Genomic DNA, 144179 nt, shown 5'->3' on the forward strand with positions numbered 1-144179 from the left:
TCAATGTCTTCGTCTTCATAATAATCATGGTTCGGTTCTGTGTACAGCACACCCTCAGCTGGATCCAACAAGATAATTACTTGAAGTTCATTCTTTTCAAATACCTTGCTTTGCTTCTTTAAGTTAATGATTGTGTTCATGTCAAAGGCCCAATCAATCTCGAGCAATGTTGGGTATGGATTACTATCATCGATGATCTCAATAACTTTGAAATCAGCCATTGCTCTTGCACCTTCAATATCTACAGTTACTCCATGCAGGCGACCCATTGGAATTATTTTTTGCTGGTTCACCATGCGCAGCTGAATTGGAAACCACTGTAACGTATGATTTCCCATACGTTTCCAAGTCTGATTCTGCAGTACTTTAGCATCAGAGCCCAAGTTTAAGATTACCTGATCCATTTCAAAATCACCAATTTGCGTAGTCAACTGCATCTCCCTACCAACTCTCTTCTTTCTTTGGTTCACCTTATTGACTGTGCGTTTTCCTGGTAATGGCTTATCCTTGTTGGCACAGTTATCTATCAGCTTGTAATCCTTCTACTGTCTTTTGATCTCGTAATAACTTCATGTAGGTCTACAAAAATGATTTTAACACTGTGGGATCTAAATCTTGTGTTGCAATAGTATCTTCAGGTTTCTCCTTTCGTAAGACTTGTTGGGTGTGGAGCCTAATTATCTTCGGTATTCAAAGGTATCACCACATTGGACCCAGTTCAAAATGGGGCGGCAAAGCGCTCGAAAAATATTCACTGCAGGGGGGGTCCATGGGGGGTGGCTGCGACCTTTGGGGAGCCCCCCCTGGTGGGGGGTTTCGGGGACAACACCCCCGAAGCTAAGAATAGATGTAAAATTGCCTCGTAAAAGTATAGAAATTTCTAGTCAATCTGGGCCGTTCATTAGGTGGAGATCAGACGATAGAAGTTATGTTTAATTTAGAGTTTTTTGCCCTAAAAGGCAACCTCTCACTATATATGAGGGAATTGTATTGCATCTATGTAGATCTGTATTCTGAGTGAGAAAGAGAGAGGAGATTGAGAGCGAAGAGGGTGTTGCAGCAAATATGTTGTAGGTTGTATCTCTTCAGTTTGCTGGATAATATAAAAGGAAGGACTAGTTGTTTCTCCGTGCATGTAGCCCAAACTAGGTTAACCACATATATCTGTGTCTCTCTTGTTTTATGCGTTTTCTGTGCTTATATTTATGTAATATTTTATGTGTTCCATTGCTCCGTAATTTATAATTTTCTAAAAACTGGTATTAGAGCCGAAGGTATTTTTTTGGCTGACAAACTCATAGGGGAGAAGAATTCCTGGTTCAAGTGGGAGAAATGGCGGAAGATGGTAAGTTTAGGGTTAATAAATTTAACGACCAAAACTTCTCGCTGTGGAAGATGCAGATGGAAGATTATTTGTATCAAAAAGATCTATACCTACCGTTGGGTGGAAAAATAAAGATGCCAATGGGTATGACAGATGAAGAATGGAACCTTCTCGATAGAAAGGCACGCAAAATAGTACGGTTGTGCCTTGCAGCGTCGGTCACCTTCAACATTTCGAAGGAAACAATGACAAAGGGTTTGATTAAGGCGTTAGCGAAACTATATGAAAAACCCTCGGCCTCAAATAAGGTATTTCTTATGAAGCGTTTATTTAATATGAATATGTCAGAAGGTGGATCTGTTGCAGACCATTTAAATGATTTTAATACTGTTACTGTTAGGGCCTAAATCTACCTCAGGCTGAGAAAGGTAGGATCTAGGGTAACATCAAACCACGCTTAACCTGGTAGCTAGCCCTACCAGGTCGGGAGAGGGCTCTATCCTTGTCAATCTTAGAAAAGCTTGCCAATAAAGCTTGAGATGACTGATGTAATGACTGATTTTAGGCTAGGTATGTGCACATAGGTGTTTGATTGAATTTAAGATGGGTTTGATGGCTCAATTGTGAAAAACAGATTTGGGTGTGGGGAATGGACATAGTCTTGGAGAGATCTCTATGGGGCGAGGTAGGCAAATGGTTTAGCACTTCAAATTGAGTGAGATGGAGAGATTTTAGATTGGTGAGAAGTTGGAGAGGGCATGAAAGACCCATGGATCCTCTTCAAAAAGCTGAAAACATAGATAACTAAACAAACCCTAGGTAGAGCATTGCAATTTCAATGTATTCTAGCTTTATCCTTGTTTCATTTAGTTAAGATGAGCAAAGAGAGATGATGGAATACATAAAACACATGTAAGACTTGAAATTACAGAAGAAAACACAATACCAAATCAAGATGCCACAGGAATCCCATAAAGTGCTGCAAACCCTGGTTAATTCCTTTGCCAAACTGCTGAAAATGAATGTACAATAATGCTCAAAACATCCACAAGAGTCCAACCTCCTCAATTGATTGAAAAACTACTAGATATAGGCATAAAACGACTCATGCTAGGCTTTAGGGGTTGATTTTATGATTTTAGGCGTTGTTTCAACAAGATTTAAACCAAGAACTGAAAAATAGGCAGTGGAACAACATGCCTCTAAAACCTAGGAAACTGATTCATTCAGTTGCAAACTACTTTTTCATGATGAATCTAACTCTATGAGTGAAAATTTAGCATAATTACATCAAAATCCATCAAGTCACATTAAATTACATCAGGAGTTTGACTATTAGAAAGAGAAAAGTCAAACTGTGAAGAAACTAGGCAAAAAACAGAGTTTTTTGGCCAAAATGAGCAAATTTCCTCCAATGCGTCGCGCTGATTTCCCTATGCGTAGCGCCTTTTTGCAACTGATTTTTGAGGCCTTCACATGAACAAAATTTTCTCCAAGTGGGCTTGTTGGAAATATCTACCTATCTACTTTCCAAAACAAGTGGAATTTTTGAATTTGGCCTCCATTTTCCTATCCAAAATTGAGTTCTCCCAACACTGCTTCCTGTGTGTCCAAAAAGGGGCAGAAAGGTCATTTTTGAGGTGTTTTTGACCTTTTTGGAAGCTCAAAACCTGTCAAAATTTCTTGGCCATGTGAGGGAATTCATGTTTTTCATGACAAATCCAAAAATGCAAGCCATTTTGCAAAATTCCTAGGCAAGTGAATGCGTAGTGCCGATGGCGCGACACATTGGGCAGAAAAACTTGTTTTTAGGCCAAAAATTTCAAAATTTGCAAAAAGTTTTCCAAATTTCTTGAAATTTGGGTTGAGTTTTTCTCATCAGGTGCTGTGTTGGGATAAAGAAGCCTCAACCAAGATCTGGAGTCTATTTGTCTCTTTTCTCTTCCTCATGGCTTTCTTCAACTTGGCCTTCAAATTCCTGATTCTCGCTTGACACGCCTTGTTTCTTGCCAAGTAGTGCTATGCCATGTTCCTCAACATATTTTTCTCTCTGTTGGCCTTCTTTAGCATCCTCTCCAAGTGTAAGTTTTTCCTCTCAAGCCAAGATCTACGATCGGCTTGAATTTCTTGTTTCAAGTGTTGTCAACTTGGTTTTCCTTCTCTTAGGAGCTTGCCGGTTGCTTTCATGTTTTTGAGATCCATGATGGTTTGCTGATAGGGTTTTTGGGGAGAAAATGGCTTTAGGGAATTATACTTAGGGTTTTGGGATAGAAATTAGGGTTTGGGGGTATTTGACTAGGGTTTGGGATAGTGGAATTAGGGATTTAGGGTTAGTTGTTTAGGGTTAAGGGGATAGGTGAGTGTGAATGAAAGAGGAGAGGGAAAGTGATATGAGTGAAATGTAGTGAGAAAAAAATGAAAATGGGGATACAACAACAAAACTGCAATTTTTTCAAACCCTAGGCAATTTTCTCAACACAACTTTGCAAGGAACTAGGGTTTTGTTTTTAACCTATTAAAACACCATAAGCACTGATGGAAACTCATACATTAGCAATATGGAGGTGTTAACTTACTTGTGGAATGAAGAATTTGCAATTTTAGAGCCTTGGAGGAAGATTTGAATGGATTTCAAGCTTTATAGATCTATGCGCCACGCTGCCCCAATGCATAGTGCTAGTTATAAAATTACGCTGTAAATCACTGCCCAATGCGTAGCACTGGATGAGTGCATAGTGCCTTTTTGCAGACAAGTTTTAGAGGCCTTTCGGTGTCAAAATTGGGCACGAGATAGCTCATTGGAAAAATTATTGAGTCTACTTTCCAACCCAGCTTGAATTTTTCAATTTGGAGTTCATTTGCCCTGTCAAAAGTCAAATCTCCCAAGACTAGTCAAAATGTGCAAAACGAGGCTGCCTCAAGGCAGAGTGCTGCTGCAGTCAACTTTTTAAGGTATTCATCAACTCTAAATTGAGCTCATGATAGTTCATTAGAAATATCTTTGTGTCTAGTTATCATTTCACTCATCAAGCAAGTCATTTGGCCAACCAAGCTAGGAGAAATCTTGATTTTCCCCAAGTCACTTGAGAGGTGCATCAATTCTCCTGAGGCAACTGTATTTTTGACATTTCTCTAAAACCATGACACCTGTGTAAAAAGTGAAGGAGTTTTTTCTTCCTTGGCCTATTGTGGACAAAAATCTCTCTCATTTTTCCCAAATTCATCTTTTCTTGCTCATAAACCTCATTGGAGTAAAACCTATCCTAATGTGTGGAACAGGGGATTTGTCGAAATGAAGTGAAATGAAGGGGATAAAGGGTTTCTGAATTCTTGAGAAAATTTTGGGAAGTAGGGAGGGATGTTAGGAAGTAGGATAAAGTGGAATTTCAAAAATTGAGTGAGGGGAAGAGGTCCAAAAGGTCAAAACATAGGCCTAGCCTAGAAAATTGTCAAATTGTAGCAAGAAACTAGGGTTTTGTGCGAAAATGAGGAATTTGAGGGATATCAGTGATTAAAAGTGTTTAATAAGGTACATTAAGGATAGGGGAAGGTGTATGAACATCAGGATACAAGTTTTGCTGATGATTTGACCATCCAAGAGAAATTACCTTCAAAACCCTAGGAGAGAGAAATGAACCTTACCTAGGCACAACTGAAGCATGAACACGTTGTAAAATGACCCATTGGAACCTAACATGATGATGAAAACCCTCTGAATGATGGTACACTCAGCTGAATGACGCCATGGATTGATATTTGGATAACTTTGAAAGGAGTGAAAGCAAACTCTAGACCTAATACCTAGTGACCAAATTTTGCTTGAAGACTCACTGAAATGACAAAATTTGACCTTGACACCTTAAAATCACTTTTTAAGAGCATGTTTCATCACTGGAGGAAGGATGCAAAGACTGACACTAACAGTTACAAGTCAGTTAAAATCTGTAGGGGTAAACTTTGATGATGATGTTAGAGCTCTGTTATTCTTGTGCTCATTGCCAGAAAGTTGGAATGGTTTAGTAATGGCCATTAGTAACTTTGTTTCTAGATCTAGTACTTTAAAGTTTGATGATGTTGTCGGTGCTATCCTTGGCGAGGAAATGCGATGGAAAAGCTTCGATGAGACATCGGGTAATGCTTTGAGTGCAGAGTCTAGGGGAAGAAAAATGGAAAGAGGAAAGAGTTCAGGATATTGCAATAAATCAAGAAAAGGTAGATCCAAGTCTAGATCGGGGATAGTCCGCTGGAAATGCGGAAAGAAAGGACACCTAAAGAAAGATTGTAGATCTCGGAAGGGAAAAGAAGGAGATGCACAACAAGAAAATAATCATGAAGCAAATGTGACAGGTGAGGTGTTACAAGATGCTTTGATTCTTTCTTTTGAAAATATTACTGATTCCTAGGTGATAGATTCAGGGGCCTCATTCCATGCTACACCTGATAAGAAATACTTTCATGACTATGTTCAAGGAGATTTTGGACAAGTCCGTTTGGGTGATGATAAACCCTGTAAAATTGTTGGAATGGGTAAGGTTCTTGTAAAATAGCAGAATGGAAACCAATGACTACTAAAGGAGGTAAGGCATGTTCCAGATCTGAAGAAAAATCTGATTTCAACAGAGCAGTTTGGCAGTGAAGGTTGTGTGGCAACTTTCACAACTAAAGTTTGGAAGATCACCAAAGGAGCCTTGGTAATAGTAAAAGGTGAAAAGGTTGGTACATTGTATTTATGCAATGGTATTTCTAACTCTGTTAATGCTTTAACTTCCAAAGGAGCAGATGCAACATTATGGCATCATAGGCTTAGACACATGAGTGAGAAGGGGATGAAGATTCTTCACTCAATGAATTTGTTGCCGGGTTTGAAGAATGTTGATTTGGACTTCTGTACGAATTGAATTTATGGAAAACAAAAGAGAGTCAGATTTTTCAGAGTTGGGAAAGAAAAGAAGAGCGAAAAATTAGAGCTTGTGCAACAGATGTATGGGGACCTGCTCAGGTATCATCTCTCGGTGGCTCTCACTATTATGTTACTTTTATTGATGATGCAACTAGAAAAACTTGGATTTATTGTATTAAGAATAAATCTGATGTATTTGATACTTTCAAGAAATGGAAAGCTTTGGTTGAGATTGAGACAGGAAAGAAATTGAAGTGTCTCAGATCAGACAATGGAGGTGAATATTGCAGCAACAAGTTTGATAGGTACTATTCAAAGCATGGAATTCGCAGAGAGAAGATAGTTCCAAGAACACCACAAGAAAATGGTGTGTCAAAAAGGATGAACAGAACAATCATGGAGCATGCAAGGTGCATGAGATTGCATGCAGGATTTCCTTTACAATTTTGGGCAGATGCTGTAGACACTGTTGTTTATCTAATAAACAGAGGGCCTTCAAGTTCCCTGGATGGTGGTGTTCCAGAGGAAGCATGGATAGGTAAAAGGTAAACTACTCTTTTTTAAAGCCTTTTGGTTGTGAGGTCTTTATCCATATTAATAAAGAAAATAGAACAAAGCTTGAGGCAAAATCAAAGAAATGTACCTTTATTGAATATGGTGTTAATGATTTTGGTTATAGCTTATATGATTATGAAAATCACAAAATCATTAGGAGAAGAGATGTAATATTCAATGAAAAGGTCTTGTATAAGAATCAGTTGTAGCAAAAGAAACAGGAAAAAGAAAACAAGGAATACACAATTCTTGATGAGATCATTGAAAAAGTAAAGGTGCTTGAAAATAATAATAATCAACAACCACAACAACAACAACCACCACAACAGCAACAGGCACCCTAAACACCTGAAAGTGGTGTTAGAAGATCTACCAAGATAAGTAGACCCCCTGAACAATACTCTCCTTCATTATATTATTTATTGTTGACTGATTCTGGTGAACCCGAATGTTATGAAGAAGCAATGCAGGTTGAAAGCAGGAAGAAGTGGGAGCTAGCCATGGAAGAAGAGATGGACTCCTTAATGCATAACTAGACTTAGGACTTAGTCAGTTTGCCTGTAGGTAAAACTACATTGCAGAATAAATGGGTTTACAAGCTGAAGGAAGAAGATGGAGGAAAACAGAGGTACAAAGCTAGACTTGTGGTGAAGGGGTTTGCACAGAAGAAAGGTATTGATTTTGATGAAATATTTTCTCCTGTTGTTAAAATGACTTCAATTAGAACTATTCTAAGTCTAGTAACAGCTGAAGATTTGCATCTTGAGCAGTTAGATGTAAAGACAACCTTTCTCCATGGGGATTTGGAGGAAGAGATATATATGTAGCAGCCACAAGGATAAGAGGTAAAAGGGAAGGAGAAACTAGTGTGCAGGTTGAAGAAGAGCTTGTATGGTTTAAAACAGGCTCCAAGGCAGTGGTATCTAAAATTTGATAAGTTTATGTCTGAACAAGGTTATACTAGATGTCACTCTAATCATTGTGTCTATCTGAGAAAGAAAAATGATGGAAACTATATTATATTGTTATTGTATGTATATGACATGCTTGTTGCAGGGTCTAACATGCAGGAAATAAATGTGCTCAAAAGAAAATTGGCAAATTCATTTGCAATGAAGGATTTGGGAGCTGCAAAACAAATCCTTGGTATGAGAATAACTAGAGGCAGAAAAAATCGCAAACTAACATTGTCTCAAAATGAGTACATACAAAAGGTGTTGAAAAGATTTAATATGTACAATGCAAAACCAATTAGTACACCTTTTTCTATCCATTTTAAACTTATTAAGGAAATGTGCCCAAAGACCCAAGAAGACATGGATTATATGTCTAAAGTTCCATATGCATCAGCAGTTGGAAGCTTAATGTATGCAATGGTCTGCACAAGGCCTCATATTTCACATGCAGTGGGAGTTGTAAGTAGGTATATGAACAATCCAGGAAAGGAAAATTGGATGGCAGTGAAATGGATTCTTAGATATTTGAAAGGTACCACAAATCAGACATTATGCTTTGGTGGTTCAAACATTTCTCTACAGGGATATGTTGATGCAGATATTTGATGAGCCCCAAAAATGGGTAACTTTATGGGCTCATTTTGCCTATTATTCTCGATTAATCCACCATTATTCATAGTTTTATGCATGCTTTTGAATATATTTATGTTAATTGAATGAATGAGAATAGTCACTTGACCACAAAGTCTAATACGTGCTTATTGCAGATTTTTGGACATCTTTTGGACCAAGATCAGGCATTTATGAGCAAGTTGACAACCAAATACGAAGGAAAAAGGTTGAGGATTTGTAGGAGGGGTGTCTCCTGCACTAAATGACCACTTCCTCAAGTTCTCCACCATCATCTCGGAGTTCAGCAGCCCACCAAAGGTGATTTCAAGGGGCAGCCAACCAGGTTTTGTGAAGTGGTTGATTAACCGCAGTTTTGAACAACCAATCTCCTAAAGTTGAGGAGGACTGTTGGGAGTCCTTGTGTTGCATAAGTAGGAAGGCTTCAAGCCTTGGTAGTTTAGCTATTGAACAGTTGTTTTCGCACTTGAGTGCAGCTCTGCATTTCAGCTCATTTTCGAGCTCTTACTATAAATAGTTTTGTGACATGACTATTATTTTTTTAGTAATGGAGATGAATTTCGCTTTGCACCAGCTCTGAGCTTTCTTAGGAGGCTGTAGCTCTTGGGGTTGGGACCAACCCAAGTGCCAGTACCTCCTTTGTGTACTTTTATGTGTTTTCCTTGCATTCATAGAATAATTTCTGCTATTTAGGTTAAGATCTTGCTTTGTTACTTAGGTTGTTTTTTATGATTAAAATAGCTTTTCATGTTTCGAGTTGATTTGAAAGTTTGGTAACAGAAAATATCTGAAAAAGGCCATCAAGCAATCCTTGATCTCATCTCTCCCTCCTTGGGACCATGAGCTGAGACCAAGGCATACTTGTTGCCACAAAACCATTGTTTTTGCCTTTCAATGCAATTGCTAGTGTTAGATTTTGAGTTGGAAAAGTTGATACCAGTTGTACTTGCATGTTTAGATCTGTTCTTGCTTAGTTTCCATAGCTATCTTGCATGATTTCCTGTCTATAAACTTATGTTCATCATGTTTCTGGTTTTTAGGTCAGATTAGGTCAAAATAGATAGATCTCTGGTTTTTCTAGTCTTTGTTTGATCAGTTTTGGAAAATAGTGTGCAGAGTACCTGTAATACATTCCTACCTACCCTTCCTCCATCATCTAACCGGTTCCAGCCCCTAATCCAGGATTCCTTCCCTTCATTCGCCACACTTTCCCAATTTTCCCTAATTTCTATATTTTTATGCAACATTGCTTTCTCCGTCCTTGAACAAATCCAACCATCTTCATCACTCTTGAGCTTCATTTATCAAGTCCCACACCTTTTAACAACCTTATCCATCCTTCATTTCCACTTCTCCACCATTTTTTACTCCATCAATCCTCTAAAATCCTCTTTCGGCCGTTCCTATAGAACTTCCTGTAGAACATCCTGTAGAACCCCTGCAGACTTCCTATAGAAGTTCACGTGAGCAGTTTTTCGAGATCTGATCACTATGAAACTCTCTAGAAAGGTGCTAGGGACCCCTTAGGCCCTCGTCTCACCTTCCCAACCTCCTGCAAGCGCCCACTCCATTTCCTTTCGCCAATCAACCTCTGCATAGTCAAAAACAATTAAAGCACATGCATAATTGTTATCGAGAGAACTGTCTATCTAGAACTGCTCTATCCCACTAAGGTGTGACAGCTACCTTAGAAACAAACAGAGAAAACTACTTTTGTATTCTTCTTTATGAACTATAAACAAAGAGGAATAGGATGAACCAACCTGTATCTTGTGCTAGTCCTTTGATCCAATCTCTCTCCTCTTTGACAGCTTCCAGCTACCTGCTCCCTTACTTGCCCAGCTTCACTAAGTACCTGTAAGATCACAGAAGAATGAAACTCTACAAAGACATGGGTTTATACTCATAAATGACTTAGGATCAGATTCAAGTTAACCATACAAATGTAACAAGCATCAATGAAACACAAGCATGGAGAAGAAACTCAAATAGTTTTATTGATATACAAGAAGATCCAGGAGGAGTTACAACCGATGATTCTTGACCCAGCATCAACCTCCCAGCAAAGAAGTCCCTTCTTCACCCCCAAAAAAGCATAGATCACACAATTCTCTGATATGTATCTCAAAACCAACAACAATTCCTTACAATGTGCAAAATTCCAGCCTCTGGATCTCTGGGATGAGGGATCCATATATAGATGTATGCAAAGAGGATGAGTCAACTCATGAATTGATTAGTGGCTTCTCCCTGCCAGTTCTTGCTTCCACTTGGAGACTGAAAGCCTCTTACTCATCCTTGGTCGAATTCAGTGAGGCAAGTGTCATTGGAGAAGATTCTGGAAGCTTCCATTGTCTCTCCACCTCGCGGAATGACACTGCCATTTGTCATTGCCTGCTCAACGCACCCTGGTAGTGCATTTAGGTGCATTGCAACGCACCTAGCTAGTGGACTTAGGTGCTATGCAACGCACTTGGCTAGTGGAGCAGCTGAAATGATCCTGATTTGACTTATTCTGAGCAGTTTCTGGTGGAGAACTTCTGGGAGAAGCTGTAATTTGTTGACCTTGTTCCTTTAGGGGTTGGAACAACACTTTTAGGGACTTAGGAGCCCTTGGTTTATGGACATTTCATGCTTAGAGTTGTAAGGCACAAAAATGTCTATAACAGTTGCCCCCTAAAGTATGAGGCCGTTTATCGTGTGAAATGCTTTATTAGGAGGATCCGAAGTTCTTTCAATGCTGGGAGGAGACCTGTAATAAGATACAATACAATACATTATCTTCATACTGTTTTCATGATCTAGCTGAGGCGGGCATTCCCATGCTCAGCTTTATAAATTCATTTTCATGTACATAGGACAGACAATCATCTGATGGTAGACTGATGATTCTGATAGAGCCATCATCCTTTTGATAGGATGATTATCTGTGCTGCAATGCTGTACATTTCAATGTCTTTATTTTCCTGAATATATATCGCAGCCTGGATGGATGAAACTAGATCCAGGGTCTTCAATCTCGTCCGATCTTCACTCGAAGTACAAGTCGATCCATGTGAGAAATGCTTTGAAGTCGAACATGGAAAGACATTGCTTGATTACCAGTCAATGATGTAAACTGTTAACAAGCGCGAGAGGAATCACCAATAATGATAATGACCCTCAAGGTACTGCAGTACAATTCACGTGGTGTGAATAAAGGACTTGGCGTCGAACACCACGCAAAATCTTTCAGTCGAAGGTCATTGATGTAAACCTGTCGCCGGAAGTGAGAAACTTGCCATTGAGGCATGCAAGCTTCAAAGTACTGAATGGGGTGTTCCTAGACCAACTTCTTGGATAATGAGCTGATGTCGACAAGAAGTGATCCATCATAGGAGGGCCTTAATGAATCCCACATCAATGACACGGAACAGAGCAAATGATTTTGATGGAGGTGAAAACGATCTGATGATATATGGTTCAGGGTGGCGGTCATGAAAGGATGGAGTATAATGTATGGTAGTGGGAGGGACACAGGTGGCCTTTCTCGATGACTTCTCTTGAACATGTCGGCGACACTTATGTGATGGATTGGTAGCATTAACCCCAAATGTGGATGGTATGGCGAGACCATGGCGATGTGACCGGTGAATGAAACAACCCAACCCGACTTGGGCACGGAGCGGAAGTGTCATGTTCAAGAGCGACTTGCTACCAATAAAGATTCTTTGAGTTTTCTTCTCAATTTTTCCCCAGTCATTGCTGACCAGTACCTCTTTATTTTTGTCAAGCTTGAGGAGGATAACATATGCTTGTTCTATAATTTGCCCTTCGGGCAAACCCATCACTATGTTTTAACGAGCCTAGCAATAGTGAAACTCGTTCTCGTCTAAAGACAAGTTTGTCGCTATTAATCTTTTTAACGAGTCTAACGACAAAGATAACTCGGTCCTTTTCATTTTTAGAGAGTCTGAAAAGGTACGTAAAGGTAACTCCAAAATTCCTTTTTCGTCATCTAATCCCTTAAGTCCGAAAAAGTATAAAACAATACAGAAGGGATGGATTTTCGATAGTTTTAACAAGCCGAACAAAACAAGCGCTCGATCTTTTTATGCAATAATCCCTCAGGTCCAAAAAGATTAAAATCTAGAGGAGGGATAGCACTTCCTGTCGCTTTAACGAGCTGGAAGGTCAGAACTCGGCAATCTTTTCATATTTTACGAGTCAGAAAAAAGCTTAAAGAAGAATCATCTTTTGAGGAACGAGTGATAAAACGGGTAGCAGTTGATTCCAGGTAAGGTTTGGAATTTTCCAATCACGGCAGTGTCACAAGGATGGCTAGTGAAATCACTCTTCGCAGCTGTTCCTAAAAATGGGTAAACAATCAAATGGAGGTGAATGATTGGCCAATGGAAAAGTGGAGGTGACGGTGCAAACATGACCAAGGCTTTAATGGCTGAAGTGCTACATTCACGGTGGTTATTTACCGGGGGGATAGTTCATTTTTTAACGAGCTTAAACGCGGGTGGAAACATTTGCTCGGTTCGGGTTTATTTTTTAACGAGCTTGAACCTTGCGGTAAACATTGCTCGATTAAACCAGTCATATGATAAGAATGTCTTATATAAAAAACCGGCAATCTTTCGAGTGTTGCCCCACATACTTTCTTTATGCAAGTTAGGAAACGACCAATCCTACGAGTTTAAAGGGTTAGAGGTCCTATAAATTTAAAAAATAAATAGTCGCTCTTCGCTTGCACTCCAAAAGGTTTGCATGCCCCCTGGTATAAAACAGAGTTTCAAGGTTACCCCTACTTCTTTCCACCAAAACATTTGTTTTACAGAGAGAGGCCTACCTCTTACAGGTTACCCAAAGATTGTTCTCTTTACGACGTAAACAAAACACTTCTTCGGCGATGTTTCTCGAAATAAACAAAGGTGAGTGACGATGCCCGCCAACTCACATAACTTTGACAAGAGAATCTTATTCTAGAATAACCCCTCTTCCAATCACGGATGGGGTACAGACTAGTCATATTCTCCCGCGGAAACCTACCCTATACCCGAAGTTTTCCTGCCGAAGCAGACCAGGACGCATGCCCCCTGGGTTTCAGTCATATCCCTCCAAATTACTCGCGCTCATCGGGAGGACGGACTGGAAATTGAGACATTTCTTGCGTGAAAAGACCATTTAGGGACGGTATATGACTATTTGTTATGCGTGATCCGGGAAATGAAAGCTGGTCCACGAGCTTGACCACTCTTCCTTCGTGCAGAAAACACATCACTCTAAAGAGTGAGGAGATAATTGCTTCCATGCAATAAATATAGTCTTGTCCAAGGAGTAGGTTATAATCCAAGGGTCCTTGAACTACCATTATGTTCATGCGAACTGTTTTCCTTCTCAATGTTATGGGCACATCAGGAAGGATCCCTAAAGGTCGACTGGTTCCTTTATCAAAGCCTGTCAGATTTCTCATCTCAAGCAAAAGCGATGGCGAACCAAGCGCTTTCCAAGCAGTAGAGGAAAGGATACTCACAGAAGCCCCCTCATCTATGATGGTACCAGCCATAACCATTCTATATATTTGAACGATAATTCAGAATGGTATGCTTGCTGGTAAACGGGGTCTGCCTAGTTGATTCCAGTCGAAGGAGACAACTAGATTGCTTGGAGGTGGGACCAAGTAGACGGCCGGGTATGGCTCTGACGAACTTCCTTCCTGCGGTAAAGGAACAGGTAAATTGCCCCCATGTTCATCAGAGTCTATATTTATGAAGAGAATTTGGACGGTGTCATCCTTTTTCTCTTCAGTGACTGTATCATCTGAATATGAAACCTCTGAAGGCAAGACCGGGTCAACTGCCGCCTCGACCTTTTGACTTTCGTCTGGTATGGATCCAGATGGTTTATCTTCAATGATAGGTGCTTCAGCCGACCACCTGAGTGGGCGAGCTGGATTCTCAACTAGTGACGGACTCAGCAAGAGTATTTTTATATCCAGGAGGAAGTCGTAACGGTGAAACCGGACGATCATCCAAAACTCTTTTAGCTTCGTCTAAGAAGGGACAACGGTGGACGGCATGATTTCCTTCGCACAGTTTACAAGGAAATCTAGCTTTCCCTTTTTGTCCTGGGGCTTCACTTTCACTAGTTGACGGTGTGCTTTCAACATGATCATCAGAGGTTGACGACACCGGGTTGTGCAAATGAGGAGACCAGTCCCTTAGTATCCGGGGGATGCAAGGACAATCTCTGTGAAAGTGGTCTCCTTTGCAAATGACACATGGCGATTTAGGCCTGGTCGGTGCAGTGTGTGGATTTTCGTTAGACGACACTCATTTTCCCCCATTCGCTTTTGGCTCCTTCTTCTTCTTCTCTTTCTTCTTCTTTTCCTTCTTATCCTTAGGAACTTGGCTTTTAGCTTTACCAATTCCATCAAGCGAAGAGGAAGAAGGAGAGGAAGAATTAGAGGAAGTAGAAGGCTGGTGGGCAACTCTGGACTCGTCTAATTGCTGATTCGATTGTTCAAGAATGGTGGTGTTCTGAACGACATTGGTTGAGAAGAGCCATACTGGCAAGCCAATTGTCAGTCCTGGAAGCGACAATGTGGCCATATGGGGCGCACCAACATCTCCCCAAGAGGAGAAAGGACTAGGATTTCCACCAAGGGGAATTCCTTAGTTGGTAGGCTCCATTTTCTCAACCTAAGATCAACGTAGGAAAAGGGTATGAATATTCCGTTTAAAACAAATTTTAACACGCTTTGACACAACTTGTTTTTTCAGTTTTTAAGAGTCGAGAAAAAACAAAAGATGACTCTAGTCTCCTTCGATTTTTAATGAGCCTGAAGTGACAAGTGCTCAGATGGACCTTTTCCGTTAAAGAGTCTGAAAAGGAACGAAAGGGACTGCTCTGGAGGTCTAGTTAGAGGGAGTACCAAACCAATCGCAAAACTGCAGAATACTTTTTACGGTACGGCAGTCAATCTTCCCGAATGCTGTGTTCAGTGCATTGCGATCAGTAGGGCGGCCGACACGACTTCCTATGGATAAAGGTTTTAAGCCTATAGGGGTCTCCCAATATATACTCGACGGTACGTGGGAGCTCAAGTCCGTACTGGCACTTATCGTCTCAAAGTGGAGGAATCACCCAACCATCAATGAGGACAACAGTTACCAGGCTTTATGACGCCGGAATACGTCTTTAGCCTAGACCTCTAAATGTTGTGCGTTAAGTTCCAAAGCGTTGTTAAGTTCATTGAATTTATTTTAAGTTGATCTTTCTTATGAAGTTTGCCTTTTGGGATCACCATGAGATGTAGATGTAACTCCTAAAATGCAATCTAAAGATTATAAACAAACTTTTATCTCTTTTCAGCAATGAAAATCCTAGCTACTAGGGGAAAAGAAAGACACAATCTTTTCGCAAAGAGCAAAGAGCACACTGTAAATGCACTTTCCTAAATCAAGCCAAACAGACTGTCAATATGCAAATGCACATGCATGTATTTGTTTTTCACTTTCTTAATATTGATGCCTAAAAAGAAAGTTGATGTACAAATATGAATTTGCTTTCAAGTGGCAAACACAAACAAGCTTCTTTTCGAAATCAAAAGGTAGAGATGATTACGACACTTTATGATTTTGAAATAAAGACTCGTTTCGACACTAGAAAGTCACAAATTCAAACCAAAGGCAAAAGTAAAAAACATAATCGACTATCAACAGCAAATAAACTTTCTCCTATGATCAAAATCGACACTTGCGATAGATATAAATCAAAGGACGACAGTACGACTATTATACTTTTGCAATGGAAAACTGTAAACGATTCAACAAACACATAAAAACATCTACAGTTATTTTGTACAACTGAGGCGGAATATCAGTAAGGAAAAGGGGTCTGAAACAGTCATATACTGATCAAAGGCTGCAAAAATCAGAGACAAAACTGGAAAAATGAAGCAAAGAACCTCAGCTGCACAGGGCTAGGCTGATCAACGCACCTGTTACACAGAGAAACTGCATTGCAGCGCAGGTAGCCCTCTCGGGAAGTGCGTTGAAATGCAGAACCTCTTCACAGAGCCTGCGCTGGGGCAGAAACGAGAATTCTATCTGGGTTCTGGGTCACAGTTTGCAGTTTAATCTATGGTTTTTGGCCGAGTAAAAGCAATCAGTAATGCACAATAAGAGGTGTATCTAAAGGGGGGTATAAGAGCTATCACAAGGGCAATCAACTAGTCTATGAATCAGCTGTTCAAATCATAAACAGATCCAGTGAATGGATTGAAGCAACAAATGTCTACTTTGCATTTGCTAATGGAAAATGCAGTTCGATTACTACTTATAAGTTTATGAAATAAACAGCAAGAGAAACACAAACAAACTAATTAGACACGATCCCCAGTGGAGTCGCCATTTTGTTATCGGGAAAAGTGTCTATCTAGAACTGCTCTATCCCACTAAGGTGTGACAGCTACCTTAGAAACAAACAGAGAAAACTACTTTTGTATTCTTCTTTATGAACTATAAACAAAGAGGAATAGGATGAACCAACCTGTATCTTGCGCTAGTCCTTTGATCCAATCTCTCTCCTCTTTGACAGCTTCCAGCTACCTGCTCCCTTACTTTCCCAGCTTCACCAAGCACCTGTAAGATCACAGAAGAAGGAAACTATACAAAGACATGGGTTTATACTCATAAATAACTTAGGATCAGATTCAAGTTAACCATACAAATGTAACAAGCATCAATGAAACACAAGCATGGAGAAGAAACTCAAATAGTTTTATTGATATACAAGAAGATCCAGGAGGAGTTACAACCGATGATTCCTGACCCAGCATCAACCTCCCAGCAAAGAAGTCCCTTCTTCACCCCCAACAAAGCATAGATCACCCAATTCTCTGATATGTATCTCAAAACCAACAACAATTCCTTACAATGTGCAAAATTCCAGCCTCTGGATCTCTGGGATGAGGGATCCATATATAGATGTATGCAAGGAGGATGAGTCAGCTCATGAATTGATTAGTGGCTTCTCTCTGTCAGTTCTTGCTTCCACTTGGAGACTGAAAGCCTCTTACTCATCCTTGGTCGAATTCAGTGAGGCAAGTGTCATTGGAGAAGATTCTGGAAGCTTCCATTGTCTCTCCACCTCGCGGAATGACACTGCCATTTGTCATTTCCCGCTCAACGCACCCTGGTAGTGCATTTAGGTGCGTTGCAACGCACCTAGCTAGTGGACTTAGGTGCTATGCAACGCACTTGGCTAGTGGAGCAACTGAAATGATCCTGATTTGACTTATTCTGAGAAGTTTCTGGTGGAGAACTTCTAGGAGAAGCTGTAATTTGTTGACCTTGTTCCTTTAGGGGTTGGAACAACACTTTTAGGGACTTAGGAGCCCTTGGTTTATGGACATTTCATGCTTAGAGCTGTAAGGCACAAAAATGTCTATAACAATAATAATTCTGCAAGATTACTCAAAAATACAAAAAGATGTTTTTTTTCCAGATTTTACTTCAGAAGTAGCTTAGTCACATGAATTTTACCTTTCCAAGAGTCAATGGCATCCATTTCCACAGCTTTCATCTCTTTTCTTGCACCAGTAGGATTAGTCGGTAAAACTAGGGTTTGTATTTCCTTTCAGCTTTCATCTTCTTTCTGCAAGTAGACTAGCCTCTTTTGAGTTAGTTTTCATCCATCACAGTTAAAAGCTTCTTCTAAGAACTCATAGAAGTTAGCTTAAGCTCCTAGTGAACTTGTGCCAGCTGATCAAGTGACAGCCTGCAGTAAGAGCTAGTACTTGTGCATATAGCACCGTCGCTTCCAAGTTTGTTACGAACAACCAGGTTGATAAAAGTAAAGAAGGGAGTCCCAGGAGTTGCAGCAACATTGCTGCAATATTGGAGCCCACCAATATGGCAGGTGACAGAGATAACAGGAGGAGCACTACAGGATATGTATTTAATGTAGGTGGAACAACTGTCAGTTGGGTTTCAAAAATCCAAAGTGTTGTTGCACTTTCAACAACAGAAGCAGAGCATGTTGCTACTACAAAGGCTAGTAAAGAAATGATTTGGTTACAAAGGTTTATGGGTGAATTGGGTAAGGAACATGATATGGGCACGTTATACAGTGATAGCCAAAGTGCCATTCATCTTGCAAAGAACTCAACATTTCATTCTAGGACTAAACACATGCAGCTCAAGTACCATTTCATACGATCAGTGTTGGAAGATGGAGAGTTGAAGCTGGAAATGATACACACTAGCCAAAATCCTGCAGATATGCTAACAAAAGTTGTAACCAGGGAGAAACTAAGAATATGCTCAGTTTCAATTGGTCTTCAAGTATGATAAAGAAGATGAGAAATAGCCAGGTCCAAAGAGAAGTCATTGTCCAGAAAATGAAGCAGCGGTGGAGTTGCTATAATCAGTCTCCAAGTGGGAGATTGTTGGGTGTGGAGCTTGATTATCCTTTGTATTCAAAGGTATCACCACATTGGACCCAGTTTGAAATGGGGCAGCAACACCGCCTGAAAAATATTCGCTGCAGGGGGGGTCCAGGGGGGGGCGGCTGCAACCTTTGGAGAGCCCTCCCTTGACGGGGGGTTTCAGGGGCAGCGCCCCCGAAGCTAAGAATAGATGTAAAATTGCCTTGTAAAAGTATAGTAATTTCGAGTCAATCTGGGGCGTTCATTAGGCAGAGATCTGATAATAGAAGTTATGTTTAATTTAGGGTTTTTTTCCCTAGAAGGCAACCCCTCACTATATATGAGGGAATTGTATTGCGTCTATGTAGTTCTATATTCTGAGTGAGAAAGAGAGAGGAGATTGAGAGCGAAGAGGGTGTTACAGCGGATATGTTGTAGGTTGTATCTCTTCAGTTTGTTGGATAATATAAAAGGAAGGATTGGTTGTTTCTCCGTGGACGTAGCCCAAACTGGGTGAACCACGTATATCTGTGTCTCTCTTGTTTTATGCATTTTCTGTGTTTATATTTCTGCAATATTTTATGTGTTCCATTGCTCTATAATATATAATTTTCTAACAAGATTATCAGCATCTGGTTCTGAGATGTAGAAGCACCTGGATCCATTAAACTCTTTCTTTCCTCCATGAACTTTTGTTTTTCTCTACGTAAATCAAACCCAACATTCTTCTCACCAGCTTTTCAAAACCATGAAGCCGATTCTGGTTGTTTACCTTCGACCTTGTATTCACCAGTTGCTACACCACTTCGCGTGACTATGTTGATGCTGGAATCGTCTTCACGCAACTTAGATCTCATCATCTGAATATTCTGCGTCCACTGTTAGTTCTTCTTCTCCTGCATCTTCACTATTAAGATCGGGCTATCTTCTATAACATGATCAAATTGACGATAATACTGCCATGAAGGGTGTGTTGGATTTTGATAGTCGCTCAAAAAGTGTCTTGGTTCTAAGTAGTTGTAACAAATAATATCACTTTAAACTCTTCCATATCCTTCTCCTCATCCTTGGAATCCTCCACGAGATGTAGGTGAGCCTTGGTCGTTCTGTGCACGGTTTTCAACCTTCATTCTACACAACGGAGTTCTATCCATAATTAGTTCATAGCTTCAAAAATTCCTCTCGTCGTGACCAACTAATTTACAAAAGTTACAGAAGAGTTTCTTTGGACACTGTATAAACTTCTGTAATAGGGAACAATTATTTGTCGAATGTTATCCTAATACTTGGCAGATGCTACACCAGGTACTTGCATCAGTGCTTGATCCAGTGGAAGATTTTGGCTTTAGTGGGTTAGGACCTCCCGCAACTATATAATCCCAGAATACAGGGCACTAATCCTTATGATGACCTTCAGCCTTCCATTTTGTGCACCAAACTTTGTAATGTGTCTCTAACTTAACCTCATTTCCCTTCTTCAGATCCCACAACTCCATGTGTAGGCTTGCTATTTGTGTTTGAATCTACTGAACTCCTACATTCATATCCTGGATCAGCGAGGCTTCTAGCTTCATTGTGATTTCCAACGCTTCGACCTAAGACCCAATATTCTATTGAGATAATGACAATCTAAGTGAGGTAATAACGAAGTTATATACCAATCCCTATGTTGTTCATCTAAAATCTGAAGGTTAGCTTGACTTAGTAAGCACTTTAATCGCTAATCTATATCCCACAAAGACTGATTCACTCTCTGCTTGAACTCCTTGGTTTCGGTCACACACTGAGCTTGCGACTTCGGCTTCGTAAAATCCGCATTCAACGCATCCTTTGTGTTAGCCAATGAAGGAGCTGGATGAGTTGCGTTGTATCTGATGTACCATGTAAGAAATTTGTCCTTTAGCGCTATAACTAGTTGCCTTTCTTCATGTCATCATCATTGATCTGCTGTGCTTTCCACACAGCCTCTACGACAAACCAAAATTGATCGGGATCCTCTGATCCCTGACCCCTGAATATAGACAATTTCATTATATTTTCCATACTAAATAATGGAGGTGGAGGTGTAAGCATAGGTGTATGAAGCAGAGGCGAAGGTGGAGGTGGGGGTGTAGGTGTAGGTGTAGGTGTATGAGGCAGAGGCAAAGGTGGAGGCGGGGGTGGAGGTGGAGGTGTAGGTGTAGTTGTATGAGGCAGAGGTGAAGGTGGAGGTGGAGTGGATGGATGTGGAATTCCAGAAGTACCCTGATTTATTGTTTGTGCCACACCTCTGAGCGTACTAGGGCTACTTATTTCTTCTTCCCTTTTAGACTCTCCTAATAAGGGACTGTATTCAATTTCGATGAATTTGTCTAGATCTACTTTGAATCGCTTTCCACTTCACGTAGATCTAGTCAGACCCCTCTTAAAAATTAAGGTAAAGGCATAATCCCCTTTTCACACAAAATCATCTTAATCCATGTTTTTAGTGATTTAAGGTACTTAACCCTCGGACCTTTGAAGAATCATTATTCAACTTCGTTATAAGACACATATGTATCTATTGCAAATTCAGTGATGAAACTACCGAAGATACTATCAATTGAGTTATCAACAACCCTTGCAACCTTATAATCGGATCCTTCAAGACGTTTGGCTAATTATAGAGTCCACGCAATGAGATCATCGTGCTTCCAAGTAGGTTTTTTATCTGCTAATTTGGACAACCACTCGTGTAATTCGCAAGGGAATGTTGAAAATAAAAGTTCATGTATTTTTGTGTAGAGATACCTCTTTAACCACTTTTCTTTTGACAAGTGAAGATTCCTATTCTCCTGAACTGCAAACTCGTGCAACTTTCGTTCTATCCACTTCTCGATTTCCTTCTTAGTTGGTATCCAATTACACCACATCACACATCCCTTAGATAGATTCCGACCTTGGCAACAAAACCATTTGTTGGCTTGAGGGGGTTTGGACCCAAGTTCAAAGTTAGCTACACTAACTAACAAAACCCTACACTATCGGCCCTTTCGGCAACAACCCGCGTAGCGTAAGCTGCAGTCTCACACAAGACAATGCTAAAACCATGTTTCTGCATCCAAAAGGCTATGTGATGTGGGTTTAAGGCGTTTCTTTAGTTTCAAACCTGATCTTACCTTTGTGAATCCTTATTCATGAAATTCCCGAACTTAAAGTGATTTTCAGTTAAACAAAGCTATAAACTTCGCGTAAACGTCTAATCATGCGTAAAATAACATATAATAATATATCGAGATCTTCGTTGAGTGCTTAAGACAAAATACAGATAAATGTCATTCGATTGCGTGTAAATACAGAAAATACACAATTATATGAAAATAGACACAATTTCTTCAATTATCCTTTATTATTTCAAATCTTCCTTATACAAACTTTCCAAACCTTGCACACATAGCTGTAGGGGCCCTCACACTCAGCTGCAAACTTACCAAAGTCTTCGCGCACTCAACTGCAGAAGCCTTCCCATTCACCAAAACACAAAAAAATTGTACAGACTCAAAACATATCAAAATCCCATTATGTTCATTAACTTATCCTTTAGACTCACTAAGAAATCATTTTAGATACTCTTTTATATTACAATACCATGGTCCACAAACCATGGGTGGATCTCAAAACAATACCAAGTAAGGGTTTTGACCTCCCTAAAACCCCTTAACTCCTATTGACCCGCGCACTACACACTCCACTTCTCAAAATGCAGAGACTTTACAATATTTTATCAAAATTTGACACAGGGGACCCTGTCCCAACAGACAGGGTGATGAGGGCTTGCAACAAAGTTTCTAATTCTGAAACCCTAGCCTTCAAAACAAAATGGCTAGAAAACTATGAGGGTTGAAGTGTCTTTGGATTAAAGGAGTGGTGTGAAGAGAAATAAAGAAGACAAAATTTAACCCAAACAATTAAGAATCTAAATCTAAACTTCTTAGAAAGTATAATGGAAGACTAAGAAAATGTGCATAAGTGCTTCATTAAGAGTTTCTAGTTTAAATAACATGAGTAAAATTAAGTAAATTCATAAAAAATGAAAATGAAAGAACCAACTACATTTTACACCATCCAAAAGAAGAAAAACATAGATGAAAAGATGAACACTAAAGAAAAACAATGGATACAATCATACTAAAAGCTGGAATCAAACTACTTCATTTTCTTTGATTTAAAAGAGACCTTTTTGTTACAAGGGAGACATGACTCCAACATTTTAAACCCTTTCAAAATTTCATTTTCAAACTTTTATTTCCCCTCCCCGCCTAACTATCTCAATCAATTTCCAAAATTGATTCTTGATACAGTTATAAAAATTGTTTTTTCCTTTTTAAAAGATTTACGAAATAAAATAAAAACATTAAATATTATATACATAATAATTTATATGATATTTATTTTTCCTTTTATAAAACAAAACCCTGATCATTTTCAGACTTTCTAAACCCCATGACCCATATATAAACATATAAAATATAAACATGTGGTTCCCAACTATTGTCACATAGGCGCCAACAAAAAATTGTGTGGTTTCATAAAACACAAAACCGCCTTCGGGATCACCCCTGGCAGTTTCTGGAACGAATAGGAGGTGCCACTGGGATTATCGTGACGGTCAATCTGTATGGAAGGCAGTTTGAGGAAACCTCTTTCGGGACCCCTCCAAGACTTGATCTCTTCGCACTTTGTCCTGGCGGGATCCTATTGATTTGGGGCAGGCGTACTGCGAATCGTCGATCCATTCTAGCACCATGCACGTTGTTCCCAAATATGGTCACTCAACCAGGGAGTCGAATTCTTTCAACTTCTATATCACACATACTTTACTTTTCCTTATTCTAACTGACATCAATGTTTGGATCTAAATTCAGAGCCGAAGCTGGTTCGCATGAGGTGTCTCTTTGCTTTCATATCCGGGTCTACACAGGAAACTTGAGATGACACAGTGATTCATGACGAATGTGTATGTATGAGTACTACCTCTGCCTGAAATAGCTTCAGTAATTACTAACTAGTTCAACACATAACACCTCGGCAAACCACTAGATAAGATTTTGATGCTTGGAACTGAGTTCAGTGATATATAATGGACAATCCCAACAAAAAATCATTTCGAGCAGTGATATCATTGACAATTTCGATCTCTTTCAATCTCTCTCCAAATCTGCTAGAAATATAAAAAAGAGTATCCAACGACTTCAACATGTAATTCGACAGGTTGCCTGAGAAAATATGACAGGGTTATAGTGCTGCAAACACATCCAGTGGTACCGTCTGGATATCGAACCCATAAGGAACTGGTTATTCGATCTTGTCAAAACACTGTTACTGTTGAAATTTTATTCCAATGACAATGTCAATTTTGTATTCAACAAGAAATTTGGTTATTGAATTGTTAGTGCGCTTGTTCATCTTTTTCATGAGCAAATTTAAAACTCTCTTTACCAATACCAAAGCAGAAGCATTGGGTCTTTGGGGCTCTTATGGTTCAACAGTTTTCTTGGAAATTTTATTTTACATATTTATGGAGACTCATTATGGGGACGGCCTCAATCAATAACCCCATGTTACAAGGATGACTGGAAATGATCAAAATTTTATGGCAATTCTAAGGCTGCTCCACAATCCAGCATATTGGAAGGAATCTGAACAAAGACACTAACAGATTATCAAAGCAAGGCTTACTGGGTTGATTGGCAAATAGTACTTGGAGATCACTTGGGAACAGTACATTTTTTATTTCCGGATTAAATCACTACCTTTCCTATTCTCACACTTTTCGTAAATTTTGTTGTATATGTCTATTATCTAGTTTTTCTGCTGCACATTGAGGGAATGTGGTATATACACAGGACTGTTTATGTTTTGATAAGATAGTTTTTTCAGGGAATGTGGTATATACACAGGAGTGTGGTATATACACAGGAGTTTTTCAGGCGTATAAGATATGTTGAATATAATGTCTCTCCGCTGAATTGATCATCTTTCCTGGGCTTTTGGTGGTAATTTAGATCATACATCATCCTCCTTATCATGCGATTTGGAAGATCATATACATTTTGTTGAATGTTGACTGTACGTAATTGTCATATAATTTATTTGTAGGCTTTATCCCACATTGAGTAGCAACGATAAATATAACTCTTTCATACATTTGAGTGCCCACGAGTTATTTCTACGCTTAGTGCAAGCGTTTGGTACTATTGTGAGCTTATCCCATGGTTTCGTGCATTGTATGTACACTAAACCTGGTACTATTGTGAGCTTATCCCATGGTTTCGTGCATTGTATGAACACTAAACCTGATGTGATGGACCTTTGACCGTTAGATTAATAGATCTAGTTGGCCATTTGTCACGGAATTGTGACTTCGAAGTCTACTTTCGAAATTAGGCTTCCGTCTTTTTAATTTAAAATAAAAATTATCACCTCTATGCACAAAAGGAACAATTCCCATAAAACTCAATTATCCTCGCTTAATTTTTTTTGTTTTGTGAAAACAAAAATAAAAAGTATAAGCATGGGGCTTTAGAATGAAGGAGATAACATGTAAACTAGCTTCATAACATCATCCAAACAATCTTGATCAAAATTATTCTCCTTTATTTTGAATGGTTGGTCTCATTTCTCTTCCAGAAATTTAGATTTTTGCTACACAAAATATGGGTACAACACCATGCATGCAATAAAAGTGAAGTCTAATTCAAATTGTGGGGGAAGTCTTCACCCCTTGCTTCTCTTGAAGATTTTTTGTGCTGACACTTTGTTGCATAGTGCCAAAATTCATGGTAGTGAAAATATTTTATCTTGCCCAAGTACTTTTTCTTGCCATTGTTCTGGTTTGTCTCTGTCTTATTTTGGGCTTTCTTGCTCTTCCCAACCAAGGAAAAATTCTCTTCCTCCTCATATTTGGATGTCACCCCATCTCTATTGTTCCAGTGATTTCTTCTTGCACCGGATCAGACCAAAGTCTCTCCCAATTTGAAAATTTGTACTTTCCATTTACAGGGTCCTCGTAGTTGTGCCAAGATTTTGGAAGGCCTAGGAGAGCTAGGCTCACTAATTCTGAAGAGGGAGTATTTTCTCCAAATCCTCCAAGCTCATCTCGACACAGAGTGAACATGGAGAGGTAATGTGGAATGGTTGCTGCTTTTTGCATGCATATGTTTTTGAGCTTGTCCCTTAATGCCAATTTCCCGACATCATTACCATTTTCGAATATCTCAGTGAGGGTCTTTCACATACCAAAGGGAGTCTCCTTGCCATGTAAATTTGTTATGAAACTAGCTCACAAAAAGATAGAAAAGATAGTTGAACGCCTTAGAATTCAGCCTCTTCGAGGGGGCAACCTCCTTTACATTATGCAAATGAACAATTCTTGGATGATTCAAATGACAAAACCTCCTTTCTATATATAGGAGTCTAAGAGGTCACAATATAACCAAGCCAACCTAACAATAATAATATAAAGGCACAAAAATAACAATAGAGTTGTGTTGTATCTGATGTACCATGTAAGAAATTTGTCCTTTAGCGTTATAACTAGTTGCCTTTATTCATGCCATCATCATTGATTTGCTACGCTTTCCACACAGCCTCCATGACAAACCAAAATTGATCGGGATCCTCTGATCCCTGACCCTGAATACAAACAATTTCATTGCATTTTCCATACTAAATAATGGAGGTGGAGTTGGGGGTGGAGGTGTAAGCGTAGGTGTATGAAGCAGAGGCAAAGGTGGAGGTGGGGGTGTAGGTGTATGAGGCAGAGGCGAAGGTGGAGGCGGGGGTGGAGGTGGAGGTGTAGGTGTAGTTGTATGAGGCAGACGTGAAGGTGGAGGTGGAGTAGATGGATGTGGAATTCCAGAAGTACCCTGATCTATTGTCTGCGCCACACCTCTGGGCGTACTAGGGCTACTTATTTCTTCTTCACTTTCAGACTCTCCCAATAAGGGACTGTATTCACTTTTGATGAATTTGTCTAGATCTACTCTGAATTGCTTTCCACTTCACGTAGATCTAGTCAGACCCCTCTTAAACATTAAGGTAAAGGCATAATCCCCTTTTCACACAAAATCATTTTAATCCATGTTTTTAGTGATTTCAGGTACTTACCCTTCGGAACTTTGAAGAATCATTGTTCAGCGTCGTTATAAGACATATATGTATCTATTGCAAAATTCAGTGATGAAACTACCGAAGATACTATCAATCGAGTAATCAACAACCCTTGCAACCTTATAATCAGATCCTTCGAGACGTTTGGCTAATTCTAGAGTCCATGCAATAGGATCATTGTGCTTCCAAGTAGGTTTTCTATCCGTTAATTTGGAAAACCACTCATGTAATCCACAAGGGAATGTTGAAAATAAAAGTTCATGTGCTTCTGTGTAGAGATACCTCTTTAACCACTTTTCTTTTGACAAGTGCAGATTCCTATTCTCTCGAGCTGCAAACTCATGAAACTTCCGATCTATCCACTTCTCGATTTCCTTCTTAGTTGGTATCCACTTACACCACATCACACATCCTTTAGATAGATTTCGGTCCTGGCAACAGAACCATTTGTTGGATTGAGGGGGTTTGGACCCAGGTTTAGATTTAGCTACACTAACTAACAAAACCCTATACTATCGGCCCTTTCGGCAACAACCCGCGTAGCGTAAGCTGCAGTCTCACATGAGACAATATTGGGGGATGCTAAAACCACGCTTTTGCATCCAGAAGGCTATGTGATGTGGGTTTAAGGCGTTTTTTTAGTTTCAAACCTGATCTTACCTTCGTGAATCCTTATTCATGAAATTCCTGAACTTAAAGTGATTTTCAGTTAAACAAAGCTATAAATTTCGCGTAAACATCTAATCATGCGTAAAATAACATATAATAATATATCGAGATCTTCGTGGAGTGCTTAAGACAAAATACAGATAAATGTCATTCGATTCCGCGTAAATACAAAAAATACACAATTATATGAAAATAGACACAAAATTTCTTCAATTATCCTTTATTACTTTAGATCTTCCTTATACAAAATTTCCAGATCTTGCGCACATAGCTATAGGGGCCCTCACACTCAGCTACAAACTTATCAAGGTCTCCGTGCACTCAGCTGCAAAAGCCTTCCCCTTCACCAAAACACAAAAAAATTGTTCAAACTCAGAACATATCAAAATCCCATTATGTTCATTAACGTATCCTTTAGACTCACTAAGAAATCCTTTTAGATACTCTTTTATATTACAATACTATGGACCAAAAACCATGGGTGGATCTCAAAACAATACCAAGTAAGGGTTTTGACCTCCCTAAAACCCCTTGACTCCTATCGACCCGCGCACTACACACTCCACTCCTCAAAATGCAGAGACTTTACAATATTTTATCAAAATTTGACACATGGGACCCTGTCCCAACAGACAGGGTGATGAGGGTTTGCAACAAAGTTTCTAATTCTGAACAGACTGAAACCCTAGCCTTCAAAACAAAATGGCTAGAAAACTATGAGGGTTGAAGGGTCTTTGGATTAAAAGAGTGGTGTGAAGAGATATAAAGAAGATAAAATTTAACCTAGACAATTAAGAATCTTTAGAAAGTAGGATGTGGAGTGCTTCATTAAGAGTTTCTAGTTTAAATAACATGAGTAAAATTAAGTGAATTCATAAAAAATGAAAGTGAAACAACCAACTACATTTTACAAAAGAGGAAAAACATAGATGGAAAGATGAACACTAGAGACCTTTTTGTTACAAGGTGGACATGACTCCGAACACTTTAAACCCTTTCAAAATTTCATTTTTAGACTTTTTATTTCCCCTCCCAGCCTAACTATCTCAATCAGGTTCCAAAACTGATTCTTGATACAGTTATAAAAATTGTTTTTTCCTTTTTAAAAGATTTACGAAATAAAATAAAAACATTAAATATTATATACATAATAATTTATATAATATTTATTTTTCCTTTTATAAAACAAAACCCTGATCATTTTCAAACTTTCTAAACCCCATGACCCATATATAAACATATAAATTATAAACATGTGGTTCCCAACTATTGTCACATAGGCACCAACAAAAATTTGTGTGGTTTCATAAAACACAAAACCGCCTTCGGGATCACCCCTGACAGTTTCTGGAACGAATAGGAGGTGCCACTGGGATTATCGTGACGGTCAATCTGTTTGGAAGGCAGTTTGAGGAAACCTCTTTCGGGACCCCTCCAAGACTTGATCTCTTCGCACTTTGTCCTGGCGGGATCCTATTGATTTGGGGCAGGCGTACTGCGAATCGTCGATCCATTCTAGCACCATGCACGTTGTTCCCAAATATGGTCACTCAACCAGGGAGTCGAATTCTTTCAACTTCTATATCACACATACTTTACTTTTCCTTATTCTAACTGACATCAATGTTTGGATCTAAATTCAAAGCCGAAGCTGGTTCGCATGAGGTGTCTCTTTGTTTTCATATCCGGGTCTACACAGGAAACTTGAGATGACACAGTGATTCATGACGAATGTGTATGTATGAGTACTACCTCTGCCTGAAATAGCTTCAGTAATTATTAACGGAGTAGTCTTTAACGCGACTTTTTGAAAGCTTTTCCGGCAATTTTTTCCGGTGAAAATCCGGCAGTAATTTATTGGAATCCAAGTTTGATAGCTAATTTCTGCACAATGAAACCGTCCCAAGGGTTTTTCAGGGTGCTGAATCCGAATATGCAGTTAAAAAACCATTTTAACTGCAACAAATCATGATTTCATCTCAATTTCTTCCGCCGGATTCTGTCACCGGAATCTCAAAAAGTCGCATTATAGACAACTCCATTATTAACGGAGTTGTCTAGACTTTCAAAAAGTCGCGTTATAAACAACTGCATTATTAACTAGTTCAACACATTACACCTCGGCAAACCACTAGATAAGAATTTAATGCTTGGAACTGAGTTCAGTGATATATAATGGACAATCCCAACAAAAAGTCATTTAGCGCAGTGATATCATTGACAATTTGGATCTCTTGCAATCTCTCTCCAAATCTGCTAGAAATATAAAAAAGAGTATCCAACGACTTCAACATGTAATTCGACAGGTTGCCTGAGAAAATATGACAGGGTTATAGTGCTGCAAACACATCCAGTGGTACCGTCTGGATATCGAACCCATAAGGAACTGGTTATTCGATCTTGTCAAAACACTGTTACTGTTGAAATTTTATTCCAACGACAATGTCAATTTTGTATTCAACAAGAAATTTGGTTATTGAATTGTTAGTGCGCTTGTTCATCTTTTTCATGGGCGAATTTAAAACTCTCTTTACCAATACCAAAGCAGAAGCATTGGCTCCCTGTGTTGGAATGTTAATTCCAACTGCAGGTTGCAAACACCTTGCAGGCGGACGTGGACAATACGGCAGCACCCAAAACCGCCGGAGCAAAACCAAAAACCATCTTGAGGGATATCAGACTACTTTTGCGTGAAAGTGGTTTCCCTATTTTTGAGCCCGATACAATATGGTGCAGACGCGTGGCTCTCCCCATACGTAAGCATTTCTGACTTCTCGGGTGCTATCGTTCAGTCAAGTAAGGCCTCCCGATATCTCTGTCCGCCTTTCGATTGTCTCCAGCATTCTCGTCCGTTGATTGTGTAAAGCTGCATATAAACCAACATTAAAACATTGCATGGAGTAAAAGCTTTTGGGTTGACCGCCGAAAAGAAATGTAATGAATTAATTTTTGTTCGTAGATAGTAGGTGAGATGTCTCAGTTTTAATTGCACGAACGTATGGCGAATTTAAAAGAAAGGTATTATCACTTTGTAATATCATATACGCAATGTAATATCCAAAGAATTGGAGCTTGTGCGTTATTGTAAAAATAAATAGTTTTATTTTGTAGTTAGTTCATTATGTATGGTGTAAGAGAGTTAAAAAAATATGAACGCACAACAGTGCGAAAAAGAGAATAGGGGAGGGCTGTAAAGTTGTGTTGACCATTGCGTGAAATAAGCTCGCAGCAGCAGGAAAGAAGAGGGGGAGCAGCATAGAATTTTTATTATGTGTTGGCCATCCTAAAAGGAAGGAGCAGCGAAAAAAAACCATGTATTAATGCACAGCAGTGCATAAAGAAAAATTGTGGAGCACATGTATTTTTTTGAGTTGACATTGTGTTGTGTGAAAGTGAAATGTATGCACAGCAGTGCAACGTAAAACAACCAGGTTGAAATGTAAGTTTATTTTATTTTTGTTCGAACCAAGTGGAGCACATAATATTATTGAGGAAGCATATGTAAATTTTTGTTGTTTTACAGTTGTGTGTAAAAACAATTTTACACTAGTAAATGTAAAAGGGGTCTTACAGCAGTAAACCCAGCACAGTAAATTCTCAGAAGGAGACAGAGTAGTTTTTATTGGTTGAAATATTTTGGTGAATCCCTCTCAGCAAAGAGGATGAATATGTATTTGACATTTTGTTTTAAATGAATATCAATCATTTTATGGCTGTGTAATGGACTGTTCTCAGTAAATTTGTTTGCTAAAGCTTCCCTGTGCAAAGATTCTGGTGAAAGGAAACAGAGCATTGGCTCTGTGGTGTTTGTTTGTTTGGTTTTTGGTATTTTCCCATGAAAAATACCCAACAGTGGTATCGGAGCTGGTCCAGGCTCTTTGATGGTCACAGAGCAGGTTCAGGCTCTTTGAAGTGTCAAAGAAGCTGAAGGAAAGACTCTTGTTGCAGCAGTAAAACTTCTCCAGCAGTGTGAAGTTTCAGGCAAAAGAACCCAAGTATTCCTCAAAGTTTTTTTGTGTTGCTGTTGAAGAAACAATGAGTCATTTTAAAAACACAGTGAGGTATTTTAAACATAGTTAAGAATGGCAAGGTCAAGGAAGAAATTGTCCAAATCCCCTAAGATTGTGTCTCCCTCTTCTATTAAAATAGAAGACAATCTATTTGAAAGCATTTTATTTGAGGCTTCAAAGTTTAATGGAAATTTTGATATGTGGGAAATAAAGATGAGGGCTGTCTTACAGTCTCAAGGGATTGAGATCTGAGAATCAGTGATTGATGATAGCAAGAAGGATAAAGAATCCAAGGAGTATGATGCACAAGCAGCAAAACTAATCTTGGATGGACTACCTGATTCTATAAAGAAGAAATTAGGAAAATATTCATCAGCAAAGGATATATGGGACAGACTGCATGACCTTCATGCAAAGGGAGCACTGACCATGACCATCAGTGAAGAAGAAAATTCTGAACCCATCATAGAAGCTGAATGTGAGAAGGTTGACCTCATTAAACTTCAAGTAAAAGAAAGGGATGAAGAGCTCGTCAAGCTTAAGAAGGAGCTTGATCAATGCAAGAGGAAACATCATGAAGAAGTCATATCCATGACAAATCAGTTGAATGAAGCAAAGAAGCAGGAAGACGCCTTGTCAAGTCAACTTGAACAAAGGCACAAGAGAGTGAACAAGCTTGTAGAAGAGATTGGACAGTACAAGGTAGAGGTCTCCTCCCTTAAGTCTGAACTACAAGAAGCCAGGAAGCAGGCACAAGGAGCTGAAAAGAAAATGGAGAGTAGTCAAGCAGAAATCTCCAAAATGAAGTCAGATATTATCTCCCTCAAAATAGCAGTAGCTGAAGCTACTCATAGCAAAGAAGAAACTGAGGAACAACTTGCAAAGAAAAATAATGAGTGTGAAAGATTGGAAGAAGAGATTGTTCTCCTCAAGAAAAAGGTTGAAGAGATGAACAAAATCTTGAAGAGTTCTCAAGCCTTGGATGACATGCTCAGCTATCACAGATCTCCATCTGATAAATCAGGACTTGGGTATGTAGGTGAACCCTCAAACAAGGATGAAGATGTTTTAAGCAAAGGAGATGTGAAGAAGCCAGAAAGAAGTTGTGAAACTCCTAGTTCCAGCAAAGGCAAGGAGAAAAATGAAGGCTGCAATAGAAGAAATCCTGCTCCAAGAAGAAAACCAGCTCCAAGAAGAAATGTAGCTGATGTCAAAGAGGCAAGATGCAATGGTTATCATCAAAGGATCTCAAGGCAGCAAGGCTTCAGAAGTACATCAAAGAAACCTCCATCTCCGAGGTACCAAAGTTCATTTTTTGGTTATTGTTATGCTTGTTCAAACTTTGGTCATATGGCAAAAGACTGTAGAGAATTTCATGGAGATAGATGTTGTGGTCCCCGACAATCTCCAAGAAATAATTTCACAAAAAGAAATCATGAATTCTTATTCATGAATAAAGTTGAATGCTTCAAGTGTCATAACATTGGGCATATGGCACGTGACTGTAACTTAACATGGGCTCTTACACAAGCTAGACCCATGCAAAAGAAGAAAGTTACACAAGTATGGAGAAGGAAGGAAATGCAACCTGAAACCCCCTTGAACTCCCCAGCTGATCTAAGTCTCTTTTGAGAAAACCTTGCTGAAAGAAGATAAAGCATACACTAAAGGGGAGCTTGTAATTTTTTTTTGCTGAACTGTATTAACAGTCACTCTTTGATGAAGACCTTTTCATAAGGGAAAGATATGAAGTTAAATCTGCCATAGAAGCAGAGAAGAAAAGTATGCAAAGCAAGAAGACCCTCACAGCAGTGGGAAGACAGAACATAAAACAGCAGTTTGGAAAATTTTTTTGGAGCACATGCATTGAAATGCATAGCAATGGAATGTAGTTTTCCTTTTATGTAATATGAGAGAATATACTCACTGCAGAGTGAGTATAATACACAGCAGATGGAAATGTTTTGTATTGGGAATGAAAATGCAAAGCAATGAGAAGAAAATGAGAAGAAGGCAAAACGCAGCAGAGCGTAAATGCCCAGTGGCTGAGAATGCAATGAAATTTTTCACACAGCAGTGAAAAATGTAATATTTTTTTGTATGCAATGCAACATGCACAGAAATGCCTAAAGAAAAACAGGGGCAGCGTATATTTTTAATGCACATGGGATGAATGAGAATGTGTATGGCAACAGAAAAACGAAAGGAATTGCACAGCAGTGCATTGTGTAAATAAAAAAAATGAAGACGAAGACTGTGTGAAGCAAGGGTGTAAAAAGAAACAGGGGCAGCCGCAATGCAAATTGCAGAGGCAACGCAGCAGCGAATAAAAACTCAGGGGAAACAGACTCTATGGTTATGGGTATGGACAACAATGCATAAGAAAAAGGCAACAACGTGATGGCAAGAAGGAGAAGCACAGCAGTGCGAAGAAAATGAAACTAGAACTAAGAGAGATTGAAGAAATGTGTTTTTACACAGCAATGCAAATAAGAAAATGCAACAACATGAAGTTTTTGTTGAAGAAATGAAAGATAATGGACAACAACAGATGTAAAAGAAATTTTTTCTTTACAGCAGTAAATGTAAGTATTGTGAATGTGTTGTTCATTGAATTGAAATGCAACATATGCAACAGCAGTGAATGTAAGAAATGTTTACACACAACAGTGTAAATTTGTAAGGTGGGACAGAGTAATTGTTCTAGAAAAGACATAGTATTCTGTCTTTGAAGAATGCACAGCAATGCAGAGTTTGCAAAGAAATGTAAGTGAAGTGCAGCAACACAACAGCAAGTGTAGACACAGCAGTGTGGGGTAGACGCAGCAAAGAAGATGACACAACAGTGCAGTAGAGAATATGCAGCAGCATAAAAGAACAATGTAATGGGTATGCACAACAGTGCAATGAATGTTTTGTTTTGGAACTGCATCTAAAGCAGTGTCTGGTTGTAATCCTTCTGTAAGAGGAAGTGAAGTTCTTGGTGAATCCCTCTGTTAAAGAGGAAGGTGCTTTTCAGCACAGTGTCATGGTGAATCCCTCAGTCAAGAGGAAGATGCTTTTCAGCATAGTGTGGTGAATCCCTCTGTCAAGAGGAAGGTGCTCTTTAGCACAATCTCAGGTGAATTCCTCTGTCAAGAGGAAGATGCTTGTTAGCATAAACAGGTGAATCCCTCTGTCATGAGGAAGGTGCTCTTAAGCACAGTTTCAGGTTAATCCCTCTATTAAGAGGAAGACTATTTTGTTGTGTGTGGAACTGCATCAGAAGCAATTAGTGAATCCCTCTATGTGAGGAAGTGTTTGGGTATGATTGAATGCCCAACAGTTGAAATTAAAGGGGAGTGTTGGAATGTTAATTCCAACTGCAGGTTGCAAACACCGTGCAGGCGGATGTGGACAATACGGCAGCACCCAAAACCGCCGGAGCAAAACCAAAACCCATCTTGAGGGATATCGGACCGCTTTTGCGTGAAAGTGGTTTCCGTATTTTTGAGCCCGATACAATATGGTGCAGACGCGTGGCTCTCCCCATACGTAAGCATTTCTGACTTCTCGGGTGCTATCGTTCAGTCAAGTAAGGCCTCCCGATATCTCTGTCCGCCGTTCGATTGTCTCTAGCATTCTCGTCCGTTGATTGTGTAAAGCTGCATACAAACCAACATTAAAACATTGCGTGGAGTAAAAGCTTTTGGGTTGACCGCCGAAAAGAAATTTAATGAATTAATTTTTGTTCGTAGATAGTAGGTGAGATGTCTCAGTTTTAATTGCACGAACGTATGGTGAATTTAAAAGAAATGTATGATCACTTTGTAATATCATATACGCAATGTAATATCCAAAGAATTGGAGCTTGTGCGTTATTGTAAAAATAAATAGTTTTATTTTGTAGTTAGTTCATTATGTATGGTGTAAGAGAGTTAAAAAAATATGAACGCACAGCAGTGCGAAAAAGAGAATAGGGGAGGGCTGTAAAGTTGTGTTGACCATTGCGTGAAATGAGCTTGCGGCAGCAGGAAAGAAGAGGGGGAGCAGCATAGAATTTTTATTATGTGTTGGCCATCCTAAAAGGAAGGAGCAGCGAAAAAAAACCATGTATTAATGCACAACAGTGCATAAAGAAAAATTGTGGAGTGCATGTATTTTCTTTGAGTTGACATTGTGTTGTGTGAAAGTGAAATGTATGCACAGCAGTGCAACGTAAAACAACCAGGTTGAAATGTAAGTTTATTTTTGTTCGAACGAAGTGGAGCACATAATATTTTTGAGGAAGCATATGTAAATTTTTGTTGTTTTACAGCTGTGTGTAAAAACAGTTTTACACCAGTAAATGTAAAAGGGGTCTTACAGCAGTGAACCCAGCACAGTAAATTCTCAGAAGGAGACAGAGTAGTTTTTATTGGTTGAAATATTTTGGTGAATCCCTCTCAGCAAAGAGGATGAATATGTATTTGGAATTTTGTTTTAAATGAATATCAATCATTTTATGGCTGTGTAATGGACTGTTCTCAGTAAATTTGTTTGCTAAAGCTTCCCTGTGCAAAGATTCTGGTGAAAGGAAACAGAGCATTGGCTCTGTGGTGTTTGTTTGTTTGGTTTTTGGTATTTTCCCATGAAAAATACCCAACACCTTGGGGTTCTTATGGTTCAACAGTTTCCTTGGAAACTTTATTTTACATATTTATGGAGACTCAAGAAAACTTTATTTTACATATTTATGGAGACTCAGATTATTATTGATCAGGTTATGGGAGGGTCTCAATCAATAACCCCATGCTACAAGGATGGCTGGAAATGATCAAAATTTTATGGTAACTCCAAGGCTGCTCCACAATCCAGCATATTGGAAGGAATCTGAACAAAGAGGCTGACAGATTATCCAAGCAAAGCTTACTGGGTTGATTGGCAAATAGTACTTGGAGATCACTTGGGAACATTTTTTTATATGGGCCACTTCCCATTTCTGGGTTAAATCACTACCTTTCCTATTCTCACTCTTTTTGTAAATTTTGTTGTATGTCTATTATCTAGTTTTTCTGCTGCACATTGAGGGAACATGGTATATACACAGGACTGTTTATGTTTTGATAGTATAGTTTTTTCAGGTGTATAAAATATGTTGAATATAATGTCTCTCACCTGAATTGATCATCTTTACTGGGCTTTTGGTGGTGATTTAGATCATACATCATCCTCCTTATCATGCGATTTGGAAGATCATATACATTTTGTTGAATGTTGACTGTATGTAATTGTCATATAATTTATTTGTTAATATATTATCCTGCTTTTTTCTTAGTGTTTTTTTTTTTAAACTTCCTAGAAGATCGCTTTGATGGATATTTGCATACTTCCGTTACGTACAGGGTTCAAATTCTTCACGATGCATATTATAACGTTTTTTTAATGAGAGATGAGGTTCAGCCCTGCAAAGCTGTTAAGTGACTCTTTAAATTGATGATAAATTGATTTTGAAGTTGCCATATCCAAAAGATTTAGTTCAACGACCATTGCCTCATCCATTCAAATCAAAACTTCAAATATACGTTCCGGAAACCGAATGATAACATTGGGTAGATTTTCAATTTTTTTCAATTCCTCATTGACACACCCTTTCATGAAGTATGTCCCACATTGTTCACAAAATTAGTCTTTACGAGTTTGTATTAATATGGGCCCGTTTCACATATCACTGTGTAGTGCAAAATTAATGGCCCCTATGGGATCCTCACTTGGTGCTTGACAATCTTCTTGGGCACTCTGAATTCAATGGTATTTGCATCAAAGCTGTAAGATTTGGCCTCGGGACACAATTTTAATAAAATAACTGTAAGACCTCCATTATCTTGCCAGGTAAGAATTGGGAACAACCATGGTATATTTATAAATGTAAGACCTCCATTATCATGCCAGGCAAGAATTGGAAACAACGATGGTATATTCTATTTTTTATACTGTAGGCTTTATCCCACATTAAGTAGCAAAAAAAAAAAATATAACTCTTTCATAATCTTGGGTGCCGATAAATTATTTCTACGCTTAGTGCAAGCGTTTGGTACTATTTATAATTGTAAGATCTCCATTATCTTGAATTGGAAACAACGATGGTATATTTTATTTTTTTAATACTGTAGGCTTTATCCCACATTGAGTAGCAAATATAAATATAACTCTTTCATATATTTGGGTATCCACGAGTTATTTCTACGCTTAGTGCAAGCGTTTGGTACTATTGTGAGCTTATCCCATGGTTTAGATTAATAGATCTAGTTGGCCATTTGTCACGGAATTGTGACTTCTAAGTCTACTTTCGAAATTAGGCTTCCGTCCTTTTAATTTATAATATAAATTATCACCTCTATGCACAAAAAGAACAATTCCCGTAAAACTCAATTATCCTCGCTTAATTTTTTTTGTTTTGTGAAAACAAAAATAAAAAGTATAAGCATGGCGCTTTAGAATGAAGGAGATAACATGTGAACTAGCTTCATAACATCATCAAAACAATCTTGATCAAAATTATTCTCCTTTATTTTGAATTGTTGGTCTCATTTCTCTCCCAGAAATTTAGATTTTTGCTACACAAAATATGGGTACAACATCATGCATGCAATAAAAGTGAAGTCTAATGCAAAAAACCATAGGTGGGTCCGCCTAACCTAACATAGGGTCCAAAACCAAAATTTTCTGGGGCGCTGCCCCGAACCCTATAAAGTAGGGTTACAGGTACACCTCAAACCCCCTGTGACCCCCCCTCTAACTCCCTGATTAACTACGTAGGCTAGTCATGGAAATAATATAACACAACTCAACATTCTCCCACTTGTTGTTTTCTTTCTACAGGGGGCCACAAGAGAGCTTAGTCATTTTTCCAGCCCTGAAATGCCCATTGTCTCTCTACACCCAGAGAACTTTTTAAAGCTCACAAATTTTGTCAATGCATCTGCAGTATTCTTCAAAGTGTCCACCTTTACCAGCAACACTTTTTTGTCTTCTATCATATCCCTCACAAAGTGATACTAAACATCAATGTGCTTTGTCTTTGAATGATATGCGGGGTTCTTTGCCAAAAAAATTGCACTTTGGCTGTCACAGTCTATCCTTATAGCTTCCTATACTAACCCCATACTTGAACACAATCTCTACAACCAAATTGCTTCCTTGCTTGCATGAATGGCTGCCATGTATTCTGCCTTGTAGTTGATAGTGCCACTACAGATTGTTTCTTACTCATCCAACTGACTACACCTCCAAATAGGTTATACACATACCCACTTGTAGATCTTCTCTGATCTAGATCTCTAGTGCAGTCTACATCAACAAAGCCACGAATATCCAAGACTCTGTCCAATCCTGGTTTTCCTTGGTAGCACAAACCATAATCACTAGTGCCACACAAATACCTGAAAACCCGCTTGACTGTTGTCCAATGCTCCTTTCCTAATTTTGACATAAACCTGCCCAATACTCCCACTGCATGTGCAATGTCTGGTCTAGTACAGACCATTACATACATTAGGCTACCGACTGCACTTGCATACGGAACACGAAACATGTCCTCTTCCTCTTCTTGTGTCTTGGGACATTGTTCAGAAGATAACCTCACACCTATAGGAATAGGAACTTTTACCGATTTAACCAGAGCTTCCTCTTTGCTCGATCTCTTTTAATTTCCATGCCCAAAATATAGTTTGTAGCACCAAGATTTTTCATGTCGAATTTGGAGGACAATTGGGTCTTCAAATCCTAGATAATTTATTTGTCATTTCCAACCAGCAACATATCATCCACATACAAGACCAGATAAATAACACAATCACCAATTAATTTAAAATACACATAGTGATCTGCTTTGGGAGTAACCATTTGCTACCAACCGAGCTTTGTATTTCTAATTTATTTGTTAATACATTATCCTGCTTTTTTCTTACTGGATTTTGTTTTTTTAACTTCCTAGAAGATCGCTTTGATGGATATCTGCATACTTCGTTACATACAGGGTTCAAATTCTTCACGATGCATATTATAACGTTTTTGAATGAGAGATAAGGTTCAGCCCTGCAAAGCTGTTAAGTGACTCTTTAAATTGATGATAAATTGATTTTGAAGTTGCCATATCCAAAAGATTTAGTTCAACAACCATTGCCTCATCCATTCAAATCAAAACTTCAAATATACGTTCCGGAAACCGAATGATAACATTGGGTAGATTTTCAATTTTTTTCAATTCCTCATTGACACACCCTTTCATGAAGTATGTCCCACATTGTTCACAAAATTAGTCTTTAGGAGTTTGTATTAATATGGGCCCGTTTCACATATCACTGTGTAGTGCAAAATTAATGGCCCCAATGGGATCCTCACTTGGTGCTTGACAATCTTCTTGGGCACTCTGAATTCAATGGTATTTGCATCAAAGCGGTAAGATTTGGCCTCGGGACACAATTTTAATAAAATAACTGTAAGACCTCCATTATCTTGCCAGGTAAGAATTGGGAACAACCATGGTATATTTATAAATGTAAGACCTCCATTATCATGCCAGGCAAGAATTGGAAACAACGATGGTATATTCTATTTTTTATACTGTAGGCTTTATCCCACATTAAGTAGCAAAAAAAAAAATATAACTCTTTCATAATCTTGGGTGCCGATAAATTATTTCTACGCTTAGTGCAAGCGTTTGGTACTATTTATAATTGTAAGATCTCCATTATCTTGAATTGGAAACAACGATGGTATATTTTATTTTTTTAATACTGTAGGCTTTATCCCACATTGAGTAGCAAATATAAATATAACTCTTTCATATATTTGGGTGCCCAGAAGTTGTTTCTACGCTTAGTGCAAGCGTTTGGTACTATTGTGAGCTTATCCCATGGTGTAGATTAATAGCTGTAGTTGGCCATTTGTCACGGAATTGTGACTTCTAAGTCTACTTTCGAAATTAGGCTTCCGTCCTTTTAATTTATAATATAAAAATTCCCATAAAACTCAATTATCCTCGCTTAACTTTTTTTGTTTTGTGAAAACAAAAATAAAAAGGATAAGCATGGGGCTTTAAATTATCACCTCTATGCACAAAAGGAACAATTCCCATAAAACTCAATTATCCTCGCTTAACTTTTTTTGTTTTGTGAAAACAAAAATAAAAAGTATAAGCATGGGGCTTTAGAATGAAGGAGATAACATGTAAACTGCTTCATAACATCATCAAAACAATCTTGATCAAAATTATTCTCCTTTATTTTGAATTGTTGGCCTCTTTTCTCTCCAGAAATTTAGATTTTTGCTACACAAAATATGGATACAACACCATGCATGCAATAAAAATGAAGTCTAATGCAAAAAACCATAGGTGGGTCCGCCCAACCTAACATAGGGTCCAAAACCAAAATTTTCTGGGGCGCTGCCCCGAACCCTATAAAGTAGGGCTACGGGTACACCTCAAACCCCCTGTGACCCCCCCTCTAACCCCCTGATTAACTACGTAGGCTAGTCATGGAAAGAATATAACACAACTCAACATTCTCCCACTTGTTGTTTTCTTTCCACAGGGGGCCACAAGAGAGCTTAATCATTTTTCCAGCCCTGAAATGCCCATTGTCTCTCTACACCCAAAGAACTTCTTAGAGCTCACAAATTTTGTCAATGCATCTACAATATTCTTCAAAGTGTCCACCTTTACCAGCAACACTTTTTTGTCTTCTATCATATCCCTCACAAAGTGATACTGAACATCAATGTGCTTTGTCTTTGAATGATATGCGGGGTTCTTTGCCAAAAAAAATTGCACTTTGGCTGTCACAGTCTATCCTTATAGCTTCATATACTAACCCTATACTTGAACACAATCTCTGCAACCAAATTGCTTCCTTGCTTGCATGAGTGGCTGTCATGTATTCTGCCTCTGTAGTCGATAGTGCCACTACAGATTGTTTCTTACTCATCCAACTGACTGCACCTCCAAATAGGTTATACACATACCCACTTGTAGATCTTCTCTGATCTAGATCTCTAGCGCAGTCTGCATCAACAAAGCCACGAATATCAACACTCTGTCCAATCCTGGTCTTCCTTGGTAGCACAAACCATAATCATTAGTGCCACACAAATACCTGAAAACCCGCTTGACTGTTGTCCAATGCTCCTTTCCTAGTTTTGACATAAACCTGCCCAATACTCCCACTGCATGTGAAATGTCTGGTCTAGTACAGACCATTACATACATTAGGCTACCGACTGCACTTGCATATGGAACACGAAACATGTCCTCTTCCTCTTCTTGTGTCTTGGGACATTGTTCAGAAGATAACCTCACACCTATAGGAATAGGAACCTTCACCGATTTAACCAGAGCTTCCTCTTTGCTCGATCTCTTTTAATTTCCATGCCCAAAATATAGTTTGTAGCACCAAGATTTTTCATGTCGAATTTGGAGGACAATTGGGTCTTCAAATCCTAGATAATTTATTTGTCATTTCCAACCAGCAACATATCATCCACATATAAGACTAGATAAATAACACAGTCACCAATTAATTTAAAATACACATAGTGATCTCCTTTGCTTCTGGTGAAGCCAAGTCCCCATATAAATGTATCAAATTTCTAATACCACATCCTTGGTGACTATTTTAGCCCATATAGAGACTTCTTTAACTTACATACTAGTTCATTTTTACCCTTTACCGCAAAGCCTTCAGGTTGCTTCATGTAGATCTCCTCTTTCAGATCCTCGTGAAAAAATGTTGTCTTCACATCCATTTGTTCTACTTCCAAATCAAAAGTAGCAGCAACACATAAAAGTAATCTAATAGAAGTTACCTTGGCAACAGGAGAAAAAATATCACCAAAATCAATTTCCAGCATTTGGGAGTAACCATTTTCTACCAACCGAGCTTTGTATTTTTCCACCTTTCCTTCTGCATTTGTCTTCTTCTTGAAAACCCATTTGCTTCCAATGGATTTCCTTCCAGCGGGAAACTCCACCAGATCCCAAGCCTTATTTTTGTGCAAAGATGCCATTTCATCAACCATGGCTTTTTTCCAGAGTTTTCCATCCTCTGAATCTACTGATTCCTTCACAGTTCTGGGATCATCATCAGTAACAAATAAAGCAAAATTTGAACAGAAAGTAGATGGATTATACCTTTCTGGCTGCCTTCTTTCTCGAACTGATCTTTTCACACCCGAGGTTTGTGGCTTTTCATCTTCTGATTCCTCCTCTGCTGTAGAGTCTGATTCTTCCTCCTTAAGCTCCAACTCTATCTTCTCAGGTTCCTTTGGTTGGAATTCATGTTTAATAACATCTTTCACCTCTCTAAACACCACATCTCGACTATACACAACCTTCCTTGATACTGGGTGCCAAAGATTATAACCCTTTAAACCATCTTTATACCCAATAAAGATGCACTTTTCAAATTTACTATCCAACTTAGTTTTGGAACATGTACATATGCATCACATCCAAATACCCTAAGATCTGAAAGAGAGGGTTTCTTACTAGTCCATACCTTTTGTGGAGTTTTATCCTCCAATGCTGATGAAGGTGACATGTTGACCAGGTAACATGCAGTATCCATCGCCTCTGCTCAGAATTCCTGTCCTAACTCGGCACCACTGAACATGCTTCTTTCCCTTTCCATCAACGTCTTGTTCATTCTTTCTGCAACTCCATTTTGCTGAGGTGTATATGGAGTAGTCTTCTGCCGTGATATACCACACTTCTTACAAAATTCTTCAAATTCCTCGCTGAAAAACTCTCCACCATTATCTGTCCTCAACACCTTTATCTTCTTCTCTGTCTGGTTTTCCACCAGAGCCTTAAATTCTTTAAACCTGTCAAAGACTTCAAATTTCTTCTTAAGTAAATATATCCATGTATTCCTTGAGAAGTCATCTATAAATGATACATAGTACACAAGACTTACCTAGTGATGGAACCTTCACAGGTCCAAACACATCACTGTGCACAAGCTCTAATATTTGTTTTGCCCTCTTATCACCAGAGGGGAAACTCACCCGATTCTGCTTCCCATATACACAATTTTCACAGAAATCAAAATCCAGAGAGCTATTATTGATACCTTCTACCATATCTTTACCATGAAGTATTTGAAGGCCCTTCTCTCCAATATTTCCAAGCCTTTGATGCCACAACATGGTCTTCTCTTCAGAGACCATTAAATTTTCTGCTCCACTTTCAAGAACCATAGAAATATTGCACCCATCAATAGCAGTGCTACCTTGTAGCTTGTACAGAGTTCCAATCAGAACTCCCCGCATCAATAGCTCCCCGAACCATCTTGCAGGTATCCTTCTCGAACACTATTTTTACACCTGCATCATCTAGCTTGCTTACAGAAATCAGATTTCTGGCTAATGCAGGAATATGCAGAGCACCTGGAAGTGTTCTAACCCTTCCACCTTACAACTTCAATTTTACTTTTCCACGACCAACGATTCTAGCCTTCCTGTCATCCCCCAAGAAGACATCACCACCATCATATTTCTCATATTCGTAGAACCACTCTCTATGAGGAGTGAAGTGAAAGGAAGCACTCGAGTCATCAACCATGCCTCATGATCTACATGTGTACTTGAAAAATCCAAGTACACATCCCCACCTTCATCTGAGGTGGTTTTCGCCTTTGTAGAAGGAGCCTCATCAGATCCCTTTCCTTGGTCAGGAGCTTTAGATTTACAGTCCCTTTTGAAGTGGCATTCCTTTCCGCATTTCCAGCACACCACCTTTACAGGTTTTCCTGGAGATTTAGATTTTCCACTCGATGAATTATTTTTGTTTTTGTTCTGGGACTGTCCTCGTATAGATAAGGCATCACCATTCTGGCTCTCCATATTTTTCTGTCTCATCTCCTCCGTCAGCAAGGCTGAGACTATTTCATCAAACTCCAAGGTAGTTGCATTGCTACCTATTGCAATAACCAGACTCTCCCACGAATCTGGTAAAGAACACAACAAACTGATGCACTTATATTCATCTGAAATTTTAATATCAATAGATGCTAACTGACTTACCACAGTATTAAATGCATTCAGATGTTCTGTCACCGAGTCTCCATCTTTCATCCTCAGGTTATACAACTTTTTCCACATGAAAAGTTTATTCACTAGAGACTTAGATTGGTACAAAGTCCCTAACTTGTCCCACAAAGCCTTTGCTGTAGCTTCCCCTGATACATTCAGCAATACTGAATCTGAGACACAAAATCATATTGTGCTCTTTGCCTTCTGATCCAACTTCTTCCATTCTTCATCGGACACTCCCGTTGGTTTAGTACTTTGATCTACCACGATCCATTGATCTTTATCCACCAATAGATCCTCCATCTTGAGTTTCCACAACTCAAAACTCTGACCATTAAATTTCTCGATCTCTATCTTTCCACTGCTCGCCATATTCTTTCACCACCAGAATCGATCTCGCAGATCTCCCACTGAACAAGGTCTACCATACGCCCGAGCGAAACCCCTCAGAAACAAAGGCGTCCCCTTGAAGCCAAAACAACTCTGATACCAAATGTAGGTTTTAATCGCGTATAGAAATTACCTGCACACGAATTCTAAAACACAGAAAATAAAAAATGCGAGAGCATAACACATAAAACACATATACACAGAGATTTCCCCTGGATCCCAAAACCGGGAATACCAACTTGATTATTCATTATGTTCCTTTTAATGTAATAATAGATATTTATACATGTCGAAGCATCCAATATCATGGACCGAAAACCATCGCGTCCAAAAAACATGTGAAAATCATGCACAAAACCATAGGTGGGTCAACCCAACCTAACATAGGGTCCAAAACCAAAATTTTCCATAGCGATTCCCTAGACCCCATAAAGTGGGGTTATGGGTACACCTCAAACCCCCTGTGCCCAGAATATAACACAACCCAACATCACTAGTGTTATAGGGACCTAACATGTCCCTATCCTTCAAAAAAATTTTGTCCTCAACGCTTGAGTAGTTTTGTATGCTTCTGTATAAAATTTTCATCCTCCCATGTGGAATCTTCAGCAGATAAGTTCTTCCACTTAATGAGATACTCCGAAATGGATCGATTTCTTAGCTGTCGAGTTCTTGTTTCTATGATTGCTTCCGGTTCCAATATAATTTTTCCATCCTTGTTAAGTTCTGGCAATATTGTTTGAACTGGGAGCTTGTCGCCCATAACCTTCTTTAAACATGAAGCATGGAAAACTAGGTGCACTCGAGAAGCTGCAGGAAGCTCCAATTTGTATGCCATAGTACCAATCTTTTGCAACACCTTGTACGGACAATAATACTTTGGTGATAATTTATTATCCTTCTTAGCTTGCTTGAGGGACATTTGTTTATATCGTTGTAGCCGTAGGAATACCTACTCACCTACATCAAAACTTCTTTTGCTGCGATGTTGATCTGCCTGTTGTTTCATTCTATTATGCGCCAAGACGAGGTTATCCTTTAAGATTTGGAGAACTTGTTGTTGATGCTCGATGTGATGTTCCACTGGTTGAACCTTAGAATTTTCTCTTAAATATGATGTGATGGATGGTGGTTGATATCCATAAAGTGCCATAAATGGGGTCATTTTTGTTGCAGTATGGAAGGAAGTGTTATACCACCATTCAGCGAGGGGAAACCATTTGACCCATTGTGTTTGTTTATCAAATACAAAGCAACAGAGATATCCTTCAAAACATTTGTTTACTATCTCAGTTTTCCCATCGGATTGAGGATGATAAGATGAGCTATGAGCTAACAGAATACCAAGACAAGAAAATAATTCTATCCAAAAATTTCCAGTAAAAATGGGATCTGTGTCACTTACAATAATATTTGGGTTTCCATGTAGCTTTTGAATTGTTTCCATAAATATAGTAGAAACTGTACTGGCTTTGAATGAATGTGATAATGCACAAAAGTGTGCATACTTGGTAAGTTTGTCAACTACCACCATGATGACGCTCTTTCCCTCAGACTTGGGTAAACCTGTGATAAAATCCATTGAAACCTCCTCCCAACGTTGGCTTGGAATGGATAAATGTTGTAATAGACTTGGTGTCTTATTTCTTTCAGCTTTATTTTGTTGGAAAACCAAACATTCCGCCACAAAATTTTGAATATCTGATTTATGGCCATCCCAAAAAAATTCCTTCTTAACCTTGTGGTAAGTTTTTAAAAATCCTAAGTGCCCTCCTAAGGGAGAAGCGTGCAACTCGAGAAGAATCTTTTGTTTGAGTTGGGAATTCTTACAGAGGTATAAGTGATCTTTGTACCATAACGAATCATTTTTCCAGTTAAATGTATCAGATGTACTGGAATGTTGTTGTAACTTTCGAATAAGTGCCCCCACTTCTTCGTCATTCTTCCATTCCTCCCTTGCTTCATTTATCCAATATGGTTAGATAATAGAAATGGCTCACAACAATGCTTCCACATCCTCATCCTTTCTTGAGAGTGCATCTGCCACAACATTTTTCTTCCCTTTTTTGTAGATGATTTCAAAGTCATAACCCAACATCTTTGTGACCCATTTTTGTTGTTTTTCAGAGGATAATCTTTGTTTTAAAAATTATTTAAGGCTATCATGATCTGTTTTTACCTTGAAGTGTCTTCCCATTAGGTAGGGTCCCCATTTCTTAAGTGCATGTAGTATTGCCAACATTTCCTTCTCATAAATAGCTTTGTGTAAATACTTTCCCTTGATTGGACGACTTTCGAAAGCGATGGGTCTTTCATCTTGCATTAAAACAACACCAATTCCATTTCTTGAAGCATCACATTCCACAATAAAGGTTTTTGTGAAGTCTGGTGTAGCTAAGACCGGTGCTTGGCACATTGCCTCTTTAAGATGTTCGAAGGCCTTTTTTGCTTCTGGAGTCCATGAAATTGCATATTTCTTCAATAATGTTGTTAGAGGTGCTGCTATTTTCCCATAATTCTTAACAAACTTGCAATAATACCCTGTCAACTCGAGAAATCCTATAAAATTCTTTATGGATGTGGGGATTTTCCATTTCTTGATGGCTTTAATTTTTCTAGGGTCTACTTTAACTCCTTCATGAGATACAATATGACCCAGATATTCCACCTCTTGCACTCCAAAGAAACATTTGGATCTTTTTGATATAATTGTTTCTCCTCCAACAGTTGTAGCACCCTATCAACATGTTCAACATGATCCTTCCAAGACTTGTTGTAGATTAGTATATCATCAAAAAATACTAACACAAATTTTCTAAGGAAGGGTTTGAAAATGGAATTCATCAAAACTTGAAATGTAGAAGGTGCATTGGTAAGGCCAAAAGGCATGACCAAAAATTCATAGTGACCCTCATCAGTTCTAAATGATGTTTCCGGAATGTCTTCAGTCTTCATTCAGATTTGATGATATCCTGAATGAAGATCCAAATTGGTGAAGTAAATTGATCCATGCAATTCATCCAATAATTCATCAATGACATGAATGGGAAACTTATCTTTAATAGTGAGCTTGTTGAGCTCCCTATAATCTGAACACATGTGCCATGATCCATCCTTCTTATGCACCAATACTACTAGAGCAAAGAAATAACTTTGGCTAGGTTGAATTATACCAACCTCTAGTATTTCTGCAACCATACGTTCAAGTTCACTCTTTTTGGCATAAGGATATCTGTACGGCCTAATGTTTCGAGGAACACTTCCTGGAATCAAATGAATAGCATGATCATGATCACGAATAGGTGGGAGACCTTTGGGAGTCTCAAATACCTTGGAATGATTGTCCAAGACTTTTTGGAGATCGGGATAAATATATGATTTCGATGTGGAAACATCTAGTGAACATAATTGTGCAATTACACCTTGTTGTTCCTTTTTAGAAGCTTTGTCATACCGTTAGAGCTGATTATCTTTCCTGGTTTCCTTGCAATACCCCTTAATTCAACTTCCTTTCCTTCTGCATAAAATTTCATGAGAAGTTCTTGAAAGTTAAAAGCTATTGTACCCAAGGATTGTAGCCATTGGACTCCTAGTACAACATCAACACCTCCCATTGGTAGGGAAAGCATTGGGCTATTCAATACATATTCTCCCATGGATAGCTTGATATTATGGCACTTTCTAGAGAAATTTATCGTTCCTCCACTTGCAACCATCACTTGACACTCTGGTGCTGGATATAGGAAGCAGTTCAATTCTTTTGCTATCTTACAATGAATAAAATTGTGGGTACTTCCTGAATCAATCAACACTATTACCTTTTTCTTCTTGATATGTCTTTCTATCTTGATGGTTTGAGGAGTGGTAATTCCAGCCAATGCATTACAAGATATGGTCAGATTCATTTCTTCTTTATCTAGGCTTTGTTCCTGGAGTATATCCTCTTCTTTTGACCTTTCTTGTTCCTTTTCTTCTTCCTCTTCACAATCTATATAGAATAATTCCTTCTCAGCACACTTATGACCTTTAGTGTATTTCTAGGTTGCACGAAACGGGGAAACGGGTACGAGTTTCTGAAATGAGAAGTGATACGAAACGCGACCTCCCCAAATTTTGGAAACGGGGAAACGCGAATATATATGTGTGTGTGTGTGTGTGTGTGCAATCATAAACCATAAATGATACATTATAATTTATTACATTTAAACATTAAGATTAAATTTACATCACATTTACTCATGAATGATCACATAACGAAAATAAAAATATCGAAATATCCAAAAGCAACCTTTATTACATATCCAAAGAACAAATCTCAAAATCAACCTTTATTTATATTAATATATGAGGCTGCAAGTACAATAAAGACTATATGGCTGCAAGAACTATAGAGATAAAAGACTAATCCTCATAAAAAATAGAAGCAACACAATGCTCAACAATGGATGGTGGTGTTGAAGAAGATGATGCACCAATTCCACTTCGAGACTCGGCCTCAATATTCAGGGCAACAAGCAAGAGCTCCAAATCAGGATTTTCTGCATCCACATCCCATTCTTTAGAAGGACCACTATTGTATTTTGGACCCCTACGAGATGCAAGGTAAAGGTTGGAGTGCACATAAACAAGATCCTCTGCCTTCTGTGAGCTCAACCTATTGCGCTTCACAGAATGAATAAAACCATGAGTTCTCCAATTCCTTTCTGCTGATGAAGAGCTTGCCATTTGTGAAAGAATACGAATGGCAAGGTTTTGCAAATGTACACCATTTTCTCCATGACAAATCCACCACCTAACTGGATTCATGGTTATTCTCTCCTCCAAAGCTGATATATCTGCATAATCATCTATTCCTATAGCAAAACTGGCAAATTCCTCCTTTACCTCCCTGTGTAGATGAGAAGGAAACAATCTCATAAGGGCTTTTTTCACCCCATTATCCACCTCTATATCCTTATGTGGTGCCTTCCTCTTCCCATTGCTTTTAGCAATAAGCTCCTCATCATAAAATTGGGGGTTCAAAGCATGTGCTAAAGTGTGTAATGGAGTGTTGAAATTGTTCTACCTATCAACAATGATTTTCTTGACCAAACCAGCAAAATGATCATCAACAAACAAAAGTTGTGAAGACTCTTGCGAAATGATTTCCATAGTTTTCTCAACCATGGAATCCATGCCATCATATACCTCTCCTAAGAAAGGTTGGTCAGTTTCAGCACTCCGGAGAAGCTCAAATGCAGGGGTTGTGAACTTTAGCAAGAAATCTACCTTGCTCCACCAATCCTCATCAAGGCACAATCTACGCACCATAGATCCCCGCTCTGAATCTGCTTGTCTCCACTCAATCCAAAGTTGACTCACCACCATAGAAACTAATGCATGCTTAACCTCAACAAGGCGGCGCAACATCAGGAATTTTGTGGCATATCTTGTCTCAACAACTTTTAACAACTCCAATTTGGAGTACTCTCTAAATATGACCTGAGAATGGTGGTGGTTGGTGATGAATTTGACAATCTCCCTTGCTTCCCCTATGAGTTCCTTTATCCAGGAAACTTTGTTGTCGATCTCCTCTAAGATCAGATTCAGATTATGGACAATGCATGATGTCTAAAAGATGTGGTCGTACCTCCCCTCAATAATTCAACCTGTAGCTTTGAAAATTGGTGCATTATCCATGATAACTTGCACCACCTTGTTAGGCCCTATTTGTTCAATAGCTTTTATAATAACATCAACAATGAATTGTGCATCTTTCACCTCTCCTGAGCAGTCTTATTCCTTGATAAACATTGCTCCTTTGTGGGAAGTGGCAATGATATTTATCAATGGTCTGCGCCTTATATCTGTCCAACCATCTAAGACTATGGTAACCCTAGAGCTACTCCAAGAAGAATGAATTGGAGCTAAAATATCCTCCACAAGGTCCTTCTCATTTTTGAGAAGCTGGGTTCTGACTTTCTCATAGTTGGGCCTCTTGTACCCTTAAGGAGCTTTGTTAACTGCCCTTATTATATCTTGCCAGTAAGAAGAGTGAACAACATTGAATGGGATACCACATGCATAAATGCACCTAGCCACTCTGGAATCAGTTTCTTCTCTTGCTTGCACATTCACCAATTTAGCAATTTTGCTATCCTGAACTGAAGGGGATGCCCTTGGGCCTTTGGTATTTTTGGGTGCTGGTTGTTCATGTTGTTGAGTGGGACCGACTCTCCTCTTTCTTGCTTCAGCTATAATCCTTGGCTCAATGTTAGATGGAGCTTGAGTAAGGTCATCATGCCTTCTCTTAGTACCATCTGCCTCATCTTGCTCTCTTTGATATGCCCTCCTTTCCAATGGATCTGCTGTTTTTGTGCAACCTGAAATCCCCTATCCTCCTCCATGCAATAGATGTGCCTTCACTCTTGGGTAGGAGCCCTTTTAGGAATTATTACAAAGATTGCATCGCCATTCCCATGAGCCACCACCTCCACATCTTTGAATCTTCGTCACATGCCTCCAAAGAGGATAATATTTAGCCCTTGGGTTGGCCCTTGGGCTTGAACTTGTAGTTGCACTTTGGCTGGAAGCCATTGCTGAAAAAATAAATTAAAAAAACAAATATGTAAATAAAAAACATTTTTCATATTTTTGGCAGCATAAACCCTAGAAAAATTGAAGAAATAGTAGGAAAAAACTAACAAAATGAATTTGGCTTACCCAAATTAATTTTCTGTAACTGAAGCTACCCCAAAATGCCAGAAAAGAGAAGAGAAATATGACTGTCGCTGAGCCAAATTTGTTGCAAAAATAAATTTAAAAAACAAATCTATAAATAAAAAACTTTTTTCATATTTTTGGTAGCATAAACCCTAGAAAAATTGAAGAAATAGTAGGAAAAAACTAACAAAATGAATGTTGCTTACCCAAATTAATTTTCTATAGCTAAAGCTACCCCAAAATGCCAGAGAAGAGAAGAGAAATATGGCTGTAGCTAAGCCAAATCTGCTGCTTCTTAAATCTGTTGTTGAAATCTCTTTCTCTTGCTGCTGAAATCTACTTTGCTCACTGCTCAAAACACCCTAGCTGAAACAACTGCAAGTCTCCAAGAGCAACGACTTGCTAAATAGTGTGATAAGGGAATGAGACAAATTTCACTTTTATAACTTTAGACAGGCATCTAGAAGCAACTAGAAGTCACTATCATACCCTAAAAATAAATTTAAAAACAAATTAAAAAAAAAACACAAGTAAATGTTGAAACGTGGGTCGTACGGCTGTGAAACGCGTTTCTAGCCATACTGGCCACGTTTCAGTTATGTGGCAGTATGACCAAAAACGCGTTTCACGGCCGTACCAAACATGTTTCACCGTTTCGTACTAGTTTCTGTACAGAAACGTACCCCTGCCCCACGTTTCCAACAACATAGGTGTATTTGCTATCACAACTGTAACAAAGCCCTTTTGCTCTTTTTTCTTCCAATTGTTGTGGCGTCAACCTTATAGGTTGTGGAAGGTTAGGGGAAACAACACTTCCATCTTTAGAGTTGTGAGTGGTAGGCTTCCTGGTTGCCATAATTTTGCTTTCCATTTTTCTTGCTAACCTGAATGCCTTCTCCAATGAATCAAGTTCCCAAAGGCAAACATCATGTTGGATATTATCCTTTAAAGTCCCTATGAACACATCAATCCTATGCTCCTCTGGAATATCTTTTACCCTTATGTTCAATTTTTGGAACTCCTCAATGTGCTCCATCATTGAACCCTTTTGTTTGAGACTTATCAATTGGCTAAAAAAGGTGTTGCTTTTTGTATCCTTATAATGTGTTGTCATTTCTTCCGTAAAAATTGCCCAAGTGACAATTTGTTTATGAGAGAAAAGCCATCGATACCATACACGCTGATTTGGTTCCAAATATAAAGTTGCAATACGTACCTTTTGTGTGTTTTGCACATTATGGCGATCGAAAAATTGCTCCATCTGTAGTATCCATGTTGCAGGGTCCTTGCCATCAAACTTCCTCATATCAAATTTTGGAATATGTTGGGTCTTCGATCCAACACTAGAGTCTATGAAATCATGATTAACATTTCTTTTGTTCTCATCATGAGTTTCCTTTACTACCCTTTCACCATTAGTGACCATTTCTTGTAGCAACTTATTCAAATTTATTTTCAATTCTTCCATCTTATCATCCATGTTGTTATCACTTAAGAAACAATTTCTAAATTGTTCACATCAGTTCGATTGTAAAGGTTAGGTGTTAGTTCGGGTTTAATTTTTCCATGTTTTCTTTAGTGTGTAAGTCCTAGGAGTCTTGTTGGTATGTTTAAATAAAGGTCAACACTCCGTTTTCATCCATCACTGGTCTAACATCACACCTAAACTCCATATGTCAATCCTATTTCAAAGTTATTATGCGCTACGAAATCGGGGATTCGTGTTGATCCATAGCAAATCTCATCCAGCTATCAAATTTATCAAAATCCGTTATCTTTCTACATCTTTAGTTATCAGCCCATACACTTTGCCTATCAATTCAACCGCTTATCCTCATCATTAGGTCATTAGGTGTCTTGGTACGCACAGGTTGCAAGTTTCGAAAAGGAGCCGAGTGTTCACAATCATGATGATGTTTGGGTTCATACATGGGAAGCAAATTAATAGGTTTTAAATTTAAATTCTTTGAAGATCAAGCGAGGCAACTTTCCTCATATATTTGTGAAGTCAAACTACACTATAGAGACTGTGGAGGCAGAGCGGATTTCTGTTGATCATGTTGCACACCTAAAACCCTCAGATGGAGGCTCAGCTGCTACTCAATTGGCTGCACATCTAACCGAAATTCACAGTGCCATAAAAATGCTTAACAACCGTATTAGAGTTCTTTATCATTTCTTGTTAGCAATACAAAGAGGTGAAATTCCATACGAAAATTCTTTGCTTCGGCAAGTATCCAGTCTTCTAAGAAGGTTGCCTGCCATAGAATCCCCAAAGTTTCAAGATGATTTTCTAATGGAATATAACGATACACTGTTGATGGCTTACCTAGCTATGATCACAAATTGTTCCAGTACCATGAGCGAACTTATCGACAAGTTCAACACAACTTTTGATAAACAAAGCAGAAGAGGAGGGCGAACTACTTTTCTTTAATTCTTGGTCTTAATTTATGATTTCTGGACTGAATTGAGTTGGTTTACATCTCATTCAATACCCGATGCTTTTCTTCTGCTAGCTGATCACAGATTTCATTTGGGAGGAAGTGTATGTTTACTCTGGGCGGTTTTATCTTATTGCACTACAGTTTTGTCTAAAGGTTGCTCATGTGGATGATCAATATTTTTTCAGTCAGCTGCATGATACCTGAAACTGGCTACAATATTTTCCATATGTGATCAAAGTGTTGTCAATTGCAGTGGTCATTGTCAGCGTTAACTGATTATTATCATGATATGGTTTTCTTGTTCCGTGAATACCAATGAGATAGAATATTCACGTTGCAGGAATTCCATGGAGGGGTCAGAAGTATGAAGAGGCAAATCGAAGATCACACAGCAAGACCAAGTCCTAAATTTTGATGAGTTACCTTTTTACTTACCTTGAAGAATGGTGTCCATATATTCAGTTTGAACAGCTTCATGACAGTTGAAAAAGCCATTGCAGAAAAAGGAAAGACTCAAGAAAGTAAAATTTTGATCCTAAGCTATGTTTTTTAAAATTACACAGCAGTTTCGTAGTGCGCTACGAAACTGCTGTAGGTGATGCCTAATGCACAACAGTTTCGTAGCGCGCTACGAAACTGCTGTAGCTGCATAATATAACTCAGTCGACCAATTTTGAGTAACCAAAGGGAAATATTTTTGAAAGGGAAATCTTAGAAAAGGATCATTTACAATATGCAAGCATCCAGCAAGGGAAAAACAAGCAGAGGAACTCTAATCTTTTTGTTATACAAATGATCACAACTAGTATTGTCCATGACATTTCAAACAACTTTGAAGAGGTTTTGTCTTCATACGAGTATATGGGAAGGGTCTACAACACATGAAGAACGTGGCACTCCAATACATTTCTGTGTAATCAAAGAAGAACATCATGGATAATTGATTCCGAATATCCTTGAGGAGACCAAAAGCAGAAAAACAGGGGCAATTTCCAACTATCCAGGAGCAGTAAAGAGATAAGACATTAAGAGCCATCAAGGAGTTCTAAACATCCACCAAAGCTAAATGAAGGATACCACTTGTCAAAGAATGAGTTTTGATTGTAATAAATGCTATTACCAACATGATGTGGAGTTAGATTCCTAATTGTCTTAGGTCTCTAAAAACTTCCAGTTATTAGTTTGTTGCATTTAATAATTAGTTAAAGTTTGAGTAGGTGTCATAGCAAGCAGAATTCGAGTTCCCCTCATGTTGGAGGAGGAATCTCAAGAATTCTATATATAGGAGAAGATAGAATGTACAAAGGGTTGGAAAATTATTCAGAAAAGCTCGGATATTGTGCTTTGTGTAAAGACTCTGTTTTTTAGTAATACAGTATTGGCTTTGCTTCTCAGGAATCAGAAGGAATTCGATGTTATGAATGTCTTGTGTTGTCTTTTTCCTATTATCTACAGTGTTATGAATGTGTGATTACTTAGAAATCACTAACAGTGCTCTAATTTCCTTCATACATTTGTAAACTGTGTTGGCCCTCTATGTGTTTGGTGTGTTCTACATATGTTGGATTCTGAATGCCCTGACTTCTATGTAAAGCTAACCTTACTGTCACTACTGAAGCATATCTGAATCCATAAGCCCAATGGATACTTTCTAATTGTGTTTCAACCTCTTATACTTGTTCATTTTGTTTCATAGAGTTAGCCATCTTATTCATATTCAAATCTTTAATCTTGTGAGAGAGCCCTCTCAGGTTGGGGAGGCTAAGCCTCAGCCTAAAGTAGGTTTTAAAGAGTTACTTAAAGTCTACCTGATCAGCAGCCTATCAGGGTCTGGTTTTGAGATAACACATGCCATCCATCTTAGCGTCCATGCCATTCATCTTATCTTCCATGCCATTCTTTAAACCATTCATCTTAGCTTCCACATCTTTCTTTAAACCATCCATCTTAGATTCTGTTACTTTTTGTGCGAGTGACATTTGTTGCACTTCGTCTCGTAATTTTGATATATCATGTTTCATTTCTTCCTCTTCTTCATAAGTCATGCTAGAGCTTTCAGGTTGCTTACTAGGTGTTTGCATTTTCTTTCCTCGGGGCATCAGTTACTAATAATAATACTTTACTATGCCCTTTGAATTCCTTCAAACTAATTTTTCAAACGAAGCTTATGCAAAATTAAAAAAAAACTACACATCTTTTTTCACTTTGTAGGAGCTCGATATTGATTCTAATGTATCTCTGTAATTTTGGATCATCTAGTTCTGAAATTGTAACCTGAAGTAGCCCGCTGTGTCCTCTTTCTAATGCCACCAGCCTGATCGAATTTAGATTCTCCAAGGCAGAGTTATGTACAATATCCCAAGATGACTTGATTATAGACCTTTCCAGAAGAGCGAACTTGTATGAAGTGCCACGTGTCACTGTTTTGACCTTAGTATCTGAAAAATATACACAGGAAACTACAGTCCGTCCTATTTCTGTAACTTCTTACGAAATTTCAATCCGATGCTCAAAACAAAAGTTATGACGATCTTACCCAGGTCACTTGTTTGGAATGAAATTCGGGAGTCTGCAAAAAGGCCAACTTCCTCAGATCATATATCCGCAAATATAGCGCGAAAAGTTCTGAAATTCAGACCCAAGGTTCATAAAGATTTTGGCCCAAATGGGATTTTTGTTTTAGCATCTGAAAAGTCGCAGAAAAAAACATTATAGCGCAAATGTCACGATGACCTATTTGGAGCAGAAAAACCCTAGAATCCAAAGCTCTGATACCAAATGTTATGAAACCAGCTCCAAAAAGATAGAAAAGATAGTTGAATGCCTTAGAATTTGGCGTCTTCGAGTGGGAAACCTCCTTTACATTACACAAATGAACAATTATTGGATGATTCAAATGACAAAACCTCCTTTCTATATAGAGGAGTCTAAGGAGTCACAATATAACCAAGTCGACCTAACAATAATAATATAAAGGCACAAAAATAACAATAGAGGGATTCTATGGGGCACAATAATAACAATATGGGGAAAATAGGGGCACAACAATAATAATAAGGGATACAACTACAATAGTAATTGGGGCATCACTATTATTATAGGGACCTAACAAAATTCGAGACTATGTGGTCTCTCACACCCTCCAGGATGATCTTCCCAGATTTTGTGGTATCCTTCTTCCACTGAGCTAACTGTTGTGCATCTAACATTGTTGGATTTGGAATGTCAGTTTTGGTGTACTCCAGAACACCATTATCATCGAGCACTACTTCCATCCCGTCCTTACAGGCTATAAAATTCTGTAGGTTTTAACCCTATACAGAAATTACCTGCAAATGAATTCCTAAAAACAGAAAATAAATAATAGCGAGAGCATAAAACATAAAAAATATATACACAAAGATTTTCCCCTAGATCCCAAAACCGAGACTACTAGATTGACTTTTCATTATATTCCTTTCAATATTACAATACATATATATACATGCGAAAGCATAAATAAACCCCAATCCATTAACCCTGGATTAGAGCATAACCATAGTTCCCTTGACAAGATCTACAAAATACCATGGGCAGAAAACCATCATACTCAAAACCATGTGCGAAATATGTGCACAAAACCATAGGTAGGTCCACCCACCTAATATAGGGTAAAAAAAAACATTTCCTAGGGTGCTGTCCTAGATCCCATAAAGGGGGTCTGCCTCCCCTCTCTCACCCCCCTTCTTCACGCATGGGAATAGGCGTGGAAAATATAACACACACAGAACATTCTCCCACTTGTTCCTTTCTTTCCACAGGGGGCCACATGAGAGCTTATTCATTGGTCCAACCCTGCAATGCCCATTGTTTCTCTACACCAAGAAAAATTTTGAGTGCTCACAGGTTTCGTCAATGCATCTACAATATTCTTTAAAGTTTCCACGTATACCAGCAACATCTTTTTGTCGTCAACCATATCCCTCACAAAGTGATACTTAACATCAATGTGGTTTGTCTTTGAATAATAAGTAGGGTTCTTTGCCAATAAAATTGCACTTTGTCTATCATAGTCTTGTAGAGCCTTGAACCTGTACCTCCTTACACACCCTCTCAGCCTTCTTTTCCCATTCATTTCCTCCTTTTCCCACTCATTTCATCCACCAAGTTGATTGAATCATTGTATTTTAGGACTTTTTACATGATTTTCTAACTATGCTAAGTGACTGTTGTTTGGTTTAGAATTTTGGTTCAGTGTGTTGCGTTTCCGCAGCCAACACAGGTTTCCGCAGCTGATCCAGGTTTCTGCAGCCAGCACCGGATTCCGCAGATGTTTTATTAAACGATATGTTACAGGTGTCCTCAGAGAAGATGAGCCACATGGGAATGTTCTAGGGGTCAAGGACATGGTACGTGTCCCTCCAGATCACCCAGAACAACCATAAAAGCCCGCGGTCAACGAGGAGGCAAATACCGGTCAACAGAAGTGTTCAGCGGTGGCACGGCTCTGCGTTGCTCTGTTTTTGGGCACGTGAAGCTAGGTGGCATCATCCTCAGCCACAGAGACAATCTAGAAGCACGAATCCAACAGCCATATTCCCCAGATTGAATGAGCACGATGACAGTTACCTAGATCCGGGGACGCAGAGGATTCACGTGTTTTTAAAACAGTTGGTTAATAGCATAGATCTCGTTAAAGTAGTTTGCTTTTCTCCTTATAAATAAAGCGTCCTTGAACGTTGTAGAGTTAATCGTTGTTGTAATCATTTTTGTATGTAATTTTGAACTCACCACTGTACTTTACATTTGCTATCAATACATGAGAAGACTGTTTTGCATTTAAGCGTATAACTGTTCTTTGAACCAGCTGAAGTAGGCAGAGGGCCCTTGTTTGCTGAAGTCCTGTATAGTAAACTTTAATTTCCTGCATTTCTTTTTCTCGTTTCATGTATATTAGCTGTACAGATGTCTTTTAAATTGCTGCATTTTCAACATGTATATTAGCTGTACATAAACTTTGATTTCTGTTGATTTACATTTCTGCACTTTTATGTTCATGACTGATCAGTGTGTTATGCAGGTTTCTTAGGCCAGCCCGGGACTGTTTTTCTTCCTTTCTTTTCATAACTAGTGACATGCGTGATCATCTTGTCTATGTTGCTGACCTTCATTGTTTTGCAGTTTTGATTTTCCTTACTGTCATTTCTTTAACTAGCATATTTACTTTCTGCTCTTAGATATCAAGTTGTTCATCTATTGATGGTTCCTTTGCCATAATCAAATAACTTTATTGGGAGCCAAAATATCATTTAGTATAGCTTGATTTAGTTTGCTTTAGAACTCACATTACTTGAATTATTCATAACTATTTCTTATATGATAAATTCAGCTGACAGGCAAAAGGTTAAGGGAAAGTTAAAGTATTGTGACTAGTCCCTTTTATGTAGTTTCACTTAGATTTCACATTGCTTAACATTTCATGATATCTTTTCATAGAGAAGATTAAATTGAAGAGTTGAAATAGTGTGAGATATTTGTTCTTATCTTTAGTTGGGTTTAATATCGATTTCATTTCCATTTTCATTCAGCAACAGAGATACTGGGCCGATGTCATTAGTCTTTTATTTGATGTCTTTATTTTCCTTTAAGAGTTGATTTTATTGCAGTTGTTGTTCAAGCTTTCTTGTAGAATACTTTTTAAGTTTTAAAATCATTTAGAGATCACCACAATCATCCACATTTCACTTGCTTTATTACATTTCCATCACATCATAGTAGGAAAGATACATTTGAAAACAAACTTAAAAAAACTAAAAACGAAAAAAGATTAGAAAACGGTTATCTAAGTACAGATAGTACACCTCACTTCATCAGCTTACGAGCCCTGGGTTGACATTTAAAAGTTGCAATTTAGACTTCACTAAATTGACCAAACATTTTGGCGCCGTTGCCGGGGAAGTGAAATTAGGTAGCCAATTTCTAAAAAAAAAAAAAGAAAATTTCAAGGAAGGAAAATCGATAACCTCTCAAAGTATGCTCTCCTCTTGCACTTAATGTGATCTGGAGGATCAGAAAAGAGAAAGTTATTGGTTTAATATTTTCTTGAGTATGCTCTCTTCTTGCACCTAGAGTGACCTGGAAGATCAGAAAGAGAATTATTACCCCGACTTGAAGAAAAATAAAAAATGACATGCATAGAGCAAGAGATTCTAGGGGAAGGTTTTTAGCTAGAGCCAAGAGTTTGATTTTTACAAGTCCATCTACTTCAAGGAATAGACAAGAGACACCTCCATCATCTCCAACTAACACTCCTAGCCCTAGGATTCCTGGAATTCAAGAGGCAGGAGTCGACTCTCCCACACCTTCCATCGAATCTGAACTAGAAAGAGATCCTTTCCTTCCTTCTACAGAGAGACAAATTGTAATTGAAGAAGTAGAATCATCTGAAGAAGAGGGAGAAATTCCTTCTCATACACCCTTAGTAGAAGAACCAGAAGACTCTAAAGTCTCTAGGGAAACTACTATGACAGAGGAAGGAGCAACTGGATTTGGTAGAGGTAGAGGTAGACGAGGAGGAGGAGGAAACAATGGAGGAGGTAGAGGTAACATTGGGGGAAATAGGGATGGAGATAACTCATTTGGATTTCCTATAGTCGATGAGGACTCCCGAGCCACAATGAAAAACATCTCACCATCTGTCCTCCCAAACTTCCATGGGTTAAGGAATGAGGATCCTGAAACATTTCTATTTGAGTTTGAGGTAGTGTGTCGAACTTATGATTATTTGGAAGACTCTCAAAAACTCAAATTGTTTCCTTCAACATTGAAAGGGGCAGCCTTGAAATGGTTCATGGGATTACTCACTCAATCCATTAGGTCTTAGAATGATATGAAACAAGCATTTTTGGATAGGTACCTGGACTATTGTATGCCCACCAATCACAAGGATGAGGTATTCAAAATGGTGCAAAAAGAAGATGAAAACTTGGAGGAGTTACTTGAAATATTTCAATATAACCTGAAAAGAGAAAAAATGAGTAACTTGGATGAGGAGACCTTGAAAGCCCTTCTATTAAAAGCCATTAGAGATGAATGGATAGATATTTTTAACATGATGGGGAAGGGAGATATATCTCAACTTTCACTCAATGATATAGCAGAGTTATGTGTCCATCTCTCAAGGGGGAAATCTAAAACTCAAAAAGGGCCTAGAGATCCTTCTCTCTTCAGAGCAAATAAATCTGCAACTGGATCGGTAAGTAGGGCTGATATTGGCAACATGCTTGATGAATTCAAAACTGATATCTTAGGGAGTCTTAGTGAGCAACTAGACACCCTTAAGATTCACAATAAACAGAAAGCAGAAGCTGAGGCTTTGGCCATCTTTTGCCCAAAATGTAGAAAGAAACATGCTCTAAGGGAATGTCCCTTGGATGCAAAAGTTGTAGAAACATGTGTAATTTGTTTAGAGAATCATGAGACCAAGGATTGTCCTTCAATTCCTGGGCTCAAAGCTGTCTTTCAAGAAGATCCAAATACAATCGAATCTCTCTGTTTTGTTGCAAGGAGACCTTGGCAGGGGCAACAAAATCAAGGGTTTAGAAACTCTATGAATTTTCAACCCCCACCAAATTGGAATCCTTGGCAACAACCTTGGTCCCAACCTCAAAATCCTTTTCAATCATGGGTACAAGGTATGCAAAATCCTTATGTGAGATTTGCTCAATTTTACCAATATCCTCCATCTTTTGAAAACTAACAAGCTCCACAACTTCCAAATCAAAATCCACAACTATCATTGCCATTTCCACAACAACAACAACCTTCTCAACAGAATCCAAATTCTCAACTCTTGTTTCCATTTCAACAGAAGTCAAATCAACTTCCTTCTCAGCCATTACCAAACCCCAATAATAAAAACCCTCAAAATGCTTACATGATGGAAGGTCAACAATTTCCTACCTATATGATTGTTCCTCTCAATGAAGTACAACTCAGATTAGGTAGAGTCCTAGATAAACCTTCTATAAATGCTCAAAAGCAAAGCATTTTTGAGGAAGAGTCTCTTGAAGCTAATAAGGGTTCTGAAACATCTCTTCAAAACCCAAATACTCGAAAAGAAAAAGAAAAAGAATCAACCCCCACAACTCCCATAGTTGAGCAACCTGCATCTTTATCCACACCTCCTTTTCCTGAAAGACTACAAATTGACAAAGGAGTGGAAAAAAAAATTTGGTTGCCTGACTATAATTTTATAGATGAATTGAAGAATGTCTGTATCAAGATTCCCTTGTTACAAGCCATTAAAGAGATTCCTATTCTAGCAAAAACAATAAAGGAGTTGAGTCTTAAAAGACCAGGAAGGAAACCAAGAGATACCAGAAGGATCCACCTGGTAGGGAAAATTGCAGATATCATGATGGGAAAAATTACTATGCAGAAATATGTAGATCCCGGTAGTCCAATTGTCAAAACACATATCAATGGGGTAGAAATACCAAATACTTTGATTGATTTAGGGGCTGTTATCAACATTATGAGTAGACAGACTATGGAATAGCTAAAACTTCCTAATCTTCTTTTTACACCTACTTTATTGCAACTGGCAGATCGATCAATTATTAAACCAGATGGTGTATTAGAAGACATTCCAGTCTCCCTAGACTCTTGGGAATATCCAGTGGATTTCATGATTTTAACTCCCAAGAGTAATCTAGGAGGACATCCTCTTATTTTAGGAAGTCCTTGGCTAGCCACAGCTGATGCTTTCATAAGTTGTAGGTCTGGGGATATGTATATTTCTGATGGTAATTCAACAAAGAAGTTCAATCTGTATCCTCCAGCAAAAGCAATTACAGAAATAGGAGATAATGAGTGGGTTGATGATGAAGATACTATACAACCTGTCTTTACCATTTCTGAGATTAGTGAATATAGTCAAATTCTGAACACATTAGAAAACTTTGAACCATCTTCAGAATATGACCACACACAATTTCATTTGGATTCTAACATTGAGTGTCTATCATCTAGACAAATGTCTCTTTTCTCTATGGAAGAGTTTGGTAGTTTTGCCATTGAAATTTTTCCAGGAAAAACATTGAATATCAACAAAAACTTGGAAAAATCACAACAGGAAGAGCTAACCAAAATCTTACAAAAACATTCTACTGCATTTGCATGGGAATATACTGACATGAAAGGTATTGACCCTAAGACTTGCATTCATCACATCTACATTGAGGAAAACAGTAGACCAATCAGACAACCTCAAAGAAGGATGAATCCAAACCTTAGGGAGATAGTGAAGGAAGAGATCCAAAAGTTACTCAATGTAAACTTCATTTACCCCATTTCAGATAGCCGGTGGGTTTCCCCTTTGGTTATAGTACCTAAAAAGAATGGTAAATGGAGGGTTTGCATTGATTACAGGGAATTGAACAAGGCAACTTTGAAGGATCACTTTCCTTTACCCTTTATTGATCAAGTATTAGATACTTTAGTAGGCAAAAAGTATTTCTCATTTTTGGATGGTTTTAGTGGTTACAATCAAATTCAGGTAGCACCTGAAGATCAGGACAAGACCACATTTACCTGTCCATGGGGAACTTTTGCTTACCGAGTACTTCCTTTTGGATTATGTAATGCACCCGCAACATTTCAAAGGGCAGTACTAGGAATATTTTCTGATCTAATTCATGATTGTGTAGAGGTCTATATGGATGATTTTACAGTTTATGGTAATTCATTTGAAGAGGCATTAGAAAATTTGGAAAAAGTCCTTATAAGATGTAAAGAAACAAATCTTTCATTATGTCATGAAAAATGTTTTATGATGTTTACTGAAGGGATTGTTTTAGGACATCATATTTCAGGAGATGGAATTAAAGTTGATAGATCAAAAGTTGAAGTCATCTCCAAGTTACCTATTCCAAATTGTCAAAAAGATGTTAGAAGTTTTCTTGGATTTACTGGATATTATAGAAGATTTATTGAAAACTTCACCAAGATAGCATCTCCGCTCTTCAAATTACTTACAAAAGACTGTGAATTCAATTGGATCCTGACTGTCAATCTGCATTTGAAACTTTAAAAACAAGAATATCTGAAGCACCCATTTTGAGAGGGCCAAATTGGAAACTTCCTTTCCATATTTCTACAGATGCTTCAGATACAGCTCTAGGAGCTGTGTTGGGTCAAAAGGATTTAGTTCCTTATGCCATTTACTACACCAGTAAAAATTTGACTCCCACTGAGTTAAATTATACTGTGACTGAAAAAGGGTTCTTAGCTGTTGTGCATGCAATTAACAAGTTTAGACATTACATAACTGGCTATGAAACTTTTGTCCATACTGATCATTCTGCAATTAGATATCTCATGAACAAACCTGTTACTAACGGTAGAGTTACAAGATGGCTTTTACTTTTACAATAATTCAATATTACTGTGTTAGATAGACCAGGAAAACAAAATACAGTAGCTGATTTCTTGTCTAGAATCCAAAATACTAACGAAGATTCTCCTGTAGAGGATAAGTTTCCAGATGAATATTTGTTTGCAGTAACTACTAAAACTCCTTGGTATGCAGATATTGCTAACTATTTGGTTACAGGGAAGCTACCTCCACACTTATTTCCTAATGAGAAAAGGAAAATCATTCAGGAGAGTTCAAAGTATTCATGGATTTCTAATGAATTGTTCAAAACAGGGCTAGATTGTGTGATCAGAAGATGTGTTCGGGAAGATGAAATGCCTGACATCCTTAAGGCATGTCATGATGAACCGTGCAGTGGACACTTTGCTGACAAAAGGACGGCCTATAAAATCCTTTCTTTAGGATATTATTGGCCTTCTCTCTTCAAAGATGCAAAACAATATGTTAGAAGGTGTGACAACTGCCAAAGAATTGGGAGACCAACTCTTTCAAATGAAATTCCATTACAGCCACAGGTACTCATCGAACCCTTTGAAAAATGGGCTTTAGATTTCGTTGGACCTATTAATCCACCATCTAGACAAAAGAAGTATATATTGGTTTGCACTGATTATGTTACTAAATGGGTAGAAGCCAAGGCATTGCCTTCTGCCACTGAAAATTCAGTTGTTCAATTTCTTTTTGAGGATATCTTTACTCGTTTTGGCGTCCCAAGAGAAATTGTGACAGATCAGGGAAGTCAATTTACATCTAACTTGATGGAGAAGCTGATGGAGGAATACAAAATCAAGCACAGAAAATCTACTCCATACCATCCGCAAACAAATGGTCAAGTGGAATCCACAAACAAAGTTCTTGAGAGCATCATCACCAAAACTGTCCATCTCCATAGAAGAGATTGGGCAGAAAGGCTTCCTGAAGCCTTATGGGCCTATAGAACTACATGGAGGAACACAACAGGACATTCTCCCTATGAACTTGTTTATGGGAAAGAAGTCTTGCTCCCCATTGAGTTTCAAGTCAAGACCTTCAAGATGGCAGTTCAATTGGGGATGAATCTATCAGAAGCCCAAAAGCACAGAATGGAGCAGCTGAATGAGCTAGATGAAATAAGACAAGATGCAATTTTAAGGACTGATCTAGTTCAGCACCAAAGAACTAAGTGGCATGATAGATATATCAAAGAGAAAAAGTTTCAAAAGGGAGATTGGGCATTACTGTTTGATTCCAAGTTTAAAGACTTTAAAGGAAAATTTCAGACTCATTGGCTTGGACCATATGAGATTGATGAAGTCTTTAGCAATGGAGAAGTTCGAGTCAAGACTATTGATGAGTTTCAAACTCCTCTCATTGTGAATGGCCAGCGATTGAAAATTTATCATAAGCCACTCTCAAAAGAGGACTTTGTCAAAATGTTTCAAGAAAATTCTGCAATGAGGCTGGTGGAGAAGAATTCTTCTCCTCCATCAACCTAATCTTTGTTTCTTTCAGTTGAAAAAAAAAAAGAAAAAAAAAAAGAAAAAATCTTTTGTATAAACCTGAAAACCAATCATAGATTGGCAGTCTTATACAGAAAATGTAGAGTGAAAATCAGGGACACCTGACACTCTATATTTTCCAAAAAAAAAATATCTCTTCCTTTCCATCTTCACTCCACCTCACTTATCATTTCCATTTTCACTTCCATCTCATCTTCATCCCCATACCACTTCACTCCACTTCATTTCCATTTCATTCCATTCCATCAATAAAAGTCCTTCTCAGGACTATTTCATTCAGTTAGTTCTTTTTCTAACTAAATTTGTGCAGTTAAAGGGGTGTTGTCTTAGTTTCCGCAGCTGGGAACCGTTTCTGCAGCTAGCACCAGTTTCCGTAGCTCGAAATGATTCCGCAGCCAGCATCACTCTGTCTCTACAGCAGCACTCTGTTTTCAAAAGAAAATCACAGTCAAAGGTTAGCATCATCAGCACCAAAGGCAGCAAAGATATGAGGCACCTGCAAGATCAAAAAAGCAATAATGGGCCAGAAGCCTTAATCAACAAATGGCAAACTTCTAAAGGTATGATCAAAATCTATACCAAATAACAATTTAATGTCATTGTATGCATAGTTATTAGATCATGGAAATTCCACTAAATACAATGATTTGATACGGCAAGATCCATATCACTCCTCTTCCACGATGATAATCCATCCACCTCATTCCTTTCTAACGTTTCCATAATCACTATTAATTCAAACTCAAAATGGGGTTGCTCTTTCATTTATTGGCCGTACGTAGAAGAAGTGACCTATTGTACTACGGCTCTCCTCCACCATAACTTCCACAGCCAACGTTGAGACGTGGCGTAAGCCAACCGATTCGAAAGGACTCAGCCGTTATACTGCCCATTTATCACTCCACTCCCGCATGCATTTGATGCTAAACCCGTGACTGTTGTTTACCTCGTGCTCATACCATTCTCTGCTCTCCATTTCCGCTGCAACCTCCATAGCTTTGCTCTAAACCCTGATTACAGTCACTGCATACGCTTTGCATTTCGACTACGGCCACTCCACTTACCTCAAGAATCCCGTAATCAGCTCGTTTTTCCTTTGAACGTCCACACACAGCAAAATTTTCAGCCAGAGTTGAAAGCCGAGAATGGGAAAGTTACTCAGAGCCGAACCTGAGGGCCCAAAATACCTGGAGGGGTATCCGCAGACGAAGGAATCATTGAAGAAAGCAAAGTGGCTGAAGTTTATTCAGAAGTTCAGTGGTTATAATAAGGAAGTCACTAAAGCTTTTGCTCGGTCCTTCAATGGACACGTAGTGGAGGTAGGGGACTTGAAATTCACAATAACAGAGGCTACAATAGCAGCAGCAACCAGTTTACCACAACAGGGAGACAGATGGTTTAAAAATAGAGGCCTGGATGATCAAGGATGGAAATTCGTGCTCAAAAACACAGGTATGGATACTTCTATATTCACTAAGGGAATTCCTGTGCATGTAATTAAAGAGGAATGGTCTGCGCTGTTATTACTTGTTCAGAAGTTTATTACATGCGAGGGCTGTTTTGGCACCATGTATATGTATCATGCAAGGATTATGATGAATTTTATGGAAGGCCATGCTCTTAATTTACCTTACTTTCTGCTAGCAAGTCTAAAGAAAATGAGCTCTGCTGTTCAGAAACATGTAGGCCATATTGAATCCCACCTTTACCATCACAGGCTCATCAAAATTATCATTGAGGATCAATTGAAAAACAATAACGATACTTGGGAAAAGTTTTTGATCAGAAATCACTTCCAAGAAGTGACTGAAGCCTCTGCCAGTAGTTCCCCAAAAATCCCAAAAAGAAGTAGGAGGAGAGAAAGAAATGTTACAGCCCAAGACCTTCCTACAGTAGACACTCAGGAAACTGTTCATGAGGAAGAAGAAGAGAGAACTAGAAATAAGAAGCAGAAAAAGGACAAAGGTAAAGTAACTATTCAAGAGACATATCCATCCCCTGAACCATCTGTAGAAGAAGAATCTCAAACTTTGGCAGAAAGGTTAGCACACCTCCAAACTGCTGCCTCAGCAAAGAAACAAAAAGAAAAACAGAGTGCCCAGAAAGAGAGCACTAGTCCACATGTGAGGAGGAGCAGTAGGCTCAAAGGAAAGAAAGTGACCCAAGAAAAACAATCACACTTTATTGATTTAGGTGAAGGAACACCTGAAAAAGGTCCAGCTCAGCAAGACATTGAGGCAAGCCCTCCACGTGAGGAAAGTCCTTTTCAACTGGAAAGAGAAAACAGTCCTCCTTTTCAAGAATTTGAGTTCAGGCCGAGACAAACACCTGAGGTAGACTCCACCCAGCAAGAAGCATATAACTACTTAGGGTCCTTGGAACGATCAGTTGCAGGACCAAGCACTACCTTGCCACTTGATGCACAAGTGCAGTCTTTAAAACAGGAAGTGTTTGAGCTAGAAGTCCTAAATAGGCACATTAAACAAGAAAATGAAGCATTAAAAGAGCAAAGTAAAGTGGACAAGATTGTCCATGACAATACCATGCTTCACTTAGGACTGTGGTAGAAGAAGAATAGAAAGTTGAAGAAAAAGTGTAAGAAGCTGAGCAGGGCATTGATTAATTTGAAGTTCAGGTGTCTAGTCAAGAAACCAAGGACCATTTTGGCATCAAGGAGAAAGAGAAAAAGGCTGGATGTTCTTGCAGAAGCATCAGAGCACATGGATTAAGGAAAAGAACTAAGTTTTGGTTGCATGAGGACATGCAACACCTTCACAGTGGGGGTATGTAGAGCCTTGAACCTGTACCTCCTTACACACCCTCTCAGCCTTCTTTTCCCATTCATTTCCTCCTTTTCCCACTCATTTCATCCACCAAGTTGATTGAATCATTCTATTTTAGGACTTTTTACATGATTTTCTAACTATGCTAAGTGACTGTTGTTTGGTTTAGAATTTTGGTTCAGTGTGCTGCGTTTCCGCAGCCAACACAGGTTTCTGCAGCTAATCCAGGTTTCTGCAGCCAGCACCGGATTCCGCAGCTGTTTTATTAAACGATATGTTACAGGTGTCCTCAGAGAAGATGCGCCACATGGGCAAGTTCCAGGGGTCAAGGACATGGTACGTGTCCCTCCAGATCACCCAGAACAGCCATAAAAGCCCGCGGTCAATGAGGAGGCAAATACCAGTCAACAAAAGTGTTCAGCGGTGGCACAGCTCTGCGTTGCTCTGTTTTTGGGCACGTGAAGCTAGGTGGCATCATCGTCAGCCACGGAGACAATCTAGAAGCACGAATCCAACAGCCATATTCCCCAGATTGAATGAGCACGATGACAGTTACCTAGATCCGGGGACGCAGAGGATTCACGTGTTTTTAAAACAGCTGGTTAATAGCATAGATCTCATTAAAGTAGTTTTCTTTTCTCCTTATAAATAAAGCGTCCTTGAATGCTGTAGAGTTAATCGTTGTTGTAATCATTTTTGTATGTAGTTTTGAACTCCCCACTGTACTTTACATTTGCTGTCAATACATGAGAAGACTGTTTTGCATTTAAGCATATAACTGTTCTTTGAACCGGCTGAAGTAGGCAGAGGGCCCCTGTTTGCTGAAGTCCTGTACAGTAAACTTTAATTTCCTGCATTTCTTTTTCTCGTTTCATGTATATTAGCTGTACAAATGTCTTTTAAATTGCTGCGTTTTCAACATGTATATTAGCTGTACATAAACTTTGATTTCTGTTGATTTATATTTCTGCACTTTTATGTTCATGACTGATCAGTGTGTTATGCAGGTTTCTTAGGTCAGCCCGGGACAATTTTTCTTCCTTTCTTTTCATAACTAGTGACATGCATGATCATCTTGTCTATGTTGCTGACCTTCATTGTTTTGCAGTTTTGATTTTCCTTACTGTCATTTCTTTAACTAGCATATTTACTTTCTGCTCTTAGATATCAAGTTGTTCATCTATGATGGTTCCTTTTCCATAATCAAATAACTTTATTGGGAGCCAAAATATCATTTAGTATAGCTTGATTTAGTTTTCTTTAGAACTCACATTACTTGACTTATTCATAACTGTTTCTTATATGATAAATTCAGCTGATAGGCAAAAGGTTAAGAGAAAGTTAAAGTATTGTGACTAGTCCCTTTTATGTAGTTTCACTTAGATTTCACATTGCTTAACATTTCATGATATCTTTTCATAGAGAAGATTAAATTGAAGAGTTGAAATAGTGTGAGATATTTGTTCTTATTTTTAGTTGGGTTTAATATCGATTTTATTTCCATTTTCATTCAGCAACAGAGATACTGTGCCGATGTCATTAGTCTTTTATTTGATGTCTTTATTTTCCTTTAAGAGTTGATTTTATTGCAGTTGTTGTTCAAGCTTTCTTGTAGAATACTTTTTAAGTTTTAAAATCATTTAGAGATCACCACAATCATCCACATTTCACTTGCTTTATTACATTTCCATCACATCACAGTAGGAAAGATACATTTGAAAACAAACTTAAAAAAACTAAAAACGACAAAAGATTAGAAAACGGTTATCTAAGTACGGATAGTACACCTCACTTCATCAGCTTAGGAGCCCCGGGTTGACATTTAAAAGTTGCAATTTAGACTTCACTAAATTGACCAAACAAGTCTATCGTTATAGCTTGATGTACTAACCCCATACTTGAACATAATCTCTAAAACCAAACTCTTTCCTTTCTTGCATGAGTTGTTGCCATGTATTCTACCTCTATAGTTGAAAGTGCCATTACAGAGTGTCTCTTGCTCATCCAAATGACTGCACCTCCAAATAGAATAAACACATACCCACTTATAGATATTCTCTAATCCAATCTCCAACCCATTCTACATCAACAAAGACACGAATGTACAAAACTCTGTCCAATCCTGCTCTTCCTTGGTAGCACAAACCATAATCACTAGTGCCACACAAATACTGAAAACCCATTTCATTATTATCCAATGCTCCTTCCCTGGTTTTGACATAAACGTGCTCAATTCTCCCACTGCATGTGCAATATATGGTCTAGTGTTATAGACATTTTTGTGCCTCACAGCATGGAGCATGAAATGTCAATAATCTAAGGGATCCAAAGTCCCTAAACATGTTGTTCTTACCCTTGGAGGAACAAGGTCAGCAAACCACAGCATTGCATATCAGTTCTCCACTGAAAAACACTCAAAAACAGGTCAATTTTGGATCAAAGCAGCTGCTCCACTAGGCACCTGCGTTGCATAGCAGGTAGAACAGAGGCTACCTGCGTTGCATAGCAAGTAGGACCAAGGCTACCTACGTTGGGCGCACTTGGACATGTGGAAGAATCTTTTTCTCAATGTGCCAGTGCCCAGGAAGCTTCCAGAACGACACTTGGATCAAAAGATTCGCCTAATGATGAGTTAAGAGCTTCTAAAACTTCAAATGAAAGATAGAAACTCCGAGTGGACTCAAGGACTGAAGAACAACTGGAGTTGAAGAGGACAACAAGTCACACATCAACATGACTTCCCTTCACTCCAAAACTCTATATAAGGATCTCATCCCATGGGATCTGGAGGCCGGAATTTGGTGCAAAGAATCGCTGTTGGTTTGCAGTGTGAGCATTGGGTGATTGCTTGAGGGAGGTGAAGAAGAGATTTCTCTCCGTCGGGAAGGTGATGCTGGATTGGACCTCTCATGGTTGTATCACCGCCTGAACCGTACTTCCTATATTAATAAAGCATTTGAGGTTCTTCTATTCGCATGTGTTTCAATGTGTATTGTCTTACTTGCGTCTTTGATTCATGCTAATCCTTGAATCGATTATGAATGCATGCCTCTTGTAGTTTCCTTTTCTTGTCTTATTTGCAGGATCTCGTGTAGCTGGGCCCGTGAAAAGACTTGGAGCTGGGAGCAAGCGGCAAACAAAGGAGATTGGATCGACCATTTGCGCAAGACATCGGTAAGTGGATCTATCCTTTTTATCTCTTGCATGTCATAAAGAAGAAACTTCAGATAGCTTTGCTTTCAGCTGTTGCTAAGGAACTGTCACCCTTAGAGTGGGTTAGGGTCATTCCGAGTTGGATACTTTCCCCCACAACAGACTGGCGACTCCGTTGGGGAGCGTGTCTTGTTGGTAGCTTGTGTATTCTTGCTATTCATCTCTTGAACAAAGGGAGTACCGAATCGAACTGCATTCGAATCCTTCGAATGCAAAGTAGAGGGCAGCTACTCTAGCCCAGTGTTGGGCATGTTCATGATTTGAAGAGCTGATCCACAAGGACTCTTTTGCTCTTTGTGATAGTGTTCATCTTCCTTAATCATCCTCTAGAGTATACTTGACTGATAGCCTCTGATTTGGCCAAAAACTGTTGATTTTTGAGCAAACTGTGACCCGGAATCCGAGAGAGACGAGAGTTGTCTCGTTCAGTGCAGCTGTAGCAAAGGCTACCTGCGCTGCAACGCAGGTCCCGAAGGGGCTACCTGCGCTGCATCCCTGTTTGACAGTGCAGTACCTGCGCTGATCCAGTTTTGCCTTGTGCAACTGGGATTCCCCACTGTCTGTTGCCCAGTTTTCAATATTGTTTTTGCAGCCTGCTGTCAACCTGTATACCCAGCTGAAACTACCTTTCTTTGCCCTCATTCCGCCTCAGTTGTATGTTGAAACCGTGATTGTTCTTATTGTATTTCTTGCTTTCATTCACAGTTTCCCGTAGCGAAAGTGAACTAGTCTTGTTATGACCTCTTGGATCTAGGCCTGAAAGAAAGTGTCGTTGTGATTCTAAGAGTTAGTTTATTGCTGTTCATAGCTGCTTGAGCATTTTCTTTCGTTACCCGGTTCAAATTTCAGTATTTCTTGTGTAGAAACGAGTAAATCTTAAGGTGTTCTTTTGATTATTGGACAAATACTTGTTTGCTTTCGCTTGAAATTGGATTCGAAAACGTACAACAACTTTCTTTTTGTCATACACCAACATTAAGAGAGAAGAAAAGAAATACTTGCATTGTGCATGTGCATTTTGACAGTTTGCATGTCGATTTAGGAAAAGTGCATCAGTGTGTGCTCTATGATCTGTTTGAAAAGATGATGTCTTTCTTTTCCTTCAGTAGTTAAAGTTTTCATAAGTTGAAAGAATTGAAAAAGCTTGCTTATCATTCTTAGACTGCATTTAGGAGTTGTATCATACATCACGTGGTGATCCATAAAGGCAAACTGCTAAGCAAGATCAACCTAAAAAGAACTGAATTTATCTAACAACGCTTTGAAACATAACGAAACACAGTAGAGGTCTAGGTAGAGACGTGAACCGGCGTCGTTAAACATAGTGACTGTCGATCTCTACGAAGGTGGGTGATTCCTCCTGAGAGACGATAGCACTAATACGGACTTGTGCCCCCGCGTACCGTCGCGTATATTGGGGGACCCCTATAGGAACAAAGCCTTTATCCATAGGAAGCCGTGTCGACCGCCCTACTAATCGCGATGCAGTGAACACAGCATTCACGAAGATCGACCACTCGTACCGTAAAACGTATTCTGTGGTTTCGCGAAAGGTTTGGCACACCCTTGCCTAGAACTCCAGAGTAGTTTCTTTTGGCCTTTTTCAAACTCTATAACTGAAAAAGTCCATCCGAGCATTTGTCACTTCGGGCTCGTTAATACATCGAAGGAGACTAGAGTCATCTTTAGCTTTTTCTCGACTCTTAAAAAGTGAAAAAGCAAGTTGTGTCTTAAAAAGCGTCGTCATAATAAAATTCATTCTAAACGGAACATAATCACCCCTTGATTACTATGTTGATCTTAAGGTTGAGAACATGGAACGCACCGACCAAGGGATTCCACATGATGGGACCCCTAGCCCTTTCTCCTCTTGGGGAGAAGTTGGTGCGCCCCACATGGCCACATTGTCGCTTCCAGGACTGACAATTGGCCTGCCAGTATGGCTATTCTCAACCGCTGTAGTTCAGACCACCACGGTTCCTGAACAGTCGAGTCGACAGTTAGACCAGTCTAGAGCTACCCTCCAGCCTTCCAATTCTTATACGCCTTCCTCCAATCCTTCTTCTTCGAAAGGTCAAGCCGCCAAAAGCGGAGCTCCCATAGAAAAGAAGAAGGAAAAGAGGAAGAAAGAAAAGAAGCAAAAGGAGCCAAAGGTGCCTGGGGGCAAGCAGAAGGTATCTAACGAAAACCCACACACAGCACGGACCGGGCCCAAATCGCCATGTGTCATATGTAGAGGGAACCACTTCCACAGTGATTGTCCCAGTATTCCCCGGATACTAAGGGACTGGTCCCCTCGTTTGCACGATTCGGAAGAGTCAACCTCTGACAACCAGGTTGAATGCTTACCGTCGACCAACGAGAGTAAAGGTTCTAGACAACGAAGGGGAACGAGATTCCCCTGCGAACTGTGTGAAGGCAATCACACCCTCCGCCGTTGTCCCTTTTTAGACGAAGCCAAGAGAGTTTTGGAAGATCAACCGGTGGCACCGGTGCTACTTCCTCCTGGATATCAAGAACTCGCGCCAGGTCCTTCGTTGGTCGAAAATACAGCTGTCTTGCTCAGAGGGCCAGCTGAAGTGTCAGTCGCTGAAAGTGAACCTACTGAATCCGGATCGGACGAAAGTCCAAAGGTCGAAACGGCAGTTGACCCGGTTCTCCCTTCAGAAGTTTCATCTTCAGATACCACAGTCACTGAGGATTCATCTTCAGCTGACACCCCTACAAAAGAGAGTAAGGATGACACCGTCCATATTCTTTTCGTCAACACCGATTCTGATGAGCATCTGGGCAATGCGCCCACTCCTTTATCGCAGGAAGGAGCATCGTCAGGATCGTATCCGGCCGTATATTCGGTCCCTCCACCAAGCAACCTGGTTGTGTCCTTTGATTGGAACCAACTAGGGAGACCCCGGTTACCAGCCAGTATCCCATTTAGAATTATAGTCCAAGTATACAAAATGGTGATGGCTGGAACTATCATTGATGAAGGGGCATCTGTGAGTATCCTGTCCTCTATTGCTTGGAAAGCACTGGGTTGCCCGGTGCTTTTGCCTGAGAGAAGGAATCTCTCGGGTTTTGACAAAGGAACCAGTCGACCATTAGGGATTCTACCTAATGTGCCTATTACACTGAAAGGGAAGGCTGTCAAGATGAATTTGATGGTCGTCCAAGGACCCTTGGATTATAACCTACTCCTTGGACGAGACTACATATATTGCATGGAAGCAATAGTCTCCTCACTCTTTCGAATAATGTGTTTTCCATACGAAGGAAGGATGGTCAAGCTCGTAGACCAACTTTCACTTCCGGGATCACGCATCGCGAATAGTCACATACCTATCCTCAATGGTCTTTTCGATCAAGAAGGGTCTCTACCTCCAGTTCTTCTTCCCGATGAAGGCGAGTGATTCGGGAAAGGAAGGCTGGAACCCAGGGGGCATGCACCCTGGTCTGCTCTGGAGGCAGAAAAAACCTTGGGTGTAAAGTAGAATTTCCGCGGAAGAATATGACTAGTCCGTACCCTGTCCCCTCCTTCATCTTTGTGAGCCATCCTCTTCGAAAGGAAGAAGAAGACAAAGAGAGACTGGGAATCTCAGAAGGGGTAATTGGGTAGAGGGGTTGTTCTAGAATAGGGTTCTTCTGTCAAGGTTACTTGTTTGACAAAAGTCATTCACCTTTGTCTAAATAGGTAGGCTCCATCAGAGAAGGGGACCCGTTTGCGGCAGCAAGTAGGTACCATCTTTGGGTAAAAGGCAAGCCTCACCCATTAAAACAAATGTTTTAAAGGATAAGTAGGGGCAGCCCCCAAAGAAAGAGATGCTATTGCTGCAACAGATTGTAACCATCTTTGTGTAACCTAATGATAGACATCGCCGAAGAAAGAATTTCATTTGCGGCAGCAAATAAAACCATTCTTTGGGTAACCAGAAAGAGGTAGGCCTCTCCCGGTAGAACAATTTGTTTTACCTGCAAATTGAGGGGTAACCTTGAAATTAGACTTACACCTGGGGGCATGCAAACCTCTTGGAAGGCAAGCATAGGCGACTTTTAGTTTTAGGTAGAACTAACCCACTAACCCGTAGATAAGTCGATACCTGGCTTGCACAAAGAGAGGATATGGAGCAATGCACAGGGAGATGAAAGCTCTTTAAAAAATAGGAATCTTCCACGAGACCTTTCTACATTATGACTGGTAAAAATCGAGCAGTTTTAGCATAAAGTTCATGCTCGTTAAAAAATAAACGCAAGACCCGAGCAGTTTTAATGCGGAAATTCATGCTCGTTAAAAAATAAACGTAAGGTTGTGAGCAGGCTTCCCCCAGAGTTCAAGCTCATTCAGAAAAAATGAACCGGTAAATAACCATTTGAGACCGTAAATTCATCAGCCATAAAAGCCTTGGTCGTGTTTGTGCACCGTCACCTCCACTTGTCATTTGGCCGATCATTCACATCCACTTGATTGTTTACCTATTTTTAGGAACAGCTGCGAAGAGTGATCTCACCTAGCCATCCTTGTAATACTGTCGTGATTGGAAAATTCCAACCCGTACCTGGAATCTGTAGCTATCCCTGTTTATCACTCGTTCCTCAAAATACGAGTCTTCTTTGAGCTCTTTTCACTGACTCGTAAAATATGAAAAGTTTGCCGAGTTTTGGCCTTCCAGCTCGTTAAAAGGACCGGAAGAGCTATCCCTCCTCTAGATTTTAATCTTTTTGGACCTGAGGGATTATTGCACAAAAAGATCGAGCGCTTGTCTAGTTCAGCTCGATAAAGCTATCGAACATTCATCCCTTCTGTATTGTTTTATACTTTTTCGGACTTAAGGGATTAGGTGACGAAAAAGGACCCCTGGAGTCCACTTTATGTACCCTTTTCAGACTCTCTAAAAATGAAAAGGACCGAGCTGTCTTTGTCGCTGGGCTCGTTAAAAATATTATTAAATAGCGACAAACTTGTCTTTAGACGAGAACGAGTTTCCCTATCGCTAAGCTCATTAAAAACATAGCGATGGGCTTGCCCGAAGGGCAGGTTATAGAACAAGCATATGTTATCCTCCTCAAGCTTGACAAAAATAAAGAGGTACTGGTCAGAAATGACTGGGGAAAAACTGGGAGAACCTCAAAGCTTAATGGTAGCAGGTCGCTCTTGAACATGACACTTTTGCCTCCGTAAATATCGGGTTGGGTTATTATCATTCACCGGTCCCTTCACCATGGTCTCGCCATACCATCCATACATGGGGTAATGCTACCGATCCATCACATCAGTGTCGTTATATGTTCAAGAGATGTCATTCAGAAAGTGTCAACCGGGTCCCATCCACTACCATACATCATCTTTCATCCTTCCATGACCGCCACCCTGAATCATATTTCACAAATCGTTTTCACCATCATCACTAGCTCCGTTCCGTGTCACTGATGTGGGATTCATTAAGGCCCTCCTTTGATGGATCGCTTCTTGTCGACATCAGCTCACTATCCAAGAAGTTGATCTAGGAACACCCCCTCAGTACTTTGAAGCTTGCATGCCTCAATGGCAAGTTTCTCACTTCCGGCGATAGGTATACATTAATGACCTTCGACCGGGGGACTTTGCGTGGTGTTCGACGTCAGATCCTATATTCACGCCACGTGAATTGTGCTGCAGTACCTTGAGGGTCATCATCATTATCGGTGATTCCTCTCGCGCTTGTTAACAGTTTACATTATTGACTGGTAATCAAGCGATGTCTTTCCATGTTCGACTTCAAGAAATTCTCACATGGATCGACTTGTACTTAGTGTGAATATCAGAAGTTTGAAGACCCCAGATCTAGTTTCATCCATCCGGGCTGCGATATATATTCAGAAGATAAAAACATAGACATGTGCAACAGATGATCATCCTATTAAAAGGATGATAATTAAAAAAGCAGAGAATTATCAGTCTATTATCAGACGATCGTCTGTTTATGTACAACAAATGTATTTATAAAGCTGAGCATGGGAAATGCCCGCCTCAGCTAGATCATGAAAAGAAAGTATGAAAAGATAATGTATTGTATTGTATTTTGTTACAGGTCACCTCCCGACGATTGAATGAACTTCAAATCCTCCTAATAAAGCATTTCACCCGATAAACGACCTCATACTTTAGGGGGCAACTGTTATAGACATTTTTGTGCCTCACAGCATGGAGCATGAAATGTCAATAATCTGAGGGATCCAAAGTCCCTAAACATGTTGTTCTTACCCTTGGAGGAACAAGGTCAACAAACCACAGCACTGCATATCAGTTCTCCACTGAAAAACACTCAAAAACAGGTCAATTTTGGATCAAAGCAGCTGCTCCACTAGGCACCTGCGTTGCATAACAGGTAGAACAGAGGCTACCTGCGTTGCATAGCAAGTAGGACCAAGGCTACCTGCGTTGGGCGCACTTGGACATGTGGAAGAATCTTTTTCTCAATGTACCAGTGCCCAGGAAGCTTCCAGAACGACACTTGGATCAAAAGATTCGCCTAATGATGAGTTAAGAGCTTCTAAAACTTCAAATGAAAGATAGAAACTCCGAGTGGACTCAAGGACTGAAGAACAACTGGAGTTGAAGAGGACAACAAGTCACACATCAACATGACTTCCCTTCACTCCAAAACTCTATATAAGGATCTCATCCCATGGGATCTGGAGGCCGGAATTTGGTGCAAAGAATCGCTGTTGGTTTGCAGTTGTGAGCATTGGGTGATTGCTTGAGGGAGGTGAAGAAGAGATTTCTCTCCGTCGGGAAGGTGATGCTGGATTGGACCTCTCATGGTTGTATCACCGCCTGAACCTTACTTCCTATATTAATAAAGCATTTGAGGTTCTTCTATTCGCATGTGTTTCAATGTGTATTGTCTTACTTGCGTCTTTGATTCATGCTAATCCTTGAATCGATTATGAATGCATGCCTCTTGTAGTTTCCTTTTCTTGTCTTATTTGCAGGATCTCGTGTAGCTGGGCCCGTGAAAAGACTTGGAGCTGGGAGCAAGCGGCAAACAAAGGAGATTGGATCGACCATTTGCGCAAGACATCGGTAAGTGGATCTATCCTTTTTATCTCTTGCATGTCATAAAGAAGAAACTTCAGATAGCTTTGCTTTCAGCTGTTGCTAAGGAACTGTCACCCTTAGAGTGGGTTAGGGTCATTCCGAGTTGGATACTTTCCCCCACAACATCTAGTATAGAAAATTTCATACATCACGTTACCGACTGCACTTGCTTATGGAACATGGGACATGTCTTCATCTTCTTGTGTCTTGCGACATTGTTCAACAAATAAATTTACACCTACAGGAATAAGAACCTTCGCCAGTTTACTATCCTGCATATTAAACCTCTGCAGTATTGTCTCAACATACTTCCTCTGGTTTAACCAGAGCTTCCTCTTTTCCTGATCTCGTTTAATTTCCATGCCCAAAATATACTTTGCAGCACCAAGATCTTTCATGTCGATTTTGGAGGACAATTGGGTCTTCAAATCCTGGATAATTTCTTTGTTATTTCTAATAAAAAACATATCATTCACATAAAAGACCAGATAAATAATGTGGTCACGAATCAATTTAAAACACACACATTGATCTTCTTTGCTTTTGGTGAAGCCAAGTCCCTGTATAAATGTATCAAATTTCTGATACAAAGACTTTTTTAATCTGCATACTAGTTATTTCTTACCCTTCACTGCAAAGCCTCCAGGTTGCTTCATGTAGATCTCTTCTTCCAGGTCCCCGTGAAATTTTTTTGTCTTCACATCCATCTGTTATACCTAAAAATCAAAAGTAGTGACAATAGATAAAAGTAACCAAATATAAGCTACCTTGGCAACATGAGAAAAAATATCACTAAAGTCAATTCCTGACACCTAGGAATAACCTTTTGCTACCAATCGAGCTTTTTATTTCTCCACCTTGCCTTCTGCATTCATTTTCTTCTTAAACACCTATTTGTTTCCAATGGCTTTCTTTCCAACCGGAACTCCACCATATCCCAAGCCTCATTTTTGTGTAAAGATTCCATTTCATCAACCATGGCCTCTTTCTAGAGTTTTCCATCCTCTGAATCCACTATTTCCCTCATAGTTCTGAGATCATCATTAGTAATAAATAAAGAAAAATTTGAACAGAAAGAAGATGGACTATACCTTTCTGATATGAAATGGAGAAAATTAGTAACATTGTGCTAATTCCCCATTTAGATTAAAACCCAAGATGCTTATAATTTGCTTATCAAGTGCTTAAGGATTCAATACTTTTTCTTAATTAACTGATTCCCATGAGAGTTTCTTATGTAAATGTTAAGAACAATTTAACATAAAAAATATGTTGAACAACAACAAAATAACAACAAAGAACATAAAAATACAACACACAACAAGCACATGATAAAGGAGTTCACCCCTCTTGGGCTATGTCTCCTTGGTCTAGCTTCAAATGGCTTGGGTCTCTCTATTATGCTCAAATTACAACAAAAGTGTGTTTTACAATGCTCAGATGCTGCTGAAATGTGTCTCAATAAGTTCAAAATACTAAAAAAATTGCTATCCAGTCTCTTTTTGCATCCAATGTGGACAAGAACTAAAGAAGTTATGACTTCTCCCAGTTCTTCCACTATTTGTCCCACAAATTTCTCCAAAACCGACCGAAAACCTCATTTCCTCTCCAAAATCTGCTAATTAGGTGAGAAATTTGTTGCACGACAGGCTATATCATGTCGGCTGTATTGCAAATCGCAATTGGCAAGTGCCGCGGGATCTTATGGTCTTGTTAACACAACAAAACGTTGTGATTGCGATATCACGGATCCGCTGGGGATATTTAGCTGTAACATATAAAATCTTGCGTCTGGGGTCCATCGCTCATCACAATTGGTGAAGTTCAGCGACCAAAGGTCTTGTTAACACAAAAAACCACTATGATGTGATATCGGCGAACCCGACGGGATATTAAATCGCAACCTATAGAGAAATCACATAAGAGAACTATTGCATTTCATAATGTTAACGATGAAGTTGTGCGATGCGATATCGACAGACCTGACGGGAACTTGAAATGTGACATATAAAATACCACGTCAGGGTAATTTATTGCATCATAACTTGGTAATTGCTGAGGGCTGATTCTGACTTGTTCTCCCCTCACCTATTTGTGAGTGCGATATGCCATGACCTTATCGCATCGTAACCTTGAACCTGTCGGGGCTGATTTGTCATGCCTTTCCGCCTTGCGATTGCAATTTTGCGAAATACAGGGGCGAATGGAAGCCTTCCAATTTGCGCCTCCCCATTCGCTAAATACCTTCCCACATCATCCCAATCCTACTATGTAGACAAGTCAAACTTAAACTTTTACTTGCTCTAAATTTTGCATACTAAATCGGATTTGAGTATCGTTCACACCGTTGGATTCAGAAGGACGGACTCTTCAATCTGAAGATGAGTTTGACAAGATTCTAACACTTTGATTTTTGAGCATAATTCTGAGCACATGATCACTCCTCCCTACTGGATGCCTTTTGGGCCCCAAAATATTTATATTCAGTTATTGAACAGATGAGGGTATTGTTCCCTCACCTTCCCCACTTCAATCCATTTGGCCTTTGATGGATTTGTACCTTTGAGACCCACTCGAAGATAATCAAAATTTCCCCTCTTTGATGCAGACCTTGTTCTTCTGTTAAGTATGGTGTCTACCTGAAGTTCATCAAGAAATTCTGGAGAAAAATCTTCAATTGATGGAATCTGTACACTTTATCCTTGATCTTCAATCAAAGGAGGCACATACAATCTCAAATTTTCAACATTAACAATGGAATAAATTTGCATATATGAAGGCAAATCTAGCTTGAAAGAATTATTACCAATATTTTCCAGAATTTTAAATGGACCAAAATGAATTGGTTTTAGTTTTTTACCTTGACCTTGAAGCCTTTCCTTGCTAATGTATAGCGAAAATTCATCACCTACTTGAAACTAATGATCCACACAATGCTTATCAGGCCTTGCCTTCTACTTGTCTTGACTCTTTTCTAGTTGTTCTTGAACTGTTTGGTGAATTAAATGAATTTTCTCAATGAATTTCTTTGCTTTGTATATGTCACTATGTCTATCTACAACTACATCTTTCTCAAATATGAAATCCAAAGGCGATTTAGGCAAATAACCAAGACATGCCTCAAAAGGTGAAGTTAGAGAATAAGAATATTTTGCTCGGTTGTAAGAATTTTGAATATAATGCAATTGTTCATCCCACAAGTTAGGATGTTGTTGCAATATCATCTTAGAAAATGAATAACATCTTTTTAACCACTTCAGTTTGACCATCTGTTTGTGGATGGAAGGCTGTACTTTTATTAAACTTGGTGTCCATCAAGTTCCATAAACTTGACCAAAAATTCCCAACAAATCGGGAATCACAATCACTTATAATAGAAGTAGGTAATCCAAAAGTAACCCATACATTTTGAAAGAAAATTTTAGTTGTTTGTTCAGTTGTAATTTTCTTTTTACAAGACATTAATATGCACATCTTATTGAACCTATACACAACTACAACAAATAATCATGACCTTTCCTTGATAAAGGAAGACCTCCTACAAAATCCATAGAAACACTTTCCCATGGATGTGAAGGTACTGGAAGTGGTGTGTAAAATCCTAGTTTCCTATTTATTAAGCTTACTGACTGCACACAGTGAAAAGCCTCTGATAAAACATGACACACTTTCAAGCATACGAGGCCAGTAAAAATACCTCTGAATATTTGCCATTATTTTACTTACATTGAAATGTCCAGCAATAAGAGAAGTGGCAATTCCCTTGTAACATTTACTATCTCTCCTGGTGGAACACAAGGTTTTCCCAAATGATACAAAAGATTATCATGAACATGGTAGCCTAATTCCTCAACTTGGTGGCCTTCACTCAAGTTTAAATATACCTCTTGAAAGTCAACATCATGTGCATATTTCTCAACATAACTTTCAGGCAAAACCAAATGATTCTTGAGTAAAATGGCTGCATTAATAATCGGTCTAGAAAGAATATCAACAACTCTATTATAAATACCTTTATTGTACCCGCTTACCAAGTGGAATTGCTGTAAAAATCCCATCCAACGAAAGTGCCTTTATTGCTGTAATTTTGTTTGAGATTGCAGATATTGAAAGGGTTAATGATCAGTGTGAATAATGGTTTCTTCACACTTTGCACCAATGCATAAAGCTCTTTATCATACGTAGGATAACTAATAACAACACCATTAAAAATTTAGAATGAAATGGTCTTACCATGTTGTAAAATAACTGCACCCATGGCGTAGTCACTTGCATTTGTTTGTATTTCAAATGGTTGTTTCAAATCTGACAATGCTAAAATTGGGGCTGAAATGATCTTTTGTTTTAAAGCATAAAATGATTTTTGTTGTTTGCCTCCCCATAGGAAGACAACCTTCACGCCTGTCAAAGCATGTAGTGGAGCTAATATGGAAGAGAAATTGGCAATGAACTTCCTCCAATACTATGGTGCTCCTAGAAAACTCCTTACTTCTATGACTGATTTGGGTATTGGCCAATTCACAATGAACAAAAATTTAGAGGGGTCAATCTTCAACTCTCCTCCTCCAACTATGCGGCCCAAATACATGAAGGAATTTTCCCCAAATTCACATTTAGACATCTTCAGAAATAATTGTTCTCTTTTCAAGACATCCAACACTTTCTTCACATGCTTGACATGCTCTTCTCATGATTTGTTGAATATAAAAATATCATCTAAATAGACAATTACAAACTCCTGAAGAAAGGATCTTAAAACATCATTCATAACTCTCATGAATGTAATTGGAGCATTGCAAAGACTGAAAGGCATAACCAACCACTCAAACAATCCCTGTTTGGTTTTAAAAGAAGTCTTCCAAATATCCTCCTAAGCTATTCTAACTTGATGATATCCACTTCTCAAGTCAAATTTAGTGAAATATTTTGCATTCTTCAATTGATCTAGCAAATCATCTATTCTGGGCAATGGGTATTGATTCATTACAATAGTTTTATTCAAAGCTCGATAATCTACACACATGCGTCAGGTTCCATCTTTCTTGGGTACCAAAAAAATAGGTGAACCACATGGCGAAGTAGAGGGACGAATTACACCTTTATCTAACAATTCCTAGACTTGTTTATTAATTTATAAACTTTCCAGAATTGACATTCAATACATACCGATATTTGGGAGTGGATAATCTTGCTGTAGTTGAATTTTGTGTTGAATACCGCTTTTTGGTGGAAATCCCTTTGGTTCTTGAAACATGTCTCCATATTGATTGACCACATCAACCTATTCAGCTTCACGTCACAACTTGCAAGGGATTCATGCTCTGTGTCATTCTTCTGCTTGATCATAGGGAGCATGAGATTCTTGTTGGAAATGACTAGTCGCTTCATTTGCCTTGCACTTTCCAAAGACAGATTAAGCTTTCTGCGATGGGCACTCACAATATAATCCACTCCATCTTTGAACAAATGATATTTTTCCTCAAATCTATGGAAAATTCCTTTCCTGTCATACAAATACAGCCTTCCCAACACAATTCCAGAAATATCCAATGACACTACATCTAATTCAACTTCATCAACGAAATTGGCAGTAATTGCAAACCTGAAAATGCATTTCCTTGTGACCTAAATATTTGCATCCTTGGTTATCCAACCCAACAGATACAGTTGATGATGAGGCATGGTTTCGAGATTCAACTTCTTGGCCAAGTTTGTAGAAATTAAATTTTCCTAAGATCCACTGTCAAACAACGTATCAATCTTGGTGTGTTTGGAAATAAATCGGATATGGAACAACTCTTTTCTGTTTTCCTCATTTGAAATATTATTGGAGTTATTTGCTACGCTAGTGCTTGCCATGAATTCCTCTTTACTTGTCTTTGCCATGCCATTCCCTTTAGTGACTGTGGTTGCAATCTTTGCTTCATCACTTGAGTTAGAACCCAAGTCTTGTTGTGCAGCAACATTTGTCTTCTGTTTCCATTTATTGTTAGATTTCTTTGGTATTAATTCAGGATGAAGCTTCCAACAATGAACTTCATCATGACCCTCTTTGAAACAATTCTTGTGCACAAGTTTCTCCCCTTCTTTCTTAACAACAACATATTTCTTCTACTTTCCTTTAAATTGCTTCCCTTTTCCACCACTCTAAAATGGATTCTTCTTACCTTATTCCTGTACATTTTTTCCTCTTGCTTCGAGGTGTGTACCTTGAACAAAGACTTCATCAAGATTCATGGGACTAAACATAATAATGGTATGTTGAAGATAGATATGCAACCCTCCTATGTATTTCAACAAGGTATCTTGTGACTGTAGGTCTGCTCCTAGCATAAGATCTCTTCTCCTAAACTCTTGAGTATACTCTTGCACATTTTGACCTTTTAAATTGACTAAAATTTTGCCAATTCATGATAGCTTTTTGCATATGGGATAAAGGGTAGAATTGTCTTTTTACAACGACAATGAAATCAGACCAAGTAATAGAGATCTTACCATGTTTTTTGATCTTGCCTTGAGTCTTTGCTTGACACAAAATGAGTGCTACACCATCCATTCTCAATGAAGCCAACCGGATTTTGATATCATCCTCTTGAAGGTTCTAAATTCTATAATACATGTCTAATAGACGAATCCAATTATCCAACTTCTCTACATTCACTTCACCATTGTATATAGGAAACTAAAATTTAACATCAAGCTTTAGAAAAGGTGATTTATCAGTTCCTTTTGAAGAATGATGATCAGTATGAATATGGGTTGTCATAGTGGAAGAGGGTGAATATGCTTGTGAAGTAGAAGATGAAGAAGACGTTGGAGATGATGGAGGCTTGTCTCCATTTCCATTACCTCCTTTTCCATTACCTCCTCTGGAAGAGCCTTCTCCTTTGGTAGGTTTGGAACTTTCTCCTTCAAATATGATGTTCCTCTCTTCATAGAGGACCTTCACCATCTATCTCATATCAAAGAAATCCTTTTTGAAGGTCTTCTCATCTTCTGTCATGATAGGTTCTCCTTCATGAGACACGATCTCTGGAGACTCAACTGCAAATTCTGCAACTTGAGGATGTACTGGTGTATAAGACTGGAAAAAATTCTCTTCTTCCACTTGGGGCTTTCAACTAGATTTCTTTCTCCTCTTTTGAGTTTTAACCTTGTAAGCATGACATAAACTTGAAAACAATTAAATCCTTCTTTCAAAAAGAAAATCTAGTAAGCAAAAACCAGTGCTCTGATACCAACTTGATCTGAAATGGAGCAGATTAGTAATGCTGTGCTAATTCCCCATTCATATTAAAACCCAGAATGCTTATCATTTTCTTATCAAGTGCTTAAGGATTCAATACTTTTTCTTAATTAATCGATTCCCATGAGAGTTTCTTATGTAAATGTTAGAAACAATTTAACATAAAACATATGCTGAACAATAGCAAAATAACATCAAAATACAACACACAACAAGCACATGATAAAGCAATTCACCCCTTCTGGGCTACGTCTCCTTGGTTCAGCTTCCAATGGCTTGGGCCTCTATGTTATGCTCAAATTACAACAAAAGTATGTTTTATAATGCTCATATGCCTTTGAAACTTGTCTCAACAAGTTCAGAATACTGAAAAAATGGCTATCCAACCTATTTTTTTAATCCAATTTGGATAAGCACTGAAGAAGTTATGACTTCTCCTAGTTCTTCCACTATTAGTTCCACAAATTGCTCCAAAACCGACTGAAAACCCCATTTCCACTCCAAAATCTATTAACTGAGCGAGAAATTCGCATCATAGCGGGATATATCCTGTCGTCCGTATCGAAAACCACAATCTGCAAGTGTTGCAGACTCTTATGGTCTTGTTAACACAACAAAATGTTGTGATTGCGACATCGCAGACCTGCTGCGGATATTTAACTGTAACATATAAAATCCCATGTCTGGGGTCCATCACTCATCGCAATCGGTGAAGTTCAGTGGTCAAAGGTCTTGTAAACATGGATGAACACTACAATGTGATATCGGTGGACCCGATGGGATATGAAATCACAACCTATAGCGACATCGCATCCAAGAACTATCGCATTTCGCAATGATAATGATGGAATTTTTGTGATGTGATATCGGAGGACCTGATGGGAACTTACACTGTGACATATAAAATCCCGCATCCATGTAATTTATCACATCGCAACCTGGTAACTGCCGAGGGCCGATTCTGACTTGTCATCCCCTCACTGATCTACGATTGTGATATGCCATGGACTTATTGCATCAAGACCCTAACCCTGCTAGGGACGATTTGTAACGCCTTTCCACCTTAAAAATGTGATTTGCGAAATGTGGGGGCCAATGGCAGTCTTCCACTTGTCGTCTCCTCATTTGTTGAAGACCTTTCCACATCATCCCAATGCTACCATGTGGACAAGTCAAACTTAAAATTTGGCTTGCTCTAAATTCGACATGCGAACTCGGATTTGAGTACCATTTGCACCGTTTGATTTTGAATGACGAGATCTTCAATCTAAAGATGAGTTTGACAAGACTCTAACAATTTGATTTTTTATCACAATTTTGAGCACTTGATCATTTTCTGACTACCTTCTTTCTCGACTTGATCTTTTCACAGCTAGAGTCTGTGGCTCTTCATATTCTAATTCCTCTTTTGATGTAGAGTTTGGTTCTTACTCCTTTAGCTCAAACTATATATTCTAAGGTTCCTTTGGTAGGACTTCATGTTTAATAACATCTTTCACCTCTCTAAACACCACATCTTGGCTATACACAACCTTCCTAGTTTCTAGGTTCCAAAGCTTATAACCTTTCATACCATCCTTATACCCAATAAAGATGCACCTTTTAGATTTTCTATCCAACTTGGTTCTTTTGTCCTTTGGAACATGTACATATGCATCATGACCAAATACCCTCAGATGTGAAAGAGAGGGTTTCTTACTAGTCCATACCTCTTGTGGAAAATTATCCTCCAATGTTGATGAAGGTGATATATTGACCAGGTAACATGAAATCTGCACCGCCTCTACCCAGACTTCTTGTCCTAACACGATACCATTGAGCATGCTTCTTGCCTTTTTCATCAACGAATTTTTCATTCTTTCTGCAACTATGTTTTTCTGAGGTGTGTATGGACTAGTAGTCTTCTATCATGCTATACCACACTTTTTACAAAACTCTTCAAATTCCTTCTTGCAAAACTCTCCACCATTATCTATCCTTAACACCTTTATCTTCTTCTTTGTCTAGTTTTCCACCATAGCCTTAAATTATTTAAACCTATCAAAGACTTCAGATTTCTTCCTAAGGAAATATATCCATGTATTCCTTGATAATTCATCTATAAATGATACATAGTACAAAAAATTACACGATACCATTGAGCATGCTTCTTGCCTTTTTCATCAACGAATTTTTCATTCTTTCTGCAACTATGTTTTTCTGAGGTGTGTATGGACTAGTAGTCTTCTATCATGCTATACCACACTTTTTACAAAACTCTTCAAATTCCTTCTTGCAAAACTCTCCACCATTATCTATCCTTAACACCTTTATCTTCTTCTTTGTCTAGTTTTCCACCATAGCCTTAAATTATTTAAACCTATCAAAGACTTCAGATTTCTTCCTAAGGAAATATATCCATGTATTCCTTGATAATTCATCTATAAATGATACATAGTACAAAAAATTACCCAGTGATGGAACCGACACAGGTCCAAACACATCACTGTGCAATTACACATCATTGTTCACAGAAATCGAAATCTAGAGAGAAATTACAAATACCTTCGACCATACCATTACCATAAAGTATTCGAAGGCCCCCCTCTCTAATATGTCCAAGCCTTTGATGACATATCATGGTATTTTCTCCAGTGACCTCAAGGTTTTCTGCTCCTCTTTCAGGAACCACAGAACTGTTGCACTCATCAATAAGAGTGCTACCTAGAAGCTTGTACATAGTTCCAATTTGAACTCCCCGCATCAATAGTAGTGCTCCCTGAACCATCTTGCAGGTATATTTCTCGAACACTATTTTTACACCTACATCATCTATCTTGCTTACAAAATTCAGATTTCTGTCCAATGCAAGAATACACAGAACACCGGAAAGTATTCTAATCCTTCCACCTTGCAACTTCGGCTTGAATTTTCCACGTCCGATGATTCTAGCCTTCCTATCATCCCCTAATAAGATATAACCGCCATCATATTTGTCATACTCATAGAACCACTCCCTATGGGAAGTGAAGTGAAAGGATGCACCTGAGCCAATCAACCATGCCTCATGATCTACATGTGTATTTGAAGAAGAAGCCAAGTACATGTCCCCACCTTCATCTAAGGTGGTTTGTGCCTCTATAGAAGGAGCATCATTAAATCCATTTCATTTCTCATCATATTTATATCTATAGTCCTTTTTGAAGTTCCCTTCCTTTCTGCATTTCCAACACACCTTTACAAGTTTTCCTGGAGACTTAGATCTCCCTCTAGATTTAGATCTCCCACTCGAGGAATTATTTTTGTTTCTATTATGGGACCATACTCATACATACAAGGCATCACCATTCTATTCCTCCTTATTTTTCTGTCTCATCTCCTTTGACAACAACGATGAGACTATTTCATCAAACTGCAAGGTAGTTGTATTGCTACCTATTGCAACACCCAGACTATTAGACCCACGAATCTGGTAGAGAACACAACAAACTGATGCACTTATGTTCATCAGGAATTTTAATATTAACAAATAACAATTGGCTTACCATACTACTAAAGGTGTTCAGATGCTATGTCACTGAGTCTCCATCCTTCATCCTCAAGTTATACAACGTTTTTCATTGGAACAATTTATTCACCAGAGAATTAGATTGGTACAAATTCCCTAACGTGTCCACAATGCCTTCGTTGAAGCTTCCTTGATACATTCAACAATACTAAATCTAAGATACACAATCATATTGTTCTCTTTTCTTTGTGATCCAACTTCTTCCAGTATTCATCGGACATTACCATTGGTTTAGTACCTAGATCTACTGTGATCCACTAATATTTATCCACCAGTAGATCCTCCATCTTGATTTTCTACAACTCAAAATTCATACCATTAAATTTCTCGATTTCTATCTTGCCATTGCTCTCCATATTCTTTCACCGCAAGAATCGATCCTGTAGATATTCCACTGAACAAGGCATATCACAAGCCCAAGCAAAACCCCTCAGCAGCAAAGACGTCCCCTTGAAGCCGAAACTTGGCTCTGATACCAAATGTAGGTTTCAAACTTGTACATAAATTACCTACAAAAGAATTCTTAAAAACAAAAAAATAAACAATGGCGAGAGAATAAAACATAAAACATATACACAAAGATTTTCCCCTGGATTCCAAAACCGAGACTACCAGATTGATTTTTCATTATATTCCTTTCAATATTACAATACATTTATATACATGCCAAAGAATCAATAAACCCCAATCCATTAACCCTAGATTAGAACATAACCATAGTTCCCTTGACCAAATCTACAAAATACCATGGGCAGAAAACCATCATGCCCTAAACCATGTGCGAAATCCATGCACAAAACCATAGGTATGTCTGCCCACCTAATATAGGGTCTAAAATATATATATTAGGGCATTACCCCGAACCCTATAGAGGGGGGCTATTGGCCCCATCAAACCCCCCGACAAGGGGGGATGGTTCCCCCCATATGACCCCCCCGTTACACCCAACGCAACGAAGGAGGGGCTAACTACCCCCCCTTTAACCCCCCAAATTCGCACGTGGGGCTAATCATGGAAATAATATAACACGCACCTAAAAAAATCGAGGCTCCCTCAAGGGAATACTCCAATCTCAATCTTTTGAAAGACATTTTCCCACACTGAAGAAAACCTTCTTCACTGAATCTGCAAATCATAATCTCTGAAGGAGAATATCTATTGAATGGTTTCTAGTATGATTTTTTCTATGATACCATGTGTAAATTAATAGAAATATGCTACTATTGATGAAATCAAACTAAAATAAAGAGATTACAAATTTCCTCTACTGTTATGCAGAATGAAAATCACAATATAGAAATACATGCAATGATACGCAACCATTAAAACACCACAAGAACACAATGATTTATAGGGAAACCCAACTAAGAAAAACTAGGGAAAATTTTTGGGGCTAATATTTGTAGGTGGGCTAATTTTCCATGCTGTTTCCAAAAAAAAGATTCACCAATTTACATTTTTTATAAAATGATTCGCCCACATTTTATAGTATAAAATAATTTTACCTTAAAAATCACCAAAATTTTATATAAGCTAATATAAAGTCATTAGAAATATAAATAGTTTTACAAAAGTATTGCTAAATATTTTACAATTTTCATATTAGTGATTAGTAAGATTCGCCAAGATTCCTAAAATTTAAGATAAATTTCAATCCTTAAAATTTTCCTTGGGGAAAAATCCCTCCGCTGCCTTTCATTAATTAGGTGAGAATGAGAAACTATTACAATGTCTTGCTTCGATCCTAAAGAACGACCTGCATGGAAAACCTATTTTCCCGCTGATTGTCTTGCTCTGGCCAACACTTAGCCAATTCAAGGCCCCAACTTTCTCCTATTTCCATACGCAATCCTAGAGGAAATTAACTCCTAAAAGATAGGAATTTTCTCATATTTGCTTGCAAAATTCCCAAGGATTGATTCACCTTCTTAACTGCCAAGCCTATACACTCAACTAGTATACAATTGATAATTACAATGTGCCATTTCCTCCACTCTAGCTAGAAAATTTGAATTCCATGCATATCTCGGCTATTTTTAGTTGATTGACTAGTTTAATTGAGAGATCACTGAGTTAACAAGAGTTCTACTACTCAACTGACCTTCAACTGACTCAACTATGTACTTGAGCTCAACTAACTGAGTCAAACTGAAAATAATTGAACTAGATTTCTAAATTTTAGCAATCACTACATTCACAACTCTCTTTCTAGCCTCTATCTCAAATTTACTAAGTAAACTAGTAGACACAAGCCATGTCCCATAATTTAGCTGCAATCCAAGTCATCCCGTTGATGTGGAAAATCGAATTACTAAATTTGACTAACGCACAAGTCAAATTGATACTTTCTTGCTACATTTCTAACAAATGATCCCCTGGCCCTAGCCTCTGAAATTAGAGCTACCATGCATGTTGTAAAAGCTACCAGAGTTAAAATGGACATTCCTCTCAAAGCTTTTGTCAAGGCTCTCTATCACACATATTCTCACTATCTTGAATCCTTACAGCTAGTTCCCAACTTATGAATATTAATTTTAACACTCTTGTGGAGAAGTTTGTAGAAAGGGAGAAAACATTTGGGAAGAGGAAGAAAGTCGCTCAGTCTTTTGAAAATTTTGTACCTTGCACAAAGAGAGAAGAATCAAACACAAGATTCTTCCAAAGGAAGAGTTGGCAAAAGAGGATGTGGAAGGAAGAATAATAGAGGCAAGGGAGTTAAATGCCACTAAGGAGGGAAATATGATCCCCATTGTATTCGTTTCAACATAAATGGACATGATGCATCCACTTGCCAACTCTCTTGGGACAAAATCCAACAAGAACAAAATGAAGAGAATGTTGGGTGCAACCCAACTTGAACAGATTTTGGGCAAGAAATCCAAGTTTTGTGGAGCGCGCAATAGAAAAGATGTTGCAGAGTACGCAGTGGACCGTGTAGTAGAGGAGCGAAGCACAGTGAAGACTGTGCAATAGAAGGAGCTTCGTGGTAAAGGCCCTCCCTTTTTGTAAAAAACATAAAATATTGTAAAAGTTGATGATTTTGGACCATAGTCCCTTGTATTTTGGAAACCATGGTATTGGGTCTATGGTAATGTAGCGATGTAATGCCTCACATAATAATATATATAGGGATGAATAATAAAGAAGGAAGGCATCAAATTGATCAATATCCATGTTTATGGTGATATTTTTTTGATTTATACTTTGGAGAAGGGGTGAGGCTCCACAACTGAGCGCGTAGAGGCCTGTGTCTACAGCTTAGTGCACAAACCGTCCGCAATTTAGTGCGCAGACAACCTGCAACTGTGTGCATGGAAAATAACTGTTTTTTGTACCAATTCTCTATTATAAGCAACAATTCTTGTGGATGTAGTCCCACATTGGGATGAACCAAGCTAAAATATGTGCCTCATGTGTTGATTTTCTTATTATTTGCACTTGATTTCAGTACTGTGAAGTTTATGGATGTTTATGTTATCTTAAGTGATGAATGTAATTCTGTGAAGTAATATATAAAAATGCAAAGTAGTTTATAAGTATTAAATCATAAAGAGACTACAGAAGTGCCACATCGTAGCATCCCTCAGGTTGCAGAAACCCGGTTCTGTAACCTCCCACAGTCACTTTGGGTGAGACTGTGGCTTTCTTGCAAGTCATTTTCGAAAGGGCCAATGATTGAGGGTTTTGTTGGTGTGTAGTAAAATTCGAACCTGGGTCAGCCAAACCTAAGCCAACAAATGGTTTCGTTGCTGGGACCAGGATCTATTTGAGGGATGTTTATGTGGCATCTCCTGAAGAAATAAATTCATGATTGGTAGAATAGAAGGAACAAGAATTTGCAGAATAAGAAAATATAAGCTCTCGTCTGTCAACTCGGAGGTGGTTAGAGAGTATATTTTCAAAGATCAATACGAAATCTTCTTCGGCTCGTTCCATGTGGAACTGTACGATTGGATATCAAGGTTGACTGAGGTAAAAGAATGTTTTAAAGGAGACGGACCTAAGGAGTGGACTCCTGAGCTAATACAACAACTCAAGAACACTGAAAAAATATCTCAAGAGCTGTTGACTTCTGGATTGACAACATCTTGGGAGGATTCATTATTGAGTTCGTGGTAGACTCGATTATGTCTTAAAGCGAAGCAAAGTGGAAAATTTTTAAATGACCGTGAGGTAAGTTCTTGAAATCTCTAAAACTTTGGATTAATATGTTTTTGTGTGAAAAGGGAATTTTACGAATGCAATCAGATTATTAGTTACTTATGTTTGGGAGAATATTCGAAGAAGAAATTGGAACAATATGAAGTGGAAAAAGATACATAATAGACACTAGGATGAGATCTTGTGGCCAAGATCCAAAGAATTTTATAGAAACTCACTATAGCCCCTGTTGATTGAGTCTGAAAGTGAAGAAAACTGCCCTAAGAACCCCGAAGGTACTTTGTAGTGTTCACCCTTTCAGCCTGAAAGTTCGTCGAAGCTAGAATCAAGTAGTAATCAAGGTGTTTTTGGTTTTCCCCATTCCCCTACCCCATCTACCCCTCATACCCCCCATCCCAGACCATTATGAATCCCCCTCCACCACCCCCCTCCCCCTCCCCCTCTAATAAGATCTATGGTCGATGATATTAAGCTACCTATATTTAAAGGGACTGGATCAAAGGATCCAAAGAAATTTTGGTTTTTATGTGAAAAAATATGGACAACGAAGAAAGTCCATGATGAAACTATAAAGAAAATGCAGCTTGTCACAACATTCTAAGATAGAGCACTGACATGGTACATGAAGTATTCGAGCAATCAGATCCGATCATTTGAAGACATCAAAATAGCCCTGGTAAAATAATTTAAGAAGTCGAAGTCCGAGTCACAATGCAACACATAGATAAAAGAAATCAAACAAAAGCCTACTGACTTTGTGTAGGAATTTGACCAAAGATTCAAGATATTATTGGATCAGGTGAGCTTCAAAATAACTCCACATCAATATAATGATTGGTTTATAGTTGCGCTACTCCCACATATAACTCAGCCTTTGTCACATAGAAGGTTGAAACTCAAGCCGAAGCTTTAGATCTTGGGATGAAATTATATGGTTCACCAATAGGGGATACCAATGCATGTATACAATAGATCTGGAGTCAGCTAGATAATTTGACTCCGTCGATACAAGATATGAATAAAAGTAAGGAAATTCATGAAGAAGTGTTGTGTACAAAGTGAAAATCAATAGGTCACTATAAGGAACAATGTCCTCTTTTCAGAAATTACATGGCTAGTGGAGCACCTAATCCTTTGAATGTCAGATCCAGCTTATGGTGCGAGATATGTAAAACTAGAGGTGAACATTGTGCAAAATATTTCTAACTATTGCAGAAGTATGTCTAGACTCCAAGAAACGTATATTACAAATTCTGCAAATCAGTAGGCAATGATGAGAACAAATGTCGAGCTTATGAATTAATGATGGAGCGAAGTATTGATGCCTATAGAATGCAAGCTAAAGAAAATTGACAAGAGGAACATGGAAAATATAGTGGTCGAAGTGGTTATCAAGGCCAACGTCAAGATATTGGTCAAGGTGGTGGAGCTGGTAGAGGTCGTGGACAGATTATTTGTTACAACGGTGGTCAGGCAGGTCACTTTGGAAGAGATTTTTAGAATCCTACTACGACATGTAAGTATTGCAAATCATTTGATCATGTAATTGAGGAGTGTCTGATACTTATGGAAAAATGCAAGAAAACAAAAATCAATATCTGACATAGAACATTCAGATGATGAATGCGGGACCAAACACTGATTAACCTCGCGTTAATATTGTAACAAGGAGTGGAGCTGCGACTAGAAATGATAAAGCAGATGGAAAAAAGGAAGTTGAAGCTACATGGGTTAGAAAGAATACTGAAAAATCCCATGAGTTTGACATTCAAAAGGAAAAAGAAGTCTTTATGGGAGCAAAGCAAAACTTTATGGATGTAGAAGCTTTGACATCCAACACATAGCAGAATGAGAGGAGTAGTTGCAGTGTATCATCTTCGACACAAAGCCAAGCTCTGACAATACAAGAACATGATGGAACATATAAGGTATATACTTTGAAATATTTTCTTCAAACTTGTATGAAATTTTTGCGAGATCAAAGAGCTTTAGAAGAACTTCATGAATTAATAAACTCATGTGCATCTAAAGAAGTATCGTGGAGTGAGATGAGTGAAGTTAAAAATTTACATGGACATAAGAGAACTGGAAAGGAAATGAGGCTTAGTGCACAAATAGGGGAATATGACATGGACCAAGTTATTTTATATTTGGGATCTAAGGCTAATGTCCTGACAAAACAAAAATGGGAGTTAATGGGTAAACCAAAGTTTCAATGGTCACCTATTCAGCTATGAATGAAAAATCAACAAAATATTGTTTCTCTAGGAAGATTATCAGGCATTACAGTGGACATTGAAGGGGTGCACACTACTATTCATTTTGAAGTGATAGAAATTGTGGATGACAGTAACCCCTATCCTACATTACTTGGACTAGATTGGGAATTTTCCAACATGCCTACAATAAATTTAAAGAAGAGATAAATGATATTTGAAAGCAACAATATGATTGATCGTTCCCTTGGATTTATCAAAAGGAGCAAGGTATATTAAACCAGTTAAGGAGGAATACAACGCAGTGGATATATGTAACATCTATCAGATGAAAACAAAAAACAAGACTGTGTTAACCCTACTAAAGGCAAGTTGAGTTGGGAACATGACAGTTCGTGTACTTCAGAGTTAGAAGAATTGGAAAATTGGCAAAACAAGTTACATGAGGTATCTACAATGTGATGTGTAAGACTTACTAAAGAAGTTCACTATATGACAACTGAGGTATGTGACTTACCTTTTTATGATGGTTTGGGCGATATAAATACTTTTCTTGAAGAATATGAAGAATAGGTACTACATCATCAAATATTGTTATCCCTAAATATAGCCCTAAGAGCTACTCCTGCTAGTTGGTGGGGTACACATAAGAAGAATATAGGAACTTGGCAAGAATGTCAAAGATTGATATGGATAGGGTTTGGTTAGGTAGAAATAGAGTTGGAAGATAAATATGATGGTCAAACTGACCCTAGAGAACACATCCAACTCTGCATGACATCATGGAAGGAGATTCCATGAGAAGAATGGGTGCACGGGTTCATCCATACATTAGAGACAATTCCTTAAAACTACTATTTGGAAGCAAAAATTCAACATGGTACTGGGAATTGCGCAGAGATGGTTGATGGGTTTATATTGACATTTAAATTTGAAGATGATTGTCCATGTATAGATTCAGCCCTTCAAATAGTTAAAAAGGATTTTTGAGAATGAAATTCCACTCACTTAGCAGCTTGATTGGGTTGCACAACTAAATAATGTACTAGAATGTTACAACATCACTGCAAAAGAAGATGAAGACCCTCACAATATTGACATAGTAGAATATGAAGGCTACATCAAAGTGAATGGACCTAAGTTAGAAATACTTGATATAACAAAGACATTAAAGACAAAGAAGTTGAATATAGGATCAGAAGAGGAGCCAAAGTTTGCAACTATAGGGGATTATTGGGATGAGGAATCAGTTAGCAAAGTGACAAATCTTTTGCATGAATACCAGGAGTTATTTCCCACTAAGTTTTCAGTTATGAAGCGCATAATAGGATATTTAGGATTTATGAAGATTCATATAAAGCTTGATGCAAAGCCAATTAAGCAAAGCCCTTATAGACTGAATCTAAAATACAAAGAAAAATGAAGAAATAACTTAATAAAATGATAGTAGCTAGAATCATTGAACCTGTGGAAGAATCAAAGTGGGTAAGTCCTATGATGGTACAAGAAAAGAAACACAAGGAGAAATCAGAATTTGTGTTGACTTAAGGAAGTTAAATGATGCATGTCTACGTGACCAATTCCCTACTCCTTTCACTAATGAAGCATTACAGAATGTAGGAGGCCAGGAAGCCTATTCATTTACAGATGGATTTTTAGGATACCATCAGATTAGAATTGCACCAGAAGATTGACATAAGACCACCTTCACTACAAAATGGGGCTCATATCAATATACAGTGATGCCTTTTGGACATAAGACTGCACCTGCCATATTTTCAAGAGTTGTGGTTACAAATTTCAAAGACTATATTCACAAGTTTTTAGAAGTATAATTCGATGATTTGAAAGTATTTGGGTTATTAAAGAAACATGTTGCGAGCTTAAGACTGATGCTCGACACATGAAGGCAATATCAAATTTCTAGAATATCAAAAAGTGCATATTTTGTGTACCTTTTGGTATATTACTAGAACATATTGTTTGCGAGCAAGTATTGATGGTGGATCTTGTGAAGATTTCTATTATTGTGAATTTTCCTCCACCAAAGACAGTGAGACAACTTCACACCACATTAGGACATATAGGATATTATAGAAAATTTATTAAAGGATATGCACATATCACTACACCTATGGAAAAACTATTGAAGGAATATGTAACATTCCTATAGAATGAAGAATGTCAAAAGAGCCTTGACACACTAAAAGAAAAGATGGTAACTTCTCCTATACTGGTATTCCCATATTGGAATAAGGAATTTCAAGTTCATGTGGATGCTTCATGCATAGATTTAGGAGTGGTATTGGCACAACTTGGTGAAGGAGAAATCGATCACCCTATAGATTTTGCAAGCAAGAAACTGTGTAAAGCAGAGAAGAACTATACAACTATAGAAAGGGAAGGACTGGCTATGGTATATTCTTTACAGAAGTTCAAATATTATTTGTTGGGATCACATTTCAAGATGTTCATAGATCAATCTGCACTAAATTATTTGGTCAATAAGTCTATTTTAGGAGGAAATATTTGTGGATGGCTATTATTGTTTCAGGAGTATGGTTTTGAAGTTGTTGTTAAGCCAGGAAGACTAAATGTTGGACCTGATCATTTATCAAGGTTGGAAAGTGGAGAAGAACTAATGAATATAGAGGATAATATTCCTGATGCACATCCATTTTCTATTAGGATTGCAGATGATCACTTAGTTGTTATTCTTCAATTCTTAACCATAAGGATGACCCCTTCAGAATAAAATATGCAACAAAAAAAAGAATTGGTGGTTAAGAAAACATATTTTTCATTAATAGCAGGACATTTGTATAAGATGGGACCAGATGAAATACTGCATAGGTATGTTCCTAAGCACGAAAGACAGATAATTTTAATAGAAGCTCATAGTGACGTAGTTGGTGGACATTATGCAGGAAAAGCCATTGCACATAGAATTTTAAGAGTAGTATTATGATGGCCTACACTACAAAAAGGTGCAAAGGAGTACTGTCAATCTTGTGATATCTACCAAAGAACAAGAAAACTTCGAAGAAGAAATGAAATGCCACTAGTACCACAAGTAACATCACAAGCTTTTGATAAATGGGATATTGAATTGGTTGGACCTATCAATCCACCAGGAAAAAGGACTGGTATGAGGTATATAATCATTGTGATTGATTATTTGACAAGATGGGCTGAACCACTTCTAGTGAAGGATTGTACCACAAAAATTGTTGCAAAGATTATCTTTGAATACATATTGTCCAGATTTGGGTGTCCAAAGATATTGATGAGTGATCAAGGATCACATTTTTTGAATAAGACCATTTGAGCATTAACTGAGGAATTTCAAGTTTACCACCAAAAGAGCACTCCTTATCATCCTCAGGAAAATTGAAATGTGGAAGCTTTCAATAAAATTTTGGAGAATGCACTGACCAAGGTATGCAATGTAAACAAGAATGATTGGGATCTTAGGATTCCAACAATATTATGGGCTTATAGGACTACATGAAAAAAATTGACAGGTCAGACACCCTTTAGGTTAGTTTATGGGCAAGAAGTTGTGATGCCCATGGAATATATTTCCCTACCCTAAGAATTGCAGCTTTTACAAATATGGAAAACCCTAAGATAATGGAGGAAAAAATGTCATAGTTACTTTCCCTAGAATAAGACATGTTTATAACATGATTTCATCGACAAGTACAGAAAGAAGAAAAGGCTTGGCATGAAAAACACATTAAACAAAAGAATTTCTAGATAGGAGACCTTGTTTTCCTCTACGACAGTATGTCTGTGAAATTCTGGGGGAAATTCAAAACACATGGGTTAGGCCCATATGTTATTAAGTATATTACTGATGGAGGCGTAGTGCAGTTAGTGAAGTTAAATGGAGAATTAATTCAGGGAAAAATAAATGGCAGTAGGTTGAATTTGTAGAGGGACAACCCTACCCCTACAACTTCATCCTAAAGAAGAAAGGAGGAAATTCTTAGTGTCACATGATATTGAAAGTGGGAAATGGACTATAAACTACGCTACAGAAAGAGCTTCGATGAAGAAAGTACTTCGCTACAATTGACAATATGTCGGAGTTCATAGGAAGTCGCGACGTAAGACAAAGGTGCACTACAATAGGGGACATGTCAAAGTTCCCAGAAAAGTAGAAATATGACTGTTAAAAGGGAAAATACAGGTGCAAAGTTGCATTTAAGATGACAGGTTGGCAGAATTTAAAGATAGATACACATTTAATGATGAAATCTGAACAAAATCAAGACAAAATAAAATCTAATGATGAGGTTCGATGGCCAGAATTATTATAAATATTTTACTCCCGCTCAAATTAAGAACTTTGATGAATTGAGAGCTCGAGTGATCATAGTGCGAAGAAGTTGCAGGAGACTTCGCTGTATATGTTGTTTGAGCGATCTTGGGAGGAGATTGTGTGGATTTTTTGTGAGAAGGGAATGTATGGAGTTATGGAGTACACACCAGCAGTTGAAACACCCAGAGTAATATCACCCACAATAGCAACATCACTGCCATAGAAGCTACATACATCACCAAAGCAGAAGCAAGCCAAGGAAGTAAGAACCAAGAAAAATCAAGACAAGAAGCTTGCCAAACCTATGAAACCTCAGAAGAAATCGGAGGAGGTCAATATTGAAGAAGATGTGGAGGAGATTCAAGGAGAGGAAGGTGGTACAATGTTCATATCACCTATGCTCTCATATATTCCACCGAGGAAGCCAAACTCCAAACCATTAAAGGATGCCAAAGATGCAAAATATGGGACATTCACACCTATATTGTTAGAGGATGTGCCATTTGAATGAGATATTTTAGGAAAAATTCCGTAGTTGAAATTTAGAGACAATGATTTTATTGACCGGAAAAAGTACCCGCAGTTCACACCAGACCAGTACTTGTAGCAGGTTCACTACCCAGACAATGGAGTGATCTGACTGACACCACAACGGTGGGAAAATGGGTTGGCACAATCATGACTACTCAACATTTTGAACGTGTTTCACTTTGGCAGAAGCTCAACAAACACAACGTGTGTGCGACAATTGTTGGTGTTAAGACATGATGGACACCTATGGATAGGGAATAAGATCCCCATAGACCAAAAGTTGATATGAAGGATCACTAGATTACCTTACCAAGGGTGGAACCCAGTAGAGGAGTTCGTGGGAAAGGATCAGGACCATGCAATGGTGAATAATATGAAGAAGAAGTATGGGTTTGTCAAAGGCAATAGGGGCTACGACATAAAATCGATCAACTATCAAGCATTCCACTTTGCCGCACATATTTTGGCCAGAAAGATCATGAGGAAGTGTCGCACGAACGAATTTTCTGCATTGGTGGTGTATTTAGCCACGAAGTGCATGAATGGAATCTAGTATAACTAGGTTGATATTTATGCAAGGAATTCTCGGATGATTGTCGCGAGGTCCAGGAGAAAGGTACATCTTTCCATTATGCCTAGTTAATCTTGATCATTGTTATGTTGGCATGGAAGGAGCGAGAGGGTACGCAATTTCCTCTGATATAAGAAGATGTATGTGAGACTGCAAGGTATGCTTCAATGTGGTATACCACTCAACCATCACGCGCACAAGAACATAGAATATTTTTTATATTATACCAGATGGATCTACACATTCTTGTAAACCAACATCCGCGCCTTTCACTGAGTTTGTACAAACAATACAACCCCGTGGCAAGGTTCAAAGTAGATTTCCATAAATTGTACATACAAGGGTGTAAAGACATGAAGAAGCAATGGAATGCATTTTCATATATGGTCAAAGAGGATGATTGGTAGAAGTAGTGCAGACATGACCCACAGATTGGATGACTCCGCTAGAGGAGGCATGAGACAACACAATAGAAGAAGAAGAGCTAGACACTTTGCACCATGGTGAAAATAGTGGAAAAGACAAGGAGAAGGAATCAAAGGAAGAGGAAGAGGAAGAAGAACACCATGAAAAATAACATCATGAAGAAGAGGATCCTTAAGGAGCTGAGGATATGACTAAGGAGAAAGAAAGGGCATAAACAAAGAAAATTGTTGCTGAGAAGAGAAAGAACCAAGGCGAAGCTACCATTAAGAGTAGAAAGAAGCATAAGGCAGATAAATAAAAACAAATTACACCAATGGTTCTCACTGAAGGTGACCTGGATCAAATTGGAGACGAGGTTTAGGAGATAACAGTGGAATCTTGGAATAGGGAGGAAGATCGATATGGCGAGCTTATCACAGGTGTGCAGTAGAGTGTTGCAGAGCTAAAGATCTTGGTTCAAGCATCCAGACCAACAATGTAGATAGGCCAAGCACTTCACCCAAAAAGGTTTATAGAGACAAAATTCAGGATGAGGATCATGCAGATACTGATAAGAGCTATGGAGTTTGACTCCATTGAAGTAAAGTAGTAGATAAAAGGTTTGGATCATGTTAATTTGAACATGGAAACACTGCCCATTCTGATATTACATGACTTACATTAGGGAATCAAAAATGAGCTCAAGGAGAGAGAGAAGCACACAACACAGTTGAAAATCCATGTAGAGAAAGAGCACACTACGCTAAAGAAATAGCTAGACCAGGCCATCAAGGACAAAGAGCAGGTAGAGTTACAGCAACAGAGGTTGAAAGAAGTGGTTGAAGCCACTTGTATGGAAGTGACGACATGGATGTATACTAGGAGGAATCCACAAAAGATAAGCTGATGAAGCTCGACCTTGTTATCAAGGAATCTAAGAAGAAAATTGTAGATGTGCAATTTGAGTATGAGCTAAATATCAGTGAGCTGCAGTTAAGGTTGCAACTGACTACGCTACTGAAAGTAAGAAGTCAGAGGGAGTCTGACCTAAAGTTATTTATGGTTAGCATCTACACAACATTGGTGGACGACAACAAACTACTGGATGAAATTTTCCAAATTTGGACTTCACTACAGGAAGATCCAAATATTCAGAATCTGCAAGAGGAAATGCAACAGAGGCAATGATAGTTAGAGGAGAGTTGAGCAGCTGCAAAGATATTTCCTATATTGCAGAGGCTCACAAAGATTAATGAATCGAAGGTGTTGTAGAGCAAACATTGATAGAAAGAAATCAGCCTTGGTAGGATGAGGCCCTTCAGCTCTCGCAAACAGTGGACGAGAAGCTTCAGGAGCTTCGAAAAAAGGAGGAAGAACTACTACAGAAGGCTACAGATCATGTACCATACACATTGTTGGAGGAAGCACATAGCGAGGATAAAAAGATGACAAAAGTGCTCCAACAGTTCAATAAGGCCTACAATGGCATTGCAGAAAAAATCAAAGGCACAAAAACTAAGTGACTCGGGAAAAGTCACATGTAAGTGTTGGGGGCTTGTTGGGCACAACCCAACTTGGCCAGATTTTGGGCAAGAAATCTAAGTTTTGTGGAGCACGCAGAAGAAAAGATGTTGTAAAGTATGAAGTGGATTGCACCATAGAGCAGCGAAGCACAAAGAAGATCACGCAACATAAGGGGCTTTGCAGCGAAGCCCCTCCATTTTTGTAAAAAGCATAAAATAGTGTAAAAGTTGATGATTTTGACCATAGTCCCTTGTATTTTGGAAACCATGGTATGAGGACCATGGTAATCTAGCGATGTAATCCCTCATGTAATAGTATGTATAGGGATGAATAATAAAGAAGGAAGGCATCAAATTGATCCAAATTTATGTTTATGGTTATATTTTTGTGATTTGTAGTTTGGAGGAAGGGTGAGGCTCCGCAGCTGAGGCCTTGGTATACAACTTAGTGCACAAACTTTCTGTAGCTTAGTGCATAGACCGTCTACAACTTAGTGCATAGAAAACCTGCAGTTGTGTGCACAAGAAAGAACTGTTTGTTGTACCAATTCTCTATTATAAGAAACAGTTCTTGTGGATGTAGTCCCACATTGGGATGAACCACAGTAACATATGTGTCTCATGTGTTGATTTTCTTATTCTTTGCACTTTATTTCAGTACTGTGAAGTTTATGGATGTTTATGTTATGTTAAGTGATGAATGTAATTTTGTGATGTATTATATAGAAGTGTGAAGTAATTGATGTATGTGAAGTAGTTTATAAGTATTAAAGCACAAAGAAAATACAAAAGTGCAACATTGAAACATCCCTCATACTATAGAAACCTAGTTTTGCAACCACCCATAGTCACTTCGGGTGAGACTGTGACTTGCTTGGAGGTGGTTGCCGAAAGGGTCAATGATTGAGGGTTTTGTTGGTGTGCAGTAAAATCTGAACCTGAGTCAACCCAACCTAAGCCAACAGAGAAAGGTAAAACACCAAATACAGGGAAAGGCAAAACACCTGAATATGCTCATTATATCATGACAAATTGCAATATTTAATTAACTGAATTTTTGTTTCATACTTCATTTGCTTCACGGAAAGATGCATGGTTGCTTGATACAGGTGAAACCTACCATATGACCTTTTGGATTTTTTTTTTTAAATACTTCATTGACAATCTAGACAAAGTTGTATACTTTGTAGATAATTCAAGACTCAAGCCATCCAGACTTGACACCATCAGTTTCAAACTACTCGAACTCCCTGACTTTCTTTTCCATGATGTTCTCTACCTCCCAGAGTTGTGGAGAAACTTGTTGTCCCTCATTCACATTCTCCAACAAGGAAACTCCATTCACATGTTTGATGGAAAATTTAAGGTGAGAAAATCATAAGACAACACACTTTTCATAATAGGAATAGAGGAATAAAGACTCTTGAAGTTGTAAGGAACGTCTGCTCATGCACAAAACTATGCATACAATTCTTATTATAATGAAGGCACATTTACATCCAGTCTTTTATGGCATGCAAGATTTAGACATCTGAATTATGAAAGTCTTTATTTATTGATGAAAAATGGTGTTACTATTTTTCCAACCATTCCAAGGAAACTAAAGCAATGTTATGCTTGTACCCTAGGAAAACATAGAAAACAACCATTTCATGATTATGTTTCTAGAGCACGTAGAAAGCTTGAACTGATTCATTATGATTTTTGTGGCCCTATACCTATACCTTCTGTAAATAGAAATAAATATAAGATGAATTTTATTAATGAGTACACCAAAATGTGTTGGGTATATTTGTTGAAGAATATATATGAAGCTTTTGAAACTTTCAAAAAAATTCATGCATTGATTGAAAATGATGCGCAATCTCATATTGCCTCAATTCGTACTAATAATGGAGAAGAATATACTTCAAATAAGCTTGAAAAATATCTCTTCCAACATGGGATTTAAGATCAAACAATTGTGCCTTATAATCCTCAACAAAGTGGTGTAGCTAAAAGACTGAACAAGACTATACTAAATATAGTTCGTTCAACAATGTTTTAAAACAATGTAAAGTTGATGTTCTAAGTTGATACAATTATATGTGTAGTATATATTAACAATATATGTCCATCATATGATTTAAAAAAAAAATACTCATGAAATGTCCTATGGTCACATTCCTTCGGTAAGGCATCTCAGGATCTTTGGTTCCACCTGATATGCCTTGATTCCTAAGGAACGATGAAACAAAATTGGTACAAGGAGTCAAAAGTGTTTCTTCTTGGGGTACTCAGATGCCTCCAAAGAATATCATCTCTACAATGAAGTAAATAAGAAGTTTATATAATCTAAAGATGTCATTTTTCTTGAATCTTCCAATTGACAACACTGTTGAGCAACAACTTGACTGGCTGGACAAATTCAACCATACTCAAACTTTTCAGGAATTTGATAATGAGATTCCAAATATTGAATTGGGGATCCCTATCTTGGCTTAATTTTTTGAATCTCCTTCTGAAGCACTCTCTCACCTTCATGAATTTCCAACCACTTCTTCAGATAAAGAAGACATGTTTAGCGATGTGATTGAGAGGATTAGAAAGCTAAACCTTGATGCAACCTTACTTTAGTCAACAAAACAAACTAGACCGTCTCAGAAAGGTCCTATAAAATGACTCACTAAGACAATTGGAAGTGTTCATCTTGATGATGTTGGAATGACAAGAACTAGAAGTTCTCCTAGACAAAATGGAGTTGATGTCGATGATTTAGATTCAATTCTTGATATGGATGTTTCTTATAATTGTGAATTAAATTTGTCTACTAATTTTGAACCAACTTCCTTTAAATAAGCTTCTTCTAATGATGAATGGAAAAAATCAATGTTGAAAGAGTATGATTCTCTCATAAATAATGGAACCTGGTAGTTGGTATACCCTCCATTTGGAAACAAAATAATTGCCTACAAGTAGGTATTCAAGAACAAGTATAAATCAAATGGTTCACTTGAAAAGCACAAAGCAAGGCTTGTGAAAAAATTATTTTCACAAAAACAAGGGGTTGATTATGAGGATATCTTTTACTCCATAGCAAAATGGGACAACATCAAGACTTTATTTTCCTTGGAAGCTCAGAAGGGATGGAAAGTCCATCAAATGGATGTAAAAACGATTTCTTGAATGGAGACCTGAAAGAAAATGTTTTTATGTCTCAACTATAAGGTTTTGTTGTGAAGGGACAATAGAATAAAGTATGCAAACTCATGAAATTCTTATATGGCCTAAAACAATCATCATGAGTTTGGTATGAAAAATTGACTGACCATCTTCTGAAACTAAATTTTAAACACTTTGATTTTGATGATGTAACTTTATTTTTCAATAAGGTTTGGAAAATTGTTGTCGATCTTATGGTATATGTAAATGATTTGTCTATGATAGGGAATAATGAAAATTATATTGCATCCATAAATAAATAATTAAATAAAGGATTTTAGATGACTAATTTGGGACATCTTCACTACTATTTGGGTATTGAAGTGACTTAACATCTGAAATATATCTTTCTCTCACAAAATAAGTACATTGGAGATTTGCTAAACAAATCTGACATGGCTGAATTCAATCCTTTGCCCACTCTAATGAAACAAAATTTAAAGCTCACATATAAAGAAGGAAATGAATTTGAGGATGCAACTAAGCATAGACAAATTGTAGGAAGTCTTGTCTACCTCACCACTACCCAACCAAACATTTCATTTGTTGTTGGAATCCTTTCTAGGTTTATTTAGAAGCCTTGTTATGGTCATTACTCTATTGCAAAAAGAGTTCTAAATTACTTGAAAATAAATCAATACTTTTGGACTCATATATATGACTTTAGCTCAATTGGAAATTATGATTTAGACTTTGATGGAGATAAGGAAAATGGAGTATCTACTCCAGGTTATGTTATGAGTCTTGGATTAAGAGTTGTTTCCTAGAGATCACACAAACAATCAATTCTAGTACATTCCACAACAAAGGCATAATATGTGGTAGTTGTAGAAGAACTAAAGAGATTGTGTGAATTAAAAAAATTCTTGAAGACTTGCAGGACAAACAAGTGCACTCTACTCCTCTTTTAATTGACAATACTTTTGCAATTAAATTGGACACGAATCCAAAAATTCCATGTCTGAACCATGAATATCAATACAAAGTATCATTTGATTGAACATCACGTTGAGGAAAATAATATTCACCTATGGCATTGCTCCACAAGTGAAAAAATTGTAGATATCTTCACCAAAGCACTTGGAAGAGAAAAGTTTGAAATATTAAGAATGATGCTTGGACTTACAAACACCCCTTCACATTAAGGTGGGAATGGTGACACCTAACCCTTCGGGATTGGGCGAAAACTTGTAAATATGTAAATATGAAATTAGAATAGGAAGAGACTTGGGAATGTGAATCCAAAGGGTCACCATCCCTTTTGTATTTAATTATCTTCGTCTTAATGAAATGCAGCAATTTGGGGAGTTATGATCTTGGTCTAATAAAAACCCTTATCTAAACAAATATTCTCAACTATTTTATTTTTATTTTTATTTTTTCTTTTAGACAAGTTAATTATCCATGACACATACATTCCCATTTTCCCCAATGATTTTTAAAGGTGTATGAAAATAATTATTAAAACAAATATAAAAAAGAATAAAATATTTTCTATAATTTCAAAATTTCTTATTTTCGAGAGGAGATGGTGAGATATAAATCATTAATATTGCACCTCAAATTGTTAGGTTAAAAATATTTAAAATTAAATTAAATTAAAACTAAAATTTAGGAAGCATGAAATTATCTTGTAGTTTTCAATGCATTGGTTGTGGTTTCGTCATGGGCATAGGTTGTTATAATAATAATAATAATAATAATTAATTAAATAATTATTAGTTTATTGAAGAGGCATGTCTCTAAGGAAATTACCATTCATGAAGGGGCACCTACCTAGGTATATAAGCAAGTCCTCATTTGTAATCAACATCATATCATATCTCTTATACAATCAACGCTTATATATAAATATATTACTTTTCCTATAATGGATACTTTTATATTTTAGATATTCTGAATATCTATTTTCCTGGCTGGACAAATGCTCTCGAAGCCTTGAATAAGTTGTGGGTTGAGTTACTAGTCCTGGAAGCCTTGGTTGGACAAACGCTCTGGAAGCCCTGTAAGGATTAGATAGAGACCAATCAGATGATGGTTTTGGTGATGTCTGACTCTGAGGTGGAATCATTGTTTGATTGGTTGAGGTGGATGGTCTCTGGAAGCTCTGGATGAGTTTTGATTTTTGTGTTCTATGAGATACCACATTCATTCTTGGAATATGGAATCGGGGTGCATGACTGAAGATAGATTTGGCTTAGCCATTCTACGGTTGGGTGGAACATGGTAGTCCCATTGTTGGTCCTCGTTTTGGTCCAATTTTGCTTAAGAATACACCTTAATTTCTATATTTTCCATCCATTTTCCATCACATACACCTCATTTTGATGTATTTATGCATATTCAAGTATATAAATTTAGTTTTACAATTTATAGATGTTTTTATGAAAATTGAATTCTAAGTGCAATTTTGGATAGAATCAGAAATTCCCGTAATGGCTTCATGGATGCCATATTTGCAAGACACTTGGGCACAAGCTGAACACATTTCTAGAAAGCTTGGGAACTAGGATTGAACTAACTCCTATTGGTTTTGTCAAACCAAGCTTAAACAAGCCAGGTCAAAGTTGGTCAAATAGGACTAGTCATTTAGGAAATCCATATGAAATAGGGTAATTTTATGATTTCATGGGATTTTCTATATTTTTAGTGATAGGATGGATGAGTTTGACTTGGATAGATATGATATGGATAGATATAATTGTTAGAGACATTTTAGATCAGTTTGTTTCAAGGATAATTTTAGGGGCGAATGTTCGCCCTTTGGCGAAATTAAGGGGTTTTAAATTTTTAGTGGGCGAATATTTTGTATCATAGTACATTTTTACAAATCACCTCAAATAGCCCACCTTATTTTAAGGGAGAGGGTAAAAAAGGTAAATTTAGCCCTTGAAATTAAGACTTACAACCTTCCATTCGCCCATTTTCAAGAATAGGTTTTATTTAAGTGAATCCATTCGCCCGTTTTCAAGAATAGGTTTTATTTAAGTGAATCCTATGGGCCAAATACCATATTTATAAAAGAGGTATGGTAAATTAATAAAAATATAAATAAATGAGAGGTATGGTAAATAAATGAAACATTTTTTATATTTACTCCATAAGTCACCTTATATACACGTAAGGGTGTAAACAAATAAAAATATAAGTAAAGTGGAGGTATGGTAAATAAATAAAACGTCTTTTTATACTTACTCAAAAGGTATGGTAAATAAATAAAAATATAAATAAACTAGACGTATCGTAAATAAATAAAACCTCTTTTTATATTTAGTCCATAACCATCTTTCTATTTATGAAGGCTCAAGAAAGAGGTTTTATTTAAGTGAATCCTATGGGCCAAATACCATATTTGTAAAAGAGGTATAGTAAATTAATAAAAATATAAATAAACGAGAGGTATGGTAAAAAAATAAAACATTTTTTTATATTTACTCCATAAGTCACCTTATATTTACGAACACTCAAAAAATGGGTTATATTTAGGTGAAACCTATGGCCAAAATACTATGGGACAAATACCATGGACTAGATTGTTATTAATACCATGCAAAAAAACCATTATTAACCCTAATATTAGAATTAATAAAAATAAAAATAGCACATGGTATTGACCCATGGTATTCACCAAAATGACACATGGTATTGACCCATGGTATTCACCTGGAATGTAGCCTAGCTAAATGGGGGAATTAAACCAGCATGTAGCCTATGCTAAGATTCACTAGGACTTTACAAAGTTTCATTATTTAGTGAAAGACTTGCCAAGATCTTACAAGATTTTATAATTGAGTAAAATATTCGCCATGCCTGGTGAGAGATTCGCCAAAAAATTATATATACATATTATATTATTGATAAAATCGCCTTTCATTTTTCCTATATACCATGGAGATTCGCCCATTTATTATATTTATAAATTTAGGGGGGGGTTCTTAAAATTTTCCCTGGTTTGTTTCATAATCTTGTATTCAAGCCAAAACACTAAAGGCTTATGATGTGTAAAATTTGTCTAATTTTATATTGAGACTTCTGAATACTTTGAGTTAATTTGAGGAACCTGTTCTACCTTCATATTTTTGTTCAATGGTGTGGATGATTGACCGAGTTTTTAGTCGTTGATAATATCTTCAAGTGTGCAAGGCAAGGGTCCCCACTCCAAGCTAAGCACACTTCATGGTTAATCTAGTTTGATTTTCATAAACTAGTTTTGCTTCAAATTTGTTTATTTGATTTGATCTATGATGATATATGTTTGCTGATGAATCTTGGTTTATTTATCATATTTATATGAAGGGACAATCCAATGTTCAAGTTGAACTCTCTTTCTATTGGATTAATGAATAAAAACTAAAATTCATCTTTCTTGCTTTCAAGAAATTCTCTGAATTTCTAGTTTTCTAACAATGACATTATGATGAATGAATTTGTGATGAAGAACAACAAGGACCTCCTTGGCTAGGAGCCTATTTCATTATTTATTTATGCATCCTAAGCTATTGTCAATTAGTGGTTTTTGATTTCTATTCATGAAGTAATATTTTAGAAGAAGGACACAACTGGTTCTCCTAAGTTAGGAGCCACTTCATCTCACACATATTACCTAAGTGAATTAGAAATTACCTAATTAGATTTATATTTATAATATTTATTTCCTCAACTCTTTATATTTCATCTTCTAACTTTGACTACATCTGATATTCATACATTTTGGACATGCTTTTAAGTTCTATAAACTTGGATTGATAATGAAATACTTGTGTTAATTTATTCAATAAATCAGCCCAACATTTTAGCGCCACTACTGGGGAATCATTCATCAACATAGTCAATTAGAATATAGAAACAAAATCTAAATAAAATCGGTAAAAAATTAGTTATGTTGTGTTTCTTTATGCGTAGAGATAGAGATCAAAAAAGTAGATTCATTATGAAAAACCCCCCAAAAATTCAACCATCAGAACTAACTACATCGGTTGCTGGTAAACCAACTCTAGAAGAATTCAAAGAGAAACAAAGAATAGGATAAATATTGAATTTAATTGAATGATAAACCTTGTTAGCCTGGGAGGTAAAAAGAAAACAAACTCTAAAAGCAACACTAACTTTAGAAAAACAAAAGGAAACAAGGAAAATTGTTAAACAAATAGATCAGCCCATTCTTGAGCCAATAGAACAACCTATTTTTGAAAACAAACAATAACTTGAATCTCAAGTTTCTATAATAGTTGAAACTGTGACGGAAGAAGGGAAAGGATCCACTATTCTCACTCCAAAAAAAAGACTTCAATATGAAAAACAATAGAGAGAATGGAGAAGACAAAGAGAGGAAGAGGCAAAAAGAGAAGTTGATAGAAAGAGAGAAGAAGAAAGAAAATAGAGTATGATAACAAAAGACTAAATGATAATGAACAAGAAAATATTGATGATTAGGATGGTACTTTTGGCTTTCCAATATTAGATACAAGTGCAATATTAGGAGAAGAAGTGAAAATGAAAAACATTCCACCTTCTGTATTGCCTAACTTTTATGGAATATCAATAGAAGATCCTGACTCATTTATGTTTGAATTCGATATCTTGCGTAGAACTTATGGATACAAAGATGACACACACAAGCTTCGACTATTTCCTGCTACTTTAAAAGCAACAACATTAAAATGGTTCATGGGTTTAGGAGAACGAACAATCACCTCTTGGGATGACATGAAGAAAATATTTCTTAAAAAGTATCAAGCCTATTGTAGGCCTAGGGGCTCAAAAGAGGATGTTTTTAGAATGACACAAAAAGAAGAAGAAAGTTTAGAATAATATTTGGAAAGCTTTTCTTACAATCTTCAAAAATCTAAACAACACTCTCTAAACTCAGATACTATTCGTACAATCTTTCTAAAAGTTATAAGAGATGAATACCTTGACATTTTGAATGTAATGGGCAAGGGTGATATTTCAAACTTGCTATTTCATGAAATTGTAGATATATGTCAAAACTATTCAAGAGGAAGATAAAAGACTAGAAGGAGAGATATTAGTTCAAAATATTCAAAATCAACAACAAGAGGGGTAACAAGAGCAGAGATAGGGAGCTTGCTGGAAAACTTCAAAACTGATCTTCTAAGCACATTAGTGACACAAGTAGATGTTTTAAAAGCTAACAAGAAGAAAGAAGAGCATGAACAAATCTTAGCAATCTTTTGTCCCAAATGTAGGAAGAAACACCCATTAAGATAATGTCCTTTGGATAGTATTTAGATATGTGGTCTTTGCATAGAAAACCATTCAACAGAAAACTATCTAAAGTTGAAAGAATTGCAAATGAATCCAATGGAAGAAGTACAAGGGGTAGAAGGCTTTTACTATGTGGCACCAAGAACTCCTTGTCAGCCAAGGATTCCTTAGCAGTTCCCTCAACAAAACTCTCAGTATCCTCCTCAAAATTTCTTGGAATACCCCAATGTCATGGCAAGCTTGGCCTCCACAACAACATAAAAACAACTTGCATAAGGTTGGAGAGGATGTAGTTATGGAAACCAACCACCTCAACAAGTGTATCCTTAACAATACCAACAATAATATCAACAACCATTTCCATACCAATAGTTTCAACATTATCCACAATCCATGCCATTTCCATAACAAAATCCTGCACCATTACTAACTCAACCATAGCAGCTTCAGCTGCCTTCAAACCATCCTAGACCAATTCAACTGTCAGCTCAACTAGTAGCAAATCTGAGTAACAAAATGGATAAACCTGCATACATTTTGGAAGAAGAAATATATTTTCCAACATACTCCATTCTTCCCATAAATGATGTCCATTCAAGGTCTGGGAAAGTATTGCATAAAAAATCTCCTCCGATCATAGAAGAACCAAATGAACAAGGAGAACAACCCCAAACATCGCATTCAGAAAATAAAAGTCAGAAAGGAAAAATTGTAATAACTCAAACACCACCCTATTCAGAGAGGTTAGTAGAGCAGAACATTGAAATGTCTCTTCTTGAATTTGATATTTTGGATGAATTGAAAAATGCATATGTCAAAATTCCTTTGTTACAAGCAATAAAATAAATTTGAATTTATGCTAAAATAATAAAGGAGTTATGCATCAAGAAAACTGGTAAAAAGAAAAAGGATCCTACTACAATCCAAATAATTGGAAAACTAGCTAGCCTCATGTCTACAAAGACGTTAGTCGAAAAATATATTGACCCTGATACCCCTATGGTTACTATTTCAATTAATAAATTTTCAGTTCCAAACACTTTAATAGATTTGGGAGCAGATATAAACATTATGACTATAGATACCATGAAACATTTAAACTTAAACAATATTAGATCTACTACTACCATTTTAGAGTTAGCAGATAGATCTAAGGTTGTACCAAAAGGAATATTAGAAGATATCATTGTCTCTCTGGATTCATGGGGGTATCCTGTGGACTTCCTCATTTTGCAGCCAAAAACAAAATTAGGAGGACATCCTCTAATCTTAGGGAAGTCATGGTTAGCCACTGCAGATGCCTTTATTAGGTGCAAATCGGGAAGTATGATTATTGCACATGGGGATGAAAGAAAGCACATCACACTTTATTTTCCAAGACAAGCACCTTCTTTATTATCATGGCTTGAAGGACAAGACAAACAACAAACTAAATAAGTTATTAGTATTAACTAAGTGTTTGACCTTAGAGAAGAAGAGGAGAATGAATATCTATTAGACCTTTTCATCTCAAAACTAGATATTTCAGAGAAGCTTAGAGTAACCCATTATGAAGCTACAAGTAATATTTTGAATCACTGTTTTCAAGAAACCTGCACAATTCAATCATTGCAAGATTCATTCACAAATATTTTTCTTGTTAACACAATTACCAATTCAAAAACTAAAACTATTGAAATTTATCCTGGAAAACATTTGAATATTGGTAATAACTTACAATCATCTCAAGAACAAGAGGTAATAGAATTGTTAAAGAAATATTCAAAATCTATTGCCTGGGATTACACAGACATGCAGGGGACTCATCCCAACACGTACCCACCACATCTATAATGATGATCATATAAAAATACTAAGGCAACCTCAATGGAGGATGAACCCCGTGATGAAGGAAATAATGAAAGAAGAATTATAGAAACTGTTACAAGTTGGATTCATCTATCCTATTTCTGACAGTCAATGGGTTTCTCCTATAGTAATAGTGCCAAAGAAAAATGGGAAGTGGAGGATGTTTAGATTACAGGAAATTGAACAAATCCACTTTAAAAAATAATTTCTCACTACCATTTAATGAGCAGGTACTAGATTCATTAGCTGGTAACAAATCCTTTTCTTTTCTAGATGGATTTAGTGGGTATAACCAGATTAAGATAGCATTGGAAGAACAAGACAAAACATCGTTTAGTTGCCCATGGGGAACATATGCATACAATGTTTTTCCTTTTGGGTTATGTAATGCACCAGCTACTTTCCAAAGAGCAGTCCTTGCAATATTTGTTGACCTAATCCATGAATGTGCAGAAGTCTATATGGACAATTTCACTGCATATGAAAATACATTTGATGTCTGTTTAAAAAATCTTGAGAAAGTTTTGAAAAGATGTATAGAGACAAATCTATCACTAAATAATGAAAAATGCTACATGATGTTAACAGAAGGGATATTGTTGGGGCACCATGTTTCTTCATTAGGAATTAAGGTCGACCCAAAAAAAATACAAGTCATTGTGAATTTAATGCTACCTACAACTCAAAAGGAAGTAAGAAGTTTCTTGGATTATGCAGGCTACTATAGGAGATTTATTGAAAATTTCAGTAAAATAGATCTACCTCTATTCAAGTTACTTGCAAAAGATGTTGAATTCCAATGGAAAAATCATTGTCAAAATGCATTCAAAATATTGAAAGAAAAACTATCAGTTGCCCCCATTCTTCGAGGACCAAATTGGTCTTTTCCATTTCATATATCCACGGATGCATCTAATACAACCATAGGTGTGTCACTTGGACAAAAATAAAAACAGTTCAATTATGCTATATATTTCATAAGTAAAAACTTAACACCAGCAGAATTGAAATACACAGTTATAGAAAAATAGATGTTACTGTAGTACATGAAGTAAACAAATTCAGGTATTACATAATAGGCTATGAAGTATTCATTCACACAGACCATTCAACCATCAAATACTTAATGAATAAAGCAATCACAAATGGCAGAATTATATGATGGCTATTGTTAATGCAATAATTTAACATTACAATTCAAGATCAATTAGGTAAAGATAATCAAGTAGCTTATTTTCTTTCAAGGCTTCATATACTTGGTGATCCGAATCCTGTTTCAGATGATTTCCCAGATGAACATTTATTTGCAATAAATGCCAAAACACTATGGTTTTTAGATATAGAAAATTATTTATCTTCTGGAAAATTATTTATCTTGAGGACAAGTCTTCACATAAGCAAGTGGGAATTTGCAAAAGGAACTCAGTTTGAGTAGTGGAATTAAAGAAGGAACTTGAATTATATGTCAGAAGGGACCTTAAACATAATTGGAAATATTGTACAGAAAGGACCTAAAATGTGAGAAGAAACATGTATTATATGACAAATGCCACATGTCAGGCCAAGTAGTAACTCCATAAGGCAAAAATGATTCGACTGTTCTATTTCATCAGGTAGGTCTTCATTATATACATGAGGGAGAGACTGTTCAGTTCGTCTCCTGATGACTGTTCATATTTCCTATTTATCTATTTACATAAATTCACCCAATCACAAGGATTAGGTGTCAACATTCCCCCCCTTAATCTGAAGGGATGTTAGTGACTCCAAGCATCATTCTGAATCGTTCAAGCTTTTCTTTTCCAAGCGCTTTGGTGAAGATGTCTGCAATTTGCTCATTTGTGAAACAATGACGAAGATGGATTGTTTTGGCCTCAACATGATGTTGAATCAGATGATATTTAGTATTGATGTGCTTCGTTCGATCATGGAACTTTGGGTTCTTGGCCAACTTTATTGCAGAGGTATTGTCAATCATGAGTGGAGTTGATTGTACTTGTTTTACTTGCAAATCTTCAAGAATTTTCCCGAGCCACACAATTTCTTTTGTTGCTTCAGCTGTTACCATGTATTCTACTTCTGTTGTGGAATCTATTGGAACTAATTGTTTGCATGATCTCCAGGAGACATCTCCTGATCCAAGACTCATAGCATATCCTAAAGTTGATACCCCAGTTTCTTTGTCTCCATCGAAGTCTGAATTGGAGTATCCAATCAAGCTGAAGTCGTCCACCTATGTATACTTGATTCCAAAGTCTTGAGTTCCCTTCAAGTACCTTAGAACTCTTTTTGCAGCAGACCAATGTCCCTCACAAGGCTTTTGCATAAACTTGGAGGGATTCCAACAACAAACAAAATGTCTAGTCTGGTGGTAGTTAGGTAGTTGAGACTTCCTACAAGTTGTCTATACTTTGTTGCATCCTCAAATTCTTTTCCTTTAATAGATGTGAGCTTTAAGTTTTGTTCCATTGGAGTAGTAAGAGGATTGCACTCTGTCATGCCAAACTTGTTCAACAGATCTCCAATGTATTTCTTCTTAGAAAGAAATATGGACTTTGGATGTTGGGTTACTTCAATGCCAAGATAGTAATGAACATAGCCCAAATAAGTCATTTCAAAACTTTTCCCCAATTCCTTCTTTATGGATGCAATGTAGCTTTCATTGTTCCCTGTCATCAAAATATCATCTACATATACCACAAGATATACAACTGTTTTTCCAACTTTCTTGACAAATAAAGTTGCATCATCAAGATCAAAATGTTTGAAATTGAGTTTCAGAATATGCTCAGTTAGTTTTTCATACTAGGCTCGCGGTGCTTATTTGAGGCCATACAAGGACTTCACAAGTTTGCATACTTTATGTTCATGTCTTTTCACAGCAAATCCTTCAGGCTAGGACATAAAAACATTCTCTTTTAGATCTCCATTCAAGAAATCAGTTTTTACATCCATTTGATGGACTTTCCAACCGTTATGCGCTGCTAGTGTAAAGAGTGTCTGGATGGTAGCCATTTTGTTGTGGGGGAAAAAGTCTCCTTATAATCGACCCCTTCCTTCTGTGCAAAACATTTTGCCACAAGCCTAGCTTTGTGCTTGTCAAGTGAGCCATCAGCTTTATACTTGTTCTTGTAGACCCACTTGCAGCCAATTGGTTTGGTTCCTAATGGAGGATCAACTAGCTTCCAAGTGCCATTCTTTATGAGGGCATCATACTCCTTTTGCATCGCTTCTTTCCATTCATCATGAGAAGTAGCTTCTTTGAAGGAAGTTGGTTCAAAATCTGTAGACAAGTTCAATTCACAATCATAAGAAACATCCATATCAACAGGTGAATTAGAGTCATCTACATCACCTCCATTTTGCCCATTTGAATTTCTGGTTCCTGTCTTTCCAACTTCATCAGGATGAACACTTTCAAGTGTCTTTGTCACCCACTTTGGGGGACCTTTTTTAGATGGTCCAGGCTGCTCTGTTGATTGAGTTGGGACTGAATCAAGATTGAGTCTTCTATCAATTGCATCACTTAAAGCATCATCCGTTGTAGGAATTTACAGGGTAAGTTCCTCAGAAAGAACACCAAAAGGACACCGCTCACAACCAGATCACAGATTAATACACCAGTATTTTTGACGTGGTTAAAACCCTCAAAGAGGGAAACAGTCCATGGCCTGAGCCAACGCGGCCACTTCAGGCAATTTATTAATCAAAGAATGAAAATTTACATAAGCTTCTCTCATGCACAGATTACCCTACAAATGACCCTCCATGCGCTTTAAATAGAATTCATGGACCAATCGGGTGTCAAGCCACGGATCAAGTGTCGGTAATACCGAGGAGAGAATGAACCGTCGGATCACTACATATCATGACCGTCGGATTGTAAGTTACAAAATGTACAACGGTAAAGAAACACACTTTACCTAACTCTATACCTAACTCTACACTAGACCAAGTTGAACTTAACTATATCCTATGTGTCGGAATATCCTAACATCCCCCCTTAAGAACAACTTGGGATAGGATTGAAGGATTTACAAATATGACACAATAGGAGAAGGAAGGAGGCACTAGAGCCTATCCCCCCTTAGTGACAACTTCCTGAACGCCAACCATAAATCGAAGTTTAGTGAACTTCGCCTCTGTGAGAGCCTTTGTGAAGATGTCTGCAACTTGATCATCTGTTGAACAATATTGCACTTCAAGAACATGGTCGTGAATGAGCTTCCTGATGAAGTGCATGTGCAGTTCAATGTGTTTGCTGCGCTGATGTTGAACTGGATCTTTGCATAGCTGAATAGCACTTTGATTATCACACCAAAGTGTAGTCGGATGCTGTTGCTGAAAGCCAAATTCTGACAGGATCTGACGAAGCCACAAGGCTTCCTTACTAGCTTCTACGACACCAAGATACTCTGCTTCTGCTGATGAAAGAGAAATGGCAGCTTGTTTCTTACAAGCCCATGTAATAGGTCCTGAACCAAGAGTGAACACATAACCGGCAGTAGACTTCCGATCATCAGGGTCACCAACCCAATCAGAATCAGTGAAACCAACCAATAGAGGAGCTGCTTCGGCACTGTAATGAATCCCAAACTGAACTGTACCTCGAACATAACGAAGTATTCTTTTAGCTGTTTTCCAATGACTTTCACGGGGGTTTTGCATGAACCGATCAACAAGGCCAACAACAAAGGAAAGGTCAGGACGAGTATGGGTTAAATACAAGAGTTTTCCTACAAGTTGACGGTATAATGTAGCATCAACTTCAGGAGAAGTACAAGTGACTGAAAGTTTGACTCCAGACTGAAAGGGAGAAGGGGCTGGCCTACAGTCTTCCATGTGAAAATGACGTAGAATATCACAAGCATACTTGGACTGGGAAAGGGAAATACCCTCCTTGGATTGCAAGACTTGAAGACCGAGAAAATAGTGTAAGTGTCCTAAGTCTGTCATTTCAAATTTCTTTTTGAGGCTAGACTTCACATGGTTTATAAGGTGGGGATCACTACCAGTAAGGATAAGAACATCAACATAAAGAACAAGGATGATAAGAGAGTTGCCCACTTTCTTGGTGTAGACAGTATTTTCAGAATGACACCTAGAAAAGCCAGACTCTAAAAGAAAGCTATCCATTTTGGCATACCAAGCCCGAGGAGCTTGCTTGAGACCATAAAGGGATTTCTTAAGTCGACAAACAAGGCTGGAGTCTATTTGTATGAAGCCAATGGGTTGTTCCATATAGATTTCTTCATGCAAGTCCCCATGCAAGAAGGCAGATTTAACATCCATCTGATGGACTTCCCATTTGGAAGAGGCAGCAAGGGAAATAACAAGGCGGATAGAGTTCATTTTGGCAACAGGGGAGAAGGTTTCAGTGTAGTCTGTTAGAGTCGGTCTAGTAGCCCTCCATCAGCGATCAAAACTCTTTTCATTTGCATAAGTAGGTGTCTCATCAGTGTCAATTTTTGCATTCCATTAGGCATGCCATAACCCTGATGGAGGAGCTGGTGTTTTTGTTCCCCTCTTGGCATTGCTGGATCAAGGTTGTTTCAGTCCTTAGACTCTTTCAAGCTTACTTGTCTTGTCTTGAAGTCAAATTCTAGGTCTAGGGTTTTGGTCAAGATTGTCTTCAAGGTCATGTCTCTGAAGGTCAATAAGTGCCCAGCAAGCCAGAGGGATGATTTTTAAAGTATTTTTTCCAAAGATTCTATCTTGTACAGTTAAATTTCACCTTGGATTTAAAAACCCTGTTTTTAAAGCCAAGGTCATTTTTCAAAATTTTGTAAAAAATGGTAAAATTTCAAAAGGCTTCAAAGGACAGCATGTAACCCTGGCTCCCTTGCCAAGATCCCTCAGATGTTATCCCTGCAAAAAGTATCGAGCAAAAGCATCAAATTAGTCAATTTCAGGATAAAAGGAAACCAAAAACATCAAGTTTATAAAGTGTCAAAGAAAAACATTATAAAGTGGGTTTGGGCATGAAATTAATTCAAATCAAGGTTATAAAAGCCCAATCTCCCTCCATCGAGCCTCATTGTGCATCTAAGTCATTGAGCAAGTGATTGCAAGTGAGTTCGAGGCAAATTTGTGAGTTACAGAGGCGCGTGACCCAGAGGCGCGCGACCCGTCAAGCGCCTCCGACAGTGCAATTTTTTAATGGGCGCGACCCGTCAGTGGCGTGCGACCCGTTGGGTGAGGCGCGTGACCCGTCAGCGCCCTCCTTATCAAACTGCCTGCAAATTCATCCAAAGAACCACCAAAATCGCCGAATTTCCTAAGGTAGGCCCTCCAACTTAAAAATTGTTGCTTATTATGGTCAAAGGAAATCGTGATTGCATTTTTAAAGATCTATATTTTCAAGAGAAAAGCTCCATGTGGCTGTGGTTTAAAATTGTAAAAAATGGCTAGGGTTTTATGTTGTTTTAAGGTATTCCCTTGTAATCATTTTTTCCTCATTTCCCATTTCATTTTCCTTGTCTTCCTATGTAAATTTCCCTTTTAAATTTGTAAAGAAAACCTAAACCCTACCCCTCTTCCCTAAAAAATAAAAAATCAAGACCTAATCCTACCTCTCATAATACCCATGTAAACAAATTTATATAATGATGCATATGCAATGATTTTGTACTGATTTTTCCCAAAATCCCTGTTTTATATATTTATTCCCATTTTCCCTTTAAAGTGTCCCTCCCCTAACATTCCCCTCATGCTCCTTGTCCCCTTGAAACAACATTTTAATCAGCATTTTATCAAGCAGAAACAGCAGTACATTTCAGCCACTTTGCTCCTTAAACAATGTCAGAAACCGAAACCAATTATGAGCAAAGTGATGACCATGCATCAGCTTCAGAGTTTGAGGTACAGAGGAGGCCTCATAAGGGTGGAAAGGGTGGTCATCATAAGAGAGAGGAGCCCACTTCTTTGACAGATTTACAGGCTTGTCCTATGGCAGTATCATGTTTCCAGTATATGTCTTGTTATGAGTTTTGCGAGAGGATCTCTCGGATTCAGCATCACAAAGAGTTGGCTCGCCTATTTGTTTTACATTTGCATGATGGACATGTCAACCTTGCCGGGGTGGACTTTACATTGACACCCGAGATGATTGCACAGGCCACAGGGATACCTAATGTCGGAGAGGTATGGAATAAGTGCAAGGTGTTGGACAGTGTTCATTTTGAGCCTTTCGTTAGACCCGCACTAATGAGACACTTGACATGTGTGTTCCCCTTCAGATTTCTCAGGAGTGAGTATGCTCCCATGATGAGGCTTATCATGCTCTATTTTACTTGTGAGGGCAGATTTTCACAGGTATATTCGTACCATATTCGCCTATTGATGCATTTCACACGGGTACGGATGATGAACATCCCTGTTTTCTTCTACCAGAACATTGAGAGGATGGTGCCCGTGATGCAGCAGAAGATCCCAGCACAGCAGTATAGGAGCCTTTACCATTATGGTTTGATTCAGCTTGTGGTCTTACATCAGTTGGCTCAGCAGGGCATCTCATGGGAGGAGTTCATCTCTCGTGAGTTCTTTACAACACCACCACCACATCCGGAGATTGTTCATGAGGAGGGAGGACCATCACATCAGCATTATATCCCCGGGACTAGCCATGTCAGCTCTCCTCTGCTTGTCACTTATCAGAGAGGCCAAAGGGCCTTATTTGCAGCAGCTCGGCGAGTATTTTCTCCACATCAGGTGGAAGGGGTCTCGCCTTCTTCATCAGCTCAGCGAGTGTTATCTCCACAGCAGGTGGAAGGGGCCTCGCTTTCTTCAGCAGCACAGGCAGCACAGAGGGGCAAGCAGCCCAAGATTGATGAGGAGCCATCAGGTGTTCCAGATATAGAGCTTAATGATCTTGATGTCAGTTCTCCTAGCCTAGAGTCTAAGGAGATCATTCAACACCTTAGAGCTGAAAATGATGCATTGCAGAGGAGATCAGAGGGGGCACAATGGACAATCTCATATCTAGAGGAGCGCAACAAACAGTTGGAGGATGAGCAAGCTCTTGATGAGTTGTGGAGGATTCGTAGTGACCGCAACTTGAATCGAAGAAGACTCGTTGATCTATTGCCCGCTGAGCGAGAGTCCATGCTTATCCAGCTAAATGCTCACTTGGAGAGGCTGTTGGCTAAGGCCAACCAAGATAAGGAATTGTTGAGAAACATGAAGAACCATTATTGGGCGCGGATGCACGTGTGCAAGGCGAAGATGAAGATGTTCCAAAGGCGGTTGGCCAAGGTACAAAAAAGGAGAAAGAGGCCCGATCCCCTCCAAATTTTGGCCGAGGCTTCCTTGAAGGAGCAAGGCACTAAATAGCTCAGCCACAACACAAATCCCAAGAAATTTTGAGCATTTTGGGTCAATTTTGGTTTTTTCAGGCAATTTACAGGTTTTGTCCCTTTAACGGGTCTCACCCCCCGCGCGACCCTTTCTCTTGGCAAATTCATTTTGCAAAAACTTAGCATTTCCAGATTTGTCATGAAAAGTTACATATGCTCATCCATTTCCAAGAGATTTTGTGAAGTTTTGGGCCTCCAGAAAGTAAAAAAACAAGCAAAAAATGACTTTCTGCCACATTTTTGAGACACAGAAAGCAGTCTTGGGAGATTGCAATTTTGGAGGGGCAAATGACCACTAAATTCAGAAATTCCAGTTGGGTTGGAAAGTAGGCTCACAGACTTTCTAACAAGCCTACGCTTGCCCAATTTGGACACCTGGAAGTGCCCCAAAAGTGCCATCAAAGGCACGCAACCCGTCAGGCAAAGGCGCACGACCTATCAGGCAATTTTCTCAAAATTTCACTGTACAGCTCAGAAAAACGCAGATTTGACCATGTTTGACTTTTTGGAGTGGATTGTTATCCTCCTTGATGTAAATAATGTAAGTTTTTGATACTTTTACACTTATGTATCTCTTCTAGAAGATTCATTCATGAAATAGGTGAAAATTAAATGAATGAATTGGTTTCCTAGCTTATAGAGGCAAGTTGTTTTGACTGCCTAGTTTTCAGTGCTTAGTTTAGAAGTGGTTGAAACAGCTCCTAGGATAGTGAGCTTGGCCCCTAGAGGCAGGAAAAGATGTTAGATGATCTATATTATGTACTTTCTTGCTCATTTTCATGGTTGGACTCTTGAGGGAGAAGCTATCATTGTATTATTCACTGTATCTCTGCAATGTTTGGCTAAGGAAGACCAGGGTTTTGCAGTCCTTTTTGGGATTCTTGTGGTTACATGTATTGATGGTGTGTTTCTCTATGTACTTGTAAGTGTGTTATGTGAATCATTTCCTTTCTTTTCCTTCTGCACATTAAAAAAATGAAGTGTTAAAGTAGAATTCATGACTGTCATGCTCTGCTTTTAAGTTTGTTTAATTTCAATGTTTTCTACTGTTTAAGGAGAATTCAAAGTTATTGTTTGCTCTCCTTAGCTCCTCACCTGTCTCTCTCATCCATTCACCTCAATCTAAGGCATCAATACTGTCTCCTGTCTCGCCCCAAAGAATGCCCTGCAGAAACTGTGTCCAATCCCCGCACCCAAAATTGCCATCTCCTCAATTTGCCACCAAAAACCCTAAAAACCCCAAATCAACCCATTCGATCAGTTTACTAGCCTAAAATCAGTGTTACCCTATTGGTCATCTCACCAATTGGAGATCTTTACCGAGATAGACCGGAGAGAGCCCTCTCCTGCCCCGTAGGGCTAGCTACGAGGCTAAGTGGTTTGATGTTGCCTTGAGGTTTACCTTTCTCAGCTTGAGGTGAAATTTCAAGCGCTAACATATTGGCGACCATACTGGGAAGAACAAACTAATCGTTTGCTCATTGACGTGTTATTTCATAAGTCTTAGACAGAGTCTGAAGTTATGCCAGGTAGCCTTCGAAACACTTTTGCTTTGCATTAGCGGAAGTAGATAAACGCTGCTTCAGTCAATCTCCGTGAGCTTGTGAATACAACACTTCATTTGCTTTTCACCCCAGTACATGTATCAAGTTCAGATCTGATTGTTGATGGTGGACAATGATCAGACACTGACAAGGCTGAAATCATTCATTGGCGACTCCTTCACTGAAAACTCCAGAGATCAATGCTTCATGGTGACTTCACTGCAGGAAGATTAGTAGCTTTGAGCTTTTCAAGATGGATCAGATTGCAAGAAGATACGCTCCCTTGAGCCGAGATCACATCCCTGGTTTTCCAAATAAAATTCCGAATGTAGATTGGTCAAGGAATCTGCCTATATTTAATGATGATAGTAAGAAGGATGCTGCTTTACATCTAGTTAGATTTCATATGCATATTCGCAAGTTGAAGGTGGATTTTCCTGAAGATTGCTTGATGAAAATATTCTTGGCCACTCTGGAAGGTAAAGCCCAATCATGGTATGAAAGTTTGCCGCCTGCTTGTATTTACTGTTTAAATGATTTTCATACTATGTTCATTGAACGATATAAGGACTCTTATCCATCATTAAATTTAGTTCAAGACTGTTGCAAGCATGCTTATAGTTTTATTGAAAGCCTTGAGAAATATTATGAAGATGATAATTTTATGGACGTTGAGATTATGGAGGCTCTGTATGAGAATCCATTTCAGCAGCACACAGAAATCTTAGAGGATACTTGTCAAGATCAGCAGGTTGAAGATTTCCATATGGCTGAAAATGAGGAAAGAGCAAATGTTGTTTCAGATCTGTCCATAGAAGAAGACAACATGCAGGTAACGCAGGAAAGTAATGTTCCAATCTCAGAAAGTGATGATGATAAATCAGATCGGGAGATAAATTGTGATGAGGCAAAACATGTTGTTCCGGATCTCATAAAAGAGAGTTGTACTGTCGCGATTGCCTCAAATGAAGAAAATGGAGTAGCAGACCTAAATGCTCTCATCTCACCAACACTAGATCTTCATGAGGAGGTAGTTCATTGCCTCTGTGAAAAAAAAGACAAGATCTTCATTCAAGTAAGTGAAAAGGTTTCTCTGGATGAATCTATGATAGCTGATAGAAATGTTAGTGTTGGGTTTCACGAAACATCTGAAATTTATTTTCTCATGATTGATGAATGTAATGAGAATCTGGCTATCATATCATATGAGGATGACTTACCATATATTCAAACTACAAAAGATCAGACCATTCAGAATTCCATTTCAGATTCTTCCTCATATGTCTCATGTTTTGAAATGTTATTTCAAGAGGAGATCGGCTCATCTACTTGTTCAGAATTTTTTGAGGACCAGGAACATACTCTTTCTGGAGTACATGATGAAGGCAGATCAGAATTTGAAGCAAAAGACACCTTGTTCTTTCAGCAGGAGGTGGCAATGTCAAGTCTTCATGTTTTCCAGGATCCAATGGCAGATTTGTTATAGTTAGCAGTGAAAGTGATTATTGTTGTGTTCAGTGATGAAGGAGATCATGATCAGCTATGTTTTTGGATGCCCAGTTACCAGTATCTATTGTTGATCATGAGATCTGAGTGGGAGAATCAGTCAAGAAGGCATCTGCTTGATTGGTTACATTGGCATTTTGATATAGTTTGATGTATATTGTCTTGTAAGAAACACAGGTGGTTGTCATCATGATTTCAAATCTTGATGGACTGCTGCCCTTCAATAAGCTTTGTAAGTTCTTGTTTTCGTTAAGTCAGTCACGAGACATTTGTGAGTCAGTTTTCAGTCATGTAGGTTTCATAATTGAGTCGGTTTGAATCAAGTTTCAGTCAATAAATGAGTCAAGGTCTTGTATTGTTTGTCAAATAATGACTCCATTGCCCAATGGATAAGGCACTGGTCTGCTCTCCCAGAGGTCTAAGGTTCTTGGTATCTCCAACGAGCTACCATCCCCATTGGAGCCAATGTTAGAGTCGGTCTAGTAGCCCTCCATCAGCGATCAAAACTCTTTGCATTTGCATAAGTAGGTGTCTCATCAGTGTCAATTTTTGCATTCCATTAGGCATGCCATAACCCTGATGGAGGAGCTGGTGTTTTTGTTCCCCTCTTGGCATTGCTGGATCAAGGTTGTTTCAGTCCTTAGACTCTTTCAAGCTTACTTGTCTTGTCTTGAAGTCAAATTCTAGGTCTAGGGTTTTGGTCAAGATTGTCTTCAAGGTCATGTCTCTGAAGGTCAATAAGTGCCCAGCAAGCCAGAGGGATGATTTTTAAAGTATTTTTTCCAAAGATTCTATCTTGTACAGTTAAATTTCACCTTGGATTTAAAAGCCCTGTTTTTAAAGCCAAGGTCATTTTTCAAAATTTTGTAAAAAGTGGTAAAATTTCAAAAGGCTTCAAAGGACAGCATGTAACCCTAGCTCCCTTGCCAAGATCCCTCAGATGTTATTCCTGCAAAAAGTATCGAGCAAAAGCATCAAATTAGTCAATTTCAGAATAAAAGGAAACCAAAAACATCAAGTTTATAAAGTGTCAAAGAAAAACATTATAAAGTGGGTTTGGGCGTGAAATTAATTCAAATCAAGGTTATAAAAGCCCAATCTCCCTCCATCGAGCCTCATTGTGCATCTAAGTCATTGAGCAAGTGATTGCAAGTGAGTTCGAGGTGAATTTGTGAGTTGCAGAGGCGCGCGACCCGTCAGACCAGGCGCGCGACCCGTCAGGCGCCCTCCGACAGTGCAATTTTTTAACGGGCACGACCCGTCAGTGGCGCGCGACCCATTGGGTGAGGCGCGCGACCCGTCAGCGCCCTCCTTATCAAACTGCCTGCAAATTCATCCAAGGAACCACCAAAATCGCCGAATTGCCTAAGGTAGGCCCTCCAACTTAAAAATTGTTGCTTATTATGGTCAAAGGAAATCGTGATTGCATTTTTAAAGATCTATATTTGCAAGAGAAAAGCTCCATGTGGCTGTGGTTTAAAATTGTAAAAAATGTCTAGGGTTTTATGCTGTTTTAAGGTATTCCCTTGTAATCATTTTTTCCTCATTTCCCATTTCATTTTCCTTGTCTTCCTATGTAAATTTACCTTTTAAATTTGTAAAGAAAACCTAAACCCTACCCCTCTTCCCTAAAAAATAAAAAATCAAGCCCTAATCCTACCTCTCACAATACCCATGTAAACAAATTTATATAATGATGCATATGCAATGATTTTGTACTGATTTTTCCCAAAATCCCTGTTTTATATATTTATTCCCATTTTCCCTTTAAGGTGTCCCTCCCCTAACATTCCCCTCATGCTCCTTGTCCCCTTGAAACAACATTTTAATCAACATTTTATCAAGCAGAAACAACAGTACATTTCAGCCACTTTTCTCCTTAAACAATGTCAGAAACCGAAACCAATTACGAGCAAAGTGATGACCAGGCATCAGCTTCAGAGTTTGAGGTATAGAGGAGGCCTCATAAGGGTGGAAAGGGTGGTAATCATAAGAGAGAGGAGCCCACTTCTTTGACAGATTTACAGGCTTGTCCTGTGGCAGTATCATGTTTCCAGTATATGTCTTGTTATGAGTTTTGCGAGAGGATCTCTCGGATTCAGCATCACAAAGAGTTGGCTCGCCTATTTGTTTTACATTTGCATGATGGACATGTCAACCTTGCCGGGGTGGACTTTACATTGACACCCGAGATGATTGCACAGGCCACAGGGATACCTAATGTCGGAGAGGTATGGAATAAGCGCAAGGTTTTGGACAATGTTCATTTTGAGCCTTTCGTTAGACCCACATTCATGAGACACTTGACAGGTGTGTTCCCCTTCAGATTTCTCAGGAGTGAGTATGCTCCCATGATGAGGCTTATCATGCTTTATTTTACCTGTGAGGGCAGATTTTCACAGGTATATTCGTACCATATTCGCCTATTGATGCATTTCACACGGGTACGGATGATGAACATCCCTGTTTTCTTCTACCAGAACATTGAGAGGATGGTGCCCGTGATGCAGCGGAAGATCCCAGCACAGCAGTATAGGAGCCTTTACCATTATGGTTTGATTCAGCTTGTGGTCTTACATCAGTTGGCTCAGTAGGGCATCTCATGGGAGGAGTTCATCTCTCATGAGTTCTTTACAGCACCACCACCACATCCGGAGATTGTTCATGAGGAGGGAGGACCATCACAGCAACATGATATCCCCGGGACTAGCCATGTCAGCTCTCCTCTGCTTGTCACTTATCAGAGAGGCCAAAGGGCCTTATTTGCAGCAGCTCGGCGAGTATTTTCTCCACATCAGGTGGAAGGGGTCTCGCCTTCTTCATCAGCTCAGCGAGTGTTATCTCCACAGCAGGTGGAAGGGGACTCGCTTTCTTCAGCAGCACAGGCAGCACAGAGGGGCAAGCAGCCCAAGATTGATGAGGAGCCATCAGGTGTTCCAGATATAGGGTGTATTGATCTTGATGTCAGTTCTCCTAGCCTAGAGTCTAAGGAGATTATTCAGCACCTTAGAGCTGAAAATGATGCATTGCAGAGGAGATTAGAGGGGGTGGAATGGACAATCTCATATCTAGAGTAGCGCAACAAACAGTTGGAGGATGAGCAAGCTCTTGATGAGTTGTGGAGGATTCGTAGTGACCGGAACTTGAATCGAAGAAGACTCAGTGATCTATTGCCCGCTGAGCGAGAGTCCATGCTTATCCAGCTAAATGCTCACTTGGAGAGGCTGTTGGCTAAGGCCAACCAAGATAAGAAATTGTTGAGAAACATGAAGAACCATTATTGGGCGCGGATGCACGTGTGCAAGGTGAAGATGAAGATGTTCCAAAGGCGGTTGGCCAAGGCACAAAAAAGGAGAAAGAGGCCCGATCCCCTCCACATTTTGGCCGAGGCTTCCTTGAAGGAGCAAGGCACTAAATAGCTCAGCCACAGCACAAATCCCAAGAAATTTTGAGCATTTTGGGTCAATTTTGGTTTTTTCAGGTAATTTACAGGTTTTGTCCCTTTAACGGGTCTGACCCCCCGCGCGACCCTTTCTCTTGGCAACTTCATTTTGAAAAAACTTAGAATTTCCAGATTTGTCATGAAAAGTTACATATGCTCATCCATTTCCAAGAGATTTTGTGAAGTTTTGGGCCTCCAGAAAGTCAAAAAACATGCAAAAAATGACTTTCTGCCACATTTTTTAGACACAGAAAGCAGTCTTGGGAGATTGCAACTTTGGAGGGCCAAATGACCACCAAATTCAGAAATTCCAGTTGGGTTGGAAAGTAGGCTCATAGCCCTTTCTAACAAGCCTACTCTTGCCCAATTTGGACACCTAGCAGTGCCCCAAAAGTTCCCTCAAAGGTGCGCGACCCGTCAGGCAGAGGCGCGTGACCTATCAGGCAATTTTCTCAAAATTTCACTGTACAGCTCAGGAAAACGCAGATTTGACCATGTTTGACTTTTTGGAGTGGATTGTTATCCTCCTTGATGTAAATAATGTAATTTTTTGATACTTTTACACTTATGTATCTCTTCTAGAAGATTCATTCATGAAATAGGTGAAAATTAAATGAATGAATTGGTTTCCTAGCTTATAGAGGCAAGTTGTTTTGACTGCCTAGTTTTCAGTGCTTAGTTTAGAAGTGGTTGAAACAGCTCCTAGGATAGTGAGCTCGAACCCTAGAGGCAGGGAAAGATGTTAGATGATCTATATTATGTACTTTCTTGCTCATTTGCATGGTTGGACTCTTGAGGGAGAAGCTATCATTGTATTATTCACTGTATCTCTGCAATTTTTGGCTAAGGAAGACCAGGGTTTTGCAGTCCTTTTTGGGATTCTTGTGGTTACATGTATTGATGGTGTGTTTCTCTATGTACTTGTAAGTGTGTTATGTGAATAATTTCCTTTCTTTTCCTTCTGCACATTAAACAAATGAAGTGTTAAAGTAGAATTCATGACTGTCATGCTCTGCTTTTAAGTTTGTTTAATTTCAATGTTTTCTACTGTTTAAGGAGAATTCAAAGTTATTGTTTGCTCTCCTTAGCTCCTCACCTGTCTCTCTCATCCATTCACCTCAATCTAAGGCATCAATACTGTCTCCTATCTCGCCCCAAAGAACCCCCTGCAGAAATTGTGTCCAATCCTCGCACCCAAAATTGCCATCTCCTCAATTTGCCACCAAAAACCCTAAAAACCCCAAATCAACCCATTCGATTAGTTTACTAGCCTAAAATCAGTGTTACCCTACTGGTCATCTCACCAATTGAAGATCTTTACCGAGATAGACCGGAGAGAGCCCTCTCCTGCCCCGTAGGGCTAGCTACGAGGCTAAGTGGTTTGATGTTGCCTTGAGGTTTACCTTTCTCAGCTTGAGGTGAAATTTCAAGCGCTAACATATTGGCGACCATACTGGGGAGAACAAACTAATCGTTTGCTCATTGACGTGTTATTTCATAAGTCTTAGACGGAGTCTAAAGTTATGCCAGGTAGCCTTCGAAACGCTTTTGCTTTGCATTAGCGGAAGTAGATAAACGATGCTTCAGTCAATCTCTGTGAGCTTGTGAATACAACACTTCATTTGCTTTTCACCCCAGTACATGTTCAAGTTCAGATCTGATTGTTGATGGTGGACAATGATTAGACACTGACAAGGCTGAAATCATTCATTGGCGACTCCTTCACTGAAAACTCCAGAGATCAATGCTTCATGGTGACTTCACTGCAGGAATATTAGTAGCTTTGAGCTTTTCAAGATGGATCGGATTGCAAGAAGATACGCTCCCCTGAGCCGAGATCACATCCCTGGTTTTCCAAATAAAATTCCAAATGCAGATTGGTCAAGGAATCTGCCTATATTTAATGATGATGGTAAGAAGGATGATGCTTTACATCTAGTTAGATTTCATATGCATATTCGCAAGTTGAAGGTGGATTTTCCTGAAGATTGCTTGATGAAAATATTCTTGGCCACTCTGGAAGGTAATGCCCAATCATGGTATGAAAGTTTGCCGCCTGCTTGTATTTACTGTTTAAAGGATTTTCATACTATGTTCATTGAACAATATAAGGACTCTTATCCATCATTAAATTTAGTTCAAGACTGTTGCAAGCATGCTTATAGTTTTATTGAAAGCCTTGAGAAATATTATGAAGATGATAATTTTATGGACGTTGAGATTATGGAGGCTCTGTATGAGAATCCATTTCAGCAGCACACAAAAATCTTAGAGGATACTTGTCAAGATCAGCAGGCTGAAGATTTCCATATGGCTGAAAATGAGGAAAGAGCAAATGTTGTTTCAGATCTGTCCATAGAAGAAGACAACATGCAGGTAACGCAGGAAAGTAATGTTCCAATCTCAGAAAGTGATGATGATAAATCGGATCGGGAGATAAATTGTGATGAGGCAAAACATGTTGTTCCGGATCTCATAAAAGAGAGTTGTACTGTCGCGACTACCTCAAATGAAGAAAATGGAGTAGCAGACCTAAATGCTCTCATCACCAACACTAGATCTTCATGAGGAGGTAGTTCATTGCCTCTGTGAAAAAATAGACAAGATCTTCGTTCAAGTAAGTGAAAAGGTTTCTCTAGATGAATCTATGATAGCTGATAGAAATGTTAGTGTTGGGTTTCACGAAACATCTGAAATTTATTTTCTCATGATTGATGAATGTAATGAGAATCTGGCTATCATATCATATGAGGATGACTTACCATATATTCAAACTACAAAAGATCAGACCATTCAGAATTCCATTTCAGATTCTTCCTCATATGTCTCATGTTTTGAAATGTTATTTCAAGAGGAGATCGGCTCATCTACTTGTTCAGAATTTTTTGAGGACCAGGAACATACTCTTTCTGGAGTACATGATGAAGGCAGATCAGAATTTGAAGCAAATGACACCTTGTTCCTTCAGCAGGAGGTGGCAATGTCAAGTCTTCATGTTTTCCAGGATCCAATGGCAGATTTGTTACAGTTAGCAGTGAAAGTGATTATTGTTGTGTTCAGTGATGAAGGAGATCATGATCAGCTATGTTTTTGGATGCCTAGTTACCAGTATCTATTGTTGATCATGAGATCTGAGTGGGAGAATCAATCAAGAAGGCATCTACATGATTGGTTAGATTGGCATTTTGATATAGTTTGATGTATATTGTCTTGTAAGAAACACAGGTGGTTGTCATCATGATTTCAAATCTTGATGGACTGCTGCCCTTCAATAAGCTTTGTAAGTTCTTGTTTTCGTTAAGTCAGTCATGAGTCATTTGTGAGTCGATTTTCAGTCATGTAGGTTTCATAATTGAGTCGGTTTGAATCAAGTTTCAGTCAATAAATGAGTCAAGGTCTTGTATTGTTTGTCAAATAATGACTCCATTGCCCAATGGATAAGGCACTGGTCTGCTCTCCCAGAGGTCTAAGGTTCTTGGTATCTCCAAGGAGCTACCATCCCCATTGGAGCCAATGTTAGAGTCGGTCTAGTAGCCCTCCATCAACGATCAAAACTCTTTGCATTTGCATAAATAGGTGTCTCATCAGTGTCAATTTTTGCATTCCATTAGGCATGCCATAACCCTGATGGAGGAGCTGGTGTTTTTGTTCCCCTCTTGGCATTGCTGGATCAAGGTTGTTTCAGTCCTTAGACTCTTTCAATCTTACTTGTCTTGTCTTGAAGTCAAATTCTAGGTCTAGGGTTTTGGTCAAGATTGTCTTCAAGGTCATGTCTCTGAAGGTCAATAAGTGCCCAGCAAGCCAGAGGGATGATTTTTAAAGTATTTTTTCCAAAGATTCTATCTTGTACAGTTAAATTTCACCTTGGATTTAAAAACCCTATTTTTAAAGCCAAGGTCATTTTTCAAAATTTTGTAAAAAATGGTAAAATTTCAAAAGGCTTCAAAGGACAGCATGTAACCCTGGCTCCCTTGCCAAGATCCCTCAGATGTTATCCCTGCAAAAAGTATCGAGCAAAAGCATCAAATTAGTCAATTTTAGGATAAAAGGAAACCAAAAACATCAAGTTTATAAAGTGTCAAAGAAAAACATTATAAAGTGGGTTTGGGCATGAAATTAATTCAAATCAAGGTTATAAAAGCCCAATCTCCCTCCATCGAGCCTCATTGTGCATCTAAGTCATTAAACAAGTGATTGCAAGTGAGTTCGAGGTGAATTTGTGAGTTGCAGAGGCACGCGACCCGTCAGACCAGGCGCGCGACCCGTCAGGCGCCCTCCGACAGTGCAATTTTTTAACAGGCGCACCCCGTCAGTGGCGCACGACCAGTTGGGTGAGACGCGCGACCCGTCAGCGCCCTCCTTATCAAACTGCCTGCAAATTCATCCAAGGAACCACCAAAATCGCCGAATTGCCTAAGGTAGGCCCTCCAACTTAAAAATTGTTGCTTATTATGGTCAAAGGAAATCGTGATTGCATTTTTAAAGATCTATATTTGCAAGAGAAAAGCTCCATGTGGCTGTGGTTTAAAATTGTAAAAAATGGCTAGGGTTTTATGCTGTTTTAAGGTATTCCCTTGTAATCATTTTTTCCTCATTTCCCATTTCATTTTCCTTGTCTTCCTATGTAAATTTCCCTTTTAAATTTGTAAATAAAACCTAAACCCTACCCCTCTTCCCTAAAAAATAAAAAATCAAGCCCTAATCCTACCTCTCATAATACCCATGTAAACAAATTTATATAATGATGCATATGTAATGATTTTGTACTGATTTTTCCCAAAATCCCTGTTTTATATATTTATTCCCATTTTCCCTTTAAAGTGTCCCTCCCCTAACATTCCCCTCATGCTCCTTGTCCCCTTGAAACAACATTTTAATCAGCATTTTATCAAGTAGAAACAACAGTACATTTCAGCCACTTTGCTCCTTAAACAATGTCAGAAACCGAAACCAATTACGAGCAAAGTGATGACCAGGCATCAGCTTCAGAGTTTGAGGTACAGAGGAGGCCTCATAAGGGTGGAAAGGGTGGTCATCATAAGAGAGAGGAGCCCACTTCTTTGACAGATTTACAGGCTTGTCCTATGGCAGTATCATGTTTACAGTATATGTCTTGTTATGAGTTTTGCGAGAGGATCTCTCGGATTCAGCATCACAAAGAGTTGGCTCACCTATTTGTTTTACATTTGCATGATGGACATGTCAACCTTGCCGGGGTGGACTTTACATTGACACCCGAGATGATTTCACAGGCCATAGGGATACCTAATTTCAGAGAGGTATGGAATAAGCGCAAGGTGTTCGACAGTGTTCATTTTGAGCCTTTCGTTAGACCCGCACTCATGAGACACTTGACAGGTGTGTTCCCCTTCAGATTTCTCAGGAGTGAGTATGCTCCCATGATGAGGCTTATCATGCTCTATTTTACCTGTGAGAGCAGATTTTCACAGGTATATTCGTACCATATTCGCCTATTGATGCATTTCACATGGGTACGGATGATGAACATCCCTGTTTTCTTCTGCCAGAACATTGAGAAGATGGTGCCCGTGATGCAGCGGAAGAGCCCAGCACAGCAGTATAGGAGCCTTTACAATTATGGTTTGATTCATCTTGTGGTCTTACATCAGTTGGCTCAGCAGGGCATCTCATGGGAGGAGTTCATCTCTCGTGAGTTCTTTACAGCACCACCACCACATCCGGAGATTGTTCATGAGGAGGGAGGACCATCACAGCAGCATGATATCCCTGGGACTAGCCATGTCAGCTCTCCTCTACTTGTCACTTATCAGAGAGGCCAAAGGGCCTTATTTGCAGGAGCTCGACGAGTATTTTCTCCACATTAGGTGGAAGGGGTCTCGCCTTCTTCATCAGCTCAGCGAGTGTTATCTCCACAGTAGGTGGAAGGGGCCTCGCTTTCTTCAGCAGCACAGGCAGCACAGAGGGGCAAGCAGTGCAAGATTGATGAGGAGCCATCAAATGTTCCAGATATAGAGCGTATTGATCTTGATGTCAGTTCTCCTAGCCTAGAGTCTAAGGAGATCATTCAGCACCTTAGAGCTGAAAATGATGCATTGCAGAGGAGATTAGAGGGGGCACAATGGACAATCTCATATCTAGAGCAGCGCAACAAACAATTGGAGGATGAGCAAGCTCTTGATGAGTTGTGGAGGATTCGTAGTGACCGGAACTTGAATCGAAGAAGACCCGGTGATCTATTGCCCGCTGAGCGAGAGTCCATGCTTATACAGCTAAATTATCACTTGGATAGGTTGTTGGCTAAGGCCAACCAAGATAATAAATTGTTGAGAAACATGAAGAACCATTATTGGGCGCGGATGCACGTGTGCAAGGCGAAGATGAAGATGTTCCAAAGGCGGTTGGCCAAGGCACAAAAAAGGAGAAAGAGGCCCGATCCCCTCCACATTTTGGCCGAGGCTTCCTTGAAGGAGCAAGGCATTAAATAGCTCAACCACAGCACAAATCCCAAGAAATTTTGAGCATTTTGGGTCAATTTTGGTTTTTTCAGGCAATTTACAGGTTTTGTCCCTTTAACGGGTCTCACCCCCCGCGCGACCCTTTCTCTTGGAAACTTCATTTTGAAAAAACTTAGCATTTCCAGATTTGTCATGAAAAGTTACATATGCTCATCCATTGCCAAGAGATTTTGTGAAGTTTTGGACCTCCAGAAAGTCAAAAAACAAGCAAAAAATGACTTTCTGCCACATTTTTGAGACACAGAAAGCAGTCTTGGGAGATTGCAATTTTGGAGGGGCAAATGACCACCAAATTCAGAAATTCCAGTTGGGTTGGAAAGTAGACTCACAGAACTTTCTAATAGGCCTACTATTGCCCAATTTGGACACCTGGAAGTGCCCCAAAAGTTCCATCAAAGGCGCGTGACCCGTCAGGCATAGGCGCGCGACCCGTCAGGCAGAGGCGCGCGACCTATCAGGCAATTTTCTCAAAATTTCACTGTACAGCCTAGAAAAACGCAGATTTGACCATGTTTGACTTTTTGGAGTGGATTGTTATCCTCCTTGATGTAAATAATGTAATTTTTTTATACTTTTACACTTATGTATCTCTTCTAGAAGATTCATTTATGAAATAGGTGAAAATTAAATGAATGAATTGGTTTCCTAGCTTATAGAGGCAAGTTGTTTTGACTGCCTAGTTTTCAGTGCTTAGTTTAGAAGTGGTTGAAACAGCTCCTAGGATAGTGAGCTCGACCCCTAGAGGTAGGGAAAGATGTTAGATGATCTATATTATGTACTTTCTTGCTCATTTTCATGGTTGGACTCTTGAGGGAGAAGCTATCATTGTATTATTCACTGTATCTCTGCAATTTTTGGCTAAGGAAGACCAGGGTTTTGCAGTCCTTTTTGGGATTCTTGTGGTTACATGTATTGATGGTGTGTTTCTCTATGTACTTTTAAGTGTGTTATGTGAATCATTTCCTTTCTTTTCCTTATGCACATTAAACAAATGAAGTGTTAAAGTAGAATTCCTGACTGTCATGCTCTGCTTTTAAGTTTGTTTAATTTCAATGTTTTCTACTGTTTAAGGAGAATTCAAAGTTATTGTTTGCTTTCCTTAGCTCCTCACCTGTCTCTCTCATCCATTCACCTCAATCTAAGGCATCAATACTGTCTCCTATCTCGCCCCAAAGAACCCCCTGCAGAAACTGTGTCCAATCCCCGCACCCAAAATTGCCATCTCCTCAATTTGCCACCAAAAACCCTAAAAACCCCAAATCAACCCATTCGATCAGTTTACTAGCCTAAAATCAGTGTTACCCTATTGGTCATCTCACAAATTGAAGATCTTTACCGAGATAGACCGGAGAGAGCCCTCTCCTGCCCCGTAGGGCTAGCTACGAGGCTAAGTGGTTTGATGTTGCCTTGAGGTTTACCTTTCTCAGCCTGAGGTGAAATTTCAAGCGCTAACATAGTAAATGCCTTCAACCTGTGAAAATCCCTTAGCAACAAGATGAGCTTTATGTTTATCAACTTTCCCATCTGGTCCATACTTGGTTCTGTAAACCCATTTGCATCTAACAAGTTTTCGTCCCTTTGGTAAAGGAACAAGATCCCATGTATCATTTGCCAATAATGAATGATATTCTTCATTCATAGCTGCTTCCCAATCTGGATGGCCTGAAGCTTCTGCAAAGGTGTCAGGATCATAATTTACTGGAGCTTGAGCCAGTAAAGAAGAGGCTCTCTCGAACTGAGAACGCGTGCGTCACTGATCTGTAGGATCACTGGAAAGATCACCTGCTGCATCTCGGGCAGCACGAACCCATTTTGGAAGATCAGGAGCTGAAGGAGGATCCTGAGATGGAGGGGGAGGATTTTCATCCTCACTTTCATCATCTGAAGAAGAAATGTTTTCAAAGGTAGAAGAGATAGGGAGAGGTGGCACATCCGCCGGACTAGGCTCGCAGGCCGATATATTTTCATCAAATTTTACATCTCTTCTAATGATAACATTTTTGGACTTAAATGGAATAAGTCTATAGCCTTTGACATCTTCAGAATATCCAACAAAAGTACATTTTTCACTCTTAGGTTCTAAAGCTTTATGCTTTTCATCTGGAATATGGGTCCATGCTTCACTTCCAAAAACACGAAAGTGACTTACATCTGGTTTGATTGAGCTCCATGCTTCTTCTGGAGTGATATTATTTAAAGCCTTAGTAGGAGTGCGATTTATTATGTAATTGGCACAGTTAATTGCTTCTGCCCAAAAACTAAGACCAAGTCCTTTAGATTGTAGCATACAATTAGCCATTTCCTTTAAGGTGCGATTCTTCCTTTCAACTACACCATTTTGTTGTGGAGTATATGGAACAATATGTTGCATTTGAATTCCATTCTCAATGCAATAGTTGATGAATGTGTTTTTAACATATTCTCCGCCATTATCAGATCTTAACTTAAGAATTTGATGTCCAGATTGTTTTTCAACAAAGGCCTTGAAGGCCAAAAAAGTGTTAAACACTTCACTCTTGAGTTTTAAGAAGTATACCCAAGTTTGTCTGGAGAAATCATCAATGAAGGTTAAGAAATACTTGCAACCAGAGAATGAAACAACTGGAAGTGGACCACATAAATCACTATGCACAAGCTGTAAAGGGGCTGAGGCGTGCCAAGAGGCACGTTTTTCAAAACTGTCCTGATGATGTTTTCCGAGTACACATCCGGAACAAACACCATCTCTGCAAGATACCATAGGAAGACCTGTCACCATATTTTCTTTACATAGATGTTGAAGGGAGCGATAGTTTAAGTGACCAAATCGCTCATGCCAAAGTTTGCTCACTTCATCGTTATGAGCAACAAATACTGAGGGAAGATTTGATGACCCAAAGTTGTGAAACTTATACAACCTTGTAGAGTCATCAACAATGCCAGTAGCCAAAATATGTTTAGGATCTTTTAAGTCCTTGATTACAACATCATGAGGTGAAAATTCAACGATTTTACCTTCACCTGAATGAGTTATCTGATATACAGATAGAAGGTTGCAGGATAAGGTTGGAACACATAATACATCATTAAACTGACCATTGTCTAGATGAACAGTTCCAGTCCCTACAACATTAAGAGATCTATCATCACCAACATAGATATTTTTGGTGTTACAATCATTTAAAGAAGAAAACATGGCTTTGTTTTTGGCCATGTGATAAGAAGCTCCAGAATCAATGAGCCACTCATGAGAATGAGAAGAAGAAGATACATTTAATGCATAGCCAGACCGAGATTCTTGACAACCACATGCAGAAAGTGCCATTCCTGAAGATGAAGTTGAAGTTGAAGATTGTCCCAAATGGATGTTATGCTTCTTCATTGCTGCTTCCAAGGCTTCCATCTTTTTAAAGCATTTTGATTCTAAGTGGCCATCTCGATTACAAAAGTTGCAATGTCTATCAGTCTTCTTCCCTTTGTTTTTATTTGTCTTATCATATTGTTGAAATGATTTTTCATTTTGGGGATGAAATTGCTTAGGACCCTTGTTTGGTTTAGGACCATTCTTTTTAGGATATGACTTCTTAGGATTCTTTGAATTTGGTTGCTGCTGGGTGGCTAACACTTTCTTGGAAGAGTTTCCAAGATTAAGAAGACCAAGGTGTAAGAGTTTTTCTTGTTCTCTTATTATAAGAATCCCAAAAAAAGTCAAAGGAAGGGGGCTTGTAGTCTTTTCCTTGAGAAATGAAGGCTTCTCTTGTAGAATGGAAGGTGGAAACAAATACAGAGTAGGCTGGTCCCAACTTAGTAAGGATGGAATAAATAAGGTTACTATCTTCTTTCTTAACCTTAACACCTTCCAAAAGATATCTAAGGGTCTTGAACTTAGACAAGAAATCTTCAATGCAAGAAAAATTATTAGGGTTCAATGTAAGCAACTCATTTTCAAGTTGATGGGTTCTAATTTCATTTTTAATCCCAAAAACTTTATTGATTTGTTCCATTGCTTCATGAGGAGTTTCAAGTTCTGCAATATGGAATCTAAGATCTGGAGAAATAGACATCCCTATCAAACCACGTGCTTGATCTTGTCTGTTTTCCCATTTAGCAACCTTGTCTTCATCTTTCGGTTTCTTTTCTTGGCCTGTGGCTATTCGGTAGAGACTTTTACTTCTAAGTAAATCCTCCATGTAGGACAACCATTGGAAGTAGTTGGTGTTGTCAAGGGTAACTTGGTATTGACTTTCCATTTCAACAGAAACTGAAGCTGAAGATGCTGAAAGTAAGTGTTCCAATGGATAGATCTCGAAAAATTAGGCTGGTTTAAAAAAAAACGGCTCTGAAAAAGGCTTCCGGATGAAGAAGTTATGGCTTTTTGAAAAAAAGTTGTTGAAGTTGCCGACGAAGTGCGGGAATGTGCGGAAATGAAAAAGTCCGCCCCCACAAAATGGAGACTTGAACCCAAGACCTATACTCTCTTAAAATAGCTTTGAACCAATTGATCTATACAAAAAATTTGAGAGAGAGAGAGAGAGAGAGAGAGAGAGGGGGGGGGGGCTTTGGGTTGCATTCTTGCTTTGAGAAAGCTCTTTTTCCCTACAAAACAAAAAACACAAGACCCAACACGGACATGCAAAGAAAACGAACCTTTCGGCTCGAAGTTAGCTTTACCCAAAAAACTAAATATTTTCAAAAATTGAACCTTGCGGCTCAAAGTTAGCTTTAGCCGAAAAACTAAATATTTTTCTCAATGTTTCTGATTTTCCGAGATCACACTAAGGTGCAGGGAAAAGAGCATACGCATGAGAAAAATCCTTCCTTTCTGTTTCTGATTTGCCCAGATTGCACAGAGTCGCAGGGCAAAGAGCATATCCAGAAATGAAAGGTATAGATCCGGTTAAAAAAAAGGTAAATAAACCGAAACCGAAATAAGCAGAGAGAAAATAACAGTAAACTGCAAATAAAGACTGTATACCTCCAGATCTTAAAAATGACGCAGCTAGGGCTACCGGAAACCTTTTCGCATGAAACGAAAGGGGTTCCTCACTGGAACAGATGCTCCGAACACAACAGAGTAGTCCTCTCGGCCCGAAAGCAGTCAAAAACAGCAGATCTAGGAAACGGCAGTCGGATGCAGTTCTACCGGCTTCAGATTTGGATCACCAATGGACGCGGCCCTCAAATAGCTCTGATACCATGTAGGAATTTACAGGGTAAGTTCCTCAGAAAGAACACCAAAAGGACACCACTCACAACCAGATCACAGATGAATACACCAGTATTTGTGACGTGGTTAAAACCCTCAAAGAGGGAAACAGTCCACGGCCTGAGCCAACGCGGCCACTTCAGGCAATTTATTAATCAAAGAATGAAAATTTACATAAGCTTATCTCATGCACGGATTACCCTACAAATGACCATCCATGCGCTTTAAATAGAATTCATGGACCAATCAGGTGTCAAGCCACAGATCAAGTGTCGGTAATACCGAGGAGAGAATGAACCGTCGGATCACTACATATCGTGACCGTCGGATTGTAAGTTACAAAATGTACAACGGTAAAGAAACACACTTTACCTAACTCTATACCTAACTCTACACTAGTGGTTGAGGGGAAAGTACCCCTAGGGTCCTTTGGGTTAAGACTCTACCAGACTGAAAATTTCTTATTCAAAGAAACACACACACAGACATTATCTTTACTGTAAGAAAATTCTAATGTTGAGGGTACGTACCTAAGGTCCTACGTTCGAGAAGACCTTTAGGGTCCAAACCCTTCTTGGAGTTCCCTTCTTCTCCTTTGACCTGTAAAACAAACAAATCAAAGAACACAGCAGTACATGGACAAATACTTATACATAAACCATCTTCATGCTATAAAGTTAGTTATAAAAATCTTTGAGTAACTACTTGCATAAGAATTCAAAACAAGAATCTCATAAGCACAAAGAAAGATTGTTTCGGGAACCAAGACGTGTTTCTTTATATAAATGCAAGTAAAGTACATATAACGGAAAGATTTCACCTGAAACACCTTCAGCAGGCTCCAAGCAAAGCTTCCTCCCAGATTCGTTCCAGCCTCAAGCCTCCAACAAGAGCTCCTTCCAAGTCTTACTCAATGGTGATATAAAAGATGAATGATCACCAATACACATGGAAACAAGGGTTTCCTATGCAAAATGGGGGAAGTGCAGAAAGCGCCAAGGACTTCAGACCTGGTCTAAGGGGAAAATCTCAGCATAATAATCTTGCTCTCCTTTTCTCTCTCCCTTAGGCCTTCCCTTTGATGTCTTTTTATACCATCTCCAAAGTAGTTTTTTAGTTAGGAGTTGGTTGGGAACAGTTGGGCCACGGGCACTAACAGGTGATCAGCAGGTAAAACCCGCGATCTCCGCCCGAAAATAAGGAATTATTTATTTTTTTTAAGTGTTTTAATACATACACGCGGGTTGGGTATACACAGACCCGCATGTACATGCGTTTAACTCAGGGCAATGTCGCGTATAAGGGATAAAACACTGTTTTTTAAATTTTAGGACCAGGTCTGGAAGGAGGGGTTGCCCTAGGCCATGAGTGCAGCATCACAAACCATAAGAGTGAGATTTGGAGCTATAACAGATGCCCCCTAATATATGAGGTCAGAAGGGGAACATGATGGCCGAAATATATTATGTAAGTACATGGAAAGGAAGTCTTTCGAGAAACCGAGGAGGACTTCACCAGAATTCAGCCTACCAAGCCACCAAAAGGAGATCATAAAGAAACACTGTCGGAGGCGGGCATACCCATGCTCAGAAAAAGTAAAGCATGTCCGCATATCAAGTACAAGCGGATCCACTAAGTATACAAGTATAAATGACTGGAAGATACATAATGGATCATCTGATCATAATGAGCAAGTACATGTCTGAATATCACATATAAGACTGTCAATGATGCTGAAAGATGCAACGGATCATTGATATCAAAGACTGATCCCAAAAGGTACCAACTGAACATGATGGAATAGGATGGTACTACACTGCAAACTCAGGTGCTAGCATTTAGAATGTCGCCATGACTGACTGCAACATATAAGGTGGAGTGGTATCAACTAGCAGCAACAGAAGCAACTGTCAAGTGAACCAATGAATGCTGATACAACTAGAGGTCTTCACCGACCGCCATGGTACATTTCTAAACCATGGGAATAAATGATCTGAAGTCAACCATGTGAGAAATTGTTTGATTACCGGTCATTGATGTATACCGTTAACAAACGCGAGACTACTCACCGATAATGATAATGAGCGTCAAGGTACCCAGTACAATCTAACAAGTGTGAATAGATGAGCTAAAGTCGAACACCTGTAAGAATCTATCGATCAGGAGACAATGATGGTTTCCCACTGTCGATAGCGAAGGATCTGCCACTAATGAACCCCAAGGTACTGCCAAATGGACTCTAGATCTTTGCCCCAGAGCAATGAGTCAGAGTTGATAGGGAAAGATCCACTAGAAGAAGGAATTAAGGCATCCTCCATCAATCTAGCGCGAGTGTAACTCGTAGGCCAATAATGTGGAAGGAATCGGACGAAAAAAGATGTAGGAACCCAACCGAAGTACGTTTCTGGCGTACACAAGATGTGGCTAGCGCACGGCAGAAACCCTCTGAACCAACCAATAATGAAAGCTGACACAGAGGCGAGGTATCCACCAATAGGGTCAAATGGAAAGCAAGGTACTGCACGAATCCCAATGTGTGATAATGTATGCTGATGTCGAACACAAGGGAAACCACTCAGTCAAAGACCCATGATACTGATCGATGCTGAGCACAAGGTGACCTATCAATAATGAAAATAGGGCCAGGGTGCGGCTCTAGGCTTGTCCTCAGAGAAAG

Source organism: Pinus tabuliformis, chromosome 6 (genome assembly GCF_031772625.1).
Source record: "Pinus tabuliformis cultivar Carrire ecotype Pingquan chromosome 6, CPIR1, whole genome shotgun sequence".
Lineage (NCBI taxonomy): Eukaryota > Viridiplantae > Streptophyta > Pinopsida > Pinales > Pinaceae > Pinus > Pinus tabuliformis.